General features: G+C 44.2%; 3 long non-coding RNA genes across 4 annotated transcripts; all 3 read left to right on the top strand.

Moving 5' to 3' along the window:
* The first annotated feature begins 29426 nt into the window (after positions 1–29426).
* On the top strand, positions 29427–99397 carry LOC148146802 (uncharacterized). Its single transcript, XR_015760498.1, has 3 exons — positions 29427–29546; positions 86357–86479; positions 99353–99397. It is a non-coding gene; the product is annotated as an uncharacterized LOC148146802 (long non-coding RNA).
* On the top strand, positions 45118–64556 carry LOC148146804 (uncharacterized). Of its 2 annotated transcripts, none has more exons than XR_015760497.1 (4): positions 45118–45243; positions 45786–45908; positions 46344–46466; positions 64507–64556. It is a non-coding gene; the product is annotated as an uncharacterized LOC148146804 (long non-coding RNA). The 2 variants fall into 2 exon arrangements; XR_015760496.1 differs by lacking the exon at positions 64507–64556 and adding an exon at positions 49058–49100.
* LOC148146803 (uncharacterized) lies at positions 93163–97213 on the top strand. The gene is made up of 4 exons (XR_015760354.1): positions 93163–93284; positions 93827–93949; positions 94385–94507; positions 97097–97213. It is a non-coding gene; the product is annotated as an uncharacterized LOC148146803 (long non-coding RNA).
* Positions 99398–109765: the final 10368 nt, after the last annotated feature.

The raw sequence follows: 109765 nt of genomic DNA, 5'->3' as shown, positions 1-109765 counted from the left end.
ATTTTCTCTTTTGGTTTCAGATTCCAGCATCCGCAGTAATTTGCTTTTATTTTTTATTATGGAAAGTGACTCACTGGGTCGTTGTGATGCTAGTGTTGATATCATGTTAAGTGGTATCCTGTGTGGTTTGAAAAGGTGAGGATTTACTTTCCTTCTTTCCTAGTGTGAGGAATCCTGTTTTCCCATATTGACACAGAGCCTAGATGAGGTGGGAAGCAGGATAAGTCACCACTGTCCCAGTAGCTGCTGATTTAAGACGGTTGAGGCCTGGGAGGGTGCAATAAGTTAACGAGCTGTGAGACTGGAATCAGCTTGTGAACCATTGCACTACAACCCCACAGTTCTCTCCAAGGGTAGAGTGAAGGTACATCAATAGGGATCTAACATTTGGAAGTGTCCCCCCTTAAAACATCAGGACCTGAACCTGTTTTAAAAAAAAGAGCAATCATTTTACTTATCAATATTCTAAGGATTAATTGAGGATGGTTTCCCAAAAACAGGTGGTTCAAGGATATAACACAAAAGGCTTGATATTCATAAAGATCAGGTTTTTCAAATCATCTGCTCTCTTCTTCTAACCCCCAGATGTGAATGAATGTGAAATTGGAAGCCACGACTGTCACAGCTCGGCCTCCTGTTTCAACAGCCCTGGCTCTTTCCAATGTGTGTGTGAGGCTGGTTACACTGGAGATGGGAGGAGCTGTGCAGGTAACTAGTCGTGTATCTGACCAAGGAAAATATGAGCCGAATTGTAGCTTTATTTTTGGGATTTTCTTTTTGTATCCATGAGATTTGAAGGTTCTGTCAAACTGTAATGGGCATCAAATGCACTGGTTTGGTTCATGAGACATAACTTCACAGACAAAGCAACGGAGTCACTGAGAAGTAATTAGTGAGATTATAAAGTGTTAGAGAGAGAAGAGCTATGTCTAAACATTGAATTATATCCATGAACGTCAAAAGGTATCCCAGATACCAACTGTAAACTTTGGCTGAATCAGGAATCTAGGAACCTGAATGACCAGTTTATTAACAATTTAAACTGTTCTGCAAGTTCAAAATTGTGAAATAAAATGCCAATGTGACTTTCTCTGTCTAGAGAACGTCCTATAACATTTTACACATTCCTAATCCCAAATGCCCAGTGAGGGATTTTTCTAAGAGATGGGTGGTTCAAACCTAAATCTGAGTTTGCCACAGTAGAAAATTTCCAATTCACAAAATTGACAAGCCTCCAATGAACTCTTCCTTCCCTCCTAACCCCCAGATGTGAATGAATGTGAAAGTGGAAGCCACGACTGTCACAGCTCGGCCTCCTGTTTCAACAGCCCCGGCTCTTTCCAATGTGTGTGTGAGGCTGGCTACACTGGAGATGGGAGGAACTGTACAGGTAAGTGACAGTATACATATTCAATGAAAAATAGCCCAATTCTGGTTTAGTTATGGAATTTCCTTCATATTTTCAGAATGTTTGAAGGTTCTTTCAGACTGAAATCCAAACAAATGCACAGTGATTGGTCTGTGTGATGTAACCAATCGCAGTGGGAGTAACTGAGACACGGTGGCACAGTGGTTAGCACTGCTGCCTCACAGCGCCAGAGACCCAGCTTAGAAGCTGATTCCAGTCTCACAGCTCATCAGCCAATGGTTTGATGGTTATTTGAAAGCTTACAATTTTCTACAGAGGTCTTGGGCTAGGAAGAGGAAAAACCCACAAATTAATCTCTTCTAACCATGATGATCTGATTGAAAATTTGCATTGTGAATCGTGATAGTGTAGAACTGGACTCTTGTTGTAATGCTCTCTTGGACTATCATTCCATGGTGTCACTCACTGTTGATGCTATCCCAGTAAGAATGGATAATTCAATGAGGGGCAAGGAAGGGAGTTGTAACAGAATAAGGGAAAGCAGCCACAGGAATGGACAGTGTGAGACAACTGGACAGGGACACAGACTCATTGGAGAAACATACATTGAACAAGTTATTTTCCAATTGTGAAAGTGGAAGCCACAACTGTCACAGCTCGGCCTCATGTTTCAAAAGCGCCGGCTCTTTCCAATGTGTGTGTGAGGCTGGTTACACTGGAGATGGGAGGAACTGTACAGGTGTGTTAAGTCACCTCATGTTCATGTTATTTGTTGTGTGGATCCCCACTATCCGAAAGCTCATTCCAGTCTGGGAAAAGCAAGTGGATAAAAACCCAATTGTAGAGATTTGTGCTATTGATTCACCTGTGAATTTGTCTAAATATCCACAAGATGTAACGTCCTCTCTGATTTCTCCCACTATTGGAGATCTCATTGACACTTACAGTCTAACTAAGGCATGGAAAGTGACTTGCTGGGTGATGTGTTGATATAATGTGAAATGGTATCCCACTGGGAGGTTGGGGAGGTGAGGATTTACTTCCCTCTTCTTCCCAGTGTGAGGAATCCTGTTTTTCCATATTGACACAGAGCCCAGCTGAGGTGGGAAGTGGGAAGGGTCACCACTGTCCCAGCAGCTGCTAATTTAAGATGATTTGAGGCGTGGGAGGGTGCAATCGGCTAATGAGCTGTAAAATGTGTAATCATCTTGTAAACCATTGCACTACAACTCACAGTCCTCTCCAAGGGTAGAGTGAAAATGCGTCATTAACATTTTAATGCTTGGAAATGTCAACCCTTAAAACATCAGGGCATGTGCCTGTCAAAAGAACATACTCATTTTCTCCTCACTCATCCCAGGATTTACTAAGGATATTTTCCAATAAACAGATGGTTTAAGGATATACCAAAATTGATTGATATTCATAAAGATGAGGATTTTCTAATGATCTCCTCCTTTGTCCCTATCCCCAGATGTGAATGAATGTGAAAGTGGAAGCCACGACTGTCACAGCTCGGCCTCCTGTTTCAACAGCCCTGGCTCTTTCCAATGTGTGTGTGAGGCTGGCTACACTGGAGATGGGAGGAGCTGTGCAGGTAACTAGTCGTGTATCTGACCAATGAAAATATGAGCCGAATTGTAGCTTTATTTTTGGGATTTTCTTTTTGTATCCATGAGATTTGAAGGTTCTGTCAAACTGTAATGGGCATCAAATGCACTGGTTTGGTTCATGAGACATAACTTCACAGACAAAGCAACGGTGTCACTGAGAAGTAATTAGTGAGATTATAAAGTGTGAGAGAGAGAAGAGCTATGTCTAAACATTGAATTATATCCATGAACGTCAAAAGATATCCCAGATACCAACTGTAAACTTTGGCTGAATCAGGAATCTAGGAACCTGAGTGACCAGTTTATTAACAATTTAAACTGTTCTGCAAGTTCAAAATTGTGAAATAAAATGCCAATGTGACTTACTCTTTCTGAAGAACATCTTATAACATTTTACACATTCCTAATCCCAAATGCCCAGTGAGGGATTTCTCTAAGAGATTGGTGGTTCAACCCTAAATCTGAGTTTACCACAGCAGAAAATTTCCAATTCACAAAATTGACAAGCCTCCAATGAACCTTTCCTTCCCTCCTAACCCTCAGATGTGAATGAATGTGAAGGTGGAAGCCACGACTGTCACAGCTCGGCCTCCTGTTTCAACAACCCCGGCTCTTTCCAATGTGTGTGTGAGGTTGGCTACACTGGAGATGGGAGGAACTGTACAGGTAGCTGATACTAAATGGTGTGCTAATTCACTTCAATTCCATGTTGTATTGTTGTTTGGATCTCCTGTATCCACATTCTCTGGCAATCTGTTCTAGCCTGGATCAGAGATCATTTCAGAGACTCTTTGATTATGTGATGAGCTTTTTTCTGTTTGAACCAATTGGATTGCAGGATGGATCTCTCTTATGGTGATCCTTAAAGAATGTTGGACAGTCAGGATGTTCATCGCATCCCTGAAATAAGAGTGAATGTACATTCTGGATAAAAATCTGAGCCTTTAATTGCATGCTCATGTGGGGAAACAGAGCAAGAAATGCATGTAAAATTCAAACTTTCATATTATTATCAAAGTTGGAAAATGAACCTGTGTTCTAGCTGTGTCCTGTTACCTCCTACTGTCCCTTCTGTTGCTACTTTCCCGACTCAGTTACAAATCAAGCCCCAGCACCTCAGGAAATTGTTTATTCTGCATGGGGCAGCTTTGACAGTGAGTGAAATTGTGCGGGCATTTCATGGGGCCATGGGGATTGTGTCCAGTTCTCTTTTCAAACATGTGTAAAAGGAATGTTTTTACCATGGCTAGAATTGGCCATTCTGTGATGTTATCACTCACTAGTCCCGAATCTCTGTCAGAAATTGGAGGATTTCCAGTGATCAGAAAACTCCAGAGAGTGTGTAAGGAAATAGATGACGTATCTAGACAAAATTGTAGTTTGGAATTTTTCTTGAGTGGAATGTGGACATGTCTGGAACACCCTCATTTATTTCCATCTGCAGAGATTGACGTGTGCCTGAACAATCCGTGTGGAGCCAATGCCTCCTGTGTCCAGCAGGACGGAAGCTTCAGATGCTCCTGTGGGACTGGCTACACCTGGAATGGATCTGTCTGTACAGGTGTGTGATGGGGATCAGTGAACCCAGTGGGGAATGAACTGAACACACTGCTTCCATAGCAGAATCAAGACTTTGTCACGTTATGAATCCAACTGGGATGAGGTCAGGGAGTATGTTCCGAAGTTTGCTTTGGCAACAAATTAATGATTCATAGATTTAGCAAGAGACAAAAATTACATGTTGAATGAGACAATCCACGATAATTATTGTTGAGGATATGACAAGGAAACTGACTCTCTCTGTGAGGTGCTGAATGGGGTCCACACATTGTTGGACTGTACCCAGCATGGATGCAGAAGGAGTGGGGGCATTTACTTCCCACCATTTTCCAGTTTCCAGGAAATTCCAGGTTCCCATAAATGGGCATGAGAGGAATGAAGAAAAAATATGGTATAAAATAGGATGGGTATAATCACTGCACAGATACAAGATAGTCAATATCTTGCTGGATACATTAACATCACAGCCCTACCTGACTGTTAATCAGCCTGTATGTCATTCCATTTCTACACACAGTTCACTGTCGCAGTAATCACCTGCCAATGTGAAAGTACAACCCACAAAAGGTAGGGCCAGTGTCTGTCAGTAGATGGCACTCGTTTATTTTAGTCCTTCCTCATCCAGAATGTATTAATGGTATTCTCCAATAATCAGATGGTTCAAGGAAGTTTGAAGAAAGTTTCACCTTCACAAGACTGGACATCCTCCAATGAACTCTTCCTTTGTTTAGAGAACAGCCCCAAGCAGGGAACTCATTCTCCCCTGGCTGACCTTATTACAATCATGGCAGTGTGAGTGCATCAAAAGAGATCCCAGATACAAACAGTAAATTTTGGCTGAATCAAGAAGCTGGGAAGCTGAGCAATTAGTTCATTAACAAATCAAACTGTTCTGCATGTTCTAAGTTGCAAAATAAATTGACAATGTGCTATCACTATCTGAGGAATGTCACATAACATTATACACCTTTGAATTCCAGAATATCTGTTGAGGTATTTCTCTAGGAGTCAGGTGTGTGACAGTAGAAAGTTTAATATTCCCAAAGCTGACACTTTCTTCCTTCCTTCCTGACCCCAGATGTGAATGAATGTGAAAGTGGAAGCCACGACTGTCACAGCTTGGCCTCCTGTTTCAACAGCCCCGGCTCTTTCCAATGTGTGTGTGAGGCTGGTTACACTGGAGATGGGAGGAACTGTACAGGTAAATGACAGTAGACATATTCAATGAAAAATAGCCCAATTCTGGCTTTAGTTATGGAATTTTCTTCATATTTTGAGAATCAGGGTGTCTGATTGCGCATGCAATTTTTGTCTCTTGCTAAATATATGAATCATTAATTATTGTTTGAAGGTTCTTTCAAACTGAAATTCAATTCAGACGTAACCAATCGCAATGGGAGTAACTGAGACACTGTGAGAAAGTAATTAGCAATAACTATAAAATGTTAGTGAGGAGCTGTATTCTAAATCTTCACATATGTGCGAGTACATCAAAAGAGATCCCATATGCAAAATGTATACTAAGGCTAAAATAGAGGCTGTGAAGCTGAGTAGTCAGCTCATTAACAATTCTATAAGTTCAAAGTTGCAAAATAAATTGACAATTTAGCTATCACTGTCTGAAGAAGTCCTATAACATTTATAATTCGGGAACTGCTATTTGAGTTGGGATCTTGAGAAACTGAGTAAGAAGTTGATAGGGGGCTCTACATTAATGTAAGTTCACAATTGGAAAATAATTTGTTCAATGTATGTTTCTCCAATCACCAATGATTATCAATGAGTCTGTGTCCCTGTCCAGTTGTCTCTCACTGTCCATTCCTGAGGCTGCTTTCCCTTATTCTGTTACAACTCCCTTCCTTGTCCCTCATTGAATTATCCATTCTTACTGGATAGCATCAACAGTGAGTGACACCATGGAATGATTGTCCAAGAGAAGATTACAACAAGAGTCCAGTTCTACTTTGTCACAATTCACAATGCAAATTTTCAATCAAATCATTATGGTTAGAAGAGATTAATTTGTGATTTTACCACTTCCTAGCCCAGGACCTCTGTAGGAAATTGTAAACTTTCAAATGACTATCAAATTGGATAGAAGAGGGAAGGAAGTTGGTCAAAGCGCGTGGTAGAAAAACCTAACACTTGCAGAGGTTTGGATTATTATTTCACCTGCAATTTTGCCCAACCATCTCACATGATGTAATGTCCTCTATGATCCCACCCGCTATCACAGGTCTCACTGACACTTGGTCTAACTCAGGCATGGAAAGTGACTCACTGGGTCATGTGTTGCATTGTGATGTTATGATGTTATATTATATCCCATGGGGGGGTTGGGGCAGTGAGGATTTATTGTCCTCATTTTCTCAGTATGAAGAATCCTGTTTTCCCATATTGACACAGAGCCCAGATGGGGTGGGAAGTGGGATAGGTCACCACTGTCCCAGCAGCTGCTGATTTAAGATGGTTGAGGCCTGGGTGGGTGCAATCGGCTAATGAGCTGTGAGACTGGAATCAGCTTCTAAACCATTGCACTACATCACACAGTTCTCTTCAAGAGTAGAGTGAAAATATGTCAAAAAGGATCTAACATTTGGAAATGTCAACACTTAAAACATCAGGATCTGTGCCTGTTGAAGGAGTACACTTAATTTACTTATCCCTATCCTCCGATTAATTAAGGATATTTTCCAATAAACAGATGGTTCAAGGATGTAAGAAAAAAGTTTGATATTCATAAAGATGGGGATTTTCCAATCATCTCTTTTCTTCTGAACCCCAGATGTGAATGAATGTGAAAGTGGAAGCCACGACTGTCACAGCTCGGCCTCCTGTTTCAACAGCCCCGGCTCTTTTCAATGTGTGTGTGAGGCTGGCTACACTGGGGATGGGAGGAACTGTACAGGTAACTGGCAGTGTATCTGACCAATGAAAAATGTGCCCAATTCTGGCTTTCTTCGTAGGATTTTCTTTACTTTTCCAAGTAATTTGAAGGTCCTATCTGCCTGAAATGCAAATCTAGTGCACAGTTGTTGCTCCCTGTGACATAACTGCTTAGAGAGGAAGCAACAGCCAGGGAGTAATTAGCGATAACTATAAAGCGATATGGAGGTGCTGTTGTTCGACTGGACAAAGGTAAAAATCTCACACCATCAGGTTATAGTTGAACAGGTTTATTTGGAAGCAAAGCTTTTGGAGTGCTGCTCCTGCTGTGGAGCAGGATCATAAGACAGAATTTATAGCAAAAGATTACAGTGTCATGCAACTGAAATGATATATTGAACAAACCTCGATTATTGTTAAGTTTTTCATCTTTTAGAATGGGTTGCTGGTTTCAGTTCATTAATATGTAAATCCCAGGGCTTCTTTTAACATTTTATAAATTCCTACTTTGGAAATAGAACCAGTCTGACTCAAGACTGGGATACAGAGAGTCTCTAATCTCACATCTTTAAAACATTGTCTGAGCTGAGATGTCACCTGTTTTTATAATAAATCCTTAAGTTATCTCAAGGATGTGCTTAAAAGAAGTCCTGGGATTTACATTTTAATGAACCAAAACTTTCAACCCATTCTATTGTTGAAAGACTTAACAGCAATCTAGGTTTGTTCGATATATCATTCCAGTTGTATGACACTGTAATCCTTTGCTATAAATTCTGTGTCTTATGATCTTATACTCCACAACCACCTCATGAAGGAGCAGTTCTCCAAAAGCTAGTGCTTCCAAACAAACCTATTGGACTATAACCTGGGGTTGTGTGAGTTTTTGTAACTATGAAGTGATAGAGAGTGAGGAGCTCTGTCTAAACGTTGAAGCATATCTGAGCACATCAAAAAAGATCTCAGATACAAACTGTAAACTTTGACTGCATCAGGAAACTGGGAACCTGACCAATTAGTTCATCAAACAAATTGACCAGTATCACTACAAAAATGCCCCAGAATATATAACTCCTTCCAGTTCCAGAATATCCATTGACGGATTTCTTGAATAGTCGGGTGGTTCAGTCCTAGATCTTCATCTGTTTCAGCAGAAAGGTTAAAATTCACAAAACTGACAATCTTCCAATGATCTCTTCCCTTTCTGAACCTCAGATGTGAATGAATGTGAAATTGGAAGCCATGACTGTCACAGCTCGGCCTCCTGTTTCAACAGCCCCGGCTCTTTCCGATGTGTGTGTGAGGCTGGCTACACTGGGGATGGGAGGAACTGTACAGGTAAATATTATTGAATCTTTATCTTTATTCTTCTGATAGTTGTTGCAATTTGTGTCCACACTCCTGGTTGCCAGTTTCTAGCCTGGAATGGAGATCTTTCAAATCTCTTGGTTGAAGCGATGTAATTTTAACTGCCTGAACCAGCTGAATCACATGGGCAATTCCTTTTATAGTGATCACTAAAGAATGTTGGATGTTTGTTAAATCCCTGAGTTTGTGTGTGAATGTGCCAAATCTGATTCTGGATTCAAATTGCATCATTGGATGGTATGGTGGCTCAGTGGTTAGCACTGCTACCTCACAGTGCCAGGGATCCAGCCTCGGGCTACTGTCTGTGTGGTGTTTGCACATTCTCCCTGCGTCTATGTGGGTTTGCTCCAGTTTCCTCCCACAGTCCAAAGATGTGCAGGTTAGGTGAATTGGCCATGCTAAAATGTCCATTAGTATTCAGGGATGTGTAGGTTAGGTGCATTAGTCAGGGGAAATGTAAAGTAATAGGATAGGGGAATGGGTCTGGATGGGTTACCCTTTGGATTGTCAGTGTGGATTTGTTGGGCCAAATGGCCTGTTTCCACACGGTAGGGGGTTCTATGATGATTCCATGATTTCTATGTTGCTGCATCCTAATGCGGGGAATCAGAGTACCATGTTCATGTAGAATTCAAGCCTTCATGTTCTACCAAAGTTGGAAAATGAACCGGCCCCAAGTCGGCAAGCCATCTGTATCCTATTGCTTCACATTGTCCCTCCACTTGCTACTTACCATAAAACAGTACCTTATCACATTATTCATTTGTTGTGGGACAGTTTTACATGAGGCCAATGCTGCCCTCATATGGAAGCTAAATGTGTTCACCATGGCCAGGAAAGGATATTGTGTGATCTTATTGCACCCTCGTCCAGAATATCTGTCAGATATTGGTGGATCTCTAGAGATTTGCAAATTCCAGAGGGCGGTACGGTATTCAGTGGTTAGCAGTACTGCCTCTCAGCGCTAGGGACCCGGGTACGATTCCAGCTTCGGGCAACTACATGGAGTTTGAACATTCTCCCTGTGTCTGTGTGGGTTTCCTCCAGGTGCTCTGGTTTCCTCCCACAATCCAAAGATGTGCAGGTCAGGGTGAATTGGCTGTGCTAAATTGCCCATAGTGTTCAGGGATATGTAGGTTAGGCGCGCATTAGTCATGGGAAATGTAGAGTAATCAGGTAGGGGAATGGGCCTGGGTGGGTTATTCTTCGGAGGGTCGGTATGGACTTGTCAGACCAAATGGCCTGTGTCCACACTCTAGGGATTCTATGATATGAGAGCAGCAAAGGAAATTGGTGAAATATCCAGAGTAGGAACAGGCAAAAATTGTGTAGTTCGGAATATTTTTCATCTGGTCTGTGAATGTGTCAAAATCATCCACATTCATTTCCGTCGGCAGTGATTGATGTGTGTTTAATCTGTTATTCTGTTAAGTATTCCAGTAGTGTTACATTCATTGAATTCTTCTTTCATTTGTCTGTACTTTAATGATAGAGTATGAATAAAATATATTTTGCTTCAAGCCTGGTAATTTGATTAATCAAATTACATGCGGAGTGCAACACTTACACTTGCTTAAAAATAAGAGAAAGTTAGGGTCTAGGCTAACTTCTGGCAATATTTTGAGGGGATTTGGTCTGGTCCATAACAATGTCCAGTTGCCTCTCACCGCCCCTTGAGAAGCTGGTTATCTTTACCCAGTTACAGCTTCAGTCCTAACACTTCATTGAATTTTCCATTCTCAGTGGCAAGATTGGACAATGTCTGACAGCAGGCTGATGTTTCCAAGGTGTCTGAGAACACAGTCCATTTTAGCTCAAATTCAAAACTAATGTGTAAACTTTGAACATTTCACAGTAGTTTGAAGTGGTTATTCTATGAGGTTAGCCAGCCCTCACCAGAATCTCTCTCAAAGCTGTGAAGAAAAAAATGATGAAATATCCAAGGGTAGAAAACAGCAAAAAATTACATGGTATGATTATTTTTCAATGGGCTTGTGAATGTGTCTGAATTACCCACACTCATTTCCATCTGCAGTGATTGACGTGTGCCTGAGCAATCCGTGTGGAGCCAATGCCTCCTGTATCCAGCAGGACGGAAGCTTCAGATGCTCCTGTGGGACTGGCTACACCTGGAATGGATCTGTCTGTACAGGTGTGTGATGGGGATCAGTGAACCCAGTGGGGAATGACCTGAACACACTGCTTCCAAAGCAGACTGGAGACCTTATCACATTCCAAATCCAGATGGGGGGAGGGGTGAGTTCAAGGTGTAATATCCAGAATGTGTCAGTAGGGAGCACTCTCATCATGATCTGTCAAACTGTTAAAAGACCTATGAATCATTCCTGTCCTACACACATTTCTCAAGAAGGGGAGTATGAATGTACACTTATAATAATCAAACAATTTGAATGTTCTCACTCACAAAAGGACAGGAAAGTGGCTGCATTTTCTCCTCCCTATTCCAGAACCTCTGTTGAAAATTGTTCTCTGAGAGCTATGTGATTCAAGCATAAATGAGTTTCTACACAGAAAGTTCCAGATTCACAAAGCTGGGAACCTCCAGTGAATTCTTTCTCTTTTTCTAACTCCCAGATGTGAATGAATGTGAAAGTGGAGGCCACGACTGTCACAGCTCGGCCTCCTGTTTCAACAGCCCTGGCTCTTTCCAATGTGTGTGTGAGGCTGGTTACACTGGGGATGGGAGGATGTGTGCAGGTAACTGATACAACATGATGTGTTAAGTCACCTGAAGTTCATATTCTCTTATTGTTTGACTCCCCAATATCTATAAGTTTCTTTCAGCCTGGAAATGGAATTAGTTCCAGATCCTCTTCATCAATGTCACTCAGCTGATCACAGATGTGATCACCAGAAACATTGTCAGGATCTCCTCAGGGATCACTAAGATGGTGGTGAATGTGGAGGCTTGTGCAATTCTGACCTTTTGTGAAACTGTGTCAGATTGGCAATAGCACAGGATCTTCTGTTGTGTTGGAATCTTGGGAAACTGAATAAGAAATTTGTTAGGGAGCTCTACATTGACGTAAGTTCACAGTTGGATAATAAATTGTAACTTTCTCCAATGACAACATTATCAATGGTTATAAACCAGTTTTATATCCTATTGTCTAAGTCCTGTTGTCTGTCACTGTCCAATCCCGAAGCTGATCACCCTTACACAGTATGACTCCACTCCACGTCCTTCATTGAACTGTCCACTCTGGATGAGGCAGCTTTAACACCAAGTGACAGCGTGGACTGATCTTCCAAGAGAGCATTAAGACAAGAGTCCAAATCGACTCTACCACAGTTCACTATGCAAATTTTCAATCAGGTCACCATTGTGGCTGGACAGACTGCCCAAAATAATTGATTTATGATGAACTTCACTAAACTGGCCATAAGTTAAAACATGCTGGGAAATGGAAGGCAGCCTTTACTGAAGTGAGTGTGTCAATCTACATGCTGCAGAATCCAGACAGGCTGTGGCTGCCCACAGATGATTTGCAAGTAAACCTGACCCTGCAATACACACCTGAAATTGGATTTGAATACGACAATGGAATGTTGCCCTCGGGACGATCAGGAGCATTGTGTTATTTGGCAGACATGGAGGCGCCTAGCACCCTTATTTGGAGGAGGCTATGTGCACCCAGCACCTACGGTAGTGTCCACCCTGTCAGCAACAAGCCAACCCCTGGTTGGGTCTGATCGATCAGAGTAATCGAACCTGACCAATCTACTGGCAGATCTTCAAGACCCTCCCAAAAGGGTGCAAAGACTTTGAAGGATACGAATGGCTGCAAGGCAAGACCCTGCTCAGTGTAGTAACTCGAAAATAACCATCGAAAGAGAAGACAACCCCAAGACCCTGGGGAGAAGACCAGACGACATCTCCACAGCCAAGTTCAAGTTTGGTGGTATACGATCATACAGTTTCTGGATCGGTGGTGCTGGAAGAGCACAGCAGTGCAGGCAGCATCCAAGGAGCAGCGAAATCGACGTTTCAGGCAAAAGCCCTTTATCAGGAATAAAGGCAGTGAGCCTGATGCGTGGAGAGATAAGCTAGAGGAGGGTGGGGGTGGGGAGAAAGTAGCATAGAGTACAATGGGTGAGTGGGGGAGGGGATGAAGGTGATAGGTCAGGGAGGAGAGGGTGAAGTGGATAGGTGGAAAAGGAGATAGGCAGGTAGGACAAGTCCGGACAAGTCACGGGGACAGCGCTGAGCTGGAAGTTTGGAACTGGGGTGAGGTGGGGGAAGCGGAAATGAGGAAACTGTTGAAGTCCACATTGATGCCCTGGGGTTGAAGTGTTCCAAGGCGGAAGATGAGGCGTTCTTCCTCCAGGCGTCTGGTGGTGAGGGAGTGGCGGTGAAAGAGGCCCAGGACCTCCATGTCCTCGGCAGAGTGGGAGGGGGAGTTGAAATGTTGGGCCACGGGGCGGTGTGGTTGATTGGTGCGGGTGTCCCGGAGATGTTCCCTAAAGCGCTCTGCTCGGAGGTGCCCAGTCTCCCCAATGTAGAGGAGACCGCATCGGGAGCAATGGATACAATAAATGATATTAGTGGATGTGCAAGTAAAACTTTGATGGATGTTGAAGGCTCCTTTAGGGCCTTGGATAGAGATGAGGGAGGAGGTGTGGGCACAGGTTTTACAGTTCCTGCGGTGGCAGGGGAAAGTGCCAGGATGGGAGGATGGGTTGTAGGGGGGCGTGGACCTCGTTGATTTTAACCTTAGGATCATACAGAGTCAAGTTAAAGCGTAAGATAGTTGCTACTGTTTATCATTAGTTTATAGTATACTTTATTGTTACTAACATTAATTGTGTCAAGTATCAAGTATAATTGTGTATCATTATTAAGAGTCAGCTCACAGTTCTTTTACTGAATGTAAGAATTTAAACACACTGTATGGCACGCACAACACCATTTTTGGAAAGGACCAATTTATGATTTTTCCCTCTTCCTAGCCCCAGACCTCGACAGAAAGTTGAAGGCTTCGATTGATCAGCAAATTACACAGAAGAGGGAAGAGAATTTGGAAATGCAGAGGGAAGGCAAATCCAACACATCCAGAGCTTTGCATTATTATTTCACCTGCAACTTTGTCTAAGCATCCCACATGATGTCACTACTTCTATATTCCTCCCATTGTCACAGAACTAGCACTTACACTCTAACTAAGGCATGGAAAGAGACTCGCTGGGTGATGTGTTGATATAATGTGAAATGGGGTAGGGGAGGTGAGGATTTACATCCCTCCTCTTCCCAGTGTGAGGATTCCTGTTTTGCATATTAAGACAGAGCCCAGCTGTGGTGGGAATTGGGATGGGTCACAACTTTCCCAGCAGCTTCTGATTTAAGATGGTTGAGGCCTGGGAGGGTGCAATCAGCTAATAAGCTATGAGACTGGAATCAGCTTGCAAACCATTGCACTACAACCCTCAGTTCTCTCCAAGGGTAGAGTTAAGGGTACTTCAGTAGGGATCTAACATTTGGAAATGTCAACCCTTAAAACTTCAGGGTCTGAGCCTGTTAAAAGAGGGCACTCATTTTACTTAACACAATTCCAAAGATTAATTGAGGATATTTTCTCATAAGCAGATGGTTCAAGGTTAATAATCATAAAGGTGGGGATTTTCCAATCATCTCTTTTCTTCTAACCCCCAGATGTGAATGAATGTGAAAGTGGAAGCCACGATTGTCACAGCTCGGCCTCCTGTTTCAACAGCCCCGGCTCTTTCCAATGTGTGTGTGAGGCTGGTTACACTGGAGATGGGAGGAACTGTACAGGTAACTCTCTGTCTGTATGTCCAGAGATAAGTCAGCCAATTCTAGCTTTATTCTTCAGATATTCTTTATATTTCCAGAGGATTTGAAGGTTCTAGCAGATGGAAATGTAAGTCAAATGAACAATGATTGGTCCATTTGAAATAACTGTTCACGGTGGGACTAACTGTGTCATTAGGAAGAAGTAATTGGTGATTATTATAAAATGTTAGAGAGCGAGGAGCTATGTCTAAACATTGAACTATGTATGTGAAATAACTCCACAGAGGCTGGTATCCCATCACCAAGTCACCCTTTATTTACACGTGGAGAATCTTTGACACTGAGCTCCCTCAGAGCCAGCTCTCAGAGTGAATAGGCTGTTGGACACATCTGTTTTGTTTTCCTTTTTTTTCCTTTTTTTTTCTTTATTTGTTTTTATTTCTTCTTTTTTTCTTTTTTTAAAAAAATTAACCCCCACACTACCGCCTAACCGCGGTAGTGCTTATTTTTTCCCCAGCACCCATGGTGTGTGTGTGCAGGTGTGAGACACAGTGAAAGACACAAAGTGCACGAATCTTTATTCAATTTCCACCACCAGGAAGATAGGAAAACACCCGGGTGGCCAGTGACAAGCACTGCCCTTCACATCAAAGGGCAGTGCTGTGTGATCAAAACAGTGAAGGGGAGAGTAGGGACTAAATCAAAATAGAGTTGGAGGGGGAAATAATGCACTCCACTCCCTGCGGCGCCCACCTCTCCCTGAACAACTCCAGGGTGTTGGTGGACACCGCGTGCTCCTTCTCCAAGGACACCCGGGCCCTAACGTAACGGCGGAAAAGGGGCACACATCTGTTTGTAGCTGTCAGCCTGGGCTCGCTGATTGGACCAGGATAACAGCCCCAAGCAGGGAACTCCTATTCTCCTGGCTGACCTTATTACAATCACGACAGTGTGAGTGCATCAAAAGAGATCCCAGATACATGCGATAAACTTGGGCTGAATCAGAAAGGTGGGAAACTGAGCAATTAGTTCATTAACAAATCAAACTACATGTTCTACGTGTTCAAAGTTACAAAATAAGTTAACAATGTGGCTATCACTGTCTGAGGAATGTCACATTACATTATACACCTTTGGATTCCAGTATATCCGTTGAGGTATTTCTCTAAGAGTCAGGTGGTTCAATACTAGATCTGTGTTTGCGACAGTAGAAAGTTGTTGTGGTTGTGTTCGCCGAGCTGGGAATTTGCGTTGCAGACGTTTCGTCCCCTGTCTAGGTGACATCCTCAGTGCTTGGGAGCCTCCTGTGAAGCGCTTCGGTGATCTTTCCTCCGGCATTTGTAGTGGTTTGAATCTGCTGCTTCCGGTTGTCAGTTCCAGCTGTCCGTTGCAGTGGTCGGTATATTGGGTCCAGGTCGATGTGCTTATTGATTAAATCTGTGGATGAGTGCCATGCCTCTAGGAATTCCCTGGCTGTTCTCTGTTTGGCTTGTCCTATAATAGTAATGTTGTCCCAGTCCAATTCATGTTGCTTGTCATCTGCGTGTGAGACTACTGAGGATAGCTGGTCGTGTCGTTTCGTGGCTAGTTGGTGTTCATGGATGCGGATCGTTAGCTGTCTTCCTGTTTGTCCTATGTGGTGTTTTGTTCAGTCCTTGCATGGGATTTTGTACACTACATTGGTTTTCCTCATACTGGGTATCGAGTCCTTCATTCTGGTGAGTTGTTGTCTGAGTGTGGCTGTTGGTTTGTGTGCTGTTATGAGTCCTAGTGGTCGGAGTAGTCTGGCTGTCAGTTTGGAAATGCTCTTGATGTATGGTAGTGTGGCTAGTCCTTTGGGTTGTGGCATGTCCTCATTCCATTGTCAACGGCTCTTTCCAATGTGTGTGTGAGGCTGGTTACACTGGAGATGGTAGGAACTGTACAGGTAATTGATACTCCATGACGTGTTAAGTCATCTAAGTTCCATGTTGACTTGTTGTTTGGATCCCCTTGTATGCATATTCTGTGGGAATCTGTTCCAGTCTGGATCGGAGATCGTTTCAGAGACTGTTGGATTATGTGACAGGCTTTTAGCTGTCTGAACGAATGGGATTAAAGGGAAGATTTATTTTATAGTGATTCTTAAAGAATGTTGGACAGTCAGGATGTTAATCATATCCCTGAGATAAGTGTGAATGTGCCAATAGTGAGTCTGGATTTAAAAAATTCCTTTTGCTGCAAGCTGATGTGGGGAAACAGAGCAATACATTCATGTGAAACACAAACCTTTTACACTATAACAAAGTTGGAAAATGAATTGGCCCAAAGTCTGTGAATCCACTGATTCCTCACTGTGTCATGTTATCTCCCACTCCCCTTCCTGTAGCTACTTACCCTGACTCATTACAAATCCAGCCCTGGTACCACATCGCATTGTCCTCTCTTCATGGAGCAGCTTTGACAGTGAGGAACATTGGGCTGGTATTTCATGGAGCCATGGGGAGAAAGTTAAATTCTGTTCTCAAACAACCCTCATGTGCAAGGAAAGTGTGCTTACCCTGGCTAGAAATGGACTTTCTGAGATGTTATTACTCCCTAAACCAGAATTTCTGTCAAAATTTGGAGGATTATCAGTAATCGTCAAATTCCAGAAAGCAGTGAAGAAAATAGATGAAATATCCCAGGCCAGAAAAGACAAAAATGTAGTTTGAAATTATTTTCAAATGGAATGTGAATGTACTTAAACCATCCACGGCATGGACAAGTTGAGCTAAAGGGTCTGTGCTGTACATCTCTATGTCTATTTGACTGTGAATGTGCCTAAACCATCCAAATTTATTTCCATCTGCAGTGATTGATGTGTGCCTGAGCAATCCGTGTGGAGCCAATGCCTCCTGTATCCAGCAGGACGGAAGCTTCAGATGCTCCTGTGGGACTGGCTACACCTGGAATGGATCTGTCTGTACAGGTGTGTGATGGGGATCAGTGAACCCAGTGGGGAATGAACTGAACACACTGCCTTCACATCAGATTGGAGACTCTGTCACGTCCCAAACCAGGTCGGGGGATTAATGAGATCCGGGAGTGCTTCTCGCAGAGCGCTTTAAGGATCATCTCCAGGACACCCACACCAATCACACCAACCACCACCCCGTGGCCCAACATTTCAACTCCTGCTCCCACTCTGCCGCAGACATGCAGGTCCTGGGCACCCTCCACCGCTGCTCCCTCACCACCCGACGCCTGGAGGAAGAACGCCTCATCTTCTGCCACCAGGGCATCAACGTGGACTTCACCAGTTTCCTCATTTCCTCTCCTCCCACCTTATCCCAGTTCCAACCTTCCAGCTCAGCACCATCCTCATGACCTGTCCTACCTGCCAATCTCCCTTCCCACCTATCCACTCCACCCTCCTCTCTGACCTATCACCTTCATCCCCACCCCCATCCACCTATTGTACTCTTTGCTACCTTCCCACCCCCACCCCCACTCCCATTTATCTCTCAACCCTGCCTTCAGTCTTGATGAAGGGCTTTTGACTGAAACATTGATTTTCCTGCTCTTCAGATGCTGCCTGACCTGCTGTGCTTTTCCAGCACCACTCTAATCTAGACTGAGATCTGCGAGTGTCATCTGGAGTTTGATTAATAAATTCAGCAATAGATCATAATTCCATGCACAGTGAGACAATGTACACATTGAGGATACAACACAGAAACTGAATAAGATTCACACATTGTTGGGCAGCATGGACTCAGAAGGATGGGCGAGTTTATTTATCTGTTTCCCGATTCCCAGAATTTTGGGTTCCCATAAATGGGTGTAAGTGAAACAGAAAATAAATGAGGTGTCTGATATCACTGCACGGATTCAAGATGGTTCATGCCTTGCTGAATACATTCCCATCACAGCCCTTTCTGACTGTTAATCAGCCTATTTGTCATTCCATTTCTCTGTAGCAGTAATCACCTGCTGATTTGAAAGTTCAACCCACAAAAGGTAGTGACAGTGTCTGTCAGAAGAACATACTCTGTAATTTTAGTGCTTCCTTGTCCAGGATGTATGAATGTTATTCTCCAAAAGTCAGATGGTTCACAGATATTTGAAGAAAGTTTCAGATTCACAAAGCTGATTTCCTCCAATCATCTCTTCCTTTTCTTCCAAACGCACAGATGTGAATGAATGCGAAAGTGGCGGTCACGACTGTCACAGCTTGGCCTCCTGTTTCAACAGCCCCGGCTCTTTCCAATGTGTGTGTGAGGCTGGTTACACTGGAGATGGGAGGAACTGTACAGGTAACCCATTGTCTGTATGTCTAGTGATAAATCAGCCCATTTCTAGCTTTATTCTGGGGATTTTCAGTGTATTTCCATGGTATTTGAAGGCCTGTCAGACTGAAATACAAATCTGGTCCACAGTCATTGGTCCACGTGACATAAATGTTCAGAGTGGAAACAACTGTTTCATTAGGTGGGAGTAATTAGTGATAATTATAATGTGTTAGAGTGTGAGGAGCTCTGCCTGAACATCAAAGTATGTGTTGGCACATCAGAACAGATCCCAGATACAAAATGTAAACTTTGGCTGAATCAGGAAGCTGGGAAATTGAGCAATTAGTTCATTAACAAATCAAACTCTTCTACATGTTCAAAGTTACAAAATAAATTGTCAATGCGGCTATTACTGTCTGAGGAATGTCACATAACATTATACACCTTTGAATTCCAGGATATCCGTTGAGGTATTTCTCTAAGAATCTGGTGGTTTAATCCTAGACCTGTGTGTGTGACAGTAGAAAGTTTAATATTCCCAAAGTTGACAATTCCCCAATGAACTCTTTCTTTCATTCTTCCTAACCCTCAGATGTGAATGAATGTGAAAGTGGAAGCCATGACTGTCACAGCTCGGCCTCCTGTTTCAACAGCCCCGGCTCTTTCCAATGTGTGTGTGAGGCTGGCTACACTGGAGATGGGAAGAATTGTTCAGGTAAGTGTTTTTGAATCTTTATCTTTATTCATTAGATGTTCCACGTAATTTGTATTTCCACTGCTAGAAATCTTTACCAGCATGGAATGGAGATTATTACAGAGTGTCTTGGATTATGTGGCATAACTGTAACAGCCTGAGCCAGCTGAAACAATGAGGATGATCCATTTGTTGTGATCATTGAAGAATGTTGGACAGTCAGAATATTTGTCAAATCCTTGAGATAAGTGTGAATGTGTCTAAACTGATTCTGGTTCAAATCACAATACGTCCCTGCAACCTGATGTGCTGGAACACACAATAAATTCATGTAAAATTCAGACCTCCATGTATATCAAAGTTGGCAAATGAATTGACTGCAAGTTGATAAATCGACTGTATCTTCTCTACGTCTTGTTTTCTCGCACTGCAGTTCCAGTTGTTACTTACCTCAGTTACAAATCCAGCCACAGTTCCTCATTGAATTGTTCATTCTTCATTGGACAGCTTTAACCGTGAATGACACCGGACTGGTATTACATGGGACCATGAGGGCAGAGTCCAATTTAGTTCTCTCACATCTGTCACGTGTAAGCAAAATGTGTGCCCCAGTGCTAGAAATGGACATTCTTTAGTGTTATCACTCCATAGCCCAGAATCCCTGTTGGACATTGGCAAATTTCGAGGGAGCAGCCAAGAAACTTAGAGAAATATCCTGGAATAGGAAAAAGCAAAAAATTATGCAGTTTGGAATATTATTTGTATGGACTCTGAATGTGTCTGAATTACCCACACTCATTTCCATCTGTAGTTATTGACGTGTGCCTGAGCAATCCGTGTGGAGCCAATGCCTCCTGCATCCAGCAGGACGGAAGCTTCAGATGCTCCTGTGGGACTGGCTACACCTGGAATGGATCTGTCTGTACAGGTGTGTGATGGGGATCAGTGAACCCAGTGGGGAATGAACTGAACACACTGCCTCCATATCAGACTGGAGACCTTATCATGTTCCAACCCAGATTGGGGGAGGAGTGGGCTCAAGGTGTAATATCCAGAATGTGTCAGTAGGGAGCACTCATATCACAATCTGTCAGATGTTAAACAACCTGTAAATCGCTCTTGTCCTACACACATTTCTCAAGAAGGGAAGAATAAAGGTACAACTATAATAACCAAGCAGATTGAATTTTCCAACCCACAAAATGACAGGATACTGGCTGTCACTTTACTCCTTTATATTCCACCAACTGTGGATAATTGTTCTCTGAGAATTATGTGGTCCCAGTTTGCTGCGAATGATGGTCTGTTTCAAGTTTGGTAGTTGCTTGAAGTGAGGTGTGGAGGCTTAGGGGTGATCTTGGCAAGATGTTTGTCATCACCAATGACACTTTGGAGGCTGCAAAGAAAATAGTGTTGTTTCTCCATTCTGAAAGTCCCTGAGATAATTGTGAAAGTGACAAAACTGATTCTGGACAGAAATCAGAACCTTTGCTGTATGTTGATGTGGCGAAACAGTGCAAGAAATTCATGTAAAATTCAAAGCTTTATGCTATTATCAAAGTTGGAAAATGCATTGGCCCAAAGTTGATAAATCCACTGGGTCCTCGCTGTCTCTCACGAGCTGTTCTGTTGCTACTTGCACTAATTCGGTTATAAATCTGCCTTGGTACCTCAGCACATTGTCAATTCTTCATGGGGCAGCTTTGATGATTAGTGACATCAGGCTGGTATTTCATGTGGCCATGGGAATTGAGTTCAGTACTGTTCTCAAACAACCCTCCTGTGTAAAGGAAACATGTTCACCATGGCAAGAAATGAACTTTCTGTGATGTTATCAGTGTTGAAACTTTATTGCTGGAACAGCACAGCAGGTCAGGCAGCATCCAGGGAACAGGAGATTCGACGTTTCGGGCACAGGCCCTTCTTCAGGAATGAGCAGAGAGTGTTCAGCAGGAGTGTTGCACCTCCTGCGGTTGCAAGGGAAGGTGCCGGGAGTGGAGGTTGGGTCGTTGGGGGGTGTGGATCTGACAAGGGAGTCGCGGAGGGAGTGGTCTCTACGGAAAGCTGATAGGGGAGGGGAGGGAAATATATCCTTGGTGCTGGGGTCTGTTTGGAGGTGGCGGAAGTGACGGCGGATGATGCGCTGTACATGGAGATTGGTGGGGTGGTAGGTGAGGACCAGTGGGGTTCTGTCCTGGTGGCGGTTGGAGGGGCGGGGCTCAAGGGCGGAGGAGCGGGAAGTGGAGGAGATGCGGTGGAGGGCACCGTCGACCACGTCGGGGGGGAAATTGTGGTTCTTGAAGAAGGAGGCCATCTGTGTTGTACGTATTTTGAACTGGTCCTCCTGGGAGCAGATGCGGCGGAGATGAAGGAATTGGGAGAATGGGATGGCGTTTTTACAGGGGGCAGGATGGGAGGAGGTGTAGTCCAGGTAGCTGTGGGAGTCGGTTGGTTTGTAGTAGATGTCCGTGTTGATTCAGTCGCCTGAGATAGAAACAGAAAGGTCTAGGAAGGGGAGGGAGGAGTCCGAGACTGTCCAGGTGAATTTGAGGTTGGGGTGGAAGGTGTTAGTGTAGTGGATGAACTGTTCAACCTCCTCGTGGGAGCATGAGGTAGCGCCGATACAGTCATCTATGTAGCGAAGGAAAAGATGGGGGGTGGGGCCAGTGTAGTTGCGGAAGATGGATTGTTCCACATACCCTACGAAGTGGCAGGCATAGCTGGGGCCCATGCGGGTGCCCATGGCTACTTCTTTTGTTTGGAGAAAGTGGGAGGATTGGAAAGAAAAGTTGTTCAGGGTGAGGAGCAGTTCGGTCAGTCGAAGGAGGGTGTCGGTGGAAGGGTACTGGGTGGTATGGCGGGAAAGGAAGAAGCGGAGTGCTTTGAGTCCTTCGTGATGGGGGATGGAGGTGTACAGGGACTGGATGTCCATGGTGAAGATGAGGCGTTGGGGACCGGGGAAGCGGAAATCCTGGAGGAGGTGGAGGGCGTGGGTGGTGTCACGAACGTAGGTGGGGAGTTCTTGGACTAATGGGGACAGGACCGTGTCGAGGTATGCCGAGATGAGTTCGGTTGGGCAGGAGCAGGCTGAGACGATGGGTCGTCCGGGGCAGTCAGGTTTGTGCTGTTCCAGCAATAAAGTTTCAACTTTGATCTCCAGCATCTGCAGACCTCACTTTCTCCTCGAAGATTTCAACCTACTGCGAATCCTCTTACAAGGATGCCTTCCTTGAAGAAGCTCTCTGCCTCTCTCTACAAAGCCTCCAAGTCCCTCCTCCCTACCTTTTATCTTCTCCTGCTGAACACTCTCTGCTCATTCCTGAAGAAGGGCCTGTGCCCGAAACGTCGAATCTCCTGTTCCCTGGATGCTGCCTGACCTGCTGTGCTGTTCCAGCAATAAAGTTTCAACTTTGATCTCCAGCATCTGCAGACCTCACTTTCTCCTCGAAGATTTCAACCTACTGCGAATCCTCTTACAAGGATGCCTTCCTTGAAGAAGCTCTCTGCCTCTCTCTACAAAGCCTCCAAGTCCCTCCTCCCTACCTTTTATCTTCTCCTGCTGAACACTCTCTGCTCATTCCTGAAGAAGGGCCTGTGCCCGAAACGTCGAATCTCCTGTTCCCTGGATGCTGCCTGACCTGCTGTGCTGTTCCAGCAATAAAGTTTCAACTTTGATCTCCAGCATCTGCAGACCTCACTTTCTCCTCGAAGATTTCAACCTACTGCGAATCCTCTTACAAGGATGCCTTCCTTGAAGAAGCTCTCTGCCTCTCTCTACAAAGCCTCCAAGTCCCTCCTCCCTACCTTTTATCTTCTCCTGCTGAACACTCTCTGCTCATTCCTGAAGAAGGGCCTGTGCCCGAAACGTCGAATCTCCTGTTCCCTGGATGCTGCCTGACCTGCTGTGCTGTTCCAGCAATAAAGTTTCAACTTTGATCTCCAGCATCTGCAGACCTCACTTTCTCCTCGAAGATTTCAACCTACTGCGAATCCTCTTACAAGGATGCCTTGCTTGAAGAAGCTCTCTGCCTCTCTCTACAAAGCCTCCAAGTCCCTCCTCCCTACCTTTTATCTTCTCCTGCTGAACACTCTCTGCTCATTCCTGAAGAAGGGCCTGTGCCCGAAATGTCGAATCTCCTGTTCCCTGGATGCTGCCTGACCTGCTGTGCTGTTCCAGCAATAAAGTTTCAACTTTGATCTCCAGCATCTGCAGACCTCACTTTCTCCTTGAAGATTTCAACCTACTGCGAATCCTCTTACAAGGATGCCTTCCTTGAAGAAGCTCTCTGCCTCTCTCTACAAAGCCTCCAAGTCCCTCCTCCCTACCTTTTATCTTCTCCTGCTGAACACTCTCTGCTCATTCCTGAAGAAGGGCCTGTGCCCGAAACGTCGAATCTCCTGTTCCCTGGATGCTGCCTGACCTGCTGTGCTGTTCCAGCAATAAAGTTTCAACTTTGATCTCCAGCATCTGCAGACCTCACTTTCTCCTCGAAGATTTCAACCTACTGCGAATCCACTTACAAGGATGCCTTCCTTGAAGAAGCTCTCTGCCTCTCTCTACAAAGCCTCCAAGTCCCTCCTCCCTACCTTTTATCTTCTCCTGCTGAACACTCTCTGCTCATTCCTGAAGAAGGGCCTGTGCCCGAAACGTCGAATCTCCTGTTCCCTGGATGCTGCCTGACCTGCTGTGCTGTTCCAGCAATAAAGTTTCAACTTTGATCTCCAGCATCTGCAGACCTCACTTTCTCCTCGAAGATTTCAACCTACTGCGAATCCTCTTACAAGGATGCCTTCCTTGAAGAAGCTCTCTGCCTCTCTCTACAAAGCCTCCAAGTCCCTCCTCCCTACCTTTTATCTTCTCCTGCTGAACACTCTCTGCTCATTCCTGAAGAAGGGCCTGTGCCCGAAATGTCGAATCTCCTGTTCCCTGGATGCTGCCTGACCTGCTGTGCTGTTCCAGCAATAAAGTTTCAACTTTGATCTCCAGCATCTGCAGACCTCACTTTCTCCTCGAAGATTTCAACCTACTGCGAATCCTGTTACAAGGATGCCTTCCTTGAAGAAGCTCTCTGCCTCTCTCTACAAAGCCTCCAAGTCCCTCCTCCCTACCTTTTATCTTCTCCTGCTGAACACTCTCTGCTCATTCCTGAAGAAGGGCCTGTGCCCGAAACGTCGAATCTCCTGTTCCCTGGATGCTGCCTGACCTGCTGTGCTGTTCCAGCAATAAAGTTTCAACTTTGATCTCCAGCATCTGCAGACCTCACTTTCTCCTCGAAGATTTCAACCTACTGCGAATCCTCTTACAAGGATGCCTTCCTTGAAGAAGCTCTCTGCCTCTCTCTACAAAGCCTCCAAGTCCCTCCTCCCTACCTTTTATCTTCTCCTGCTGAACACTCTCTGCTCATTCCTGAAGAAGGGCCTGTGCCCGAAACGTCGAATCTCCTGTTCCCTGGATGCTGCCTGACCTGCTGTGCTGTTCCAGCAATAAAGTTTCAACTTTGATCTCCAGCATCTGCAGACCTCACTTTCTCCTCGAAGATTTCAACCTACTGCGAATCCTCTTACAAGGATGCCTTCCTTGAAGAAGCTCTCTGCCTCTCTCTACAAAGCCTCCAAGTCCCTCCTCCCTACCTTTTATCTTCTCCTGCTGAACACTCTCTGCTCATTCCTGAAGAAGGGCCTGTGCCCGAAACGTCGAATCTCCTGTTCCCTGGATGCTGCCTGACCTGCTGTGCTGTTCCAGCAATAAAGTTTCAACTTTGATCTCCAGCATCTGCAGACCTCACTTTCTCCTCGAAGATTTCAACCTACTGCGAATCCTCTTACAAGGATGCCTTCCTTGAAGAAGCTCTCTGCCTCTCTCTACAAAGCCTCCAAGTCCCTCCTCCCTACCTTTTATCTTCTCCTGCTGAACACTCTCTGCTCATTCCTGAAGAAGGGCCTGTGCCCGAAATGTCGAATCTCCTGTTCCCTGGATGCTGCCTGACATGCTGTGCTGTTCCAGCAATAAAGTTTCAACTTTGATCTCCAGCATCTGCAGACCTCACTTTCTCCTTGAAGATTTCAACCTACTGCGAATCCTCTTACAAGGATGCCTTCCTTGAAGAAGCTCTCTGCCTCTCTCTACAAAGCCTCCAAGTCCCTCCTCCCTACCTTTTATCTTCTCCTGCTGAACACTCTCTGCTCATTCCTGAAGAAGGGCCTGTGCCCGAAACGTCGAATCTCCTGTTCCCTGGATGCTGCCTGACCTGCTGTGCTGTTCCAGCAATAAAGTTTCAACTTTGATCTCCAGCATCTGCAGACCTCACTTTCTCCTCGAAGATTTCAACCTACTGCGAATCCACTTACAAGGATGCCTTCCTTGAAGAAGCTCTCTGCCTCTCTCTACAAAGCCTCCAAGTCCCTCCTCCCTACCTTTTATCTTCTCCTGCTGAACACTCTCTGCTCATTCCTGAAGAAGGGCCTGTGCCCGAAATGTCGAATCTCCTGTTCCCTGGATGCTGCCTGACCTGCTGTGCTGTTCCAGCAATAAAGTTTCAACTTTGATCTCCAGCATCTGCAGACCTCACTTTCTCCTTGAAGATTTCAACCTACTGCGAATCCTCTTACAAGGATGCCTTCCTTGAAGAAGCTCTCTGCCTCTCTCTACAAAGCCTCCAAGTCCCTCCTCCCTACCTTTTATCTTCTCCTGCTGAACACTCTCTGCTCATTCCTGAAGAAGGGCCTGTGCCCGAAACGTCGAATCTCCTGTTCCCTGGATGCTGCCTGACCTGCTGTGCTGTTCCAGCAATAAAGTTTCAACTTTGATCTCCAGCATCTGCAGACCTCACTTTCTCCTCGAAGATTTCAACCTACTGCGAATCCTCTTACAAGGATGCCTTCCTTGAAGAAGCTCTCTGCCTCTCTCTACAAAGCCTCCAAGTCCCTCCTCCCTACCTTTTATCTTCTCCTGCTGAACACTCTCTGCTCATTCCTGAAGAAGGGCCTGTGCCCGAAACGTCGAATCTCCTGTTCCCTGGATGCTGCCTGACCTGCTGTGCTGTTCCAGCAATAAAGTTTCAACTTTGATCTCCAGCATCTGCAGACCTCACTTTCTCCTTGAAGATTTCAACCTACTGCGAATCCTCTTACAAGGATGCCTTCCTTGAAGAAGCTCTCTGCCTCTCTCTACAAAGCCTCCAAGACTCTCCTCCCTACCTTTTATCTTCTCCTGCTGAACACTCTCTGCTCATTCCTGAAGAAGGGCCTGTGCCCGAAACGTCGAATCTCCTGTTCCCTGGATGCTGCCTGACCTGCTGTGCTGTTCCAGCAATAAAGTTTCAACTTTGATCTCCAGCATCTGCAGACCTCACTTTCTCCTCGAAGATTTCAACCTACTGCGAATCCTCTTACAAGGATGCCTTCCTTGAAGAAGCTCTCTGCCTCTCTCTACAAAGCCTCCAAGTCCCTCCTCCCTACCTTTTATCTTCTCCTGCTGAACACTCTCTGCTCATTCCTGAAGAAGGGCCTGTGGCCGAAACGTCGAATCTCCTGTTCCCTGGATGCTGCCTGACCTGCTGTGCTGTTCCAGCAATAAAGTTTCAACTTTGATCTCCAGCATCTGCAGACCTCACTTTCTCCTCGAAGATTTGTGGGCGGCACGGTGGCACAGTGGTTAGCACTGCTGCCTTACAGCGCCTGAGACCCGGGTTCACTTCCCGCCTCAGGCGACTAATTGTGTGGAGTTTGCACGTTCTCCCCGTGTCTGCGTGGGTTTCCTCCGGGTTCTCTGGTTTCCTCCCACAGTCCAAAGATGTGCAGGGCCAGGTGAATTGGCCATGCTAAATTGCCCGTAGTGTTAGGTAAGGGGTAAATGTAGGGGTATGGGTGGGTTTCGCTTCGGCGGGTCGGTGTGGACTTGTTGGGCCGAAGGGCCTGTTTCCACACTGTAATGTAATCTGTAATCTGTAATCTATTTCAACCTACTGCGAATCCTCTTACAAGGATGCCTTCCTTGAAGAAGCTCTCTGCCTCTCTCTACAAAGCCTCCAAGTCCCTCCTCCCTACCTTTTATCTTCTCCTGCTGAACACTCTCTGCTCATTCCTGAAGAAGGGTCTGTGCCCGAAACGTCGAATCTCCTGTTCCCTGGATGCTCCCTGACCTGCTGTGCTGTTCCAGCAATAAAGTTTCAACTTTGATCTCCAGCATCTGCAGACCTCACTTTCTCCTCCGTGATGTTATCAGTCCCTAGTCCAAAGTTTCTGTCAAAGGCTGGAGGACTTCCAGTGATCAGAAAGAAGTGAAAGAAATACATGACATATTGCAGGCCAAAAAAAGGCAAAAATGTAGTTTTGGTTTTTTTTTGAGTGGAATGTGAATGTATCTGAAAAATCCATTTTCATTTCCACCTGCAGTGATTGACGTGTGCTTGAGTAATCCGTGTGGAGCCAATGCCTCCTGTATCCAGCAGGATGGAAGCTTCAGATGCTCCTGTGGGACTGGCTACACCTGGAATGGATCTGTCTGTACAGGTGTGTGATGGGGATCAGTGAACCCAGTGGGGAATCAACTGAACACATTGCTTCCATGTCAGACTGCAGACTGTGTCACATTCCAAACCAGACTGGGGGAAACAAAGATCAGGAAGTGTGTTCTGAGGTTTGCTTTGGCAATGACAAATTATTGATAAGTTTAGCAATAGGCACTGAATCCAATAACAATTGAACAGTCCATTGACAATCATTAAGGCTATGGCAAGGACCTCTGTATGAGGTGCTGTATGGGGTTCACACATTGTTGGAATGTACCCAGCATGGACTCAGAAGGAGAGGGGGAATTTACTTACCTCTGTTTCCCAATTCCCAGGGATTCTGGGTTTCCCAGAAATCGGTGAGAGTGAAATGAAGAATAAATGAGGTGTAAAATGGGTGAGATGATATTGCTGTGACAGATACAAGATGGTCCAGACCTTGCTGGATACATTCCCACCATAGCCCTTTCAGACTGTTAATCAGCCTGTATATCATTCCAATTCTACATACCCTTCTCTGTAGCAGTAATCACCCACTGATTTGAAAGTGCAACCAACAAAAGGCAGTGCCAGTGTCTGTCAGAAGAGGGCACTCTATCATTTCAATCCTTCCTAGTTGAGAATGTATTATTGTTATTCTTCAATACTCAGATTGTTCAAGGGAGTATGAAGAAAGTTTTAGATTCACAAAGCTGAGAATCATCCAATGAGCTCTTCCTTTCTTCCTAACCCTAGATGTGAATGAATGTGAAAGTGGAAGCCACAACTGCCATAGCTTAGCCTCCTGTTTCAACAGCCCCGGCTCTTTCCAATGTGTGTGTGAGGCTGGTTACACTGGAGATGGGAGGAACTGTACAGGTAACTGTTTAATGAAAAATCAGCCCAATTCTCACATTAGTCTTCAGACTTCTTTTATTTCTCCAGGGTAGTTGAAGGTTCTCTCAGACTGAAATCCAATTGAATGCACAGTGATTGATCCACATGGCATAACAGTTTGCAATGGGAGTAACTGAGACACTGTGTGGAAGTAATTAATTATAATTATAAAGCGTTGGAGAGTGAGGAGCTCAATCTAAATGTTGAACAATGTGTGAGCGCATCAAAAGATACCACAGGTACAAAATGTGACCTATAGCTAAATTAGGAAGCTGAGCAATCAGTTTATTAACAATTCTTCAGTTTCAAAATTGTAAAATGAATTGACAATATGGCTATCACTGTCTGAAGAAGCTTCTGTAACATTTAACTCCTTCCTGTTCCAGAATGTCCATTGTCGGCATTTGTCTACGAATGAGGTGGCTCAATCCTAGATCTGGGTCTGTAACAACAGAAAGATTATATTCAGAAAGCTGACAATCCCACAATGATCTCTTCCTTCCTTCCTTCCTAATCCCCAGACGTGAATGAATGTGAAAGTGGAAGCCACGACTGTCACAGCTCGGCCTCCTGTTTCAACAGCCCCGGCTCTTTCCAATGTGTGTGTGAGGCTGGTTACACTGGAGATGGGAGGAGCTGTACAGGTAATTGTTAGTGTGTTATGTCACCTCAAGTCCATGTTCTTTTGTTGTTTGAATCCCCAGCAGCTGAAAGTTTATTCTCATCTGGAAGTGGAATCAATTCCAGATCTTGTCATCAATGTGATATAGCTGATGGGATTACCTGAAACATGGGAGGATCTCCTCAGAGATGACAATAAGATGTTGGTGAATGAGGAGGTTTGTGCAATCCTGGCCTTTGTGAAACTGTCTGGATACAAAACGTAAATTCCTGTTGTGCCGCAATCTTAGGAAACTGCGTAAGAAATCAGTATGGGGCTCGGCATTTTTGCAAGTTCACAACTGTAAAACAACTTGCTCAGTGTATCTTTCTCAAATGTGAAAATCCCCAATGGTAATCAATCAGTTCTGTGTCCCTGCCCATTTTTCTCACACTGTCCAATTGTCACTGCTTTCCCTTATTCTATTATAACTCTACCCTTACTGAATTGTTATTTCTTGATGGGATAACTTTAACACTGAGTGACAGCATGGACTCATATTCCAAGGGATGAGATTACAAAAAGTGTCCAATTCTACTCTATCACAATTCACAATGCAAGTTTTCAATCAGGTCATCATGGTTAGAAGGAATCAATTTGTGGTTTTTCCTCTTAGCCTAGGACCTCTGTAGAAAATTTAGGCCTTCAATTGATCAGCAAATTGGACAGAAGAGGAAAGAATATGTGGAAAGCAAATGGAAGAAGAACCCAACGTTTCATCTGCGATTTTGTCTAAATATGTCACCTCCTCTCTGATTACGCCCACTATCAGAGACGTCACTGACAGTTTAACTAAGGCATGAAAAGTGACTCGCTTGGTGATGTGTTGCATTATGTCGATATGATGTTGAATGGTAGCCTCTGTGGGTTGGGGAGGTGAGGGTTTACATCCCTCCTCTTCCCAGTGTGAGGAATCCTATTTTCCCAAATTGACACAGAGCCCAGATGAGGTGGCAAGTGCGATATGTCACCATTGTCCCAGTAGCTGCTGATGTGAGATGGTTGAGGCCTGGAAGGGTGTGATTGGCAAATGAGCTGTAACATGTGTAATCAGCTTGTAAACATTACACTACAATAGACAATAGGTGCAGGAGTAGGCCATTCTGCCCTTCGAGCCTGCACCACCATTCAATATGATCATGGCTGATCATCCTTAATCAGTATCCTGTTCCTGCCTTATCGCCATAACCCATGATTCCATAATCCTTGAGAGCTCTAGCCAACTCTTTCTTAAATGAATCCAGAGACTGGGCCTCCACAGCCCTCTGGGGCAGAGCATTCCACACAGCCACCACTCTCTGGGTGAAGAAGTTTCTCCTCATCTCTGTCCTAAATGGTCTACCCCATATTTTTAAACAGTGTCCTCTGGTTTGGCACTCACCCATCAGCGGAAACATGTTTCCTGCCTCCAGAGTGTCCAATCCTTTAATAATCTTATATGTCTCAATCATACCCCCTCTCAGTCTTCTAAACTCAAGGGTATACAAGCCCATTCGCTCCAGTCTTTCAGTGTAAGGTAATCCCACCATTCCAGGGATTGACCTCGTGAACCTACGCTGCACTCCCTCAATAGCCAGAATGTCTTTCCTCAAATTTGGAGACCAGAACTGCACACAGTACTCCAGGTATGGTCTCACCAGGGCCCTGTATCGCTGCAGAAGAACCTCTTTGCTTTTATACTCAATCCGTCTTGTTATGAAGACCAGCATGCTATTAGCCTTCTTCACTACCTGCTGGACCTGCATGCTTACCTTCATTGACTGATGTACAAGAACACCCAGATCTCTCTGTACTGCCCCTGTACCTAAATTGATTCCATTTAGGTAGTAATCTGCCTTCCTGTTCTTGCCACCAAAGTGGATAACCGTACATTTATCCACATTAAACTGCATCTGCCATACATCTGACCACTTACTTAACTTGTCTAGGTCACCCTGTGTAATCTCCTAACATCCTCATCACATTTCACCCTGCCACCCAGCTTAGTATCATCAGCAAATTTGCTAATGTTATTACTAATACCATCTTCTATATCATTAACATATATTGTAAAAAGCTGCAGTCCCAGTACTGATCCCTGTGGTACCCCACTGGTCACTGCCTGCCATTCTGAAATGGAGCCATTTATCACTACTCTTTGTTTCCTATCAGCCAACCAACTTTCACTCCAAGTTAGTACTCTGCCCCCAATACAATGCGCCCTAATTTTGCTCACTAACCTCCTATGTGGGACTTTATCAAAAGCTTTCTGAAAGTCTAGGTACCCTTCACCTACTGGATCTCCCTCATCCATCTTCAGAGTTACATCCTCAAAACATTCCAGAAGATTAGTCAAGTATGATTTCCCCTTCATAAGTCCATGCTGACTCTGACCTATCCTGTTACTACTGTCCAGATGTGTCATAATTTCATCCTTTATAATAGACTCCAGCATCTTTCCCACCACTGAGGTCAGACTAACTGGTCTATAATTTCCTGCTTTCTCTCTCCCACCTTTCTTAAAAAGTGGTACAACATTAGCCACCCTCCAATCCGCAGGAACTGATCCTGAATCTATCGAACTCTGGAAAATAATCACCAACACATCCACGATTTCTTGAGCCACCTCTTTCAGTACCCTGGGATGTAGACCATCAGGCCCCGGGGACTTATCAACCTTCAGATCTAACAGTCTCTCCAACACCAATTCCTGGCAAATATAAATTCCCTTAAGTCCAGGTCCTTCAACCACAGTTACCTCAGGGAGATTGCTTACGTCTTCCCCAGTGAACACAGATCTGAAGTACCAATTCAATTCTTCTGCCATTTCTTTGTTCCCTGTAATATATTCCCCTGTTTTTGTCTTCAAGGGCCCAATTTTAGTCTTAACCATTTTTTTGCCTTTCACATACCTTAAAAAGCTTTCACTATCCTCCTTTATATTTTTGGCCAGTTTACCTTCGTACCTCATTTTTTTCTCTGTGTGTTTCCTTCTTAGTAATCCTCTGTTGTTCTTTAAAAGCTTCCCAGTCCTCAGTTTTCCCACTTATCTTTGCTCGGTTATACTTTTTCTCTTTTAACTTTAGATGTTTCTTAACTTCCCTCATCAGCCATGACCACCCATGCCTCCTCCTAGGATCTTTCTTCCTTTTTGCAATGAACTGATGCTGCAACTTCTGCATTATACACAAAAATATCCGCCATTGTTCCTCCACTGTCATCCCTGCTAAGGTATTGCACCATTGAACTTTGGCCAGCTCCTCCCTCATAGCTCCATAGTTCCCTTTATTCAACAGAAATATTGTCACTTTCGATTGTACCCTCTCCCTCTCAAATTGCAGATTGAAGCTTAATGTATTATGGTCACTACTTCCCAATGGCTCCTTCACTTCGAGGTGCCTGACCAATTCTGGTTCGTTACACAATACCAGATCCAGAATTGCCTTCTCCCTGGTCGGCTCCAGCACCAGTTGTTCTAAGAATCCATCTCTGAGGCACTCCACAAAGTCTCTTTCTTGAGGTCCAATACCATCTTGATTCTCCCAGTCTACCTGCATGTTGAAATCCCGCATAACAACTGTTGTAACATCTTTGCGACAAGCCAATTTCAGCTCCTGATTCAACTTGCATCCGACATCCAGACTGCTGTTTGGGGGCCTGTAGATAGCTCCCATGAGGGTCTTTTTACCCTTAGTATTTCTCAGCTCTATCCACACTGACTCTACATCCCCTGATTCTAGGTCTCTCCGCGCAAGGGACTGAATATCATCCCTTACCAACATGGTCACCCCACCCCCTCTGCCCGTCAGTCTATCCTTACGATAGCACATGTAGCCTTGAATATTCATTTCCCAGGCCTTGTCCACTTGAAGCCACATCTCAGTTATCCCCACAATATCGTATCTGCCAATTTCCAAAAGAGCCTCAAGCTCATCCATCTTATTTCACACAGTTATGTCCAAGGGTAAAGTGAAGGTACATCAATAGAATTTAATGTTTGGAAATGTCAACTCTTAAAACATCAGACCCTGTTAGAAAGAGCACTCATTTACTCGTCACTATTCCAGGATTAATTATGGATATGTTCCAATGATGAGGTTGCCCAATGATGTAAGAAAAAAGGTTCATGTTCATAAATCTTCCAACCATCTCCTACTTTTTTGTAAACTGCAGATGTGAATGAATGTGAAAGTGGAAGCCACAACTGTCACAGCTCGGCCTCCTGTTTCAACAGCCCCGGCTCTTTCCAATGTGTGTGTGAGGCTGGTTACACTGGGGATGGGAGGAACTGTAATGGTAGCTAATAGTTAATCGTTTTGGCCAGAAATCATCCCATTTCCATCTTTACTGTTCAGGTGTTCCTTATAATTGGTATCTACACTTTCTGGAATCAATTCCAGCCTGGAATGGGGATCATTTCAGACTCTCTTGATTTATACAGTCGGCTTTTAACTGCATGAATCAATTATAGTACTGGAAGGATCCCTTTTATAGTGATCGTTAAAGAATATCGGATAGCCAGGATGTTTGTCAAATCCCTGAAATAAGTCTGAATGTGTCAAACATGATTCTGGTACAGAGCAGAACATTTTGCTGCAAGCTGATCTGGATTAACAGACTCAACAAATTCAAATAAATTAGGAGAAAGTGAGGACTGCAGATGCTGGAGATCAGAGCTGAAAATTGTGTTGCTGGAAAAGCGCAGCAGGTCAGGCAGCATCCAAGGAACAGGAGAATCGACGTTTCGGGCATAAGTCCCTCTTCAGGAAAGGGCATTCCTGAAGAAGGGCTTTTGCCCAAAACGTCGATTCTCCTGCTCCTTTGATGTTGCCTGACCTGCTGCATTTTTCCAGCAACACATTTTTCAAATTCAAATAAATGTTAATCCTTTATGGTTTATCAAAGGTGGAGCAAGAACTGGTCCACAGTCAGTAAGTTCCCTGTGTCCCGTCCTCGTGTCTCTCACTGTCCCTCCTGTTATTGCTTCCCCAACCTTTACAAGATGGCAGCGAAGTAGCAGGACTGCGTGCAGGCTTTTGCTTGGGGCACGTCAACTCCCACATGCTCTGTTGATTTTTTTTCTTTCTTTGTTTTTACTTCTATTCTTTATTTCTTTCATTTCACGTATCCTTGGAGCCTTTTGTGGTGGGTTAGTCGTCAAAATTGGTGTGACAGCTAGAGTGGAATGGTGGCTCCCCCCAGTGGTTGGAGGTAGTGGCAGATGCAGTTCCCCCCGGTGGTTGTAGACAGTGGCAGACAGGATACCTCCCAGTGGTTGGAGGCAGTGGTAAATGTGGCTCACCCCCAGTGGTTGGAGGCAGTGGCAGTCGCGGCTCCCCCCAGTGGTTGGAGGCAGTGGCAGTCGTGGCTCCCCCAGTGGTTGGAGGCAGTGGCAGTCGCAGCTCCCCCCAGTGGTTGGAGGCAGTGGCAGTCGCAGCTCCCCCCAGTGGTTGGAGGCAGCCGCCACTCCCTCCAGTGGTTGGAGGCAGTGGCAGCCGCAGCTCCCCCCAGTGGTTGGAGGCAGTGGCAGACGCGGCTCCCCCCAGTGATTGGAGGCAGCGGCAGACGTTGCTCCCCCAGTGATTGGAGGCAGTGGCAGACGTTGCTCCCCCCAGTGGTTGGATGCAGTGGCAGATGCAGCTCCCCCCAGTGGTTGGAGGCAGCAGCAGACGCAGCTCCCCCTGGTGGTTGGAGGCAGCGGCAGACGTGGCTCCCCCCGGTGGTTGGAGGCAGTGGCAGATACAGCAGCTGGAATGCCTTTCCGGTGTTCGGGATGGCGCGGCAGCAGTGGCGACAAATCCAGCAATGGGTGGTGGCAGACTGTTCAAGATGGCGGTGCCAGCACAGTCTGAGTGGAGGGCAGCCTGGTCTGGCAGCAGAGCCAGACACTCCTGTGTGCAGTAGGCCCAGAGCGCATACTCCTGGCATTGGCGAGACAGTTGCTGAGTGGCAGCAGTCTAGTATGCCTGGGATCAGGAACCCTGGCATCATAGACGAGGCAGCGGAGCTGTGGTCTCCTCGTCGTGGAGCGCATATCAATTCAATGTGGGATCTGACATTGGCATCAGTGTCAGCGAGATGACTCCAGTGGTGAAAAGATGGTGCCTGAAGAGGGGCATGTCTTCCGTATTGGTGGGTCCAGTGCAGTGGAGGCAAAGTAGTGGCGAACTCTCTTTCAGTTATATCTTTTATCCTTTTTGTTATTGGTTTATTTGAAATGGCGCCAGATTGTGGCAACTGTTGAAGCTTTTCACCGTATTTTATTGTAATATTCAGTGTATAATGCAAGTGACATTAAATAATTAAACCATTCGTTCAGTTACAAACCTACCTCATCGAATTGTTCATTATTTATGGGACAGTTTTGACAGAGAATGACACTGGTCTGGTATTACACAGGGCTATTTAGACAAAGTTGAAATCTATTCTCATTAATGTGTAAATGAAATGTGTTCATAATGGTTAGAAATGGCTACCCTGTGATGTTATCACTCCCTAGTTCAGAATCTCGCAGGATCTGAAAATCGTCCAAAAAGTGGAGGATTTTCAGTGATCAGCAAGTTCCACAAATGTACAAACCCCTTGATCATTTTAGCCACAGGGCCATGTCTAGCCTGAGCAATCCATGTGGAGCCAATGCCTCCTGTATCCAGCAGGATGGAAGCTTCAGATGCTCCAGTGGGACGGACTGTGGGAATGGATCTTTCAGTACAGGTGTGTGATGGGGATCAGTGAACCCAGTGGGGAGTGAACTGAACACACTGCTTCCATATCAGAGGGAGACTGTGTCACATTCCAAAGGAGACTGGGGGAGGGGGAGACCAGGGAGTGTGTTCTGAAGTTTGCTTTGGCAAAGATGAAATGATTAATACATTTAGCAACAGACAATGATTCCATGTATAATGAGACAATCTGCTCATAACAATTGTCAAAAGGTATGGTGCTGGAAAAGCACAACTGGTCAGGCAGCATCCGAGGAGCAGGAGAGTCGATATTTTGAGCATAGGCTCTTCTTCGTGTCTACTTCAAACCCACCGACTCCCACAGGATGAACAGCTTATGCTTGAAATGTCGACTCTCCTGCTCCTCGGATGCAGTCTGACCAGCTGTGCTTTTCCAGCTCCACACTTTTTGTCTCTGATCTCCAGTCCTCACTTTCTCCTCACTCAGTTATTGTTGAGGATACAAAAATGATAGAGACTCTATGGTGTAGGTTTGCTTGCTGAGCTGTAGGTTTGATATCCAGACGTTTCATTACCTGGCTCGGTAACATCATCAGTGGCGACCTCCAAGTGAAGTGAAGCTGTTGTCTCCTGCTTTCTATTTATATCTTTCTCCTGGATGGGGTTCCTGGGGTTTGTAATGATGTCATTTCCTGTTTGTTTTCTGAGGGGTTGATAGATGGCATCTAGATCTATGTGTTTGTTTATGGCATTGTGGCTGGAGTGCCAGGCCTCTAGGAATTCTCTGGCATGTCTTTGCTTAGCCTGTCCCAGGATAGATGTGTTATCCCAGTCGAAATGGTGGGTTTTTTTTCATCCGTGTGTAGGGCTACGAGGAAGAGAGGGTCGTGTCTTTTTGTGGCTCGCTGGTGTTTGTGTATCCTGGTGGCTAGCTTTCTTCCTGTTTGTCCTACATAGTGTTTGTGGCAGTCCTTGCGTGGAATTTTGTAGATGACATTGGTTTTGTCCATGGGTTGTACTGGGTCTTTTAAGTTTGTTAGTTTTTGTTTGAGAGTGTTGGTGGTTTTGTGTGCTACTAGGATTCCGAGGGGTCTTAGTAGTCTGGCTGTCATTTCTGAAACTTCTGAGATTCTTTGTGTGAGGTTCAAATGGGGTCCACGCACTGTGGGACTATACCCTGAATGGATTAGATTCCCGTCAGTGTGGAAACAGGCCCTTTGGCCCAACAAGTCCACACCGACCCTCCGAAGAATAATCCACCCACACCCCTATCTTATATTTACCCCTGACTAATGCACCTAACACTATAGGCAATTTAGCATGGCCAATTCACCTGGCCTGCACATCTTTGGATTGTAGGAGGAGACAAGGGGAAAATGTGCAAACTCCACACAGACAGTTGCCCAAGGTGGGAATTGAACCTGGGCAGTAGTGCTAACCAACTTTAAGTGCATTTAAGTCATCATTGGACAAACATATGGACATACATGGAGTAGTGTAGGTTAGATGGGCTTCAGATTGGTATGACAGGTCGGCGCAACATCGAGGGCCAAAGGGCCTGTACTGCGCTGTAATGTTCTATGTTCTATAACACTGAGCCAAGTAGGAGGGGGGAGGTGAAATTTACTTACCACTGTTCCCCAGTTCCCAGGAATTCTGGGTTCCCATAAATGGGCATGAGTGAAATGGAGAATAAATGTGCTGTAAAATGGGATAGACATTATCGCTGTGATAGATACAAAATAGTCAATGCCTTGCTAGATACATTCCCATCATAGCCTTTTCAGACTGTTAATCAGCCTGTATGTCATTCCATTTCTACACACAGTTCTCTGTAACAGTAATCACCTGCTGATTTGATAGTGCAACCACAAAAGGCAGGACCAGTGTCTGTCAGAAGAAAGTATTCTATCATTTTAGTCCTTTCAATGCCAGGATGTATTAATACTATTCTCCAATAATTGGATTGTTCAATGAAATTTGATGAAAGTTTCAGATTCACAAAACTGGGAATTCTTCAATAAACTCTTCCTTTTTTTTATTTCAAAAATATACTTTATTCATAAAATTATTTGGATCTCTTTACAATTGGTCATGTCATTCTTGTGCACACATTACATTGCTTTACATACAGACATCAAAATTTATTTTTCCCATATACAAGTCTGTACATTGACTATCCAGCTCTTCTGCTGAAGCGTCAGCAGAGCCCAAATGACTGCGTGGGCCCCCTGTTCTTCTTTAGGCAGGCAGATGTTACACGGTGGTCTTTCCCCACCGCGACTTGCCGGCAGCTGCCCCAATCTTCAGCACGTCCCTCAGCTGAAGTCCTGGACCTTGGAATGTGCCAGTCTGCAACACTCAGTCGGGATCAACTCCTTCAGCTGGAAGATCAGCAGGTTTCGGACCGCCCAGAGAGCGTCCTTCACCGAGTTGACGATCCTCCAGGCACAGCTGATGTTCGTCTCGGTGTGCGTCCCAGGGAACAGGCCGTAGAGCACTGAGTCCCGCGTCACGGCGCTGCTCGGGACGAACCTCGACAAACACCACTGCATTCCTCTCCAGGCTTCTTCTTCGTAGGCACATTCCAGAAGGAGGTGTGTGACAGTCTCGTCCCCCCCGCAGCCGCTTCGAGGGCAGCGTGCAGTGCGGCTGAGAGTCCGGGCGTGCATAAAGGATCTCACAGGCAGAGCCCTTCTCACCACCAGCCAAGCCATGTCTTGGTGCTTGTTAGAAAGTTCTGGCGATGAGGCATTCTGCCAAATGGCTTTGACAGTCTGCCCAGGGAACCGCTCGATAGGATCCGCCCTCTCCTTTTCCCAAAGGATCTCAAGGACACTATGTGCTGACCACTTCCTGATGGACTTGTGGTCAAAGGTGTTTTTCTTCATAAATTTCTCCACGAAGGACAAGTGATACGGCACGGTCCAACTACTTGGAGCGTTCCGCGGCAGCGAGGCCAGGCCCATCCTTCGCAACACCGGGGACAGTTGAACCTCAGTACGTAGTGACACTTGGTGTTTGCGTACCGGGGATCCACGCACAGCTTGATGCAGTCACACAGGGTGAGGGTGGCATTGGGTGTATTTTTTCCCCTGTTGCCCAGATCTTTGTACAGCGAGGTCCTTCAGACCCGGTCCATCTTTGACCTCCATATAGACATCCTAATCTTCAGATGTGAATGAATGTGAAAGTGGAAGCCACAACTGTCACAGTTCGGCCTCCTGTTTCAACAGCCTCTTTCCAACGTGTTTGTGAGGCTGGCTACACTGGAGATGGGAGGACCTGTACAGGTAACTAGTAGTGTGCATGTGTAATGAAATAATAGCCCAATTCTCATATTCTACTTCAGATTTCCTTTATAACTCCAGGGCATTTAAAGGTTCTGTCAGACTGAAATGCAAATCAAAAGTGTGTGATTGGTCCACATGACATACTGTTTGCAATGGGAGTAACTGAGACACTGTGGAAGTAATTAGAGATAATTATAAAATGTTGGAAGAGCTCTGTTTAAATGTTGCAGTGTGTTCGACTACATCATAAGAGAAACCAGATAGAAAATGTAAATTTTGGCTGGATCAGGAAGCTGGAAAGCTAACGTTTAACACTTCAAACTATTCCCCAAGATCAAAGTTGTGAAATAAATTGAATAGTATGGCTATCACTGTTTGAATAATATCCCAGAACATCTTACACCTTCGTATTCCAGAATACCCTTTGAAGTATTTCTCTAAAGGTCAGGTGATTCAATGCTAGCTCTGTATCTGTAACAGTAGAAAGTTCAATACTCATAAAGCTGAGGATCTTCCAATGAATTCTTCCTTCCTTCCTAACCCTCAGATGTGAACGAATGTGAAAATGGAAACCACGACTGTCACAGCTCGGCCTCCTGTTTCAACAGCCCCGGCTCTTTCCAATGTGTGTGTGAGGCTGGTTACTCTGGAGATGGGAGGAACTGTACAGGTAACTGGCAATTAATCTTCTTGACCTTAAATCATTCCATTTCCATTTTTATTCTTCATGTGACCCTTATATTGTCACAAGGGAAGGGGTCTCTGGGAACCTGTTCCAGCTTGCAATGGAGATCATTTCAGAGATTCCTGCTTTATGGTACATAATTTTAACTGCCTGAACTAACTGGATTACAGTGATGAACCATTTTACAGTGATCTTTAAAGAATGTTCAATCAAAACAACGCTTATCGAATACCTGAGATGAGCATGATGTGTCAAGAGCTTTTCTAGTTCCAAATCAGAACATTTCACTTCAAGCTGATGTGGTGAAACAGAGCAATAAATTCAAATAAATTTGAATCTTTTATTGTTTTTCAAAGATGAAAAAAGAACTGGCCAAGAGTCCATAAATCTACAGTATCCTCTCTGTGTCATGTTATCATCTACTGTCCTCCTATTGCTACTTACCCCAACTCAGTTACAATTCAAGGCCTGGTAATGGTTCTGTCATTGTGGGACAGTTTTGACGGTGAGTGATATCAGGCTGGTGTCACGTGGAGCCATTAGGACAGACACCAATTCAGCTGTCACACACCCATCCCGTGTAAACTAACCCATAGAATCTCTACAGTGTGGAAGCAGGCCATTCGATCCATCAATTCCACACTGAGTCGCCGAAGAGCATGCCATGCAGATTCACCCCCCTGCCCTATTCCTGTAACCCTGCATTTCCCATGGTTAATCCACCTTACCTGCACATCTTTGGACTGTGGGAAGAAGCCCACACAGACACACAGGGAGAACATGCAAACTCGACACAGTCACCCAGCAGTGGAAATGAACCCACGTCCCTGAGGCAGCAGTGCTAGCCATTAAGCCACCGGATTACCATGTGCTCACCATGGCGAGAAATGGACTTTCTGTGATGTTATCACTCCCTAGTTCAGAATCTCTGTCGAACATTGTAAGATTTACAGCGATCAGCAAATTGCACAGACCAGCGAAGGAAATTGGTGAAATATCCTGGAATAGAAAAAGTCAAAAAATTGTGTACTTTGGAATATTTTTTGAATGGATTGTATGCAAATGGCTAGTTCGCCCTGTATTCAGTGTGATCCAATCTTGCTAAACAGTCTGCTACGAGGAACCATGTCAAACACTTTACTGAAGTCCATATAGATCATATTCACCAATCTGTCCTCATCAGTCTTTGTTACCTCTTCAAAAACTCAATCAAGTTTGTGAGGACATGATTTCTCACGCACAAAGCCATGTTGACGATCCCTAATCAGTCCTTTCCTTTCCAAATACATGTAAATCCTGTCCTTGAGGAATCTCTCCAACAATTTGTCCACCACTGATGTCAGGTTCAATGTCAGTAGTTCCCTAGCTTTTCCTTACCACTTTTCTTAAATAGTGGAACTACGTTAGCCAACCTCCAGTCTTCTGGCACCACACCTGTGACTACATTGCTTAGGCCAGTTTTGGAATATTGCGTGCAATTCTGGTCTCCCTCCTATAGGTAGAATGTTGTGAAACTTGAAAGGGTTCAGAAAAGATTTGCAAAGAATTTGCCAGGGTTAGAGGATTTGAGCTACAGGGAGAGGCTGAATAGGCTGGGGCTGCTTTCCCTGGAGTGTCAGAGGCTGAGGGGTGACCTTATTGAGGTTTATAAAATCATGAGGGGCATGGATAGGATAAATAGACAAGGTCTCTTCCCCGGAGTGGAAGAGTTCAGAACTAGAGGGCATAGGTTTAGGGTGAGGGGGAAAGATTTAAAAGGGTTTTAAGGTGCAATGTTTTCATGCAGAGGGTGGTACGTGTATGGAATGAGCTGCCAGAGGAAGTGGTGGAGGCTGGTACACTTGCACCATTTAAAAGGCATCTGGATGTGTATATGAATAGGAAGGCTTTAGATGGATATGGGCCAAATGCTGGCGAATGGGACTAGATTAATTTAGGATATCTGGTCACATTTATTTCCATCTGCAGTTATCGACGTGTGCCTGAGCAATCCGTGTGGAGCCAATGCCTCCTGTATCCAGCAGGATGGAAGCTTCAGATGCTCATGTGGGACTGGCTACACCTGGAATGGATCTGTCTGTGCAGGTGTGTGATGGGGATCAGTGAACCCAGTGGGGAATGAACTGAACACACTGCTTCCATAGCAGACTGGAGACTGTGTCACATTCCAGACCAGACTGGAGTGCGTGTGATCAAGTTATTTGGTATACTTGCCTTTATTGGTCAGTGCATTGAGTATCGGAGTTGGGAGGTCATGCTGCAGCTATGTAGGGCATTGGTTTGGAGTACTGCATGCAGTTTTGCTCCACCTCTTCAAGGAAGGATGTTTGAAACTTGAAAGGGTTCAGTAAAGATTTACAAGGACGTTGCTAGGGTTGGAAGGCTTGCACTGTAGGCTGGAGCTATCTTCGCCAGAGCATCTGAGCCTGAGGAGTGACCTTATAACGGTTTATAAAATTGTAAGAGGCAGGGATAAGATAAATCGGCCAGGTCTTTTCCCTGGGCTGGGTGAGTCTAGACTTAGAGGACGTCGGATTAGGGTGAGTGTGGAAGGATTTAAGGGAATCTAAGGGTGGTGCATGTATGCAATGAGCTGCAGAGGAGGTGGTGGAGACTGGTATGATTACAATATTTAAAAGGCATTAATGGGTATGTGAATAGGAAGGACTTAGAGGGATATGGGCCAAGTGCTGACAAATTGAACTGGAATTATGTAGACGAGTTGGACTAAAGGTCTGTTTCTGTGTTTTACATCTCTATGAACCTATCTAACTTAATCCTGAGAGTGTGGACAATTGAAAGATGCTTTCATCTGTCAAAGAATTTTTTTAGTCATTAGAGATCCCACCATTAGAGCACAGGGAAAGAAAAACTGCTCTCAAGTGTCACAAAGCGAGTCCCTTTTCTTTTTCTAAAAGCTGTTTCTTGGCTCAAGGAGACTCTGTCATTGATTTTTTCAGAGGGGTAATAAACCAGGCCGGGCTCCAATCAGATTGATCTGGTACAGAGATGAAAAGGATTTTGAGAGGCCTTTGTAAACAGATGAGACTTCAGGCCAAAGTGGTCATGTTTTAGAAGTGACCTGTATAATGAAAGTGGAGTGGTCTGCTCTCTCTCTGAGCTGAGCAGTTTAGTTCAGTCTTGAACTGGTGAGGAGTTCAACAGTGAGATGTGTGGAAACTCTCTCTCTCTCTCTCTTTCTGGCCGTACATCTTTAACCTGTAAGCATGTGTTCCATTTATACTGGGTTTTAAAGGGAGTTTGCTTATTGGGACTGTTGGGTATATTTGGAACAGCGTAATTAAGTCTAGTTTGAATTCTGTAGGGGCTCTTTGTTCTATTCTTTGTGTTTAATTGTGTAATTTTGTGAATAAAGTTTTGTCTGTCTTAAAGTCTAGTAGTCAACCTAGCTATCTTACTCCGGGTAATTTTCACTGTACACTTACCGCAACAAATTACATAGTTATGGCCTGTTCAAGAATGTTTTGAGTGAGTTGGCCTAGTTCATAACGCAGGAAAGTTGTCAACATGTACAGAAGCTTTAAGGTTGTCTGTTACATATTAAAGTATCTTCACAGAAGACAAGCCAAGGCTTGGTGTTATGCTGAGAGACATTCCAGATTGAAGAAGAACAACAGATTTGGGGAAAGAAATATTTGCAGAAAGGTCAGCAGAAAGATCAGGGATGGAGTATAGAAAGGAAACAGTGTGGAAAAGATCAGACAGAACGTTGTTCCAGCATAGAGAAAGCAGTACAGCAACAACCCAAACAAGCCTCTAATTATCGCTGGTGAAGAGATGAGATGATGTTGTGTCGAATCTCTCCGCACCATGCAACATTGTTGAATGATCAGTTCTTGAGGTGATGTATGTTGTGACAGTTCAATGATGCCTGCAGGAGGACAGCATCAGGTGAATGTGAAATGTCAGGCATACACTGGGGCTGGATTGGACAAGATTATCAACTTTATCGATGTGTGTAAAGAAGCTCAAAATTGTGTCCGAACATAGAAACCCTCAAAGTTGAGGTTGAGACAACACGTTGGAAATGATATTCCTCCCGAGAGGACAATGGAGCTGGACTCTAAAGCAATGGCAGGAATGAAGATTTGCAAATCCTGATGATGAATGTTTAGTAAAATCTAGTCAGTCCAGATGAAACAAGTGTAAAACCTGGACTCATAATTCCCTCCACTTGCTGGAAGAGATTTGAAGTGTTTTTCAGGCAACTAAGTCATTGATTGCTGACCAGATCTTAGAAGATTACAGAGATGTTGAGAAAGGTCAGAAATGCCATAGTTTGGAATAACTCAGATGGATGAATTGTTGGTTTGCAGAGCAGTGTGATGCCAGCAGTGTGGGTTCAATTCCCATCACTGGTGTGAAGTTATCATGAAGGACTCTCCCACTCAACCTCTTCCCTCACCTGAGGAGTGGTGACCCGCAGGGTAAATCACTACCTGTTGCTTCTCTCTAATGAGAGAGCAGCCCTCTGGCCTAGTAAGACAATGGCAACACAACAACAGTTGGGAATATTATCTTAAAATAGATGAGACTGAGAGACATACTCAGCATCTGCTGAGAGGAATTCAAGCTCTTTTTAGTCCAACTTTAAATACAAAATAAGAAACTGTAAAAGAAGGGAGTAATCAAGAAAATGCACTTGTACAGAATAGATTAGCAGCAGGCAGAGTGCAGGGACCTTAATAATACCATACAATATTGACAGTGCAGCCCATAAAAGGACATGACCTGTGGTTGTCAGAAGAGAGCACTCTGTGAATTTATTGCTCCCTAGTTCAGGATCGTATAAGGTTATTCTCCAATAATTGGGTGGTTCAGGGATGTATGAAAAAAGTTTAATATTTACAAAACTGAGGATCTGCCAGTCATCTTTTCATTTCTTCTGATTCTCAGATGTGAATGAATGTGAAAGTGGAAGCCATGACTGTCACAGCTCGGCCTCCTGTTTCAACAGCCCCGGCTCTTTCCAATGTGTGTGTAAGGCTGGACTTATTGGAGACGGAAGGACTTGTATAGGTAAGTGGCGGTGTAGATGTCCACTCATGTATAAATCAGCTCAATTCTAGCTTTATTCTTGGGATTTTCGTTTTATTTCCTGGGTATTCTGAAGTTCGGTCAGACTGAAATTCCAATCAAATGCATTTTGGTTGGTTGATGTGATACAACTTCTCACGGTGGAACCAACTGAGGCATTGGAAGGAAATAATTAGTGATAACTTTATGAGAGAGTGAGAAGCTATATGTATGAGTACATCAAAAGAAATTCCATTCACAAAATATAAACTTCAGCTGAAACATGTGAGGCTGAGCAGGAAATTCACTAACAACTCGAGCTTTTATACAAGTCCAAAGTTGCAAAGTAAATTCCAATGTGACTACAGCTGTCCAAAGAGAGGTATCTGTCCCTTCACTCCTCCTTGGTCCAGGACCTGTGTAGAATATTTTTCTTCACGTTTCAGGACATTCGCACCTAACTTATGGTATGTGCCAGTAGCAAACTTAAGATCCACAAAGTCACAAGAGATTCCAGTGAGCTCTTCCTTTCTTCTAACCCTCAGATGTGAATGAATGTCAAAGAGGGAGCCATGACTGTCACAGTTCGGCCATCTGTTTCAACACTCCTGGCTCTTTCCTATGTGTGTGTAAGACTGGCTACACTGGAAATGGAAGGACATGTAAAGGTAATCGATAAATAACCTACTCAGCCACAAACTATCACATTTCCATCTTTATTCTTGAAATTTGTATCCACTATATCTGAGAGTCTGTTCCAGCCTCGAATGAGGATCGATCCAAAGACTTTTGGTTTGGGCAACATTTCGAGCAGCAACTAAGTTAGAGGCAGAATCACTTTGTGAATGACTTCATATTGTTCTTTATTAGACTATAGACCAAAATGGAAGTTGATCTCTGCTTTATAACTAAAAAACCAGGAGAGTTTTACAAGTTCGAAAAATCAAGTGGTGCACGTTTTTAGCTGTACAAGGGGGAATGAACTGAATGGACAGCTTCCATATTTGACTGGAGATTCTGTCAAGTGCAGACTGGAAAAGAAAGCTGAGAGTTCACAAAACTAGGCATCCAACAATGATGTCTTCCATTCCTTTAACCCTCAGATGTGAATGAATGTGAAAGTGGCAGCCACGACTGTCACAACTCGGCCTCCTGTTTCAACAGCCCCGGCTCTTTCCAATGTGTGTGTGAGGCTGGTTACACTGGAGATGGGAGGAACTGTACAGGTAATTGGCACTTAAATCTTCATTGTTCCACTCAGTCTATTTCCATCTTTATTCTTTAGGTATTCTTTTTAATTCCTATGGGAGAATGTGAGTACTGCAGCTGATTCCTGATGAAGTGCTTATGCCTGAAACGTTGATTCTCCTGCTCTTCAGATGCTGCCTGACCTGCTGTGTTTTTCCTGCACCACACTCTCGACATTTTTAATTTCTATGTCCAATGTATGGAATAATTTATTGTAATGCAGCTTTAAATGGAAATCATGCCAAGATATTTCTTGATGCAAGCGACATATCTTTTCACAGCTAATTCATTGAATGGATTAAATCAGTGATGGTTATAAAATATTGGGACCAGTGAATGTTTGTGATCATTGACACATGTGTGACTGCTTCAAAACTGACTCCAGGTGCTGAGAGCTGATCTGGAAAATGGAATGCATTAAACAATAAGTTCAAACATAACTCCAATTTTTATACAGGTTCAAGTTGGAATACATACCTCCCAATGGAGCTCAAGCCACTGTTACAAATCCTTCAGAAGGACAATGGAAGGGGTGTGACAGGTTTCTACAGAAACACACTGGGAATTTGCAAAGGGCCAACTCCCTGCTGCCAAACACTCTTTGCAAATGTCTCCAACCTTGAGTTCAGGGGCGTTACACAGGTGGAATTATTGGACAGCATGATGCCTGGTTTATCACTTGGGAATTCCCACTGAAGCTGATCCAATCATTCTCTGCACTCCCCCACCTTCACACACCTAGTCATCCCACTTCTCCTACCTATCCACCTGGTGCACGGGGCCTCTATCCACTTCCCCTGCTCTCACATCCCTTCCGACTTGTTCATCTCATCCACCTACCCATTCATTCACTCTTCCACTAATCAAAAATATCTTAACCTACCGCGCCTTCATTGGAAGATTGGACTTTTAAAGAAAGTACCTGAAGTCAGTAATGCTTGCTGTGAAATGAGGCTGTGCACTCCCCTTCCCTTCCCTGCGCTCTGTATTCTGGGCTGAGATGGATGATCCAATCCTGCCCCTTAACGGGGATTGGAAGGTCCTGGCAGTAGGATCACCATTGACAGCAAATCTCAGCCAAGCAGGAGGAATGACAGTGTCATGGTAATGACACTCATCTTGTCATTCCTAATCTCTAGCTCATGTTCTGGGGATGTCGATTTAAATCCCACCATGGCAGCCGGTGAAATTTCAAGTTAATATGAAACTGGAGTTAAAAGGCTAGCCTAAACCATCCCTGCATTGATGTAGAAACCGGCAAATACCATGAATGAATAAAAGCTAAACTGTGTCCAGAAACTTAACATACTGCCCTAAAACTGGGCACCTTGACTCAGCCACAACTAAACTCTGCACTTTGTTGAATTCTCAAGCTTCATGGGACAGTGAGTGAGACCAGGTTGGAATTTCGCAGCAGCCACTTTGACAGAGAAATGTTCACAAGAACAAGAGAGTTTAAAAGAACAGGCTGTCAAATGAGGAGGTGGTCACTGTTGGAAATGGACATTGTGTGGGTTTAACCCTCCCAGGTCTGGGAGCTCTGCACTGAATTGGAGGCTCTCCAGTGATCAGCAAACTCCACATTGGAGAGAGCAGCATGGAACTGGTAAAACAGCTTGAGGACGTAAACATGGCAGTTACACATTTTTGTGATATTATCAGCCACCATGGGATTTAGTCTGAAGCACCCATATTATCCTGTATCTGCAGTAATTGACTGCAGTGTGTCTGAGTAATCCGTGTGGAGCCAATGCCTCCTGTATCCAGCAGGACGGAAGCTTCAGATGCTCCTGTGGGACTGGCTACACCTGGAATGGATCTGTCTGTACAGGTGTGTGATGGGGATCAGTGAACCCAGTGGGGAATGACCTGAACACACTGCTTCCATAGTAGACTGGAGACTGTGTCACATTCCAAACTAGACCTGGGAAGTGGTGGGATCAGGTTATATATTGTGGATTTTGCCAAGGTAGTAGAGAAATGAATCAATAATGTTAGCAACAGACTGTGATACTCCTCGCTAGGAGACTTCTACTGCCAATTGCTGTTAGACTAGGCTAAGACAAGGAAAGAGAGTGTCTATAGTTTGATGCACTATCCCCCATTTGATCAGGGCAGGAGGTATTTGCTGGACTCCATTCTGCAGTACCTAAGATACCTAACTTTCACACATTTTGTGGATTAACTTTGTGGATCCAAAAATGAGGTGGAAAGCAGGATGGAAATCATCAGAAGCTGCTGAATTCAACATGGTTGAAGCTGTGATGGCCATGACATATCAGGGAATTCATCAGCCTGTTCTTCATTCCATGACAGCACACAATTCTCTCCGAGGGAAGAGTGAAATGAGAACGTACTGATTTCAGTGTGCCAGCTCACTGAAGGGCAGGTGCATTGTCTGTCTGAAGTGGGTGCTCTGTGGTTTTATACTTTCCTGTTCGGAGATTTCTGTAGATGTTTCTTGTTTAATGTCAAGTAGTTGAAGCTTTCCTCTTGATGTGTATAAAAATCTGAAAGGCCACAAAGCTGTGTAGCTTCCAGTAAACTCTTCCTTCCTTCCTGATTCCAGATGTGAACGAATGTGAAAGTGGAAGCCACGACTGTCACAGCTCGGCCTCCTGTTTCAACAGCCCCGGCTCTTTCCAATGTGCGTGTGAGGCTGGTTACACTGGAGATGGGAGGAACTGTACAGGTAAATGGTACTGAAGCATCCTGGAGAATAAAGCATTCTGTTTCTCTATTCAATCTTGCGATATTCTTTTTTTTCTTAATCCCTCATAATTGGGAACTCTGTTCCAGCCTGAAACCTTTTGGTCTATGCAATGTCATTATCAGTTACTGGGAAAGTATCCTGGAAAGTCTAGTCACATTGTTTACCTTGTCCATTGCTGAATAAATTAACTAATTGCTGGTTTTGAAGTTGAGCAGGTATCCACAGCCCTCAGGTCTATTCTTCGTCTAATCCTGAAATATTCATTTTTTTTACAAGAATCATGTGATTCAAGCTTAAATCTCTGTATGTGCAAAGAGTTTAAGGTGCATAACACTGGGGACCCACCAATGATCTCATCCTTTTTTCTAAACTCTGGATCTAAATGAAAGTGAAAGTGAAAGCCACAACTGTCACAGCTTGGCCTCCCGTTTCAACAGCCCCGGCTCTTTCCAATGTGTGTGTGAGGGGCTGGCTACACTGGAGATGGGAGGAACTGTACAGGTCGCTGAAAGTGTTGATCATAAATTATCGCTTTTCCATCTTTATTCTCCAGGTGTTCCTTGTAATTTGTAATCACATTCCCTAAGAATCAGTCTCCAGCCTGGAATTAGGATCATTTCAGAGCCTCTAAGTTTATCTGAAATACTGTTATCTGACTCATTCAATTGAATGACAGGGAGGGCACGTTGTATAGTGACCATTAAATAATGTTGGACAGTCAGAATGTTTGTCAAAGCCCTGAGATAAGTGTGAATGTGTCAAAAGTGATTCTTGATACAAATCATAAGCTCTTCCCACATGCTGAAGTGTCAAATTTGAGAGATAAATTCATGTAAAATTCCAATGGTTATGTATGTCAAAGAAGAAAAGGAAATGGTCCGGTGTATGTAACTCCACCGTCCTATGGCTTTCCAGTTGCCTTACACAGTTCCTCTTGAAGTTGTACTGAGTTAATATTGCAACCTCAGTAGAACATCAAATTCCTCATTCTCGATGGGATAGGTTCAAAAGAGAGTGACTTTATGTGCAGCTATTAGAATAGAGTCCAATCCTGCAGTCACACAGCCCTCTAATGTAAATGAAAGGTGTTCCATGTGGTTAGAAATAAGCATTTTGAGTTATTCTCGCTCCTTGTCCAGAATCTCTATAGAAATTTCTCACTTTTCCACTGATCACCAAACTCATGAGCATAAAGAAGGAAACTTCGGAAAGATGCTGGGACTGGAAACTGCAAAAATGACATATTTTAGAATCAATAACTGTGTCTAAACCTCCCACATTAATTTCTTTCTGCAGTGATTGACGTGTGCCTGAGCAATCCGTGTGGAGCCAATGCCTCCTGTATCCAGCAGGATGGAAGCTTCAGATGCTCCTGTGGGACTGGCTACACCTGGAATGGATCTGTCTGTACAGGTGTGTGATGGGGATCAGTGAACCCAGTGGGGAATGAACTGAACACATTGCTTCCATAGCAGACTGGAGACTGTGTCACATTCCAAACCAGACTGGGGGAAACAAAGATCAGGAAGTGTGTTCAGAGGTTTGCTTTGGCAATGACAAATTATTGATAAGTTTAGCAATAGGCACTGAATCCAATAACAATGAAACAGTCCATTGACAATTATTAAGGTTATGGCAAGGAACATGACTCTGTGTGAGGTGCTGAATGTGGTTCACACATTGTTGGACTGTACCCAGCATAGACTCCGAATGAGCAGGGACCATTTACTTACCTCTGTTTCCCAGTTCTCAGGAATTCTGGATTCCTCATAAATGGGGCTGAGTTAATTGAAGAATAAATGAAGTGTAGAATGGGATGAATGATATCAGTGTGACAGATACAAGACTCTCTGTGCCTTGCTGGATATATTGCCATCACAGCCCTTTCAGACTGTAATCAGCCTGCATCTCATTGCATTTCTATTACTCTCTAGTAGTAATTTAAAGTGCATCCTGCAAAAATGCAGTGATTCTCAGGAGAGGATGCTCTGTGATTTTGGTTCTTTATTAATATTATTCTCTAATAGAAGCTTCAAGACAATATGAAGAGAGTTGAATATTGACAAAGCGATGGATTCTCTGATGAACTCTTTCTTTCTTCTAATCTCACAGATGTGAATGAGTGTGAAAGTGGAAGCCACGACTGTCACAGCTCGGCCTCCTGTTTCAACAGCCCTGGCTCTTTCCAATGTGTGTGTGAGGCTGGCTACACTGGAGATGGGTGGAATTGTACAGGTAACTGATCATGAACCTTCCCACTTACATCTTTATTCTTCAAATGTTCCTTGTAATTTGTATCCACACTGTGTGGGAGTCTGTTCCAGCCTGGATGGAGATCATTTCAGAGCCTCTTGGATTACCAGCTTTTAACTATCTGAACCAACTGGATCTGATCCATTTTACAGTGATCATTGAACAACGTGCGACACTCAGGATGCTGGTCAAATCTATGAGATAAGTGTAAGGTGTAAAAGTGATTCTGGGTGCATATTAGAACCTTTTTCCGGAATCTGAAGTGGTGAAGCAGAGAAATAAATTCATGTAAAACTCAAAACATTATTGTATATCAAAGTTGGAAATCCAAAATGTTCCAAAGTACATAAACCTCCTGTCCTCTCTGTGTACTGTTGACTCGCACTGTCCATCCAGTTGTTATTTCTCTGACTCAGTTACAAATTCAGTCCCAGCACCTCATCAAATTCTTTACTCATCATGGTACAGCTTTGACAGTGAATGGCATCAGGCTGGTATTACATGGGGCCATTATTTCAGTGTTGAATTCGGCTCTCTCACAACCCTCATGTAAGTGAAATGTGTTTACCGTGGCTGGAAATGGGCATTTGTAATGTTATCACTCCCTAGTCCGGGGTCTCTGTACAACACTGCAGGCTTTCCAGTGATAAGCAATTCACTGAGAGAAATGGGTGAAATATCTCAGGGTCGGAAACAGCAAAAATGACATAATTTTGAATATTTTCAATCTGCCCTGTGAATGTGTGTAAGCCCCATGTTCATGACCATCCAGAGTTATTGATATATCTGAGCAAACTGTGTGGAACCAATTTGACGTTTTACATCCCCTTATTCCTGAATATCTGTAGAACGTTTCAATCTGAGAGTTTTGTGTTTCAAGTCTAAATCTGGGTCTGTATATTACTTAAACATTGTGAATTCGCAAATTGGTGATCCTGCAGTGAATTTTTCCTTCCTTCCTGATTCCAGATGTGAATGAATGTGAAAGTGGAAGCCACGACTGTCACAGCTCGGCCTCCTGTTTCAACAGCCCCGGCTCTTTCCAATGTGTGTGTGAGGCTGGTTACACTGGAGATGGGAGGAACTGTACAGGTAACTAAAAGTGATTCTTCTCAGTCATAAATCATCGCTTTTCCATTTTTATTCTCCAGGTGTTCCCTGAAATTTGTCATGAAATTCTCTGGGAATCAGTTTCTGGCTGGAACTGGGATCATTTCAGAACCTCTAAGTTTATCTGCAATGCTTTTGTCTGCCTGTTCCAGCTCAATGACAGTGAGAATACATTTTACAGTGATTGTTAAAGAATGTTTGACAGTCAGGATTTTTGTCAAATCCCTGAGATATGTGTGAATTTGTCAGAAGTGATTTTGGATACAAATCAGAAACCTTTCCCACATGGTGGAGTGTCAAAGTGGAATGATGAACTCATTTAAAATTCATATCTTTATGTATATCAAAGCTGGAAAGGAAATGGCCCAGTGTAAGTAAATTTATCATCCTATCGTTTTCCAGTTGCCCCTCATAGTCCCTCCTGAAGTTGTGCTTAGATACTATTGCACCTCAATCGACCATCAAATTCCTCATTCTCGATGAGACAGGTTCAACAGAGAGTGACTTTAGGTGAAGATATTAGAGTATAGACCAATTCTGCAGTCGCACAACCCTCTCATGTAAATGAAATGTGAGTACTATGGTTAGAAATGAGCATTCTGAGTTTCCTTACTCCATTGTCCAGAATCACTGTAGAAAATTCTCACTTTTCCAGTGATCACCAAACTCATGGGCGCAAAGAAGGAAACTTCGGAAAGATGCTGGGACTGGAAACTGCAAGGGTGACATATTTTAGAATCTATAACTATATCTAAACCTCCCTTATTAATTTCTTTCTGCAGTTATCGACGTGTGCCTGAGCAATCCGTGTGGAGCCAATGCCTCCTGTATCCAGCAGGACGGAAGCTTCAGATGCTCCTGTGGGACTGGCTACACCTGGAATGGATCTGTCTGTACAGGTGTGTGATGGGGATCAGTGAACCCAGTGGGGAATGAACTGAACACATTGCTTCCATAGCAAACTGCAGACTGTGTCACATTCCAAACCAGACTGGGGGAAACAAAGATCAGGAAGTGTGTTCTGAGGTTTGCTTTGGCAATGACAAATTATTGATAAGTTTAGCAATAGGCACTGAATCCAATAACAATGAAACAGTCCATTGACAATTATTAAGGTTATGGCAAGGAACGTGACTATGTGTGAGGTGCTGAATGTGGTTCACACATTGTTGGACTGTACCCAGCATAGACTCCGAATGAGCGGGGAGCATTTACTTACCTCTGTTTCCCAGTTCTCAGGAATTCTGGATTCCTCATAAATGGGGCTGAGTTAATTGAAGAATAAATGAAGTGTAGAATGGGATGAATGATATCAGTGTGACAGATACAAGACTCTCTGTGCCTTGCTGGATATATTGCCATCACAGCCCTTTCAGACTGTAATCAGCCTGCATCTCATTGCATTTCTATTACTCTCTAGTAGTAATTTAAAGTGCATCCTGCAAAAATGCAGTGATTCTCAGGAGAGGGTGCTCTGTGATTTTGGTTCTTTATTAATATTATTCTCTAATAGAAGCTTCAAGACAATATGAAGAGAGTTGAATATTGACAAAGCGATGGATTCTCTGATGAACTCTTTCTTTCTTCTAATCTCACAGATGTGAATGAGTGTGAAAGTGGAAGCCACGACTGTCACAGCTCGGCCTCCTGTTTCAACAGCCCCGGCTCTTTCCAATGTGTGTGTGAGGCTGGCTACACTGGAGATGGGTGGAATTGTACAGGTAACTGATCATGAACCTTCCCACTTACATCTTTATTCTTCAAATGTTCCTTGTAATTTGTATCCACACTGTGTGGGAGTCTGTTCCAGCCTGGATGGAGATCATTTCAGAGCCTCTTGGATTACCAGCTTTTAACTATCTGAACCAACTGGATCTGATCCATTTTACAGTGATCATTGAACAACGTGCGACACTCAGGATGCTGGTCAAATCTATGAGATAAGTGTAAGGTGTAAAAGTGATTCTGGGTGCATATTAGAACCTTTTTCCGGAATCTGAAGTGGTGAAGCAGAGAAATAAATTCATGTAAAACTCAAAACATTATTGTATATCAAAGTTGGAAATCCAAAATGTTCCAAAGTACATAAACCTCCTGTCCTCTCTGTGTACTGTTGACTCGCAGTGTCCATCCAGTTGTTATTTCTCTGACTCAGTTACAAATTCAGTCCCAGCACCTCATCAAATTCTTTACTCATCATGGTACAGCTTTGACAGTGAGTGGCATCAGGCTGGTATTACATGGGGCCATTATTTCAGTGTTGAATTCGGCTCTCTCACAACCCTCATGTAAGTGAAATGTGTTTACCGTGGCTGGAAATGGGCATTTGTAATGTTATCACTCCCTAGTCCGGGGTCTCTGTACAACACTGCAGGCTTTCCAGTGATAAGCAATTCACTGAGAGAAATGGGTGAAATATCTCAGGGTCGGAAACAGCAAAAATGACATAATTTTGAATATTTTCAATCTGCCCTGTGAATGTGTGTAAGCCCCATGTTCATGACCATCCAGAGTTATTGATATATCTGAGCAAACTGTGTGGAACCAATTTGACGTTTTACATCCCCTTATTCCTGAATATCTGTAGAACGTTTCAATCTGAGAGTTTTGTGTTTCAAGTCTAAATCTGGGTCTGTATATTACTTAAACATTGTGAATTCGCAAATTGGTGATCCTGCAGTGAATTTTTCCTTCCTTCCTGATTCCAGATGTGAATGAATGTGAAAGTGGAAGCCACGACTGTCACAGCTCGGCCTCCTGTTTCAACAGCCCCGGCTCTTTCCAATGTGTGTGTGAGGCTGGTTACACTGGAGATGGGAGGAACTGTACAGGTAACTAAAAGTGATTCTTCTCAGTCATAAATCATCACTTTTCCATTTTTATTCTCCAGGTGTTCCCTGAAATTTGTCATGAAATTCTCTGGGAATCAGTTTCTGGCTGGAACTGGGATCATTTCGGAACCTCTAAGTTTATCTGCAATGCTTTTGTCTGCCTGTTCCAGCTCAATGACAGTGAGAATACATTTTACGACAGTGAGAATACATTTTACAGTGATTGTTAAAGAATGTTTGACAGTCAGGATTTTTGTCAAATCCCTGAGATATGTGTGAATTTGTCAGAAGTGATTTTGGATACAAATCAGAAACCTTTCCCACATGGTGGAGTGTCAAAGTGGAATGATGAACTCATTTAAAATTCATATCTTTATGTATATCAAAGCTGGAAAGGAAATGGCCCAGTGTAAGTAAATTTATCATCCTATCGTTTTCCAGTTGCCCCTCATAGTCCCTCCTGAAGTTGTGCTTAGATACTATTGCACCTCAATCGACCATCAAATTCCTCATTCTCGATGGGACAGGTTCAACAGAGAGTGACTTTAGGTGAAGATATTAGAGTATAGTCCAATTCTGCAGTCGCACAACCCTCTCATGTAAATGAAATGTGAGTGCTATGGTTAGAAATGAGCATTCTGAGTTTCCTTACTCCATTGTCCAGAATCACTGTAGAAAATTCTCACTTTTCCAGTGATCACCAAACTCATGGGCGCAAAGAAGGAAACTTCGGAAAGATGCTGGGACTGGAAACTGCAAGGGTGACATATTTTAGAATCTATAACTATATCTAAACCTCCCTTATTAATTTCTTTTTGCAGTTATCGACGTGTGCCTGAGCAATCCGTGTGGAGCCAATGCCTCCTGTATCCAGCAGGACGGAAGCTTCAGATGCTCCTGTGGGACTGGCTCCACCTGGAATGGATCTGTCTGTACAGGTGTGTGATGGGGATCAGTGAACCCAGTGGGGAATGAACTGAACTGAATAGCAGAATGGAGACTGTGTCACGTTCCAAAAGACCTGGGAAGTGATAGGATCAGGCTATATATTGTGGAGTTTGCAATGTTGGTCAAGAAGTGAATTGGTAATTTTAACAATAAGCTGTGATTCTCCTTGCTAGGAGACTTTTACTGTCACTTGCTGTTAGACTATGCTAAGACAAGTAAAGAGAGTTCCTACAGAGTCAATAGAATATGGCATTGGAAAATGCACAGCGGGTCAGGGAGTATCTGAGGAAGAAGAGAGTCAACATTTTGGGCTTGATCCTTCGATTCTCTTGATCATCAGATGCTGCGTGACCTGCAGTGCTTTTCCTAGTGCCACACTTTATCAACTCTGACTTCTCCAGTTCTCACTATTTCCAAGGTAGTGTCTACAATATGTTGAGCTGACGCATTTGGTCAGGGCATGGGGCATTTGCTAAATTCCTGTCCGAGCAGTGAGGATGTCTAGTTTCGGTGCATGTGCTGGATTAACATTGTGAATCCAAAAATGAAATGGGAAGCAGGATGGATATCATCAGAAAGTGCTGGTTCAAGATGGTTGAGGCCTTGAAGGTCATGACCCATCCGGCTGTTCATCAGCCTGTTCATCATTCCAGAACAGCATACAATTCTCTCCGAGGGAAGAGTGAAATGAGAACGTACTGATTTCAATGTGCCAGCTCACTGAAGCGCCGGTGCATTGTCTGTCTGAAGAGGATACTCTGTGGTTTTACACTTTCCTGTTCAGAAATTTCTGTAGATGTTGTTGTCCAAGTGTTCTGTAGTTCAAGCTTTCCTCTTTATACACGTAAAAATGTTCAGGATCACAAACCTGTGTACCTTCCAGTCAACTCTTCCTTCCTTCCTAACCTCAGATGTGAATGAATGTGAAAATGGAAGCCACGACTGTCACAGCTTGGCCTCCTGTTTCAACAGCCCCGGCTCTTTCCAATGTGTGTGTGAGGCTGGTTACACTGGAGATGGGAGGAACTGTACAGGTAACTGATCATGAACCTTCCCACTTACATGTTTGTTCTTCAGATGTTCTTTGTAATTTGAATCCACACTCTCTAGGAATCTGTTCCAGCCTGGATGGAGATCATTTCAGAGCCTCTTGGATTACAAGCTTTTAACTATTTGAGGAGAAAGTGAGGACTGCAGATGCTGGAGATCAGAGTCAAGAGTGTGGTGCTGGAAAAGTACAGCAGGTCGGTGTGGGTCGATGCCGAGTTGGAGGCTTGGGACTGAGTGGTAATGGTTTGGTAGTGGAGGAGGCCCAGGACCTGCATGTCCTTGATATGGACCTCCTCCACAGTGAAACCATTATCACCTGATGAGGAGGAACGCCTCATATTCTGCCTTGGGACCCTGCAACCACATGGACAAATGTGGATTTCAACAGCTTCCTCATTTCCCCTCCCCTCCCCCACCCCCCCCCACATTATCCTAGTCCCAAGCCTGCAACTCGGCCACACCCTCCAGACCTGTCCATCGCTGCCCCCTCTGACCTTTCACCTTCTCCCTCACCTTAATCCACTGATTGCTTTCCCAGCAACCTATCCGCTCCCATTTATCTTTCAGCCCCGTCCCACAAGCCTCATTCCTGATGTAGTGCTTGTGTCCGAAACGTCGATTCTCCTGCTCCTCGGATGCTGTCTGACCTGCTGTGCTTTTCCAGCACCACACTCTCGACTTTTAACTACCTGAACCAACTGGACTACAGGTCTGATCCGTTTTACAGTGGTCATTGAACAATGCGGGATACTCAGGATGTTGGTCAAATTCGTGAGATAAGTGTGAGGTGTGAAAAGTGATTAGCATACATATTAGCACCTTTTTCCAGATCCTGAAGTGGTGAAACAGGGAGATACATTCATGTAAAACACAAACCCATTATTGTGTATCAAAGTTGGAAATCCAAAATGATCCAATGTAAGTCAACATGTACTGTTGACTTACACTGTTGTTATTTCTCTGACTCAGTTGCAAATTCAGTCCCAGCACCTCATCAAATCATTCACTCATCATGGGACAGCTTTGACAGTGAGTGACATCAGGCTGGTATTACATGGGGCCATTATTTCAGTGTTGAATTCTGCTCTCTCACAACCCTCACGTGTAAGCGAAATGTGTTCACCGTGGCTAGAAATGGACATTCTGTGATGTGATCACTCCCTAGTCCAGGGTCTCTGTACAAAACTGTAGGCTTTCCAGTGATCAGCAATTCCAAAGGGCAGGGAGAGAAATGGATGAAATATCCCAGGGTCGGAAACAGCAAAAATGACGTAATTTTGAATGTTTTTATTCTGCCCTGTGAATGTGTTTAAGCCTCCTCATGTTCATGACCATCCACAGTTATTGATGTGTCCAAGCATTCTGTGTGGAACCAATTTGACGTTTTACGTCCCCTCATTCCTGAATATCTGTAGTAAATTTCTCTCTGAGAGTTTTGTGTTTCAAGTCTAAATCTGGGTCTGTATATTAATCAAACATTGCAGATTCACAAATCCGTGATCCTGAAGTGAACTCTCCCTTCCTTCCTCATCCCCAGATGTGAATGAATGTGAAAGTGGAAGCCACGACTGTCACAGCTGGGCCTCCTGTTTCAACAGCCCCGGCTCTTTCCAATGTGTGTGTAAGACTGGCTACACTGGAGATGGGAGGATTTGTACAGGTAATTAATAATGAACCTTCCCACTTTCACCTTTATTCTTCAGATGTTCCTTGCAATTTATATCCACACTCAGTGGGAATGTGTTCCAACCTGAATGGAGATCACTTCAGAGTCCCTTGGATTATGTGACACACTTCTAACTCTCAACCAACTCGATTAAGGGATAGCTCCTTTTACAGTGGTCATTGAAGAATGTTGGACACTCGGGAAGTTGGTCAAATCCTTGAGATATGTGTGAGGTTTCAAAAGTGATTCTGAAATGGTGAGCCGCAGAGATAAATTCATATAAAACTCAAACCATTATGTGTATCAAAATTAGAAATCCAAAATGATCCAATGTAGGTAAACATCCTCTGTCCGCTCTGCATACTGTTAACTCACATTTTCTTTCCAATTCGTATTTCTCTGACTCAGTTATAAATCCAGCCCTGGTCCTTCATTAAATTGTTCACTCATCATGGGACAGCTTTGACAGTGAGTGACGTCAGGCTGGTATTACATGGGGCCATTATTTCAGTGTTGAATTCTGCTCTCTCACAACCCTCACGTGTGAGCAAACTGTGTTCACCATGGCTAGAAATGGACATTCTTTGATGTTATCACTCCCTAGGGTCTCTGTGCAAAACTGTAGGCTTTCCAGTGATCAGCAATTCCAAAGGGCAGGGGAAGAAATGGATGAAATATCCCAGAGTAGGAAACAGCAAAAATTGCATAATTTTGAATATCTTCAATCTGCCCAGGGAATGTATCTAAATTTCCACCTACAGTTATTGATGTGTCTGAGCAATCTGTGTGGACTCAATTTGCCGTTTCACTCCTCCCTCTTTCCAAACCTCTATAGAAAATGTCTCTCTGAGACTTTTGAGTTTCAAGTGAAATCTGAGCCTGCATATTAATCAAAAATTCAGATTCTCATATCTATGATCTTCGTTTGAACTCTCCCTTCCTTCCTAACCCCAGATATGAATGAATGTGAAAGTGGAGGCCATGACTGTCACAGCTCGGCCTCCTGTTTCAACAGCCAATGTGTGTGTGAGGCTGGTTTCACTGGAGATGGGAGGAACTGCACAGATAACTGATACACCAGAGAGTCATAATCAAAAAATCATATAGTACAGACGCATCGATCCAACTAGTTTATGCCAATCCTAATCCCAAACTAAACTAGTCCCATCTGCCTGCTCCGGGCCAATATCCCTCCAACCCTTCCTAATCGTGCATCGATTGAAATATCTTTTCAACATTGTAATTGTACCCACATCCACCTCTTCATCTTCCTCTTCCATCACCTCAAGTCCATGTATATTTTTTGTTTGATTCCCCAATATCTGAAGGTCCTTTCCAGTCTGGAAATGGAATCAAGTCCAGATCCTCTTCATCAATGTGATGTGACTGATCACAGATGAGATCACCCAAAACATTGGGAGCTCCTCCTTGTTGTTGAATGAGGAGGCTTGTGCGATCCTGACCTTTGTGAAACTGTGTCAGATTGGATACAATACCGAACCTCCTGGTGTGTTGGGATCTTGGGAAACTGAAGGGTCATTCAAGCTAAAACATTAACTCTCACCTCTCTACACAGATGCTGCCAAACCTGCTGAGCTTTTCCAGCAATTTCTATTTTTGTCCAAGATTTTGCGGTGGACCTCTTACGTTTCTGCAAGTTCACAACTGGAAAATAACATGCTCAATCCGTGTTTCTCCAATGTACAAATGGAAGATACAAGATGGTCAATGCCTTGTTAGATGCATTCCCATCACAGACCTTTCAGACTGTTAATCAGGTTCTGAACCAGTTCTAAATCTTATTGCTGTCCAGTTGTCCCACACTGTCCAAACATGAAGCTGCTTATTCTGTTACAATTCCATTCCTTGTCACTCACTGAATTGTCCACTCTAGTTGGGACAGCTTTAACGCCGAGTGACCGTGTGGACTGATATTCGTGGGAGCATTCCCACAACGGTCCAAATCTACTCTGTCACAATTCCCATTGCAAAATTTCAATCACATCATCACAGTCAGAAGAAATCAATTTGTGAGTTCGCCTGTTCCTATCCCAAGATCTCTAGAAAATTATGAACTGTCAATCAATGAGCAAATTGAAGAGGGAAGAAATTTGAAAAAAAAGCAAAGGGAACAAAAACTCACAGTGACAGAGATGTGGATTATTGTTCCACCTGTGATTTTGTCTGAACATCCCACGTGATGAGGCTTCCCTCTGATTCCTTCCAGTATCACAGACCACTGTGACACTTACAATCTAACTAAAGCATGGGAAGTGAATCACAGGGAAATGTGTGGCATTGTCTCGATATAATGTTGACTGGTCGCTTGTGTGGGATGGCGAGGGGTGAATTTACGTACCCTTGTTTTTCCCAATGTGAGGAATCCTGTTTTCCCACATTAACACAGAACCCAGAAAGTGAGATGTGTCACCACTATCTCAGTAGCTGCCGATTTTAAGATGGTTGAAGCCTCAGAGGGTATAGGTATAAATTTAATGGATCTCAAGTGAGTTTACTTAAATTTTTGCATGGATATTTTCAGCTGCAGTGATTGATGTGTGTCTGAGCAATCCGTGTGGAGCCAATGCCTCCTGTATCCAGCAGGACGGAAGCTTCAGATGCTCCTGTGGGACTGGCTACACCTGGAATGGATCTGTCTGTACAGGTGTGTGATGGGGATCAGTGAACCCAGTGGGGAATGAACTGAACAAACTGCTTCCATATCAGACTGGAGATTCCAGACCAGGCTGGGGGGAAGTAATGATCAAGATGTTGCTTTGGCAATGATAAGTTTAGCAATAGACACTGAATCCAATAACAATGAAACAGTCCATTGACAATCATTAAGGCTATGACAAGGAACGCGATTCTGTGTGAGGTGCTGTATGGGATCACACATTGTTGGACTGTACCCAGCATAGACTCAGAATGAGTGAGGGTCATTTTCTTACCTTTGTCTCCTGGTAAACAGGAATTCTAGCTTCCCATCAACAGGCTTGAGGGGAACACAGAATAAATGAGGTTTAAACTTGGGTGGTCATTGTCACTGTGACAGATACCAGATGGTCCATGCCTTGCTGGATACATTCCCACCATAGCCCTTTCAGACTGTTAATCAGCCGGTACATTTTTCCATTTCTACACACCGTTCTCTGTAGCAGTAATGACCTACTGTTTTGAAAGTGCAACCAACAATAGGTAGTGACAGTGTCTGTCAGAAGAGGGCACTCTATCGTTTCAACCCTTCCTCGTCCAAGTTGTATTAATGTTATTGTCCAATAGTCAGATGGTTCAAGGGAGTGTGAACAAAGTTTCAGATTCACAAAGCTGGGATCCTCCAATGAACTCTTTTTTTTTTAAACCCCAGATGTGAATGAATGTGAAAGTGGAAGCCACGACTGTCACAGCTCGGCCTCCTGTTTCAACAGCCCCGGCTCTTTCCAATGTGTGTGTGAGGCTGGTTACACTGGAGATGGGAGGAATTGTACAGGTAACTTGCAATTAATAAAAACTGAAAGAACTGTGGATGCTGTAAATCAGAAATAAAAAGAGAAGTTGCTAGAAACGCTCTGCAGGTCTGGCAGCATATCTGAAGAGCAATCAGAGTAAGCATTTCAGGTCTGGTAACCCTTCCTCAGAAGTGGGGGAAGGGTTCACCGGACCCAAAACGTTAACTCTGATTTCTCTTCACAGATGCTGCCAGACCTGCTGAGCTTTTCCAAATGACAATTAATGTTCATGAACACAAATCTTTACTCTCAGGCATTCTTTGTGATTTGTATCCCCACTCTGTGTGAATCTGTTCCAGTCTGGAATGGGGATCCTTTCAGAGCCTCTTGGTTTATACAACATGGTTTCCACTGTCGGAATCAAGTGAAGAATGGGGAGGATCCCTTTAAAATTAATCATTAAAGAATATTGGACCATCAGGATGTTTGTCAAATAGTTGAGATAAGTGTGAATGCCTCAAAACTGATTCTGGATTAAAAGCTGAGCAATAAATTCAAGTAGATCTCACACTTCATGGCAAGTTAATGTTCTTACATTCTTGGCCAATCACAGAGCTTCCCTCTCATCAGTCAAAGGCAATTGGTGGTGAGTTTCACCTCACCTCAGGCAAAGGCAGACTTGGAGAAGGTGAGTCCTTCATGATGACCTCAGCCAGTGTGGGACTGAACCTGTGCTGCTCGCATCTCTCTGCATTGCAAAACCACCAATCCAGCCAAATGAGCTAATCCTTTAAGGTATGTCACAGTTGGAAGAAGAAATGGTTCAAAGTAGGTACGTCCACTGTGTCCTGTCTGCGTCCAGTTGACTCAATTGTCCATCCTGTCCCTACTGACCCTGACTCAGATTTAAATACAGCAGCTCAGCTATCTCCATGGAATGTTAATTCTTCATGTGATTGTTTTGACGGTCAGTGAGATTGGGTTGGTATTTCAGTAGCTTATTAGGACAGAGTGCAATTCTGCTCTGTGAAAAACCTCCCACTTGGCAAGTGGGTGAAGTCTGGGAGCATGTCTGGAGTTGCTTTAGCACCAGCGAGATAGTTAATAAGTTTAGCATCAGACAATGATTCCATTCCCAATTTGACAATCCATTGATATTTATTGTGGAGGCTAAGATCTGAAATGACTCTCTGTGTGAGGTGTTGTTGTCTCAATCACAGAGTCCCTACAGTGTGAAACAGGCCCTTTGGCCCAACAAGTCCACACCAACCCTTCAAAGAATATCCCACCCAGACCCATTCCCCTACCCTATTACTCTACATTTCCCCTGACTAATGCACCTAAACTACACATCCCTGAACACTATGGACAATTTTGCATGGCCAGTTCACCTAATTCACACATCTTTGGATTGTGGGAGGAAACCGAAGCACCTGGAAGAAACTCACAAGGGAAGAATGTACAAAGTCCGCACAGACAGCCGCCAAAGGCTGGAATCAGACACAGGTCCCTGACGCTGTGAGGCAGCAGTGCTAACTACTGAGCCACCCTGCTGCCAGATATTGCTGGACTGAACCCAGCATGGACTCAGGAGGATTGGAAATTTGCTTAACTCCATTTTCTAGAGCCCAGGAATCCTGGATGTCCATAAATGGGCTTGACTGAAACAGACAAACTGAAGTGTAGAATGGGATGAATGATATCAGTGTGACAGATACTAGACTCTCTGTGCCTTGCTGGATACATTGCCATCACAGCCCTTTCAGACTGTAATCAGCCTGCATCTCATTGCATTTCTCTATGCAATTCTCTCTAGCAGTAATTTGAAAGTGCATCCCACAAAAATGCGTGACAGTGATCCTCAGGAGAGGACACTGTGATTTTGGTTCTTTCTTCACATTATTCTCTAATAGAAGCTCCAAGACAATATGAAGAGAGTTGAATACTGACAAAGCGATGGATTCTCTGATGAACTCTTCCTTTCTTCGAATCTCACAGATGTGAATGAATGTGAAAGTGGAAGCCACAACTGTCACAGCTCGGCCTCCTGTTTCAACAGCCCTGGCTCTTTTCAATGTGTGTGTGAGGCTGGTTACACTGGGGATGGCAGGAACTGTACAGGTAACTGATCATGAACCTTCCCACTTACATCTTTATTCTTCACATGTCCTTTGTAATTTATATCCACATTGTGTGGGAGTCTGTTCCAGCCTGGATGGAGATCATTTTAGAGCCTCTTGGATTACAGGCTTTTAGCGATCTGAACCAACTGGATTACAGGTCTGATCCATTTTACAGTGATCATTGAACAACATGGGACAGTCAGGATGTTGGCCAAATCCTTGAAATAAGTGTGAGATGCAAAAAATAATTCTGGATACATATTAGAACCTTTTTCCAAATCATGAAGTGGTAAAACAGAGATAAATTCATGTAAAACTCAAACCATTTCTGTGTATCAAAATTGGAAATCCAAAATTATTCAATGCAGGTAAACCCCCTCTGTCATCTCTGTGTACTGTTGACTTACACTGTCTATCCTGTTGTTATTTCTCTGACTCAGTTGCAAATCCAGTCTCAGCACCTCATCAAATTGTTCACTCATCATGGGACAGCTTTGACAGTGAGTGACATCAGGCTGGTATTACATCGGACCATCATTTCAGTGTTGAATTTTGCTCTCTCACAACCCTCACGTGTAAATGAAATGTGTTCACCGTGGCTAGAAATGGACATTCTGTGATGTTATCACTCCGGAGTCTGGGGTCTCTGTACAAAACTGTAGGTTTTCAGGTGATCAGCAATTCCAAAGAGCAGGGAGAGAAATGGATGAAATATCCCAGGTTCTGAAACAGCAAAAATGACATAATTTTGAATATTTTCAATCTGCCCTGTGAATGTGTTTAAGCCCCATGTTCATCATGTTATTGATGTGTCCGAGCATTCTGTGTGGAAACAATTTGACATTTTACGTCCCCTCATTTCTGAATATCTGTTGTAAATTTCTCTCTGAGAGTTTTGTGTTTCAAGTCTAAATCTGGGTCTGTATATTACTCAAACATTGCAGATTTACAAATCCGTGATCTTGCAGTGAATTCTTCCTTTATTCCTAACCCCAGATGTGAATGAATGTGAAAGTGGAAGCCACGACTGTCACAGCTCGGCCTCCTGTTTCAACAGCCCCGGCTCTTTCCAATGTCTGTGTGAGGCTGGTTACACTGGAGATGGGAGGAATTGTACAGGTAACTGAAAGTGATTCTCCTGGGTCATAAATCATCGGTCTTCCATCTTTATTCTCCAGGTGTTCCCTGTAATTCTCTGGGAATCAGTTTCGAGCCTGGAATGGGGATCATTTCAGAGCCTGTAGCCTTATATGACGGGCTTTTATCTTCCTGAACCAGCTGAATGACAGCGCAAATACCCTTTACAGTCATCATTGAAGAATGTTGGACAATCAAGATGTTTGTCAAATCCCTGATACAAGTCTGAGTGTGTCAAAAATGATTCTGGTTATAAATCAGAAATATTGAAGCTGAGTGATAAATATATGTAAAATTCCAATGGGTATTTATATCCAAGATGAATAGAAAATGGCCCAGTGTAGGTAATTTACCATCCTATCGCTTTTCAGTTGCCGCTCACCGTCCCGCCTGAAGTTGTGCTCAATACTCCATCAAAGTCTTCATTCTCAATGGGACAGCTTCGACAGCGAGTGGCATTACATGATGCTATTAGAGTCCAATTGTGCTCTCTCACAACCTTCTCAAGTAAATAAAATGCATTCACTGTGGTAGAAATGAGCATTCCGAGTTGTCCTCACTCCTTTATCCAGGATCTCGGTAGAAAATTGTCATTTTTTCCAGTGCTTGCAAAGGTCAAGAGCAGAAACATCTGAAATTATGCTGGGACTGGAAACTGAAATAATGATATATTTTGGAATAAATAACTGTGTCTGAACCATCTACATTTACTTCCACCTGCAGTGATTGACGTGTGTCTGAACAATCCGTGTGGAGCCAATGCCTCCTGTATCCAGCAGGACGGAAGCTTCAGATGCTCCTGTGGGACTGGCTATACCTGGAATGGATCTGTCTGTACAGGTGTGTGATGGGGATCAGTGAACCCAGTGGGGAATGAACTGAACACACTGCTTCCATATCAGAGGGAGACTGTGTCATGTTCCAAACCAAACTAGGACACATTTGCTAATTTTAGAAATATGAAGGAATAATCAATGCGTTTTCCAGAAGTCAAGGATTCCAGTGAAAGTGAGACATCCCACAGACACTTATTGTTGAGGCTAAGACATTGAATGTGACTCACTGAATGTAAGATGTTGGAAGTGATATGTCTACCAAGTGCTGAGCCATACCCAGCGTGTATGAAGGAGTAGGAGTGGGAATTTAGTTACCACCCTTTCCGAGTTCCTGGATTCTCATGCATGGGTGTGATTGAACCTGAGCACAAAGGTAGTGGAAAGCAGTAGAATTGTCGCAGCAGCAGCTACAAAACAATCCGAGGGGTCATTCCCATGAGGACCTGTCAGACTGCTGTTCAGATTGTACACCATTCCATTCCAGCACACAATTGTCTGTAAAGGAACACTGAAGATTCAACAATAATAACCTGCAATTTTAATGCACAAACTTACAAAATGGCAGGGCCACTGACTATCTGAATGGGGAGATCTGTCACTTTACTCATGTCTTTTCCAGGCTTTCGTGAGAAGATTGTTCTCCAAGAGACAAGCCACTCAAACCCAATTCTGGGTGTGTAACAGCAAAACATTTCAGATCCACAAAAACTGGAATCCAACAATGAAATCTTCTTTTCTTTTGATCCCCAGATGTGAATGAATGTGAAAGTGGAAGCCACAACTGCCACAGCTCGGCCTCCTGTTTCAACAGCCCCGGCTCTTTCCAATGTGTGTGTGAGGCTGGTTACACTGGAGATGGGAAGAACTGTACAGGTAAGTACGTCTGTACATCTGAGGAATCAGAGACCATGGCAAAACCTGTTGTTGTAGCACCACCACATTGTGTGCTGAAGACAAAATCACAAATGACTGTGGTGTGGTTTTTGCACATTTTGGCCAGATCTCCCCTAATTTCTATCTTAGGAAATGTGGGTTTGCCAATTCTCAAAGCATAACAAATTCCCAAAAATGATAATATATTGCATACCTTCCATCACAACATGTACTGCCAAGCCTGCTGAGTGTTTCCAACACTGTCTATTTTTAAGTTAGAGTCATACAGTCTTATAGCACTGAGACAGGCCTTTTGGCTCAAACTGGTCTATGCTGACCAAAATGTCCATCCACGCTAAACCCATTTGCCTGCACTTGACCCATATCCTTCTTATCCTTTCCTATCCATGTCCAAATGCCTTCTAAATGTTGTTCATGCACCCGCTTCAACCACTTCCGCTGGCAGCTCATTCAATATGTGTGCCACCCTCTGTTTAAAAAGGCTGTCCCTCAGGTTCCTTTTTATTCTTTCCCCTCTAACCTTAAACTGATGCCCTCTAGTCCTCGATTTCCCAACCCTGGGATAAAGACTGAGTGCATTCACCCTATCCACGCCTCTCATGATCTTACACACTTCTATAAGATCCTTCCTCAGTCTCCTGCGCTCTAAAGAAAAAGTCCTACCTTGTCCAACCTCTCCCGATAACTCAGTCTGTTGAGTCTTGGCAACATCCTTTTAAATTTCTTCTGCACTCTTTCCAGTTGAATAATATCCTTGCTATAGTTTTTCTCTTTTGCATCCAGAATAGATGCAGACATTTTTCTAGGCTGGAATGGCAAACAAATTTTGGGTAACTCAGCCTATGTGGCGTATCTATTCCCAGTGAAAGGATGTGTTTAGTGATAATTATCAAATGTTGGACAGGAGGAAGCTGTCTAAACATTGAGATATATGTAAGTGATTCAAAAGCAATTTTCAATACAAAATAAAATCCTCTACTAAGGCAGGAAGCTGGGAAGCTGAGCAATAAATTCATTCACAGCTCAAACTCATATCCAAGATCAAAGATGCAAATGCAATTCCCGAATCTGGCCTTGGGGGTCTGAATGTAACATTCTGAAATTTTATGGCAAGGTCTCTGTGGAAAGATTTTATCCACAAATCATGAAATTCAAGCCTAAATATGGTGTGTAACAATAGAAAAGTTTCAGACAGCTGGGAATCCTTAATGAACTCTTCCTTTCCTCTAACCCCCAGATGTGAATGAATGTGAAAGTGGAAGCCACGACTGTCACAGCTCGGCCTCCTGTTTCAACAGCCCCAGCTCTTTTCAATGTGTGTGTGAGGCTGGTTACACTGGAGATGGGAGGAACTGTACAGGTGACTGATAATTAATCTCCTCATCTGTGTGTCACATTCCAAACAGGTGGGTGCAGGGGACGTGTACTTTGGATTTGCAATGTTGGTGGAAAAATATGCTGATAGGTTTTGGAACAGGGAATGATGCCAATTACAATGAGCTATCCCACAGAAATTAGTCAAGCTCAGCTAATATCTGTTGAGTGAATCACTGAGTGTTTGGTACAAATTTTTCTAAATTGCGATGAGCAGAGGGAAATTTGCCTTTTCCCAGTGCCAGGAATCCTGGATTTCCATGTATGGCTGTAATTTGAACTGAAGTGAAAAGTGGGATGGAAATCATCATGGTGGCAGTGACGATATGGTTTTATGGGACATTGCTGTCATGATCTGTCACACTGTCCATCATTCAGTAAATCAATCTACTACTATGCACAATTCTGTCAAGCAAGTGAGAAGGAATGTCAATAATAACCCACTAATTCACAATCCTATAGTTTTCCATAAACTCTTCCACTTTTTCTGAACTCCAGATGTGAATGAATGTGAAAGTGGAAGCCACGACTGTCACAGCTCGGCCTCCTGTTTCAACAGCCCTGGCTCTTTCCAATGTGTGTGTGACGCTGGCTACACTGGAGATGGGGGGAATTGTACAGGTAATTGATAATTAACTCCTCAGCTGTTGATAACGCACTTCCATATTTGTTATTTGGACGTTCCTTGTGTTTTATACCCCAGTCTCTGGGAGTCACTTGTATAGACAATAGACAATAGGTGCAGGTGTAGGCCATCCTGCCCTTCAAGCCTGCACCACCATTCAATATGATCATGGCTGATCATCCTTAATCAGTATCCTGTTCCTGCCTTATCTCCACAACTCTTGATTCCACAATCCTTGAGAGCTCTATCCAACTCTTACTTAAATGAATCCAGAGACTGGGCCTCCACTGCCCTCTGGGGCAGAGCATTCCACACAGCCACCACTCTCTGGGTGAAGAAGTTTCTCCTCATCTCTGTCCTAAATGGTCTACCCTGTATTTTTAAGCTGTGTCCTCTGGTTCGGCACTCACCCATCAGTGGAAACATGTTTCCTGCGTCCAGAGTGTCCAATTCTTTAATAATCTTATATGTCTCAATCAGATCCCCCCTCAGTCTTCTAAACTCAAGGGTATACAAGCCCAGTCACTCCAGCCTTTCAGTGTAAGGAAATCCCACCATTCCAGGGATTGACCTCCTGAACATACGCTGCACTCCCTCAATAGCCAGAATGTCTTTCCTCAAATTTGGAGACCAGAACTGCACACAGTACTCCAGGTGTGGTCTCACCAGGGCCCTGTACAGCTGCAGAAGAACCTCTTTGCTTCTATACTCAATCCCTCTTGTTATGAAGGCCAGCATGCTATTAGCCTTCTTCACTACCTGCTTCATCTGCATGCTTGCCTTCATTGACTGGTGTACAAGAACACCCAGATCTCTCTGTACTGCCCCTTTACCTATATTGATTCCATTTAGGTAGTAATCTGCCTTCCTGCTCTTGCCACCAAAGTGGATAACCATACATTTATCCACATTAAACTGCATTTGCCATGCATCTGACCACTCACCTAACTTGTCCAGGTCACCCTGTAATCTCCTAACATCCTCATCACATTTCACCCTGCCACCCAGCTTAGTATCATCAACAAATTTGCTAATGTTATTACTAATACCATCTTCTATATCATTAACATATATTGTAAAAAGCTGCGGTCCCAGCACTGATCCCTGTGATATCCCACTGGTCACTGCCTGCCATTCCGAAATGGAGCCATTTATCACTACTCTTTGTTTCCTATCAGCCAACCAACTTTCAATCCAAGTTAGTACTTTTCCCCCTATACCATGTGCCCTGAGTTTGCTCACTAACCTCCCTATGTGGGACTTTATCAAAAGCTTTCCGAAAGTCCAGGTACACTACATCTACTGGATCACCATTGTCCATCTTCAGAGTTACATCCTCAAAAAATTCCAGAAGACTAGTCAAGCATGATTTCCCCTTCATAAATCCATGCTGACTCTGACCTATCCAGTTACTACTATCCAGATGTGTCGTAATTTCATCCTTTATAATAGACTCCAGCATCTTTCCCACCACTGAGGTCAGACTAACTGGTCTATAATTTCCTGCTTTCTCTCTCCCACCTTTCTTAAAAAGTGGTACAACATTAGCCACCCTCCAATCCACAGGAACTGATCCCGAATCAATCGAACTCTGGAAAATAATCACCAACGCACCCACGATTTCTCGAGCCACCTCCTTCAGTACCCTGGGATGTAGACCATCAGGCCCCGTGGACATATCAACCTTCAGACCTAACAGTCTCTCCAACACCAATTCCTGGCAAATATAAATTCCCTTAAGTCCTTCAGCTACAGTTAACTCAGGGAGATTGCTTGTGTCTTCCCCAGTGAACAGAGATCTGAAGTACCAATTCGATTCTTCTGCCATTTCTTTGTTCCCTGTAATATATTCCCCTGTTTCTGTCTTCAAGGGCCCAATTTTAGCCTTAACCATTTTTTTGCCTTTCACATACCTAAAAAAAACTTTTACTATCCTCCTTTATATTATTGGCCAGTTTTCCGTCATGCCTCATTTTTTCTCTGCGTATTTCCTTCTTAGTAATCCTCTGTTGTTCTTTAAAAGCTTCCCAGTCCTCCGTTTTTCCACTTATCTTTGCTATGTTATATTTTTTCTCTTTTTAACTTTGTATGTTTCTTAACTTCCCTCATCAGCCACGGCCACCCATGCCTCCTCCTAAGATCTTTCTTCCTTTTAGGAATGAACTGATCCTGCATCTTCTGCATTATACACAGAAATATCTGCCATTGTTCCTCCACTGTCATCCCTGCTAAGGTATTGCACCATTGAACTTTGGCCAGCTCCTCCCTCATAGCTCCATAGTTCCCTTTATTCAACAGAAAAGTTGTCACATCCGATTGTACCCTCTCCCTCTCAAATTGCAGATTGAAGCTTATTGTATTATGGTCATTACTTCCCAATGGCTCCTTCACTTCGAGATCCCTGACCAATTCTGGTTCGTTGCACAATACCAGATCCAGAATTACCTTCTCCCTGGTCGGCTCCAGCACCAGCTGTTCTAAGAATCCATCTCTGAGGCACTCCACAAAGTCTCTTTCTTGAGGTCCAATGCTATCCTGATTCTCCCAGTCTACCTGCATGTTGAAATCCCCCATAACAACTGTAGTAGCATCTTTGCGACAGGCCAATTTCAGTTCCTGATTTAACCTAAATCCGACTTCCAGACTACTGTTTGGGGGCCTATAGATAATTCCCAAGAGGGTCTTTTTTCCCTTAGTATTTCTCAGCTCTATTCACACTGACTCTACATCCCCTGATTCTAGGTCCCCCAGCGCAAGGGACTGAATATCATCCCTTACCAACATGGCCTCCCCACCCCCTCTGCCCGTCAGTCTGTCCTTACGATAGCATGTGTAGCCTTGAATATTCATTTCCCAGGCCCTGTCCACTTGAAGCCACATCTCAGTTATCCCCACAATATAGTATCTGCCAATTTCCAAAAGAGCCTCAAGCTCATCCATCTTATTTCTAATGCTTTGTGCATTCATGTATAGTATTTTTAATTTGTTACTGCCCTCACCCTTCCCATCAACTCCTATTTCACTCAACCTTACAGAATGATCCCTTTCTGAGTTTTCTGCCTCATTGATACAGTTGTCTTTCTTGACTTCCCTTGTTCTAACTTTCCCTCCAATTTCCTTCTTAAACATCCAGATTGTGTCTCCCCCCCCCGCCCCCCCGCTACTTAGTTTAAACGTAGCTGTGTTGCAGTAGCAAACCTGCCTGCCAGAATGTTGATCCCTAACCTATTAAGGTGCAAACCGTCTCTCTTGTAGAATTTATGCTTACCACAAAACATACCCCAGTGATCCAAGAATTTAAATCCTTGCTTCCTGCACCAGTTCCCCAGCCACACGTTCAAGTCCATTATCTCCCTGTTTCTGGCCTCACCAGCCCGAGGAACTGGAAGCAAACCGGAGATAACCACCCTGGACGTCCTGCTTTTCAGCCTTCTTCCTAGTTCTCCAAAGTCCTGCTGTAGTATGTTCCTCCTCTTCTTCCCGACATCATTTGTGCCGACATGTACCACCACCTCTGGCTCTTCACCTTCGTCCTTGAGGATTTCCTGCACTCTGTCTGTGATGTCTTTAACCCTGGCACCAGGAAGGCAACACACCATCCTTAAGTCCTCCTGCTGCCACAAAAACCCCGGTCAGTTCCTCTCACTATGGAGTCCCCTATTACCACGGCTCTGTGCGATATCCGACTCTTCCGCTCTGTCTCCACGCCAACTTTTGATTGACAGACCTGGCCGCCTCGCGGGCTGGCAGTGTCATCTGTCTCTACTGTTTCGAAAAGATTCAACTTGTTCCTGACAGGTACTTCCCCCGGGGTCTCTTGCACCTGTCTCCTCTCTGCCTTCCTCATCGTCTGCTCTCTTCTGGTACGATTGGTGTAATAACCTCACTGAAGGTCTTGTCCAGAAAGATCTCGTTCTCTCGGATGAGCCTAAGGTCCTCGAGTTCTTTCATCAGGGCGGCAATATGCTCTGTCAGTAGCTGAACGTGCACACACTTTCCACACTTATACGAGCCAGACACACCAGAGTCGTTGACCTCCCACATCAAGCACGTAGCACACTGAACCAGCTTGGCAGTCATGTCTTCACCCTCTTCAACTGTGGCGTAATCACTTCACTCAACCTCCTTGTATAAATACTCCTGAGCTAAAGCCTCACACTTCAATCCACAGCAACTTCCTTGGACTCTCTTTTTGGGGCAAAGAGTGGACTTTTAATTTAGATTAGAGGAGGAGGGAGGGAGGGAGGACCTACTTTGTAGGACCTGGAGTCTAGAACGCACCCACTCAAATAACAATCACTTACCTTCCCGACCAGCTTTGCCCTCTGCCTTCACTTCCGCCCAGCTCCCGCCTCTCTCTGCTGCGAAAAAGCAGTATCCTGGGAAGGGTTTGATATCTAGAAGCTTCTTGCTCTTTCTGAAATACCTGCTCCCTGTCTCAGCTGACTGCGTTACAGACAGGATCCCTTCAAGTGATTATTAGTCCATGCTGGGGAGAATGGTGTTTGTCTCATTCCTGAAATATGTGTGAGTGCCTCAAAAGTGATTGTAAAGACAACTTAGAAACTGGGTCACAAAGTGAGGGAGCTGAGCAAGAAGTTCACATATTACCCAAACTTTAATGAGAGTTCAAATTTGAAGGTCAGAAATAAATATCTGGATGTAGTTAAACCCGCTATGTCCTATTCATGTCCAATCGATTCACATTGTCTGCCTTGAAACTACTCACGGTTACTCAGTTACAATTGCAGCCCCATTTCATCACTCATTTAGCCAGTCTTCATGGAACAGCTTTGTCAATAAATGAGAGCTATTAGTTTTTCGTGGGGCCATTTGGACAAATTCTGCAAACGTCACATATATATGTTAAGTTCTGGATTAGTGGTGCTGGAAGAGCACAGCAGTTCAGGCAGCATCCAAGGAGCAGCGAAATCGACGTTTCGGGCAAAAGCCCTTCATCAGGAATAAAGGCAGAGAGCCTGAAGCGTGGAGAGATAAGGCAGAGGAGGGTGGGGGTGGGGAGAAAGTAGCACAGAGTACAATGGGTGAGTGGGGGAGGGGATGAAGGTGATAGGTCAGGGAGGAGAGGGTGGAGTGGATAGGTGGAAAAGGAGATAGGCAGGTCAGACAAGTCCGGACAAGTCACGGGGACAGCGCTGAGCTGGAAGTTTGGAACTAGGGTGAGGTGGGGGAAGGGGAAATGAAGAAACTGTTGAAGTCCACATTGATGCCCTGAGGTTGAAGTGTTCCGAGGCGGAAGATGAGGCGTTCTTCCTCCAGGCGTCTGGTGGTGAGGGTGCGGCGGTGAAGGAGGCCCAGGACCTCCATGTCCTCGGCAGAGTGGGAGGGGGAGTTGAAATGTTGGGCCACGGGGCGGTGTGATTGTTTGGAGTGGGTGTCCCAGAGATGTTCCCTAAAGCGCTCTGCTAGGTGGCGCCCAGTCTCCCCAATGTAGAGGAGACCGCAACAGGAGCAACAGATACAATAAATGATATTAGTGGATGTGCAAGTAAAACTTTGATGGATGTGGAAGGCTCCTTTAGGGCCTTGGATAGAGGTGAGGGAGGAGGTGTGGGCGCAGGTTTTACAGTTCCTGCGGTGGCAGGGGAAAGTGCCAGGATGGGAGGATGGGTTGTAGGGGGGCGTGGACCTGACCAGGTAGTCACGGAGGGAACGGTCTTTGCGGAAGGCGGAAAGGGATGGGGAGGGAAAAATATCCCTGGTGGTGGGGTCTGTTTGGAGGTGGCAGAAATGTCAGCGGATGATTTGGTTTATGCGAAGGTTGGTAGGGTGGAAGGTGAGCACCAGGTGCGTTCTGTCCTTGTTACGGTTGGAGGGGTGGGGTCTGAGGGCGTAGGTGCAGGATGTGGACGAGATGTGTTGGAGGGCATCTTTAACCACGAGGTTTTTACCTATATTTGTTAAGTGTTTACCATGCTTAAAAGTGGACGTGTGTGATATTGTACCTCCCCAGCCAAGGATTTCTGTAGAACATAGTCAGCTTTCCAGTCATGACATTTAACAAAGAAAGCAAACAAATTGATGTAGTATTTAAGTACCAAGAAATACATAGCTTCAGATATTTCCACCTGTCCTTGGATGTGTCTGCCCTGTCTGCATTTATTTCCATCTGCAGTGATTGACGTGTGCCTGAGCAATCCGTGTGGAGCCAATGCCTCCTGTATCCAGCAGGATGGAAGCTTCAGATGCTCCTGTGGGACTGGCTACACCTGGAATGGATCTGTCTGTACAGGTGTGTGATGGGGATCAGTGAACCCAGTGGGGAATGAACTGAACACACAGCTTCCATAGCAGACTGGAGACTGTGTCACATTCCTAACAGGTTTGGGCGATGTGGGAGGACATTAAAACTGAGCAGTGGTAATTTACCTCATTTCATGTTCTCTTTCATTTCTTTCCCCATTAGTAATAACAATAAGAAACTGCTGATTTAAATGTGTCAATACAAGAGGGTAGGAGACTTGGTCATCAGAAGAGGGCATTCAGTCATTTTAGACCTCCCCAGTTGGGAATGGCTTTAAAAGATTGCTCTCCAAGAATCATGTAGTTGAACTATAATCCTGGGTGTGTAGTATTCAAAAGTTTAGTATTCACTAAGCTGACAATCCCCAAATGAACTCTTCCTTTACTTTAAAATCCAGATGTGAATGAATGTGAAAGTGGAAGCCCAGACTGTCACAGCTCGGCCTCCTGTTTCAACAGCCCCGGCTCTTTCCAATGTGTGTGTGAGGCTGGTTACACTGGGGATGGGAGAAACTGTACAGGTAAGTGGTACTGAAGCATCCTAGAAATAAAACATTCCGTTTCTCTCTTCAATCTCCTGATATTTGTTTTTCATTTTTATCCCTCATATCTGTGAAATCTGTTCTAGCCTGGCATCTTTTGATCTCGGCAATGTAACTGCTCATTATCATTTACTGGTAAAGTATCCTCGAAAATCTAGTCATGTTGTTTACCACAAATTAATTCATTTCTGGTTTTGTAATTGAGCAGGCCTCTGCACGGAGGGCTATTCTTCATCTCATCCTGGAATATTCATCTTTTATAAGTATCATGTGATTCCAGCCTAAATATTTGTACATATAGAGAATTTAAGGTGCATAACACTGGGGACCCATCAATGATCACTTCCTTTTCTTCTAACCCCCAGATGTGAATGAATGTGAAAGTGGAAGCCACGAATGTCACAGCTCGGCCTCCTGTTTCAACAGGCCCGGCTCTTTCCAATGTGTGTGTGAGGCTGGTTACACTGGAGATGGGAGGAATTGTACAGGTAACTGGCAATTAATATTTTTGGCCAGAAATCATTCCATGTTCATCTTTATTCTTCAGGTATTCCTTGAAATTTGTATCCCAAGTCTCTGGGAATCTGTTCCAGCCTGGAATGGAGTTCACTTCGGAGTATCTAGGTTTATGTGATACAATTGTGACTGTCTGAGCCAGATGAATTATATGGTGCACCCTTTGTTTTGGACCGAGTTCAATTCTGCTCTCTCAACACTCATGTAAATGAAACATGTTTGTCACAGTTAGAACTAGGCAATTATTAGCCTTTGATGTTACTCGTCTCCAGCCTAACATGACTGCAGAGAATTGCAGCTTTTGGCATTGATCAGTGAATTTCACAGAGCATGGAAGTCACAGATTTGTTGTGGTTCTGTTCACCGAGCTGGGAATTTGTGTTGCAGACGTTTCGTCCCCTGTCTATGTGACATCTTCAGTGCTGTCACCTAGACAGGGGACGAAACGTCTGCAACACAAATTCCCAGCTCGGTGAACAGAACCACAACAACGAGCACCCGAGCTACAAATCTTCTCACAGACTTTGAAGTCACAGATTTAACAATTCGTGTTTGTTTTTATCTGCAGTGATTGACATGTGTCTGAACAATCTGTGTGGAGCCAATGCCTCCTGTATCCAGCAGGATGGAAGCTTCAGATGCTCCTGTGGGATTGGCTACAACTGGAATGGATCTGTCTGTACAGGTGTGTGATGGGGATCAGTGAACCCAGTGGGGAGTGAACTGAGCACACAGCTTCCATAGCAGACTGGAGACTGTCACATTCCAAACGAGGCTGGGGGAGGGTTATAAGTTCTGGATTTTGCTCTCACCATGTTGAAGTAATTAGTTTAACAAAAATGGAGGTTTGCCTTTAAAATGAGACATTCTGCTGACACATATTGGTAAGGTGAAGACATGGACAGTAACTTGCCAGTTAAGGTGTTGAAGATGAGGTGTATACAACATGTTAATTTGTGCTCAGCACAGAGCAGAGAGGTGATTGGGATTTACTCATCACCCTTTCCTGTTGCCAGAATAACCATGATTCCCATACGTGGGTGTGATTGTCACAGAACTTAAATAGCTGGAAAGCAGGATGGATTTCATCACAGGAGCAGTAACAGGAGAGTTTTAGAGATTATTCCCAGCACAGTGTGTCAGGCTGAAAATCTGATGGTAAACCATTCTTCTACAGCACACAATTCTGCCCAAGGAAAGAGTGAAGATACAATGATAATAACCTGGATGAAGGTTTGCTCGCTGAGCTGGGAGGTTCATTTCTAGATGTTTCGTCACCCTACTAGGTAACATCTTCAGTGGGCCTCTGGTGAAGCAGTGTACATGATTCCTGCTTTTTATTTATATATATGGGGTTCTTTGGGTTGATGATGTTATTTCCTGTGGTGATGTCATTTCTTGCGGTGATGTCATTTCCTGTTCTTTTTCTCAGGGGGTGGTAGATGGGGTCTAACTCAATGGGTTTGTTGATAGAGTTCCAGTTGGAATGCCATGCTTCTAGAAATTCTCGTGCGTGTCTCTGTTTGGCTTGTCCTAAGATGGATGTGTTTTCCCAGTCAAAGTGGTGTCCTTCCTTATCTGTATGTAAGGATACTAGTGAGAGAGGATCATGTTCATTTTGTGGCTATTGGTGTTCATGTATCCTGGTGGCTAGTTTTCTGCCTGTTTATCCAATGTAGTGCTTGTTACAGTTCTTTCATGATATTTTGTAATATAATATTAATATATTTTGTATTATTTGTAATACAGTATTTTGTAATATAATAATAATGAAACAAAACAAACACATCCATCTTAGGACAAGCCAAACAGAGAGAAACATGAGATTTCCTAGAAGCATGGCATTCCAATTGGAACTCTATCAACAAACACACAGAGTTAGACCCCATTTACCACCCCCTGACAAAAAAACAGGAAATGACATCACCACAGGAAATTACATCACCAACCCAAACATATAAATAGAAAGCAGGAATCATGTACACTGCTTCGCCTGAGGTCCACTGAAGATGTTACCTAGTAGGGTGATGAAACGTCTGAAATGAACCTCTCAGCTCAGCAAGCAAACCCACATCCAGAACCTCAACCTGAGCTACAAATCTTCTCAAAACTTACCAAGATAATAACTTTATATGAATGTGCCAACCTACAAAAGGACAGACCTAGTGCCAGTCACGAGAGGCCACTCTCTCATTTTAGTGTGCAGTATCTCTGTAGACATTTTCCACCCAGCAGTCCTGTGTTTCAAGTGTAAAAGCAGAAAGTTTCCAATTCACAGTGCTCACTATCCTCCAATTAATTCTTCCCTTAATCTCACAGATGTGAATGAATGTGAAAGTGGAAGCCACGACTGTCACAGCTCGGCCTCCTGTTTCAACAGCCCCGGCTCTTTCCAATGTGTGTGTGAGGCTGGCTACACTGGAGATGGGAGGAACTGTACAGGTAACTGTATCCAGTGTTAAATGACCCAACCTTTCTGTCCAATTATCTCTTGCTGTCCACGCCTGGTTAAACCTGCTCACGCTTACTCAGTCTGATTTGCACTCCTTGTCCCATTTTGCATTGTCCATTCTTGATGGGGACAGCTTTAACACTGAGTGACAGCATGGACCCATATTCCAAGAGAGCATCATGACCAAGTCCAACTCTGCTCTCGCACAGCTTGCACCTTTTGAAGTAGATCATCCTCATTAGAAGAGAGCATTCTGTATCCTTAAACCTTTCTTGCCCAGTACCTCTGTCCATAATAGTCAGCTTTGCATTGCACAGAAAATATTACAAGAAAGGAAGAAAATTTGTCAAATATTTGAGGGAGAGAAACCAAACAGTTATATTGGGTTACATTTTCCCAGCCCTTGAGTGATATGTCAGCAGCAAGTAATTTATGAAAATAGTTAAGATGGGAAGAATGAGTTTCTCAACATCGAGAATATAGACTCTGATTTTGCACCCGAGGTTTGAACAGCAATATGACTTTGGTTAGTGAGTGGCGAGAGTCCTATTTCCTCACATCAGTGAATAGCTGCCAATCCCATTTCATTTACATGCAGTTGCACATTGTCACATGCATTTGGTGCTAACCAGGCAGTGACAATTCCCAACATGAAAGTCAGAGTGGGAAACTGGCAACTCCAGCTCACTGCTTGTTCCTCTAGGCATTCATCCTGGATGCCAGTCCCCAGTATATCCACATCTGCACCATCCATCCTCAGAGGTTAGCATGAGTTACATTCCAGCTTCGTCACATCATTAAGGCACCTCTCTGACTCACTTGATCGGCATTGCTACACTTCAGTGCTGCACTTTGCTGGCACCCAGTACCTTTCATTGTAATGTTGATGTTCGGGCTCTTTGTGCATAGGGACAGCCATCCAGTTCATGGATTGGACCAAGGTACAACAAGGGCTTGTTGTTTGTTCTGTTAGTGCTCACCCACTTTGTGCCTCCTCAGATGTTCACAGCATCTTTGCCCTGCCTTTTGCTACTTCATTCAGAGCCAACAGGCATATACAGTACACCTGTTCTGCCATTTCCGGCAGACAGATAGATCGTTGTGGTTGTCAGCGGTGATCAGTCAAGGAGACTGTTGCTGTATAGCACTGAGTTACATTGCTGCCATATCTAGGGTGTTTGCCAGCAGCTTAAACAGCAAGCACACTGCACAGGCATTAACCAAGTGGCAATGTCCCAAAGTCAAAGTGGAGTGCTCAGTCAAGTAAAGAGGGTCTTCATTCAGGGGTTCCCACCATATTAGGTCAAAGGCAGAATCCAATCTCATTCTAAGAGTTTGGAAACAGTCAGTTGGTCACTAGAGGCAGTCAATGTTAAGGATTCCATATCACAATCCATTGGGTGTGCCACAGTTAGTCCTAGAGTTTCAAAGCCACCAGTGCTGGGAACTGCGGCTATTCAGCCAGGCAACTGCACAGAGATCAGTCAGGAGCTTGGTACTCATCGGATGGAGCTGTTTCTCCAATCATAGATCATAGAATTACAGAATCCCCTACAGCATGGAAACAGACCATTCAGCCAAACAAGTCCACACCGATCCCCCGCAGAGAGTAACCCACTCCCCTACCCTATTGCTCAACATTTCCCTGATTAATGCACATCCCTGAACACTATGGACAGTTTGGCATGGCCAATTCACCTAACCCACACACTTTTGCACTGTGGGAGGAAACCAGAGCACACACAGACACAGGGAGAATGTGCAAACTCCACACAGACAGTTGCCTGAGGCTGGAATTGAACCCAGGTCGCTGGCCCTGTGAGGCAGCAATGCTAACCACTGAGCCACTGTGCCTCCCTCTGCAAATCAGTCAGGAGTGGGCCGCAGTGAGTACTGGTGGTCTGCTCACTGAAAGTCAAGGTGAGGGGTTTCAGCGGTGGTAATGGAGCTGGGGAAGTCGATGCTGGGGATTGGAAACAGCATGCTGGGTGTTGATGAGTACAGTAAGAGTGAATGTGGCATTGCAACGTACAAGTGATTGATGAATAAAATTGTCCCTTAGGTTAGTTAGGCACCAGGGTCCTAATCACCCTTTGACAGGAGGACGGTGCTGCATAATGGTGAGCTGGAGGGCCGGGACTTGGTAGAATGTTGGGTATAAAGATTAGAAGAAAGGTTTGGGAGGGAATGTGTGGAACTTCAATACAGATCGGCTCAGCGGTGAGTGCAAGTAATGAAAGAACATGGAGGTTTGGGGAGGCCCATTGAGTACTCAGATGAACCTGCACCTGAGCATACCAAGTGCAATCTCTGTAGCCTTCCATCCTTATCCAAAATGCAAATGGCAACAGAAATGGAAAATGGTTGTAACTGCCACATCCAAGTGGGTGGAGTAGGTTTCCTGGTGAGAATGCAGGCTTTGCTTGTGAGTGACTTGAAGGTCTTCATGGTGCCATTGCATGAATTAGACACTTCCACAGTACAAGTTGAAGTCATCTGTAACCATTGCACCCTGTATGTGTGAAATGCTTCATTGTCAAACTGTATGGGATACAAATCCTGGTCACACGCAACCTTCACCATGTCATTGGTCATTACGGATTGACCACAATCCTCTCTGTGAAGCAGAAATAGTCACAGATGATCCTAAACCTGGGCGGCACGGTGGCTCAGTGGTATACCACTGCTGCCCCACAGCAACAGGGACCTGTGTTCAATTCCCGTCTCGGGTGATTGTCTGTGTGGAGTTTGCACATTCTCCCTGTGTCTGCGTGGGTTTCCTCCGGGTGCTCCGGTTTCTTCCCACAATCCAAAGATGTGCAGATCAGTTGAATTGGCCGTGCTAAATTGCCCATAGTGCTAGGTGCTAGGGTAAGGGAATGGGTCTGGGTGGGCTACTCTTCGGAGGGTCAGTGTGGACGTGTTGGGCCAAAGGGCCTGTTTGCATACTGTAGGGAATGGAATTTAAACTTGGCCTCTGTGGACTCCATTCACCAAAACAATCCCACCTCTCATAGGTTGTACAAGGAGCTGACGTATTCTCATTTTGGATTGTATTCATCAACATGCACTTTCTCAGGTATAGTGCTACACATAGTCTGGATCGCAGTGGTTCAAGAAGGCTGCTTACCACCATATTTTCAAGGACAACTAGGGACCAGCAATTAATGCTCGCCCAGCAGGCGCACATCAATCACCAGGAGTAAGTGAGGACTGCAGATGCTGGAGATCAGAGACAAGAGTGTGAAGCTGGAAAAGCACAGCAGATCAGGCAGTATCCGAGGAGGAGGAGAATCACGTTTCGCGCAAGAGCCCTTCATCAGGAATGAGACTGTGAGCTGAGGGGGTGGAGAGATAAATGGGAGGTGGATGGGGCTGGATATAAAGGTAGCTGAGAGTGCAAATAGGGAATGGAGTTGGGGGTAAATGTGATAGGTCAGAGAGGAGGGTGGAGCAGATAGGTGCGAAGGAAGGTGGACAGGTAGGACAGTCATGAGAGCAATGCTGATCTGGAAATATGGATCTGGGATAGGGTGAGGAGTGGGTGGGAATGAGAAAATTGGTGAATTCCACATTGATGCAATGGGATTGGAGAGTCCCGAGGTGGAAGATGAGGTGTTCTTCCTCTAGGCATGGATTAGTGGAGACCCAGGAGCTGTATGTCCTTGGCGGAGTGTGAGGGGGGGTGTGGGGGTTAGGTGTTCGGCTACGAGGCAGTGGGGCTGGTTGGTGCGGGCGTCCCAGAGATGTTCTCTCAGTGCTCTGCGAGAAAGTGTCCTGTCTCCCCAGTGTAGAGGAGACTGCATTAGGAACAACGGATACTGTAAATGACATGTGGAAGTGCAGGTAAAACTCGAATCACCTTCCACCCCACCAACCTCTATATACATTGCATCATCTTCCACCATTTCTGCCACCTACAAATAGATCCCACCACCAGAGATATATTTCCCCCCCCCCCCAACACTATCCACTTTCCATAAAGACCATTCCCTCCATGATTCTCTTGTCAGGTCCACACTCCCCCACCAACCCACCCTCCCTCCTGGCACTATCCCCTGCCACCACAGGAATCGCAAAACTTGCACCAACACCTCCCGCTTCACCTCCATTCGAGGCCCCAAAGGAATCTTCAACACCCATCAGAGATTTGCCTGCACTTCCACACGTGTCATTTACTGTATCTGTTGCTCTTGATGCAGTCTCCTCTACATTGCGGACACAGGATCCCTACTTGCAGAGTGCTTCAGAGAACATCTCCAGGACACCCACACCAATCAACCCCACTGCCCCGTGGCCGAACACGTACTTCTGTGGAGGAAGAACGCCTCATCTTCCGCCTCAGGACTCTCCAACCACATGGCATCAATGTGGACTTCACCAGTTTTCTCATCCCCCCCCCCCCCCCCCCGCCCTCTGTAGGACCTCTGTATTTCCCAACTTGTGTTGTTCACATGTGAATCTGGGAGTGTGCAATGAGAAGGTTTCACATTTACATAAATGTGGATCCTAATATAAACTCATACCTTTAATCCCCAGATGTGAATGAATGTGAAAGTGGAAGCCACGACTGTCACAGTTCGGCCTCCTGTTTCAACAGCCCCGGGTCTTTCCAATGTGTGTGTGAGGCTGGTTACACTGGAGATGGGAGGAACTGTACAGGTAGCTGACAATTAATCTGTACCAGCAAAAGCTGTCCAATTCCCATCTATATTCTTTCGATGTTTCTTGCAATCACATTTGCCTTTCCTGCTGAACTGACTGAGCTGTAGTGAGGATCCCTTTAATGGTCATTATCAGTTGGTGGGGACTCAGGAGGATTGTCTATTACCTGAAATCTCTGTTAGTGCCTCCACCGTAATTTTGGATGCACTTTGGAATGTTTTGCTGTTTCCTGAGGCACTGAAACTGAGCGATAAATTAACACACACTCTAACTTTTAAACAAGATCAAAGTTGGAAAGTAACTGGTCCAATGTAGGTAAATCCACTGCATCCTCTCTGCCTCCAATTGCCCCAAACTGTCCTTCCTGTAGTTACTTACCTTTACTCAGTTACACCTCCAATCCTGATCCCTCATCAAACCCTTCATTCTCAGCTTTGATAATGTGTTACATTGGACTGCTAGGATACAGTCATGCACCAATCACCTGTCATGAAATGTGTTCACCATGGCTAGAAATGGCTGGAAATGGACTTTCTGCGATGTTCTCACTCCCTGGTCCAGTGTCCCTGTAGAAAATTGCAGGCTTTCCAGTGATCAGCAAACTCACCAGCACAGGGAAGGAAATTTGTGAAAGGTCTTGGGCCTGAAAACACCAAAAATGACAACTTGGAATATTTTTGTATGGACTGTGAATGAGTCTAAACCATCCACATTGATTTCCATCTGCAGTCATTGACGTGTGCCTGAGCAATCCGTGTGGAGCCAATACCTCCTGTATCCAGCAGATGGAAGCTAATGAACTGAACACATTGCTTTAGATTGGAGACTTTGTCAAAACTAGACAGGTCGTAAATGGTTCAGGTTTCATGTGTTTAGGAGTTTGCCTTGCGGGAAACATAGGAGTAATTAGCAATGAGTAAGTTTGGTGACAGCCTATGACTGCCGTCATGATAAGAATTGCTCACATGGATACTGTTAAGGCTAAGCCTTTAGCAGAGTGTTGCAGAGTGTTTGGAGAAATGCAATGGTACAGAGTGCACTGACTGGTTTGCTGTGGTCATGTGACTCTACCTCAGCTGTAGGTGTTACCAGTTTAGTTTGTGGCAGCCAATCAACGCATGGCATGAAACACTGTCAAAATTGTGAGGGTGAGATTGAGGAGCCTTTCAGAGCTGTAGTCAGCTCCTGTAAAAGGGGAAGTAAAGCTGCAGTCTGCAAGTGCTGTTCGAGTCAGAAGAGCTGTGAGTTTTCAACATCCTGTTGCTGTGGAAAAGTTTGGAAATATGAGACAGGATTGGAATTACTCCCAGTCTCTGTGGAATAGCTCTAGAAGTGAAAGAAGAATCAGTGCACATAAGAGCGGTGTCAGTCTGATTATACTGTGGAAAAGTACAACAAGGTACAGTGCACATCACAACTGTCTCACTTTGGAGTCGAGAACCAGACAACTTGAGCAAGAAGGTTTTGTTGAAGTTCTTTGAGCCCTCTATTAAAATGACTGATGAATGTACATTCAGAGTTTGGACCGAGTGAGATTGGAAGGAAGGTTTGTTCTGTTTCTCACTGCACACTTGCTAACAGGCCTGCTGAGGTTTTCCAATGTTATTAATGTAACAACCACAACCATGTCTGTTGGCAGCTCATTCCATATGCGTACCACCCTCTGTGTAAAAAAAGTTTGCCCCCTCAGGTTCCCTTTTATTCTTTCCCCTCTTGCCCTCTAGTCCTCAACTCCGCAACCCTGGGAAAAAGACTGAGTGCATTCACCCTATTCATGACTCGCATGATCTTATACACCTCCAAAAGTTCTCCCTCAGTCTCCAACACTCTAAGGAAAAAGTCCTACCTTGTCCAACCTCTCCCAATGACTCAGACTGTTGAGTCCTGGCAACATCCTTGTAAATTTCTTCTGCACTCTTTCCAGTTGAATAATATCCTTGCTATAGTTTTTCTCTTTTGCATCCAGAATAGATGCAGACATTTTTCTAGGCTGGAATGCCAAACATATGCTGGGTATCTCAGTCTATGTGGCGTATCTGTTCCCAGTGAAAGGATGTATTTAGTGATAATTATTAAATGTTGGACAGGAGGAAGTTGTCTAAACATTGAGATATATGTAAGTGATTCAAAAGCAATTTTCAATACAAAATAAAATCCTCTACTAAGGCAGGAAGCTGGGAAGCTGAGCAATAAATTCAAGTGCAGTTCAAACTCATTTACAAGATCAAAGTTGCAAATGCCAATTCCCCAATCTGGCCTTGGGGGTCTGAATATAGCATTCTGTCATTTTATGCCAAGGTTTCTGTAGAAAGATTTGATCCATGAATCATGAAATTCAAGCTTAAATCTGGTATGTAACAGTAGAACATTTCAGAAAGCTGGGAATCTTTCAATGAACTCTTCTTTTTTCCTAACCCCAGATGTGAATGAATGTGAAAGTGGAGGCCATGACTGTCACAGCTCGGCCTCCTGTTTCAACAGCCCCGGCTCTTTCCAATGTGTGTGTGAGGCTGGTTACACTGGAGATGGGGAGAACTGTACAGGTAACTGATAATTAACTCCTTAGCTGTTGTTCTTTCATATTTGTTATTTAGATGTTTCTTGTGTTTTGTACCCCAGTCTCTGGGAGTCATAGACAGGTACAGCATGGAACAGACTCTCCGGTCCAACCCATCCATGCCTACTAGATATCCCAACCCAATCTAGTCCCACCTTCCAGCACCCAGCCCATATCCCTCCAAACCCTTCCTATTCATATACCCATCCAAATGCCTTTTAAATGTTTCAATTGTATCATCCTCCACCACTTACTCTGACAGCTCATTCCACACATGTACCACCCTCTGCGTGAAAAAGGTGCCCCTCAGGTCTCTTTTATATCCTTCCGCTCTCACCCTAAACATTTGCCCTCTAGTTCTGGACTCCCCCACCCCAGGGAAAGACCTTGTCTATTTACCCTATTCATTCTCCTCATCATTTTGCAAACCTCTATAAGGTCACCCCTCAGCCTCTGATGCTCCAGGGAAAGCAGCCTCAGCCTGTTTAGCCTCTCGCTATAACTGAAATCCTCCAACCCTGGCAACATCCTTGTAAACATTTTTCTGAACCCTTTCAAGTTTCACAACATCTTTCTGATAGGAAGAAGACCAGAATTGCACGCAATATTCCAAATTAGGCCTAACCAATGTCCTGTTCAACGACAACATGACCTCCCAACTCTTGTACTCAATACTCTGACTGACACGCTTCTATCCTGGGAAGGGTTTGATATCTAGAAGCTTCTTGCTCTTTCTGAAATAGCTGCTCCCTGTCTCACCTGACTGCGTTACAGACAGGATCCCTTCAGTGATTATTAGTCCATGCTGGGGAGAATGGTGTTTGTCTCATTCCTGAAATATGTGTGAGTGCCTCAAAAGACAACTTAGAAACTGGGTCACAAAGTGAGGGAGCTGAGCAAGAAGTCCACATATTACCCAAACTTTAATGAGAGTTCAAATTTGAAGGTCAGAAATAAATATCTGGATGTAGTTAAACCCGCTATGTCCTATTCATGTCCAATCGATTCACATTGTCTGCCTTGAAGCTACTCACGGTTACTCAGATTACCTGCCCTCGATCTCTCCATTTCCAACTGCCGCCGAGACATTAACCGCCTCAACCCATCTACCTCCCTCTCCCACTCCAACCTCTCACCCTCACAACGCGCAGCCCTCCACTCCCTCTGCTCCAATCCCCACCTCACCATCAAACCAGCAGATAAAGGGGGTGCAGTTGTAGTTTGGCATACTGACCTCTACACCGCTGAAGCCAGACGCCAACTCGAAGACACCTCCTCTTACCGCCCCTTCGACCATGACCCCAGCCCCCATCACCAAACTGTCATCTCCCAGACCATACAGAACCTCATCAGCTCAGGAGATCTCCCACCCACAGCTTCCAACCTCATAGTCCGGGAACCCCACACCGCCCAATTCTACTTCATTCACAAGATCCACAAGCCTGACCACCCTGGCCGACCCATTGTCTCAGTATGCTCCTGCTCCACCAAACCCATCTCCACCTACCTCGATACTGTCCTATTCCCCCAGTCCAGGAATTCCCCACATACGTTCAAGACACCACCCACGCCCTCCACCTCCTCCAAGACTTCCGTTTCCCTGGCCCCCAACACCTCATCTTCACCATGGATATTCAATACCTATATACCTCCATCTGCATGACCAGGGCCTCCAAGCCCTCTGTTTTTTCCTCTCCCAACATCCCCAACAGTACCCTTCCACCAACACACTCATTCGTTTGGCTGAACATGTCCTCACCCTTAACAATTTTTCCTTCAAATCCTCCCACTTTCTCTAGACCAAAGGGGTAGCCATGGGCACCCGTATGGGCCCCAGCTATGCCTGTCTCTTTGTTGGCTACATAGAACAGTCGATCTTCCGTAATTACACCGGGACCACTCCCCACCTCTTCCTCCGCTACATTGATGACTGCATTGGCGCCACCTCATGCTCCCGCGAGGAGGTTGAGCAATTCATCAACTTCACCAACACATTTCACCCTGACCTTAAATTTACCTGGACCATCTCTGACACCTCCCTCCCCTTCCTGGACCTCTCCATCTCCATTAATGACGACCGACTTGACACTGACATTTTTTTACAAACCCACTGACTCCCACAGCTACCTGGATGATACCTCTTCCCATCCTACCTCCTGCAAAAATGCCATCCCATATTCCCAATTCCTCTGCCTTCGCTGTATCTGCTCCCAGGAAGACCAGTTCCACCACAGAACACACCAGATGGCCTCCTTCTTTAGAGACGCAATTTCCCTTCCCACGTGGTTAAAGATGCCCTCCAACACATCTCGTCCACATCCCGCCCCTCCGCCCTCAGACCCCACCCCTCCAACCATAACAAGGACAGAACGCCCCTGGTGTTCACCTTCCACCCTACCAACCTTCGCATAAACCAAATCATCCGCTGACATTTCCGCCACCTCCAAACAGACCCCACCACCAGGGATATATTTCCCTCCCCACCCCTTTCCGCCTTCCGCAAAGACCGTTCACTCCGTGACTGCCTGATCAGGTCCACTCCCCCCTACTACCCACCCCTCCCTTCCTGGCACCTTCCCCTGCCACCGCAGGAACTGCAAAACCTGCGCCCACACCTCCTCCCTCACCTCCATCCAAGGCCCCAAAGGAACCTTCCACATCCATCAAAGTTTTATCTGCACATCCACCAATATCATTTATTGTATCCGTCGCTCCCGATGCGGTCTCCTCTACGTTAGGGAGACTGGACGCCTTCCTCGCAAAGCGCTTTGGGGAATACCTCCCGAACACCCGCACCAATCAACCCCACCACCCTGTGGCTCAACAATTCAACTCCCCCTCCCACTCTGCTGAGGACATGGAGGTCCTGGGCCTCCCCCACCGCCGCTCCCGCTCCACTGATGGGTGAGTGCCGAAACAGCGGGCACAGCTTAAAAATACGGGGTAGACCATTTAGGACAGAGATGAGGAGAAACTTCTTAACCCAGAAAGTGGTGGCTGTGTGGAATGCTCTGCCCCAGAGAGCAGTGGAGGTCCAGTCTCAGGATTCATTTAAGAAAGAGTTGGATAGAGCTCTCAAGGATAGTGGAATCAAGGGTTATGGAGATAAGGCAGGAACAGGATACTGATTAAGGATGATCAGCCATGATCATATTGAATGGTGGTGCAGGCTCGAAGGGCAGAATGGCCTACTCCTGCACCTATTGTCTATTGTCCCTCACCCCCGATGCCTGGAGGAAGAACGCCTCATCTTCCGCCTCGGAACACTTCAACCCCAGGGCAACAATGTGGATTTCACCAGTTTCCTCGTTTCCCTTTCCCCCACCTCACCCCAGTTCCAAACTTCCAGCTCAGCACTGTCCCCATGGCCTGTCCTACCGGCCTATCTTTCTTTCCACCTATCCACCCCACCCTCCTCTCTAACCTATCACCTCCATCCCCACCCCCATTCACCTATTGTACACTATGCTACTTTCTCCCCATCCCCAACCCCTTCTCATTTATCTCTCCACTGCAGGCACCCTGCCTCTATTCCTGATGAAGGGCTTTTGCCCGAAACATCGATTTTCCTGCTCCTTTGGATGCTGCCTGACCTGCTGTGCTTTTTCAGCACCACTCTAATCTGATCTCTGTAGAACATAGTCAGCTTTCCAGTCATAACAATTAACAAAGAAAGCAAACAAATTGTTGAAACATTTAAATACCAAGAAGCACAGAGCTTCACATATTTCTATCTGCAGTTATCGACGTGTGCCTGAGCAATCCGTGTGGAGCCAATGCCTCCTGTATCCAGCAGGACGGAAGCTTCAGATGCTCCTGTGGGACTGGCTACACCTGGAATGGATCTGTCTGTACAGGTGTGTGATGGGGATCAGTGAACCCAGTGGGGAATGAACTAAACACACTGCTTCCATATCAGAGGGAGACTGTGTCACATTCCAAACCAGACTAGAGTGCGTGTGATCAAATTATTTGGTATACTTGCCTTTATTAGTCAGTGCATTGAGTATCGGAGTTGGGAGGTCATGCTGCAGCTATGTAGGGCATTGGTTTGGAGAACTGCATGCATGTTTTGCTCCACCTTTTCAAGGAAGGATGTTTGAAACTTGAAAGGGTTCAGTAAAGATTTACAAGGACGTTGCTAGGGTTGGAAGGCTTGTACTGTAGGCTGGAGCTATCTTCACCACAGCGTCAGAGCCTGAGGAGTGACCTTATAACAGTTTATAAAATTGTAAGAGGCAGGGATAAGATAAATCGGCCAGGTCTTTTCCCTGGGCTGGGTGAGTCTAGACTTAGAGGACGTCGGATTAGGGTGAGTGTGGAAAGATTTAAGGGAATCTAAGGGTGGTGCATGTATGCAATGAGCTGCAGAGGAGGTGGTGGAGACTGGTATGATTACAATATTTAAAAGGCATTGATGGGTATGTGAATAGGAAGGACTTAGAGGGATATGGGCCAAGTGCTGACAAATTAAACTGGAATTATATAGACGAGTTGGACTAAAGGCCTGTTTCTGTGTTTTACATCTCTATGAACCTATCTAACTTAATCCTGAGAGTGTGGACAACTGAAAGATGTTTTCATCAGTCAAAAGATTTTCTTAGTCATTAGAGATCCCACCATTAGAGCACAGGGAGAAAAAAAATGACTCTCAAGTGTCACAAAGCTAGTCCCTTCTCCTTTTTCGAAAAGTTATTCCTTGGCTCAAGGAGACCCTGTCCTTGATTTTTTCAGAGGGGCAATAAACCAGGCCAGGCTCCAATCAGATTGATCTGGTACAGAGATGAAAAGGATTTTGAGAGGCCTTTGTAAACAGATGAGACTTCAGGCCAAAGTGGTCATGTTTTAGAAGTGACCTGTATAATGAAAGTGGAGTGGTCTGCTCTCTCTCTGAGCTGAGCAGTTTAGTTCAGTCTTGAACTGGTGAGGAGTTCAACAGTGAGATGTGTGGAAACTCTCTCTCTCTCTCTCTTTCTGGCCGTACATCTTTAACCTGTAAGCACGTGTTCCATTTATACTGGGTTTTAAAAGGAGTTTGCTTATTGGGACTGTTGGGTATATTTGGAACAGCGTAATTAAATCTAGTTTGAATTCTGTAGGGGCTCTTTGTTCTATTCTTTGTGTTTAATTGTGTAATTTTGTGAATAAAGTTTTGTCTGTCTTAAAGTCTAGTAGTCAACCTAGCTATCTTACTCCGGGTAATTTTCACTGTACACTTACCGCAACAAATTACATAGTTATGGCCTGTTCAAGAATGTTTTGAGTGAGTTGGCCTAGTTCATAACACAAGAAAGTTGTCAACATGTACAGAAGCTTTAAGGTTGTCTGTTACATATTAAAGCATCTTGGTGTTATGCTGAGAGACATTCCAGATTGAAGAAGAACAACAGATTTGGGGAAAGAAATATTTGCAGAAAGGTCAGCAGAAAGATCAGGGATGGAGTATAGAAAGGAAACAGTGTGGAAAAGATCAGACAAACGTTGTTCCAGCATAGAGAAAGCAGTACAGCAACAACCCAAACAAGCCTCTGATTATCGCTGGTGAAGAGATGAGATGATGTTGTGTCGAATCTCTCCGCACCATGCAACATTGTCGAATGATCAGTTCTTGAGGTGATGTATGTTGTGACAGTTCAATGATGCCTGCAGGAGGACAGCATCAGGTGAATGTGAAATGTCGGGCATACACTGGGGCTGGATTGGACAAGATTATCAACTTTATCGATGTGTGTAAAGAAGCTCGAGATTGTGACCCAACATAGAAACCCTCAAAGTTGAGGTTGAAACAACACGTTGGAAATGATATTCCTCCCGAGAGGACAATGGAGCTGGACTCTAAAGCAATGGCAGGAATGAAGATTTGCAAATCCTGATGATGAATGTTTAGTAAAATCTAGTCAGTCCAGATGAAACAAGTGTAAAACCTGGACTGATAATTCCCTCCACTTGCTGGAAGAGATTTGAAGTGTTTTTCAGGCAACTAAGTCATTGATTGCTGACCAGATCTTAGAAGATTACAGAGATGTTGAGAAAGGTCAGAAATGCCATAGTTTGGAATAACTCAGGTGGATGAATTGTTGGTTTGCAGAGCAGTGTGATGCCAGCAGTGTGGGTTCAATTCCCATCACTGGTGTGAAGTTATCATGAAGGACTCTCCCACTCAACCTCTTCCCTCACCTGAGGAGTGGTGACCCACAGGGTAAATCACTACCTGTTGCTTCTCTCTAATGAGAGAGCAGCCCTCTGGCCTAGTAAGACAATGGCAACACAACAACAGTTGGGAATATTATCTTAAAATAGATGAGACTGAGACATATACTCAGCATCTGCTGAGACGAATTCAAGCTCTTTTTAGTCCAACTTTAAATACAAAATAAGAAACTGCAAAAGAAGGGAGTAATCAAGAAAATGCACTTGTACAGAATAGATTAGCATCAGGCAGAGTGCAGGGACCTTAATAATACCATACAATATTGACAGTGCAGCCCATAAAAGGACATGACCTGTGGTTGTCAGAAGAGAGCACTCTGTGAATTTATTGCTCCCTAGTTCAGGATCGAATAAGGTTATTCTCCAATAATTGGGTGGTTCAGGGATGTATGAAAAAAATTTAATATTTACAAAACTGAGGATCTGCCAGTCATCTTTTCATTTCTTCTGATTCTCAGATGTGAATGAATGTGAAAGTGGAAGCCATGACTGTCACAGCTCGGCCTCCTGTTTCAACAGCCCCAGCTCTTTCCAATGTGTGTGTAAGGCTGGACTTATTGGAGACGGAAGGACTTGTATAGGTAACTGGCGGTGTAGATGTCCACTCATGTATAAATCAGCTCAATTCTAGCTTTATTCTTGGGATTTTCGTTTTATTTCCTGGGTATTCTGAAGTTCGGTCAGACTGAAATTCCAATCAAATGCATTTTGGTTGGTCGATGTGACACAACTTCTCACGGTGGAACCAACTGAGGCATTGGAAGGAAATAATTAGTGATAACTTTATGAGAGAGTGAGAAGCTATATGTATGAGTACATCAAAAGAAATTCCATTCACAAAATATAAACTTCAGCTGAAACATGTGAGGCTGAGCAAGAAATTCACTAACAACTCGAGCTTTTATACAAGTCCAAAGTTGCAAAGTAAATTCCAATGTGACTACAGCTGTCCAAAGAGAGGTATCTGTCCCTTCACTCCTCCTTGGTCCAGGACCTGTGTAGAATATGTTTCTTCACGTTTCAGGACATTCGCACCTAACTCATGGTATGTGCCAGTAGCAAACTTAAGATCCACAAAGTCACAAGAGATTCCAGTGAGCTCTTCCTTTCTTCTAACCCTCAGATGTGAATGAATGTCAAAGAGGGAGCCATAACTGTCACAGTTCGGCCATCTGTTTCAACACTCCTGGCTCTTTCCTATGTGTGTGTAAGACTGGCTACACTGGAAATGGAAGGACATGTAAAGGTAATCGATAAATAACCTACTCAGCCACAAACTATCACATTTCCATCTTTATTCTTGAAATTTGTATCCTCTATATCTGAGAGTCTGTTCCAGCCTCGAATGAGGATCGATCCAAAGACTTTTGGTTTGGGCAACATTTCGAGCAGCAACTAAGTTAGAGGCAGAATCACTTTGTGAATGACTTCATATTGTTCTTTATTAGACTATAGACCAAAATGGAAGTTGATCTCTGCTTTATAACTAAAATACCAGGAGAGTTTTACAAGTTCGAAAAATCAAGTGGTGCACATTTTTAGCTGTACAAGGGGGAATGAACTGAATGGACAGCTTCCATATTTGACTGGAGATTCTGTCAAGTGCAGACTGGAAAAGAAAGCTGAGAGTTCACAAAACTAGACATCCAACAATGATGTCTTCCATTCCTTTAACCCTCAGATGTGAATGAATGTCAAAGTGGCAGCCACGACTGTCACAACTCGGCCTCCTGTTTCAACAGCCCCGGCTCTTTCCAATGTGTGTGTGAGGCTGGTTACACTGGAGATGGGAGGAACTGTACAGGTAATTGGCACTTAAATCTTCATTGTTCCACTCAGTCTATTTCCATCTTTATTCTTTAGGTATTCTTTTTAATTCCTATGGGAGAATGTGAGTACTGCAGCTGATTCCTGATGAAGTGCTTATGCCTGAAACGTTGATTCTCCTGCTCTTCAGATGCTGCCTGACCTGCTGTTTTTCCTGCACCACACTCTCAACATTTTTAATTTCTATGTCCAATGTATGGAATAATTTATTGTAATGCAGCTTTAAATGGAAATCATGCCAAGATATTTCTTGATGCAAGCGACATATCTTTTCACAGCTAATTCATTGAATGGATTAAATCAGTGATGGTTATAAAATATTGGGACCAGTGAATGTTTGTGATCACTGACACATGTGTGACTGCTTCAAAACTGACTCCAGGTGCTGAGTGCTGATCTGAAAAATGGAATGCATTAAACAATAAGTTCAAACATAACTCCAATTTTTATACAGGTTCAAGTTGGAATACATACCTCCCAATGGAGCTCAAGCCACTGTTACAAATCCTTCAGAAGGACAATGGAAGGGGTGTGACAGGTTTCTACAGAAACACACTGGGAATTTGCCAAGGGCTGACTCCCTGCTGCCAAGCACTCTTTGCAAATGTCTCCAACCTTGAGTTCAGGGGCGTCACACAGGTGGAATTATTGGACAGCATGAAGCCTGGTTTATCACTTGGGAATTCCCACTGAAGCTGATCCAATCATTCTCTGCACTCCCCCACCTTCACACACCTAGTCATCCCACTTCTCCTACCTATCCACCTGGTGCACGGGGCCTCTACCCACTTCCCCTGCTCTCACATCCCTTCCGACTTGTTCATCTCATCCACCTACCCATTCATTCACTCTTCCACTAATCAAAAATATCTTAACCTACTGCGCCTTCATTGGAAGATTGGACTTTTAAAGAAAGTACCTGAAGTCAGTAATGCTTGCTGTGAAATGAGGCTGTGCACTCCCCTTCCCTTCCCTGCGCTCTGTATTCTGGGCTGAGATGGATGATCCAATCCTGCCCCTTAACGGGGATTGGAAGGTCCTGGCAGTAGGATCACCATTGACAGCAAATCTCAGCCAAGCAGGAGGAATGACAGTGTCATGGTAATGAAACTCATCTTGTCATTCCTAATCTCTAGCTCATGTTCTGGGGATGTAGATTTAAATCCCACCATGGCAGCCGGTGAAATTTCAATTTAATATGAAACTGGAGTTAAAAGGGTAGCCTAAACCATCCCTGCATTGATGTAGAAACCGGCAAATACCATGAATGAATAAAAGCTAAACTGTGTCCAGAAACTTAACATACTGCCCTAAAACTGGGCACCTTGACTCAGCCACAACTAAACTCTGCACTTTGTTGAATTCTCAAGCTTCATGGGACAGTGAGTGAGACCAGGTTGGAATTTCACAGTAGCCGTTTTGACAGAGAAATGTTCACAAGAACAAGAGAGTTTAAAAGAACAGGCTGTCAAATGAGGAGGTGGTCACTGTTGGAAATGGACATTGTGTGGTTTTAACCCTCCCAGGTCTGGGAGCTCTGCACTGAATTGGAGACTCTCCAGTGATCAGCAAACTCCACATTGGAGGGAGCAGCATGGAACTGGTAAAATGGCTTGAGGACGTAAACATGGCAGTTACACATTTTTGTGATATTATCAGCCACCATGGGATTTAGTCTGAAGCACCCATATTATCCTGTATCTGCAGTAATTGACTGCAGTGTGTCTGAGTAATCCGTGTGGAGCCAATGCCTCCTGTATCCAGCAGGACGGAAGCTTCAAATGCTCCTGTGGGACTGGCTACACCTGGAATGGATCTGTCTGTACAGGTGTGTGATGGGGATCAGTGAACCCAGTGGGGAATGAACTGAGCACACTGCTTCCATATCAGACCGGAGACTGTGTCACATTCCAAACTAGACCTGGGAAGTGGTGGGATCAGGTTATATATTGTGGATTTTGCCAAGGTGGTCGAGAAATGAATCAATAATTTTAGCAACAGACTGTGATACTCCTCGCTAGGAGACTTCTACTCCCAATTGCTGTTAGACTAGGCTAAGACAAGGAAAGAGAGTGTCTATAGTTTGATGCACTATCCCCCATTTGATCAAGGCAGGAGGTATTTGCTGGACTCCATTCTGCAGTACCTAAGATACCTAACTTTCACACATTTTGTGGATTAACTTTGTGGATCCAAAAATGAGGTGGAAAGCAGGATGGAAATCATCAGTAGCTGCTGAATTCAACATGGTTGAAGCTGTGATGGCCATGACATATCAGGGAGTTTATCAGCCTGTTCTTCATTCCATGACAGCACACAATTCTCTCCGAGGGAAGAGTGAAATGAGAACGTACTGATTTCAGTGTGCCAGCTCACTGAAGGGCAGGTGCATTGTCTGTCTGAAGTGGGTGCTCTGTGGTTTTATACTTTCCTGTTCGGAGATTTCTGTAGATGTTTCTTGTCTAATGTCAAGTAGTTGAAGCTTTCCTCTTGATGTGTATAAAAATCTGAAAGGTCACAAAGCTGTGTAGCTTCCAGTAAACTCTTCCTTCCTTCCTGATTCCAGATGTGAACGAATGTGAAAGTGGAAGCCACGACTGTCACAGCTCGGCCTCCTGTTTCAACAGCCCCGGCTCTTTCCAATGTGCGTGTGAGGCTGGTTACACTGGAGATGGGAGGAACTGTGCAGGTAAATGGTACTGAAGCATCCTGGAGAATAAAGCATTCTGTTTCTCTATTCAATCTTGCGATATTCTTTTTCTTCTTAATCCCTCATAACTGGGAACTCTGTTCCAGCCTGAAACCTTTTGGTCTATGCAATGTCATTATCAGTTACTGGGAAAGTATCCTGGAAAGTCTAGTCACATTGTTTACCTCGTCCATTGCTGAATAAATTAACTAATTGCTGGTTTTGTAGTTGAGCAGGTATCCACAGCCCTCAGGTCTATTCTTCGTCTCACATCCTGGAGTATTCTTTTTTTTTACAAGAATCATGTGATTCAAGCCTAAATCTCTGTGTATGCAGAGAGTTTAAGGTGCATAACACTGGGGACCCACCAATGATCTCATCCTTTTTTCTAAACTCTGGATCTAAATGAAAGTGAAAGTGAAAGCCACAACTGTCACAGCTCAGCCTCCCGTTTCAACAGCCTCGGCTCTTTCCAATGTGTGTGTGAGGCTGGCTACACTGGAGATGGGAGGAACTGTACAGGTCGCTGAAAGTGTTGATCATAAATTATCGCTTTTCCATCTTTATTCTCCAGGTGTTCCTTGTAATTTGTAATCACATTCCCTAAGAATCAGTCTCCAGCCTGGAATTAGGATCATTTCAGAGCCTCTAAGTTTATCTGAAATACTGTTATCTGACTCATTCAATTGAATGACAGGGAGGACACGTTGTATAGTGACCATTAAATAATGTTGGACAATCAGAATGTTTGTCAAAGCCCTGAGATAAGTGTGAATGTGTCAAAAGTGATTCTTGATACAAATCATAAGCTCTTCCCACATGCTGAAGTATCAAATTTGAGAGATAAATTCATGTAAAATTCCAATGGTTATGTATGTCAAAGAAGAAAAGGAAATGGTCCGGTGTATGTAACTCCACCGTCCTATGGCTTTCCAGTTGCCTTACACAGTTCCTCTTGAAGTTGTACTGAGTTAATATTGCAACCTCAGTAGAACATCAAATTCCTCATTCTCGATGGGATAGGTTCAAAAGAGAGTGACTTTATGTGCAGCTATTAGAATAGAGTCCAATCCTGCAGTCACACAGCCCTCTAATGTAAATGAAAGGTGTTCCATGTGGTTAGAAATAAGCATTTTGAGTTATTCTCGCTCCTTGTCCAGAATCTCTATAGAAATTTCTCACTTTTCCACTGATCACCAAACTCATGAGCATAAAGAAGGAAACTTCGGAAAGATGCTGGGACTGGAAACTGCAAAAATGACATATTTTAGAATCAATAACTGTGTCTAAACCTCCCACATTAATTTCTTTCTGCAGTGATTGACGTGTGCCTGAGCAATCCGTGTGGAGCCAATGCCTCCTGTATCCAGCAGGATGGAAGCTTCAGATGCTCCTGTGGGACTGGCTCCACCTGGAATGGATCTGTCTGTACAGGTGTGTGATGGGGATCAGTGAACCCAGTGGGGAATGAACTGAACACACTGCTTCCATAGCAGACTGCAGACTGTGTCACATTCCAAACCAGACTGGGGGAAACAAAGATCAGGAAGTGTGTTCAGAGGTTTGCTTTGGCAATGACAAATTATTGATAAGTTTAGCAATAGGCACTGAATCCAATAACAATGAAACAGTCCATTGACAATTATTAAGGTTATGGCAAGGAACATGACTCTGTGTGAGGTGCTGAATGTGGTTCACACATTGTTGGACTGTACCCAGCATAGACTCCGAATGAGCAGGGACCATTTACTTACCTCTGTTTCCCAGTTCTCAGGAATTCTGGATTCCTCATAAATGGGGCTGAGTTAATTGAAGAATAAATGAAGTGTAGAATGGGATGAATGATATCAGTGTGACAGATATAAGACTCTCTGTGCCTTGCTGGATACATTGCCATCACAGCCCTTTCAGACTGTAATCAGCCTGCATCTCATTGCATTTCTATTACTCTCTAGTAGTAATTTAAAGTGCATCCCGCAAAAATGCAGTGATTCTCAGGAGAGGATGCTCTGTGATTTTGGTTCTTTATTAATATTATTCTCTAATAGAAGCTTCAAGACAATATGAAGAGAGTTGAATATTGACAAAGCGATGGGTTCTCTGATGAACTCTTCCTTTCTTCTAATCTCACAGATGTGAATGAATGTGAAAGTGGAAGCCACGACTGTCACAGCTCGGCCTACTGTTTCAACAGCCCCGGCACTTTCCAATGTGTGTGTGAGGCTGGCTACACTGGAGATGGGTGGAATTGTACAGGTAACTGATCATGAACCTTCCCACTTATATCTTTATTCTTCAAATGTTCCTTGTAATTTGTATCCACACTCTGTGGGAGTCTGTTCCAGCCTGGATGGAGATCATTTCAGAGCCTCTTGGATTACCAGCTTTTAACTATCTGAACCAACTGGATCTGATCCATTTTACAGTGATCATTGAACAACGTGTGACACTCAGGATGCTGGTCAAATCCATGAGATAAGTGTAAGGTGTAAAAGTGATTCTGGGTGCATATTAGAACCTTTTTCCGGAATCTGAAGTGGTGAAGCAGAGAAATAAATTCATGTAAAACTCAAAACATTATTGTATATCAAAGTTGGAAATCCAAAATGTTCCAAAGTACATAAACCTCCTGTCCTCTCTGTGTACTGTTGACTCGCACTGTCCATCCAGTTGTTATTTCTCTGACTCAGTTACAAATTCAGTCCCAGCACCTCATCAAATTCTTTACTCATCATGGTACAGCTTTGACAGTGAGTGGCATCAGGCTGGTATTACATGGGGCCATTATTTCAGTGTTGAATTCGGCTCTCTCACAACCCTCATGTAAGTGAAATGTGTTTACCGTGGCTGGAAATGGGCATTTGTAATGTTATCACTCCCTAGTCCGGGGTCTCTGTACAACACTGCAGGCTTTCCAGTGATAAGCAATTCACTGAGAGAAATGGGTGAAATATCTCAGGGTCGGAAACAGCAAAAATGACATAATTTTGAATATTTTCAATCTGCCCTGTGAATGTGTGTAAGCCCCATGTTCATGACCATCCAGAGTTATTGATATATCTGAGCAAACTGTGTGGAACCAATTTGACGTTTTACATCCCCTTATTCCTGAATATCTGTAGAACGTTTCAATCTGAGAGTTTTGTGTTTCAAGTCTAAATCTGGGTCTGTATATTACTTAAACATTGTGAATTCGCAAATTGGTGATCCTGCAGTGAATTTTTCCTTCCTTCCTGATTCCAGATGTGAATGAATGTGAAAGTGGAAGCCACGACTGTCACAGCTCGGCCTCCTGTTTCAACAGCCCCGGCTCTTTCCAATGTGTGTGTGAGGCTGGTTACACTGGAGATGGGAGGAACTGTACAGGTAACTAAAAGTGATTCTTCTCAGTCATAAATCATCGCTTTTCCATTTTTATTCTCCAGGTGTTCCCTGAAATTTGTCATGAAATTCTCTGGGAATCAGTTTCTGGCTGGAACTGGGATCATTTCGGAACCTCTAAGTTTATCTGCAATGCTTTTGTCTGCCTGTTCCAGCTCAATGACAGTGAGAATACATTTTACGACAGTGAGAATACATTTTACAGTGATTGTTAAAGAATGTTTGACAGTCAGGATTTTTGTCAAATCCCTGAGATATGTGTGAATTTGTCAGAAGTGATTTTGGATACAAATCAGAAACCTTTCCCACATGGTGGAGTGTCAAAGTGGAATGATGAACTCATTTAAAATTCATATCTTTATGTATATCAAAGCTGGAAAGGAAATGGCCCAGTGTAAGTAAATTTATCATCCTATCGTTTTCCAGTTGCCCCTCATAGTCCCTCCTGAAGTTGTGCTTAGATACTATTGCACCTCAATCGACCATCAAATTCCTCATTCTCAATGAGACAGGTTCAACAGAGAGTGACTTTACGTGAAGATATTAGAGTATAGTCCAATTCTGCAGTCGCACAACCCTCTCATGTAAATGAAATGTGAGTACTATGGTTAGAAATGAGCATTCTGAGTTTCCTTACTCCATTGTCCAGAATCACTGTAGAAAATTCTCACTTTTCCAGTGATCACCAAACTCATGGGCGCAAAGAAGGAAACTTTGGAAAGATGCTGGGACTGGAAACTGCAAGGGTGACATATTTTAGAATCTATAACTATATCTAAACCTCCCTTATTAATTTCTTTTTGCAGTTATCGACGTGTGCCTGAGCAATCCGTGTGGAGCCAATGCCTCCTGTATCCAGCAGGACGGAAGCTTCAGATGCTCCTGTGGGACTGGCTACACCTGGAATGGATCTGTCTGTACAGGTGTGTGATGGGGATCAGTGAACCCAGTGGGGAGTGAACTGAACTGAATAGCAGAATGGAGACTGTGTCACGTTCCAAAAGACCTGGGAAGTGATAGGATCAGGCTATATATTGTGGAGTTTGCAATGTTGGTCAAGAAGTGAATTGGTAATTTTAACAATAAGCTGTGATTTTCCTTGCTAGGAGACTTTTACTGTCACTTGCTGTTAGACTAGGCTAAGACAAGTAAAGAGAGTTCCTACAGACTCAATAGAATATGGCATTGGAAAATGCACAGCGGGTCAGGGAGTATCTGAGGAAGAAGAGAGTCAACATTTTGGGCTTGATCCTTCGATTCTCTTGATCATCAGATGCTGCGTGACCTGCAGTGCTTTTCCTAGTGCCACACTTTATCAACTCTGACTTCTCCAGTTCTCACTATTTCCAAGGTAGTGTCTACAATATGTTGAGCTGACGCATTTGGTCAGGGCATGGGGCATTTGCTAAATTCCTGTCCGAGCAGTGAGGATGTCTAGTTTCGGTGCATGTGCTGGATTAACATTGTGAATCCAAAAATGAAATGGGAAGCAGGATGGATATCATCAGAAAGTGCTGGTTCAAGATGGTTGAGGCCTTGAAGGTCATGACCCATCCGGCTGTTCATCAGCCTGTTCATCATTCCAGAACAGCATACAATTCTCTCCGAGGGAAGAGTGAAATGAGAACGTACTGATTTCAATGTGCCAGCTCACTGAAGCGCCGGTGCATTGTCTGTCTGAAGAGGATACTCTGTGGTTTTACACTTTCCTGTTCAGGAATTTCTGTAGATGTTGTTGTCCAAGTGTTCTGTAGTTCAAGCTTTCCTCTTTATACACGTAAAAATGTTCAGGATCACAAACCTGTGTACCTTCCAGTAAACTCTTCCTTTCTTCCTAACCTCAGATGTGAATGAATGTGAAAATGGAAGCCACGACTGTCACAGCTCGGCCTCCTGTTTCAACAGCCCCGGCTCTTTCCAATGTGTGTGTGAGGCTGGTTACACTGGGGATGGGAGGAACTGTACAGGTAACTGATCATGAACCTTCCCACTTACATGTTTGTTCTTCAGATGTTCTTTGTAATTTGAATCCACACTCTCTAGGAATCTGTTCCAGCCTGGATGGAGATCATTTCAGAGCCTCTTGGATTACAAGCTTTTAACTATTTGAGGAGAAAGTGAGGACTGCAGATGCTGGAGATCAGAGTCAAGAGTGTGGTGCTGGAAAAGTACAGCAGGTCGGTGTGGGTCGATGCCGAGTTGGAGGCTTGGGACTGAGTGGTAATGGTTTGGTAGTGGAGGAGGCCCAGGACCTGCATGTCCTTGATATGGACCTCCTCCACAGTGAAACCATTATCACCTGATGAGGAGGAACGCCTCATATTCTGCCTTGGGACCCTGCAACCACATGGACAAATGTGGATTTCAACAGCTTCCTCATTTCCCCTCCCCTCCCCCACCCCCCCCCACATTATCCTAGTCCCTAGCCTGCAACTCGGCCACACCCTCCAGACCTGTCCATCGCTGCCCCCTCTGACCTTTCACCTTCTCCCTCACCTTAACCCACTGATTGCTTTCCCAGCAACCTACCCGCTCCCATTTATCTTTCAGCCCCGTCCCACAAGCCTCATTCCTGATGTAGTGCTTGTGTCCGAAACGTCGATTCTCCTGCTCCTCGGATGCTGTCTGACCTGCTGTGCTTTTCCAGCACCACACTCTCGACTTTTAACTACCTGAACCAACTGGACTACAGGTCTGATCCGTTTTACAGTGATCATTGAACAATGCGGGATACTCAGGATGTTGGTCAAATTCGTGAGATAAGTGTGAGGTGTGAAAAGTGATTAGCATACATATTAGCACCTTTTTCCAGATCCTGAAGTGGTGAAACAGGGAGATACATTCATGTAAAACACAAACCCATTATTGTGTATCAAAGTTGGAAATCCAAAATGATCCAATGTAAGTCAACATGTACTGTTGACTTACACTGTTGTTATTTCTCTGACTCAGTTGCAAATTCAGTCCCAGCACCTCATCAAATCATTCACTCATCATGGGACAGCTTTGACAGTGAGTGACATCAGGCTGGTATTACATGGGGCCATTATTTCAGTGTTGAATTCTGCTCTCTCACAACCCTCACGTGTAAGCGAAATGTGTTCACCGTGGCTAGAAATGGACATTCTGTGATGTGATCACTCCCTAGTCCAGGGTCTCTGTACAAAACTGTAGGCTTTCCAGTGATCAGCAATTCCAAAGGGCAGGGAGAGAAATGGATGAAATATCCCAGGGTCGGAAACAGCAAAAATGACATAATTTTGAATGTTTTTATTCTGCCCTGTGAATGTGTTTAAGCCTCCTCATGTTCATGACCATCCACAGTTATTGATGTGTCCAAGCATTCTGTGTGGAACCAATTTGACGTTTTACGTCCCCTCATTCCTGAATATCTGTAGTAAATTTCTCTCTGAGAGTTTTGTGTTTCAAGTCTAAATCTGGGTCTGTATATTAATCAAACATTGCAGATTCACAAATCCGTGATCCTGAAGTGAACTCTCCCTTCCTTCCTAATCCCCAGATGTGAATGAATGTGAAAGTGGAAGCCACGACTGTCACAGCTGGGCCTCCTGTTTCAACAGCCCCGGCTCTTTCCAATGTGTGTGTAAGACTGGCTACACTGGAGATGGGAGGATTTGTACAGGTAACTGATCATGAACCTTCCCACTTTCACCTTTATTCTTCAGATGTTCCTTGCAATTTATATCCACACTCAGTGGGAATGTGTTCCAACCTGAATGGAGATCACTTCAGAGTCCCTTGGATTATGTGACACACTTCTAACTCTCAACCAACTCGATTAAAGGATAGCTCCTTTTACAGTGGTCATTGAAGAATGTTGGACACTCAGGAAGTTGGTCAAATCCTTGAGATATGTGTGAGGTTTCAAAAGTGATTCTGGATACATGTCAAAGCCTTTTTTCCAGATCCTGAAATGGTGAGCCGCAGAGATAAATTCATATAAAACTCAAACCATTATGTGTATCAAAATTAGAAATCCAAAATGATCCAATGTAGGTAAACATCCTCTGTCCGCTCTGCATACTGTTAACTCACATTTTCTTTCCAATTCGTATTTCTCTGACTCAGTTATAAATCCAGCCCTGGTCCTTCATTAAATTGTTCACTCATCATGGGCCAGCTTTGACAGTGAGTGACGTCAGGCTGGTATTACATGGGGCCATTATTTCAGTGTTGAATTCTGCTCTCTCACAACCCTCACGTGTGAGCAAACTGTGTTCACCATGGCTAGAAATGGACATTCTTTGATGTTATCACTCCCTAGGGTCTCTGTGCAAAACTGTAGGCTTTCCAGTGATCAGCAATTCCAAAGGGCAGGGGAAGAAATGGATGAAATATCCCAGAGTAGGAAACAGCAAAAATTGCATAATTTTGAATATCTTCAATCTGCCCAGGGAATGTGTCTAAATTTCCACCTACAGTTATTGATGTGTCTGAGCAATCTGTGTGGACTCAATTTGCCGTTTCACTCCTCCCTCTTTCCAAACCTCTATAGAAAATGTCTCTCTGAGAGTTTTGAGTTTCAAGTGTAAATCTGAGCCTGCATATTAATCAAAAATTCAGATTCTCATATCTATGATCTTCGTTTGAACTCTCCCTTCCTTCCTAACCCCAGATGTGAATGAATGTGAAAGTGGAGGCCATGACTGTCACAGCTCGGCCTCCTGTTTCAACAGCCCCGGCTCTTTCCAATGTGTGTGTGAGGCTGGTTTCACTGGAGATGGGAGGAACTGCACAGGTAACTGATACACCAGAGAGTCGTAATCAAAAAAATCATATAGTACAGACGCATCGATCCAACTAGTTTATGCCAATCCTAATCCCAAACTAAACTAGTCCCATCTGCCTGCTCCGGGCCAATATCCCTCCAACCCTTCCTAATCGTGCATCGATTGAAATATCTTTTCAACATTGTAATTGTACCCACATCCACCTCTTCATCTTCCTCTTCCATCACCTCAAGTCCATATCCATTTTTTGTTTGATTCCCCAATATCTGAAGGTCCTTTCCAGTCTGGAAATGGAATCAAGTCCAGATCCTCTTCATCAATGTGATGTGACTGATCACAGATGAGATCACCCAAAACATTGGGAGCTCCTCCTTGTTGTTGAATGAGGAGGCTTGTGCAATCCTGACCTTTGTGAAACTGTGTCAGATTGGATACAATACCGAACCTCCTGGTGTGTTGGGATCTTGGGAAACTGAAGGGTCATTCAAGCTAAAACATTAACTCTCACCTCTCTACACAGATGCTGCCACACCTGCTGAGCTTTTCCAGCAATTTCTATTTTTGTCCAAGATTTTGCGGTGGAGCTCTTACATTTCTGCAAGTTCACAACTGGAAAATAACATGCTCAATCCGTGTTTCTCCAATGTACAAATGGAAGATACAAGAAGGTCAATGCCTTGTTAGATGCATTCCCATCACAGACCTTTCAGACTGTTAATCAGGTTCTGAACCAGTTCTAAATCTTATTGCTGTCCAGTTGTCCCACACTGTCCAAACATGAAGCTGCTTATTCTGTTACAATTCCATTCCTTGTCACTCACTGAATTGTCCACTCTAGTTGGGACAGCTTTAACGCCGAGTGACCGTGTGGACTGATATTCCGTGGGAGCATTCTCACAATGGTCCAAATCTACTCTGTCACAATTCCCATTGCAAAATTTCAATCACATCATCACAGTCAGAAGAAATCAATTTGTGAGTTCGCCTGTTCCTATCCCAAGATCTCTAGAAAATTATGAACTGTCAATCAATGAGCAAATTGCACGGATGAGGGAATAAATTTGAAAAAAAGCAAAGGGAACAAAAACTCACAGTGACAGAAATGTGGATTATTGTTCCACCTGTGATTTTGTCTGAACATCCCACATGATGAGGCTTCCCTCTGATTCCTTCCAGTATCACACACCTCTATGACTCTTACAATCTAACTAAAGCATGGGAAGTGAATCACAGGGAAATGTGTGGCATTGTCTCGATATAATGTTGACTGGTCGCTTGTGTGGGATGGCGAGGGGTGAATTTACGTACCCTTGTTTTTCCCAATGTGAGGAATCCTGTTTTCCCACATTAACACAGAACCCAGAAAGTGAGATGTGTCACCACTATCTCAGTAGCTGCCGATTTTAAGATGGTTGAAGCCTCAGAAGGTATAGGTATAAATTTAATGGATCTCAAGTGAGTTTGCTTAAATTTTTGCATGGATATTTTCAGCTGCAGTGATTGATGTGTGTCTGAGCAATCCGTGTGGAGCCAATGTATCCTGTATCCAGCAGGACGGAAGCTTCAGATGCTCCTGTGGGACTGGCTACACCTGGAATGGTGTGTGATGGGGATCAGTGAACCCAGTGGGGAATGAACTGAACAAACTGCTTCCATATCAGACTGGAGATTCCAGACCAGGCTGGGGGAAGTAAAGATCAAGATGTTGCTTTGGCAATGATAAGTTTAGCAATAGACACTGAATCCAATAACAATGAAACAGTCCATTGACAACCATTAAGGCTATGACAAGGAATGCGATTCTGTGTGAGGTGCTGTATGGGATCACACATTGTTGGACTGTACCCAGCATAGACTCAGAATGAGTGAAGGTCATTTTCTTACCTTTGTCTCCCGGTAAACAGAAATTCTAGCTTCCCATCAACAGGCTTGAGGGGAACACAGAATAAATGAGGTTTAAACTTGGGTGGTCATTGTCACTGTGACAGATACCAGATGGTCCATGCCTTGCTGGATACATTCCCACCATAGCCCTTTCAGACTGTTAATCAGCCGGTACATTTTTCCATTTCTACACACCGTTCTCTGTAGCAGTAATGACCTACTGTTTTGAGAGTGCAACCAACAATAGTTAGTGACAGTGTCTGTCAGAAGAGGGCACTCTATCGTTTCAAGTTGTATTAATGTTATTGTCCAATAGTCAGATGGTTCAAGGGAGTGTGAACAAAGTTTCAGATTCACAAAGCTGGGATCCTCCAATGAACTCTTTTTTTTAAACCCCAGATGTGAATGAATGTGAAAGTGGAAGCCACGACTGTCACAGCTCGGCCTCCTGTTTCAACAGCCCCGGCTCTTTCCAATGTGTGTGTGAGGCTGGTTACACTGGAGATGGGAGGAATTGTACAGGTAACTTGCAATTAATAAAAACTGAAAGAACTGTGGATGCTGTAAATCAGAAATAAAAAGAGAAGTTGCTAGAAACGCTCTGCAGGTCTGGCAGCATCTCTGAAGAGCAATCAGAGTAAGCATTTCAGGTCCGGTAACCCTTCCTCAGAAGTGGGGGAAGGGTTCACCGGACCCAAAACGTTAACTCTGATTTCTCTTCACAGATGCTGCCAGACCTGCTGAGCTTTTCCAAATGACAATTAATGTTCATGAACACAAATCTTTACTCTCAGGCATTCTTTGTGATTTGTATCCCCACTCTGTGTGAATCGGTTCCAGTCTGGAATGGGGATCCTTTCAGAGCCTCTTGGTTTATACAACATGGTTTCCACTGTCGGAATCAAGTGAAGAATGGGGAGGATCCCTTTAAAATTAATCATTAAAGAATATTGGACCATCAGGATGTTTGTCAAATACTTGAGATAAGTGTGAATGCCTCAAAACTGATTCTGGATTAAAAGCTGAGCAATAAATTCAAATAGATCTCACACTTCATGGCAAGTTAATGTTGCTACATTCTTGGCCAATCACAGAGCGTCCCTCTCATCAGTCAAAGGCAATTGGTGGTGAGTTTCACCTCACCTCAGGCAAAGGCAGACTTGGAGAAGGTGAGTCCTTCATGATGACCTCAGCCAGTGTGGGACTGAACCTGTGCTGCTCGCATCTCTCTGCATTGCAAAACCACCAATCCAACTAAATGAGCTAATCCTTTAAGGTATGTCACAGTTGGAAGAAGAAATGGTTCAAAGTAGGTACGTCCACTGTGTCCTGTCTGCGTCCAGTTGACTCAATTGTCCATCCTGTCCCTACTGACCCTGACTCAGATTTAAATACAGCAGCTCAGCTATCTCCATGGAATGTTAATTCTTCATGTGATTGTTTTGACGGTCAGTGAGATTGAGTTGGTATTTCAGGAGCTTATTAGGACAGAGTGCAATTCTGCTCTGTGAAAAACCTCCCACTTGGCAAGTGGGTCAAGTCTGGGAGCAAGTCTGGTGTTGCTTTAGCACCAGCGAGATAGTTAATAAGTTTAGCATCAGACAATGATTCCATTCCCAATTTGACAATCCATTGATATTTATTGTGGAGGCTAAGATCTGAAATGACTCTCTGTGTGAGGTGTTGTTGTCTCAATCACAGAGTCCCTACAGTGTGAAACAGGCCCTTTGGCCCAACAAGTCCACACCAACCCTCCAAAGAATATCCCACCCAGACCCATTCCCCTACCCTATTACTCTACATTTCCCCTGACTAATGCACCTAAACTACACATCCCTGAACACTATGGACAATTTTGCATGGCCAGTTCACCTAATTCACACATCTTTGGATTGTGGGAGAAAACCGAAGCACCTGGAAGAAACTCACAAGGGAAGAATGTACAAAGTCCGCACAGACAGCCGCCAAAGGCTGGAATCAGACACAGGTCCCTGACGCTGTGAGGCAGCAGTGCTAACTACTGAGCCACCCTGCTGCCAGATATTGCTGGACTGAACCCAGCATGGACTCAGGAGGATTGGAAATTTGCTTAACTCCATTTTCTAGAGCCCAGGAATCCTGGATGTCCATAAATGGGCTTGACTGAAACAGACAAACTGAAGTGTAGAATGGGATGAATGATATCAGTGTGACAGATACTAGACTCTCTGTGCCTTGCTGGATACATTGCCATCACAGCCCTTTCAGACTGTAATCAGCCTGCACCTCATTGCATTTCTCTATGCAATTCTCTCTAGCAGTAATTTGAAAGTGCATCCCACAAAAATGCGTGACAGTGATCCTCAGGAGAGGACACTGTGATTTTGGTTCTTTATTCACATTATTCTCTAATAGAAGCTCCAAGACAATATGAAGAGAGTTGAATATTGACAAAGCGATGGATTCTCTGATGAACTCTTCCTTTCTTCGAATCTCACAGATGTGAATGAATGTGAAAGTGGAAGCCACAACTGTCACAGCTCGGCCTCCT

The sequence above is a fragment of the Chiloscyllium plagiosum genome, unplaced genomic scaffold (genome assembly GCF_037043375.1).
Source record: "Chiloscyllium plagiosum isolate Xiang-an unplaced genomic scaffold, Cpla_swu_hap1 HiC_scaffold_19, whole genome shotgun sequence".
In the NCBI taxonomy this organism is placed as follows: Eukaryota; Metazoa; Chordata; class Chondrichthyes; order Orectolobiformes; family Hemiscylliidae; genus Chiloscyllium; species Chiloscyllium plagiosum.
The sequence above is the reverse complement of the archived record's forward strand: the minus strand, read 5'-3'. Positions and strand labels throughout refer to the sequence as shown.